This window comes from Gossypium hirsutum, chromosome A05 (genome assembly GCF_007990345.1).
Source record: "Gossypium hirsutum isolate 1008001.06 chromosome A05, Gossypium_hirsutum_v2.1, whole genome shotgun sequence".
Lineage (NCBI taxonomy): Eukaryota > Viridiplantae > Streptophyta > Magnoliopsida > Malvales > Malvaceae > Gossypium > Gossypium hirsutum.
The window spans coordinates 13,633,988-13,776,697 of NC_053428.1; the positions used below are offsets into that span (position 1 = coordinate 13,633,988).

At 33.0% G+C, this 142,710-nt stretch overlaps 17 protein-coding genes, 2 long non-coding RNA genes and 2 other non-coding genes across 28 annotated transcripts in view; 11 read left to right on the forward strand and 10 right to left on the reverse strand.

The window, feature by feature from the left end:
• The first annotated feature begins 8,438 nt into the window (after positions 1–8,438).
• Positions 8,439–11,259, forward strand: LOC107958364 (cation/calcium exchanger 4). The gene has a single exon (XM_016894116.2). It carries the CDS (start codon positions 8,745–8,747, stop codon positions 10,719–10,721), a length of 1,977 nt encoding a protein of 658 aa, XP_016749605.2. The 5' UTR covers positions 8,439–8,744; the 3' UTR covers positions 10,722–11,259.
• Positions 11,260–11,966: 707 nt separating this feature from the next.
• On the forward strand, positions 11,967–15,071 carry LOC107958363 (subtilisin-like protease SBT1.4). Its single transcript, XM_016894114.2, has one exon. The coding sequence runs from the start codon at positions 12,571–12,573 to the stop codon at positions 14,875–14,877; it is 2,307 nt and encodes a 768-aa protein (XP_016749603.1). The 5' UTR covers positions 11,967–12,570; the 3' UTR covers positions 14,878–15,071.
• Positions 15,072–15,539: 468 nt separating this feature from the next.
• On the forward strand, positions 15,540–15,621 carry TRNAS-GCU (transfer RNA serine (anticodon GCU)). Its single transcript has one exon. It is a non-coding gene; the product is annotated as a tRNA-Ser (tRNA).
• A 2,369-nt stretch (positions 15,622–17,990) lies between these two features.
• TRNAS-GCU (transfer RNA serine (anticodon GCU)) lies at positions 17,991–18,072 on the forward strand. The gene has a single exon. It is a non-coding gene; the product is annotated as a tRNA-Ser (tRNA).
• Positions 18,073–22,874: 4,802 nt separating this feature from the next.
• On the forward strand, positions 22,875–23,567 carry LOC107958361 (uncharacterized). Its single transcript, XM_016894113.2, has one exon. The coding sequence runs from the start codon at positions 22,934–22,936 to the stop codon at positions 23,381–23,383; it is 450 nt and encodes a 149-aa protein (XP_016749602.2). The 5' UTR covers positions 22,875–22,933; the 3' UTR covers positions 23,384–23,567.
• Positions 23,568–26,055: 2,488 nt separating this feature from the next.
• LOC107958360 (putative receptor-like protein kinase At1g72540) lies at positions 26,056–28,448 on the reverse strand. The gene is made up of 5 exons (XM_016894112.2): positions 27,782–28,448; positions 27,544–27,679; positions 27,295–27,431; positions 27,078–27,201; positions 26,056–26,999 (listed from the first exon to the last, which is right to left on the reverse strand). Exons 1-5 carry the CDS (start codon positions 28,160–28,162, stop codon positions 26,434–26,436), a joined length of 1,344 nt encoding a protein of 447 aa, XP_016749601.2. The 5' UTR covers positions 28,163–28,448; the 3' UTR covers positions 26,056–26,433.
• Positions 28,449–48,542: 20,094 nt separating this feature from the next.
• Positions 48,543–52,408, forward strand: LOC107958358 (probable GTP diphosphokinase RSH2, chloroplastic). Its single transcript, XM_016894110.2, has 6 exons — positions 48,543–49,888; positions 49,982–50,167; positions 50,743–51,203; positions 51,333–51,491; positions 51,579–51,930; positions 52,050–52,408. Exons 1-6 carry the CDS (start codon positions 49,214–49,216, stop codon positions 52,356–52,358), a joined length of 2,142 nt encoding a protein of 713 aa, XP_016749599.1. The 5' UTR covers positions 48,543–49,213; the 3' UTR covers positions 52,359–52,408.
• Positions 52,409–54,096: 1,688 nt separating this feature from the next.
• On the reverse strand, positions 54,097–55,453 carry LOC107958359 (leucine-rich repeat extensin-like protein 3). Its single transcript, XM_016894111.2, has one exon. It carries the CDS (start codon positions 54,969–54,971, stop codon positions 54,486–54,488), a length of 486 nt encoding a protein of 161 aa, XP_016749600.1. The 5' UTR covers positions 54,972–55,453; the 3' UTR covers positions 54,097–54,485.
• Positions 55,454–58,005: 2,552 nt separating this feature from the next.
• LOC107958357 (uncharacterized) lies at positions 58,006–60,181 on the forward strand. Its single transcript, XR_001700610.2, has 3 exons — positions 58,006–58,079; positions 58,561–58,646; positions 59,947–60,181. It is a non-coding gene; the product is annotated as an uncharacterized lncRNA (long non-coding RNA).
• Positions 60,182–64,685: 4,504 nt separating this feature from the next.
• Positions 64,686–67,660, forward strand: LOC121229374 (uncharacterized). Its single transcript, XR_005927108.1, has 3 exons — positions 64,686–64,980; positions 65,460–65,545; positions 66,846–67,660. It is a non-coding gene; the product is annotated as an uncharacterized lncRNA (long non-coding RNA).
• A 6,045-nt stretch (positions 67,661–73,705) lies between these two features.
• Positions 73,706–74,737, forward strand: LOC107958356 (transcription factor MYB114). Its single transcript, XM_016894109.2, has 2 exons — positions 73,706–73,973; positions 74,054–74,737. The coding sequence occupies exons 1-2, from the start codon at positions 73,841–73,843 to the stop codon at positions 74,500–74,502; spliced, it is 582 nt and encodes a 193-aa protein (XP_016749598.1). The 5' UTR covers positions 73,706–73,840; the 3' UTR covers positions 74,503–74,737.
• Positions 74,738–78,123: 3,386 nt separating this feature from the next.
• Positions 78,124–80,019, forward strand: LOC107958355 (protein ELF4-LIKE 4). Of its 2 annotated transcripts, none has more exons than XM_016894104.2 (2): positions 78,124–78,499; positions 79,360–80,019. In XM_016894104.2, the coding sequence occupies exon 2, from the start codon at positions 79,390–79,392 to the stop codon at positions 79,732–79,734; it is 345 nt and encodes a 114-aa protein (XP_016749593.2). In that variant the 5' UTR covers positions 78,124–78,499; positions 79,360–79,389; the 3' UTR covers positions 79,735–80,019. The 2 variants fall into 2 exon arrangements, with proteins under 2 accessions (XP_016749593.2, XP_016749594.2); XM_016894105.2 differs by lacking the exon at positions 78,124–78,499 and adding an exon at positions 78,518–79,087.
• Positions 80,020–82,134: 2,115 nt separating this feature from the next.
• On the reverse strand, positions 82,135–85,891 carry LOC107960748 (uncharacterized). 2 transcript variants are annotated; one of them, XM_016897034.2, is made up of 9 exons: positions 85,615–85,891; positions 85,449–85,541; positions 85,296–85,351; positions 85,029–85,124; positions 84,826–84,903; positions 84,159–84,221; positions 83,896–84,069; positions 83,196–83,291; positions 82,135–82,489 (listed from the first exon to the last, which is right to left on the reverse strand). In XM_016897034.2, exons 1-9 carry the CDS (start codon positions 85,793–85,795, stop codon positions 82,415–82,417), a joined length of 912 nt encoding a protein of 303 aa, XP_016752523.2. In that variant the 5' UTR covers positions 85,796–85,891; the 3' UTR covers positions 82,135–82,414. The 2 variants fall into 2 exon arrangements, with proteins under 2 accessions (XP_016752523.2, XP_040969456.1); XM_041113522.1 differs by lacking the exon at positions 83,196–83,291 and having other exon boundaries at positions 85,615–85,871.
• Positions 85,892–87,846: 1,955 nt separating this feature from the next.
• Positions 87,847–92,040, forward strand: LOC107958352 (developmentally-regulated G-protein 2). Of its 3 annotated transcripts, XM_016894102.2 has the most exons (13): positions 87,847–87,981; positions 88,472–88,549; positions 88,650–88,717; positions 89,120–89,196; positions 89,486–89,666; positions 89,961–90,017; positions 90,110–90,184; positions 90,407–90,526; positions 90,626–90,796; positions 91,143–91,256; positions 91,347–91,517; positions 91,676–91,796; positions 91,882–92,040. In XM_016894102.2, the coding sequence occupies exons 2-12, from the start codon at positions 88,480–88,482 to the stop codon at positions 91,769–91,771; spliced, it is 1,200 nt and encodes a 399-aa protein (XP_016749591.1). In that variant the 5' UTR covers positions 87,847–87,981; positions 88,472–88,479; the 3' UTR covers positions 91,772–91,796; positions 91,882–92,040. The 3 variants fall into 3 exon arrangements, 2 of the variants coding, with proteins under 2 accessions (XP_016749591.1, XP_016749590.1); XR_005927109.1 differs by lacking the exon at positions 91,882–92,040 and having other exon boundaries at positions 91,352–91,517; positions 91,676–91,880; XM_016894101.2 differs by having other exon boundaries at positions 91,676–92,040.
• Positions 92,030–93,981, reverse strand: LOC107958354 (GDSL esterase/lipase 1). Its single transcript, XM_016894103.2, has 5 exons — positions 93,581–93,981; positions 93,374–93,495; positions 92,960–93,190; positions 92,612–92,870; positions 92,030–92,464 (listed from the first exon to the last, which is right to left on the reverse strand). The coding sequence occupies exons 1-5, from the start codon at positions 93,825–93,827 to the stop codon at positions 92,229–92,231; spliced, it is 1,095 nt and encodes a 364-aa protein (XP_016749592.1). The 5' UTR covers positions 93,828–93,981; the 3' UTR covers positions 92,030–92,228.
• Positions 93,982–95,186: 1,205 nt separating this feature from the next.
• Positions 95,187–96,993, reverse strand: LOC107958351 (GDSL esterase/lipase 1). Its single transcript, XM_016894100.2, has 5 exons — positions 96,620–96,993; positions 96,402–96,523; positions 96,076–96,306; positions 95,731–95,989; positions 95,187–95,576 (listed from the first exon to the last, which is right to left on the reverse strand). Exons 1-5 carry the CDS (start codon positions 96,864–96,866, stop codon positions 95,341–95,343), a joined length of 1,095 nt encoding a protein of 364 aa, XP_016749589.1. The 5' UTR covers positions 96,867–96,993; the 3' UTR covers positions 95,187–95,340.
• A 4,477-nt stretch (positions 96,994–101,470) lies between these two features.
• On the reverse strand, positions 101,471–104,284 carry LOC107958350 (GDSL esterase/lipase 5). The gene is made up of 5 exons (XM_016894099.2): positions 103,869–104,284; positions 103,566–103,687; positions 102,768–102,998; positions 102,331–102,586; positions 101,471–101,789 (listed from the first exon to the last, which is right to left on the reverse strand). The coding sequence occupies exons 1-5, from the start codon at positions 104,143–104,145 to the stop codon at positions 101,542–101,544; spliced, it is 1,134 nt and encodes a 377-aa protein (XP_016749588.2). The 5' UTR covers positions 104,146–104,284; the 3' UTR covers positions 101,471–101,541.
• Positions 104,285–107,206: 2,922 nt separating this feature from the next.
• On the reverse strand, positions 107,207–111,797 carry LOC107958349 (ethylene-responsive transcription factor RAP2-12). 3 transcript variants are annotated; one of them, XM_016894098.2, is made up of 4 exons: positions 111,558–111,797; positions 107,868–110,522; positions 107,631–107,720; positions 107,207–107,527 (listed from the first exon to the last, which is right to left on the reverse strand). In XM_016894098.2, exons 2-4 carry the CDS (start codon positions 108,438–108,440, stop codon positions 107,465–107,467), a joined length of 726 nt encoding a protein of 241 aa, XP_016749587.2. In that variant the 5' UTR covers positions 108,441–110,522; positions 111,558–111,797; the 3' UTR covers positions 107,207–107,464. The 3 variants fall into 3 exon arrangements, with proteins under 3 accessions (XP_016749587.2, XP_040969458.1, XP_040969457.1); XM_041113524.1 differs by lacking the exons at positions 107,207–107,527; positions 107,631–107,720 and having other exon boundaries at positions 109,687–110,522; XM_041113523.1 differs by lacking the exons at positions 107,207–107,527; positions 107,631–107,720; positions 111,558–111,797 and having other exon boundaries at positions 109,687–110,869.
• LOC107960747 (ethylene-responsive transcription factor RAP2-12-like) lies at positions 111,317–111,996 on the reverse strand. The gene has a single exon (XM_041113525.1). The coding sequence runs from the start codon at positions 111,994–111,996 to the stop codon at positions 111,547–111,549; it is 450 nt and encodes a 149-aa protein (XP_040969459.1). The 3' UTR covers positions 111,317–111,546.
• An 11,570-nt stretch (positions 111,997–123,566) lies between these two features.
• On the reverse strand, positions 123,567–126,511 carry LOC107958348 (subtilisin-like protease SBT1.5). The gene has a single exon (XM_016894097.2). It carries the CDS (start codon positions 126,151–126,153, stop codon positions 123,835–123,837), a length of 2,319 nt encoding a protein of 772 aa, XP_016749586.2. The 5' UTR covers positions 126,154–126,511; the 3' UTR covers positions 123,567–123,834.
• Positions 126,512–141,544: 15,033 nt separating this feature from the next.
• The window catches only part of LOC107958346 (translation initiation factor eIF-2B subunit alpha), a 3,169-nt gene continuing 2,003 nt past the window's right edge, over positions 141,545–142,710 (reverse strand). Inside the window, exons 2-4 of one of the 2 annotated variants that reach the window (XM_041113526.1) lie at positions 142,582–142,710; positions 142,027–142,179; positions 141,545–141,906 (exon numbers count right to left, since the gene is read on the reverse strand). The exon at positions 142,582–142,710 is cut by the window's right edge and continues 52 nt beyond it. In XM_041113526.1, coding sequence (XP_040969460.1) covers positions 141,899–141,906; positions 142,027–142,179; positions 142,582–142,710 — 290 coding nt within the window. In that variant the 3' untranslated portion in view covers positions 141,545–141,898. Of the gene's footprint in view, positions 142,180–142,581 lie in introns of both variants that reach the window. The other variant, XM_016894094.2, reaches the window with a different exon arrangement.

Here is a 142,710-nt window from a genome sequence, read left to right on the forward strand (position 1 = left end):
GTAAAATCTTATTGTTGCATTTACATGAACTTTTATGTGTTTTTACTCTTGTTTTTTTCCATAAGAAATAGTATTAATTTAGATATAGTTGAGCATAAAAATTTATATAAAAAATAATTATCATATTTAACGAGATTATTATTTTAATGCATTGGGCGCCAATTTTTTTTATAAATTATTATATATATTTTAATAATATCAATATTTTTATCCGAAAAACAATCAAATCAAGATAAAAATATTAAATTTTAAAATAAAATAACTAATGCGACATTGGATACTCATTTTCCATATTATTCAATCTTCATTAATCAATATTTTATTATTGAATAAAAAGTTATTCCAACCAGCCAATCACAGAGTGGCTGTCTGAAAAGGTCGGAATGGGTTAGGTTCGGTGACAGTAGTAGGCGACGTGTCATGCAGTCAAAGACAAAGTGAAATCCCATCATCTGTTGTCGGACTAACACGTGTACCAAAAGGACAGGGTTTACTTTCCACAACCATCCAATCCAGACCCGCCATTTGACATATTATTAGAATCGGTTTTCGTATATTGATTTTATAAATTTTCTCATTATATTTAAACACAGACCATTTCCAATATATTTACATTTTTCAATTGAAATTTTTTTTTAATCAAACAAGTTTTAAGTCTTTTTAGGAAATATTTTAATCAAATTAAGAATGTTTTGGACTAAAAAGATTTTACTTGGACTTTGATAGTATAACAAAAAAAGTTTTAAATTAATAAATTGAAGATATATTTTTTTGGTGAAGAGAAGTAAGTTCCTGGAGATTCGTACAAATAATAAGGAAATGAAAAAGGGTAACAAAATTCAAGGAACACGCCCGCCAAGATTAAAAGTACACAGTAATTTTGAACCAAAAAAATTAGAGCACACAGTAATAATATTAGTTTTAAAAAGAGAAAAAGAAATTTGAAGATGGCAACTAGTTTTCTTGGGTATTGGGAAACAAACTAAAAATTGCAGAACTTACCAAATATGGAAAGTTTAGGACACATCGGATAACCTAAACAAAGGCCTCCGGAGATGTGGAGCTCAATCCTCGATGGAAGTGGAGCTTTGACTAACTCGCCTTTTATTGGATCTACTTCAGTTCTTTTGATTAATCAAATATTAAACAAAAAGTAAGATAAGGTCTTTGTTTTTGCATTAAGATTAAGCAAATGTTTGTGTTTTGGCAGAAGGGCCATGATTACGAATCTGCTACATATTTATTTATTGTATATAATCTTATTTTTTAATATTTTTTATAAATATTTTATAGTCGTTTGAGATTCTCTTTCTGAATTTTATCATATTTAAAATTTAAATTTATATTTTTTAATTTACATTTTCACTTAAAAATATAATACATTTTATTACTATATCTAACACTTATTAATATATTATATATACTATTTAATATGAAAAAAATAATTTTAGAAAGAAATTATCCTTGGAAATTAGATTCAATTTCATTTAAAATTGAATCAGAAATTTTAAGTTTTCTAGCATGAGAATATATCACATATATAATTAATATTATTTTTAATATATTTTATACAATATAAAAAGTGTTGGTAATTTTTATTATAACTTGAAAAGTTTAAAATTAAGCGTAATAAGTAATTTAAGAGTTTGTTTAGTAGTATTTAAAAAATATATTTGATTTAAAAAAAATTTAGAAAAAAATTGTATTAAACAAGTTATTTTTTACTAAACTTTTTGACTTTTCAAAGCACTTTTGAGAAAGGAAAACTAAAATTTTAAACTTTTTCTCTCGCAAAAGCACTTTTAGTGCTTATTACTTTTTCACCCCTCCAATAACATAATATTTTTTTTTCTTGATGCTTAATTTGTGTTAAAATCATTAATTAAAATAAAAATATTTTTTTAAATAATACAAATGTGTTAATATCTAATTACAAATATTTAACGGTTATATTTAATTTTAAATATAGTTTATATATTTTAATTAAAATTTATATTTCATATATTAAAATATTAACAAGTTGTAATAATTTTTTTTATATTCTTACTAAAATATAATAATATTAACTAATTTGAATATTATTTTAATACATATTTGTTACTTGATAATACTATATTTAAAATGGATATTTTATTTCTCAAAAATACTTTTTAACAACAATGCTAAACACTCAAATCTTAAACCAAAATTTTCAAAATATTTCTTACAAATACTTTTTCATAGCACTTTTTAAAAATACTTTTCAAAACTATTGCTAAACTAATCCTAAGATTTATTAAAACACATAGGGATTGCAACTTGTAAGAAAGCACGTCCCTTTGTCCTCAATAATGAAAGGTAATTTCTTTCATTTGAGGCCACTAACTAGGATTATTTTTAAGGGTTTTAAGTGCTAACAGCGACTTAAATGCGTATTCAAAAGGGATTTATGATGATAAATACGTACGTCCAATAATAAAACGATATCTATTCTCATAATTAATAAAATTGATGGATAGTTGAATCTAAATATATAATTCGCAATGTGTCCACGTGTTTAATAGCATGTGGAAAGTAACATGTGTTTGGTTTTTGTTGCATGTCCATGCAACAGTCGTCAATACATTATAATCCACTAATTTTCTTGTATCAAAGGGAAGTGGTTATTAAATGAAAACCCATATATTGTGATTCATTACGCATTAAATTATTGGGATTCATAAACCCGACTCGTGGAGCTTGAATTTATTGCTCAAGTTGATTATAATTACTTGAAAATCATCTTTGCTTGAATTTTTAATAATGAAAGCTTTAACTTTATGATCTAATTGTATATTGTTTCACTCGGTCAAGAATAACGTTTTATAATGAAGGTATCATTATAAGGAAGCTCAAACGGGTGGTTAGATCAATTGGTTAGATGACTTGCTCATGCACATACTTACAAACCTTAGAGATTTAACAATTAAACCAAGATAATGACGATTTTAAGTTATAGAATAGTGATTTACAATGAAACACTCAAGTAAGTATTCGAATGATTGTTTTTTCTCAGGGATTGATTGGGTATTATGCTTAGGTCAAGTGAAACACTAGCTAAACAATTATTGATCTAATTAACTTAAAAATTACTAGTGCAAATCGAATAAAGTTCATAAAGAAAACTAACCTAGCTTATCAATCAAGTAAACTAATTTAACTCCCCTCTTTCTTGTTTTAGACTAAGCAATTAAACAAAGAAATTGTCGATTGGTCAACTAGCTACTCACACAACTAACATATATGTCCTGGTTACATTGGTTGTTACTCGTAAGTATGTAGAAATCTTCTCTTAGCTCCATCTTAATTTAAGAGTTGTTCGACACAAGCATATCAACTTATACATAATAGAATTTCCTCTCCATCTCATTTATCTAGGTCTTTAGCTAGAGATCTCAATTCTAGTTTACTAAACAATTTAATATCCCTAAACAATCAATTAATTAAAAACACGCATACTAACTTCAATTAACAGCTAGTATCAATCAAGAGAATTTAGAACAACATAGAATTCAAAATACAAGCAGCCATACTAAACATTCAATTGATAAAAAATGAATAAGAACAAGAGTTTAGGTATCTCATTCATGGACGATAGTCCAATTCCAAAGCTAGAGCTTGTTTTGATTTCCATTTACATTGCCATCAATAAGAAAGAGTTGCAAATCCTACAACAATCTTATTTTCTACAAAGCCTTTACAAAGAAATATGAAAGACTACAAATTCTCTCTAAAAAATCTCTTCCATCTCTTCTTCATTTATGATACAAAGGTATTTTTTCATTTCCATGAGCTAAAAGACCTTTTGACCCTCTTTAAATTTAAGCATTTTATAAGTTGAAATGTACATTTCCCTTAAAATGCCCCGGAGTAACTGTTAGTAACAATAGATCTGCAACGTGACTTTGCGATCTTCATTTTCAAGATGTCGCGACGTGACGAAGATATGTTCTCCCAAGTAAAGTTCAGGATGATGACGTTGCGATTTCAAGGTTTACACGTCATGACTTAAGAAGACAACACCGCGACTTCCAGCAGTTCCACGTTCGCTTCCAACAACTCCACGTCGTGGCGTCACTCATTGTTTGCTACACCTCCAAATATTGTTCATCCAACATCACGCCCTCAGGTTGACAATGTCGGGGTGTTGCTTTGCTCACTCAATTCCTTCATATTTAAGCAGAGAGTCAGGTCGCGACCTCAAGATCCTTCAATGTTGTAACCTCGAATCTAATCATTTTAGGGTATCTCTAAACAGTTTCTCATGTTGCAGTGCCAAGCTCCCTCACGCCGTGACGTGCTTCTCTGTTTCGCTCAGCTCTCCAAGCTTTGGCCTCTAACTCACTTGCACATTCAAACACACACCTTAAGCACCATTTACCATCTAACTACTAAAATGACATTAAAATGCTAAAACAAACATGAAAACGCAACTATACCCATATGCAAACCATGAAAAAATTTAATACTAAAATGATTCGGTTTCACTCAAAAGTAAGCTAAAACAAATATGGAAAGATTGTGATTATATACATCAATTTACCACCTATCATTGGATCCCTCCCGAAGTTGGGTGGATTAAAATCAATGCAAATGGTGCGGTCAAAATGAACTATAAAAGAGTGTCGATTGGAGGCTTGTTTCGAGATTAATTCAACAGACAATGGATTGCTAGCTTTAGTTGAAACCTTGGCGTCTATCCAATTACTCAAGCCGAACTATGAGGGTGCTATGCCAGACTTATCCTATCATTGGAATAAAAGATATAGGAAAGTTATCCTAGAATCCGATAGTAGCACTCTTGTTTACTTGCTTAAAGGAGTGAAAGGTGAGTCTCCAACTTCAATATAGTTAAGAGTATACATGAGCTTTAAGCCAACAGTAAAAAGACATCATTAGACTCATATACCAAGAAACAAATTCATTAGCTAATCACATGACTAATTGGATCAATTCCAAATTATCGAGCTTTTTCATCTTTGATCAACCACGTGTGAGGATAGGGAACAAACTTTTGAGCGATCGTATGGAAATCACTTATAGGAGGAAGGTTTGTATATAAATTTTTGTGAGTCAAGGCCTTCATCTCTCTTTATATACCAAAAAAAGAAATTCCAATCGAATTCCACCTATATTAAATTAGGCTTCAAGATTTGCGTTTCATTAATTAGCTGCCTAAACTCGATCCCTTTCAATAAACATGAATTGTACATATTTATATAGGAAGATAGTATAGAATTTGCATTTTAGATAAGCATAATGAACTCGAAAATTAGAGGGTTTGCCTCCATGGGAAACAAACACTTGATATCTGAAAATTAAAGCATAATTTGTTGGCATTTGTATTCCTCTGTATTTTGCATGAGCAGTTGTAATTTACATTGAGCTGACAGAAGAATTCACGAAAATGTATCTTTTTTTCACCTATAAAAACCATTTCTCACCTTCGGTTTTTCTTTTTCCCTGGACAGAACTTTGATAATTGGTTTTGGGTGAAGGTTTTCAAGCTACAACGTATTTGGATTCTGAGATTTTCGGGAGAAGGCACCGAATAAATATTGACTTGGCTGAATTTTGCTAGTATAATTCCAAGCATAGCTCAAATGCCCAACTATCCAGTGGCAATGATGATGAACTACAAAAGCAGGGGTTTCAAGGAAACAGGTTTTCCCAGCTGAAAAGATTATTCAATACTGTTACGGAGTTCACCCTCATGCCATGGACACCCACCTCAAGTAACAGTGATAGGTAATGGCGGAAGCACAAAGTAGGCTAAGATTGGGATTTTCCTAACACCCACGTCAGTTTAGCGTTGCTTTGAAAAATTGCAAAACAGGGCTTTGATATGGGTTTGCAACTACAAACTTTTGATATTCCTTTGCCTGGAATTGCGCATTTGCTAAGCCAAGATGCTTTAGGCACATCTACTGCTTAAACTGCTGTTTTAATACTTCTTTCATATGAAAAATGCAAGTGAAAAACAAAAGCTTTTGAAATGTGCGTGTTTCTTTTTAAATTTTGAGCTAGGGTTACAAATATATCCTTATAAATTCAAATATTTTAAACAAAAATTTTAAAAGGGAAATGAAATGGAGTTACCTTTGATAGATACAGATAATTTAGCTCAAAAGTGATTTTACAAGCTATAAATTTTAGCTTTTCAAAACTACTTTTTGCTAATTTTGAAAAACATTAACCTCTTCTTTTGGTTTGCACGCACTGCTTCGGGATTCCATTATTGCTCCTGGCGGGAGGGGTTCTCTAGCCTTAAAGAATGGTGGGATAGCATCTCAACCTCCTTTCCCCTCTTTTGGATCATTGTGGCTTATCTCTATTGGCACCTGTGAAAAGCACGCAACCATTTGGATTTTGATAATGCTTTACCTGATCCGGTTGGGGTATGGGAAGTCGCGCTTCACGATTTCATGTTTCGAAATGACTACTTGACCCTGTGGTAGATTCTTCTCTTTGGGATCGACATCAAGTCTCCTCCCTCTCTTCATTTTATTAAATGCAACAGTACTGTTTCAATCTATCTTGGAGTCAATTTGTGCCGGAGTTGTATTTAGGGGCCACGGGGCATGTTACTGCATCCATTGAAGCCGCAGAACATCTTGTTGCCATACGAGTTAGTAGCTTGAAAGCAAAAGGGAAATGTTGAGATGAAGTTGGTTTTGAATTCGATTGTGATACTGTTATCAAACCACTTAAATCTTTCTCTCCTGTTCTCTCCTCTGCTACTGAACAGGATATTATTATTGCTTTTTGTTCTTGTTTAACTCAAAAATAACATCAATCTATTACTAAAACAAATAAATTAATTTTTTAAAAGCAGGGTTGTTTTCATGGTGGGAACCGAAAAATTCAATGCGTTGGCTGTGTTTTTAGTACCGATAGGATCCTCTTGCTTTCTTTATACAACTAAAACAGTATTTGAGATGACAACTAATTCCAAGGCATGGAGAATTACTTAGCAATACAATAACACAAAAGAATACGTCTACATCCAGGGGAAAAACCATTGGTATTTCTCATTTCTTCTTTTACTTTGTTTATAAACCATATCTTAAAAGGGTGAAAAACGGAACATCATATAATAAAGGAATTCAATATTAGAGTAGTAAAACTATCACAATATCGCCGACATTCATACGATTTCAATACTGTAAGTTTCAACTCCAATTAATTCGATTTGATGCATCATTAAATTTAGGTCCAATTGTTAATGTTCATTAAAAATTTTGTTAAATTTATTTGTTTAATATTTTGAAATAATAAAATACTCATTTAATAGTTATGTAACAAAATAAACAATTGTTATAATAAATTTAAATTTAACAAAAAAATTTAATAATATTAAAAATTAAAATTAAAATTTTAAAATTTATAAAATAAAATATTTAAATTCTTAAAAATAAAAGTAAAAAAAATAAATTCCAAATATATAATAAAATAAAAACTTGTAATATATTTTAACCATTAATTAATCCATCAAAACATAAATTTAAACACTTAAAATATCAAAACCTACTACAGCCTCATTATTTCACCATAAACACTAATGTTCAATATATTATTTTTTGATCTGCATAATCCATGGCACAACCTACGAAATACGAATAAAAAAATCCCATAAAATATTTTATATTCCAACAACGAGAAAGAAGACGACTAGAGTTGGATAGCACACATCAACCACGAGACTAGTTATTACTTTTGCAGGACATAAATTAAACTCAAAGAAACAAATGAAAACCCTAGAAGTAGTTTAATTTTATTTAAGAGGGGTTTACCATGGCAACGTTTGTATCTTCGCTTCGAGTTCTAGAGTTTTGATTGAATGAGAGTGGAGATAACTTGTGACTAAAAGTTTTTTACTATATATTTTATTAAAAAAAATGAAAAAGAAAACAAATAAAGGGAAAAGAAAAAGAAACAAGAAGAAAAATTTAAACAGTCTTCACTATCATCATCCGTAACAATAAGGTTACTATTATAAAGATTCTAGTAGCCATCAATAATAAAATTGTATTCACGTCTTCGTCTCTTTCATGCCCTTCCATATTGAGAAACAAATATTTGAGGCCTGATTTCATCAATAAAAAAGTTATAACGCATCTCTAAAATCAATCTATATTTATAGATATAAAATAATTATAATAATTTATTATTATTTTGTTTTGCATCAAATAAATTAATATTATATTTAACTTTTTACTTGTTTAATGTTGCATGCCATACACATAAAATTTACTTCTAAATCAAATTGATAAATAAACAAATTAAATTGATTTGATTATGAATTATTAAAATCTTAATTCAACCAACGGAGGCTGATAACCCGACTATTAACAGGTAAACCGGATTTGGGTTTGTTTTACCCAATAAATAAATAAATAAATAAATAAACAAATAAATCAAAATCTTGAGAAATTACCGACCAACTCTCCTTCTCTTCCTGATTTCATTTCTCTCTCTCAACAACGAACTTACCCGTTTAAAAGCCGCCAAAAAAAATCATCAAATCTCATTTTACATTTAAATCTTGGGATCTTCGCTTCTTTTTCCTCTCGAAAATCATTAAGTTTGCTGCTTTGGTCATCGGTAAGTGATCGAATCCCTTAATTCAATTTCTCTTCTTAATTCCAGGGCTGGGGTTTCATAGCTCATTTTGTTGAAAACCCTAGTCTAATTCCACTTTCTAGGAAATTTGGAGTAGTTTCTTAATGAGGAATCATTGTCTCTATGCTTCGAAAAATCCCAAATTTCGTGGAATTTTCAATGGATTATCTGCTTTGATTCTGATTTTCCTATTCTACACCCGGGTTGATTTCTTAAGAAACCCTCATATTCGCCGGTCGTCTCGGCTTATTAACCATGTGACTCAAGGACCTGGTTTCACTGATGGGTATGACCATTTTAGTGTTATTCGTAGAAAAATTAGTGAACTTGATGCAAATTCATCAACTTTAGCTGATAAGAATGCTCAAGAGAATGATTTGACCGTAAGCTCGAGCAACCCCGCTTTGTGTTATGGATTGTTTGATCATACGGGTTTTGCTAATCCATGTGAGTTCTTGAAAGCTCATCCCCAATGTTCTTCAGATGGATTCTTTGATTACATTAAGTTTTTCTATTGTGGTTGCGGAGAATTTAGGATAGCGGGGTATGTGGTATTGGGTTTTTGGCTTGCTGCTTTGTTTTATCTGTTAGGCAACACGGCAGCAGATTACTTTTGCTGTTCATTGGAGAAGCTTTCACATCTGCTTAGGTTGCCTCCAACTGTTGCTGGGGTTTCACTCCTTCCACTGGGAAATGGGGCACCGGATGTGTTTGCCAGTATAGCTGCATTTTTGGGGACAGATACAGGTGAAGTGGGTCTTAATAGTGTGTTGGGTGGTGCAGTTTTTGTTACTTGCGTTGTTGTAGGGACTGTCTCCCTCTGTGTAGCAGAGAAGAGGATCCAGATTGATACACGATGCTTTATTAGAGATATCTGTTTCTTCCTGTTTACACTCATCTCGCTTATGATGATGTTGGTCATTGGTAAGGTGAGTGTTGCTGGTGCCATTGCATTTGTCATGATATATGTGATATATGCATTTTCTGTGGCTGCAAATGAGCTCTTGAGAAAACATGCACGGGGGTTGAAACTGGATGTTGTTACACCTTTGCTTCCCGTACATGGAAGTCCATTTTTACAAGGAAGTGAAGAGGAGACGTTTGCTTATAGTTCTCTGCTTGAAATGGACACAGAAAATGAGCCACCCCAACTCCCTAGTTCCCTTCCACAGTGGATGTGGGCTTCAAATGTTGCCATATATTCAAATAACTTCATGAAGATCAATTCAGCCGATGAAGAAAGGCCTCCATGGGGTTGGACAGAAAAAGGCATGGAAACTAATGGCTCATCATTCTCATGTTCCAAATTAATTTCTCTCCTTGAGTTGCCACTGACAGTTCCAAGGCGACTAACAATTCCTTTAGTTGAGCAGGAATCATGGTCAAAACCATATGCTGTAGCTAGTGCTTCATTGGCTCCTGTTCTAATGGCTTTTCTGTGGAATAGCCAGGATGATGTGGGCTCTCACACTCGAGTTGTGGCATGGTGTATTGGTGTTGCAGTTGGTTGCATTCTTGGTATTCTTGCATATAAGCATACATTATCTGATCATCCACCTCAGAGGTTTTTAATTCCTTGGGTACTGGGGGGCTTTTTTATGAGCATTGTGTGGTTTTATATGATCGCTAATGAGCTTGTTGCTCTACTGGTAACATTTGGTGTAATTTTTGGAATTAATCCATCCATTCTTGGAGTAACCATTCTGGCATGGGGCAATTCAATGGGTGATTTGGTTTCAAATGTTGCACTAGCAATGAATGGTGAAGATGGCGTGCAGATTGCCTTTTCTGGCTGCTATGCAGGTCCCATGTTCAACACACATGTTGGCTTGGGTATCTCCATGCTGCTCGGAGCTTGGTCAAAGAGTCCTTCTCCATACTTGATTCCGATAGATAGCAGCTTGTTCTTTACCATAGGGTTTCTCATGTCAGGACTAATCTGGGCACTTATAGTTTTGCCTCGGAGCGACATGCGGCCTAGCAAGATTTTAGGAGCAGGTCTTATAATGCTCTATGTGATATTTCTTTCTCTCAGGTTGAGCAGTGCTCTGGGATTTGTATCAGTTGGTGGTTTAAGTTGAATTTTGTTTTGGTTGTAAATAGAAGGACCACGTACTACCAACATGTTAGAAAAGAGTGGTGAGATTGAATCACTTATCAATGTCCCAGTTTCCTACAACCATTGACCGTCTTGTTTCTATGGAAGACAAAGGTATTGTTATATCTCTGGACACAACAACTGCAGGCGAACGCAACAGATGTGGGTCATGTGCCCTCGCGGAATTCATCGTGTCCCAGTATTTGCTGGAAAAATTCTGTCATTGAGTCAAAACTGTATTTGATGTTCTATTAATTGTAGGAAAATGTCCCCCTCCCCCTTCTCTTGAGCTGAGTCATGTTTAATGTTCCCATTGCTCGTTCTTTCACTTGATAAACCCATTTAATGGTTGTGCAAGGAAAGAGGCAAGATTGTGCTTCAACTAGCTCGTGTAGAGTGAATATATTTACTGATATACTGGGAGCTCCTCCTCGCATGTATCCCCTGTTGAGAGAATTAGGTATTTAAGTATTTAGTGCATAAGTTTCTTGTAATAGAATGAAATTTGACTGTCTCTCGTATTCATAAGCTCCCATCATTCCTTTTCATTCATTTACAGAAAATTAGGCTTAACGGCATAAATAAGAGGTGCAAAATGGAGGACATAAATCCCTGATAATTATACCAATGTTAGAACGTCATATACGACAACAAAATACAAGCATCTTCTTGAATAAATGTGCCTAAAGAGGATAACTTCTTGTCGTGCTGTATACTCATGTGTTAAAACTCTGCTTCAGGTTCATATTAGTTAGTTCGTACTATCAAGCATGTATAAGATTCAATTTCGAGTATCTGTAATCTCTTATTCGAGATTGAGTCTAGTTCATTTATTGTGGGTGGGCAAACGAAGAAGTCAAAGAAGATTTCTACGCCCCCTTTACTTGCATCTCAATGAATCCAGCAGCAAAATTTGTTGGTTTAGTTTGAAACTAGTTGTTTTTCATTCCTTCATCCTAATGAAATCCTCTACTTTTTGTTTGGTTGATGGAATGGAGGCCCATATTTCAGTTTTATGGTGACTGGTTATGGAATGGAAGCTCATGGCAGTGTAATATTAGCTGTTTTATGATGACTTTGGACCCACAACTGCACAAGTATTATCAACCTTCCCCAACGCCATAACTGCATAAAAGCGACAGAAGTATGGTCACTGTGTAAACCACATAGTTAGTTCATAAAGCTATTCCACTATCACAACTGATCTAAATTTCTGGGTTTCTTTTACTAATGATAACAATTTATTATGGTTTTAGAACTTACCAACCAACCGGAAAAATATCAGTCTTCTAAGCATCAAAGATGTTGAGAATTAATCGCCTGCTTTCAACGCAAAACTCAACACTTCTCTCTATTCGCAGTCGAGGTTAAAACTTTCATTAACTCTGATTAACCAAAAGCTATTTGCATGATTATAGCCTATCAATTTTATGTGTCCTCTTCCCTATAAAAATCATCCATTCTACTTAACATCCCAGCACCTTGCCTTCTGTCATCAAAAAGTTTAAATATATCTTATCCCATTTCTCAACCAAATTAGTCTAATTTTTAGAGGCAATATTCATCGTGGATGGACCCATCACGAAATGGTAGCCAATACGGTTAGTCCAGAAGAAATCTATGTCTTACAAGAAACACGGGAAGTTGTTTGTAAAGAGAAAACAAAAAATCCCGTCGAAATTTACCGAGTTCTGTCGGCTTGTGTAACGTGGACAATGCTAGACTCTACATCCTACTTCTTCTTTACTTTTGAGACTGAGCTGGGCTAGTCGTTCAATTATACTTGTCTCTCCAATTTCCCTGGAAGATAATTAAACTTAAGAGCAATCCCCATGGCTATCTCCTTCTTCTTCTTCCTCTCTCTCCTTTGCATCCCTTTCTCCTCCTCATCATCAGACGGTCCAGAAAACTTCATCATCCACGTGTCCAAATCACACAAGCCGCCCCTTTTCTCCTCTCACCATCACTGGTACTCTTCTATCCTCGCTTCCCTCCCTCCTTCCCCTCACCCGATCAAGCTACTCTACACCTACGAACGTGTAATCAATGGCTTCTCCGCTCGCCTTACGGCCGCTCAGGCAGATAAGCTCAGGGGACTTCCCGGAATCCTTTCAGTGATTCCGGAACAGGTTCGTCAGATCCACACTACTCGAACCCCTCACTTTTTAGGCCTTTCCGATGGTGTTGGTCTTTGGCAAAACTCCTATTATGGCGACGGTGTTATAATCGGAGTTTTAGATACCGGAATATGGCCGGAACGCCCTAGTTTTAGCGACTCCGGGCTGTCTCCTGTTCCTGATACTTGGAAAGGTATATGTGAAACAGGACCTGACTTCCCTGCTTCAGCTTGTAACCGGAAGGTAATAGGTGCAAGAGCCTTTTACAAAGGCTACCAGTCTCATCTTGGCCATTCAATTGATGAAACGAAAGAATCCAAGTCTCCACGAGACACTGAAGGTCATGGCACGCATACTGCTTCAACTGCTGCTGGATCTGTGGTTTCTAACGCCAGCCTTTTCGGATTTGCTCGCGGGGAGGCTCGTGGTATGGCTTCCAAAGCTAGGATCGCTGCTTACAAAATCTGTTGGAGTTTCGGTTGTTTTGATTCCGATATACTAGCGGCTATGGACCAAGCAACTGCAGATGGTGTTGATGTGATTTCTTTATCTGTGGGAGCCACTGGATATGCTCCTCAGTATGACCATGATTCTATTGCAATTGGGGCTTTTGGTGCCGCTGCTCATGGTATTGTTGTTTCATGTTCTGCTGGAAATTCCGGTCCTGGAACGTACACTGCTGTTAACATTGCGCCTTGGATCATAACAGTAGGGGCTTCCACGATTGACCGGGAATTTCCAGCAGATGCGGTTCTCGGTGATGATAGGATTTTCGGTGGGGTTTCACTGTACTATGGTCCCCCTTTGCCTGATTTCAAGCTTCGTTTGGTTTATGCTGGTGATGCTGGAAACAGGTATTGCTATATGGGGGGTATAAGTCCATCAAAGGTCCAAGGCAAAATCGTTCTTTGTGACAGGGGAGGGAACGCTAGAGTTGAGAAAGGAGCTGCGGTGAAGCTTGCTGGTGGGCTAGGAATGATACAGGCAAACACTGCTGAGAGTGGTGAAGAACTCATAGCCGATGCTCATCTTGTTCCGGCCACCATGGTCGGCGAGATAGCAGGTAATAAGATCCGGGAGTACGTCAAAAAAAGTCTGTTTCCAACAGCTACAATTTTGTTCCGTGGTACAGTGATTGGCCCTTCACCACCAGCCCCAAAGGTTGCCGCATTTTCGAGCCGCGGTCCAAACCACTTGACCCCGGAAATTCTCAAGCCCGATGTCATTGCCCCTGGTGTTAATATCTTGGCAGGATGGACTGGTTTCGCTGCGCCAACAGATTTGGACATCGATCCAAGAAGAGTTGACTTCAACATAATTTCAGGTACTTCAATGTCATGCCCGCATGTAAGTGGATTGGCTGCTTTGCTTAAAAAGGCATACCCCAATTGGTCACCAGCTGCCATAAAATCTGCCTTGATGACAACCGCTTACACTTTAGATAACTCGGGAAGTACCATTAAGGATCTTGCAACCGGAGAAGAATCATCACCTTTTGTTCATGGAGCCGGTCATGTCGACCCCAATCGAGCTCTTAATCCGGGATTGGTCTATGATATCGACAACGACGACTACATTGCATTCCTTTGCTCCATCGGCTACGACTCAAACAGGATTGCTGTATTTGTGAGAGGACCTACTGGTTCAGATATATGTGAAGGGAAATTGGCTTCACCGGGAGACCTTAATTACCCATCATTCTCTGTTGTTTTTTATTCGAATGATCATGTAGTTAAGTATAAAAGGACTGTGAAGAATGTCGGAACCTCAGTCGATGTTGTTTATACAGCGAAAGTGAATGCTCCAGCCGGTGTTGAAATCAATGTTTCCCCAAGTAAGCTTGAATTCAGCGGTGAAAACAAAACACTGAGCTATGAGATCACATTTGCAAGTGATGGCTCGGGGTTGCATGCTGTTGATTCCTCGCAAGCATTCGGGTCGATCGAGTGGAGTGACGGAGTTCATCTCGTGAGGAGTCCGATTGCTGTTAGGTGGGCTCAGGGACTCAAGGATTCCATTTGATTTGCAGATTCGGTCGGAGATGGTGTAAATAAAGTAGAAATGCCCCTTGTCTACCATAGCTTAAACGAGGAGGCGCCTGTACCTTTTTTATCCATATGCATTGGCAATTTTATCATCATAGATCCATGGTTGTAATGTTGATAGTTTATCCAAGGACCATTCTGAAATGAAAATCCTAAGTTATTTATTGCCAAGTTTTTCCACCATTAAACAGCTCAATCATTCATCCACAACCACTCATTCCATTTGAGATGTTTCTAATATGGCTTTATAATAAAAAACAATAAATCTTTAACTCAAAAATAACATCAATCTCTATTAATAAAACAAATAAATTAATATTCAAAATAATTTAAGTATATTTTATTCTTATTTGATTTAGAACTGTATAAAATGAGCATTAAATAATTGTTTAAAGTTTTGAAGGGTATAAATAATAATAAATAAGAGCTACATAAAAATGTGATCAAATTTGTCTAATTGACTGAACCATATAATTTGAGAAAAAGAAGCAACTTGAAAACATAATCTAACCTAACTACTTGTACCAAAAAACGATTTGGGGATTATGATTTTAAAATTACAGGTAAACGTGTTGTAGTTCCCATTTTCACGGTCAGAAACAAGCTATTTATAATCATTGATAAGCTCCTGTTAGTAAAGACGCTTTGGCCGAGTGGTTAAGGCGTTTGCCTGCTAAGTACATGGGGTTTCCCCGCGAGAGTTCGAATCTCTCAGGCGTCGGTAATTTTTTTCATTTTCTATATCCATTTTTAGAAGGCATCGCTTTCTCTTTGGACTGTTGTTAATTGCGCAAAATTGAAGGCATAACTATAAAATGGTAGTTATTGGAAATGTGGGTGAAAATAAATTAATTGATAAAATAATAAATGTACATCATTATTGACAAAAAGTTACATGACAAAAATATAGAAAGTAATTACGTAATATAAAAGTATTTTTCATTTATTAAAATCCCTTAGTTTTTTTATTATTGTGATTTCAGTTTAAATATTAATGTAATTTTACTGATGTAGTGTAGTGATGTCAACTCAAGTAGCCTTTTTATTATAATATTGATATTGATAATGAAAAGTACAATAGTAATGAAGTGAAAATTTGAAAGGGTGCTTGTAGGTGGTTGGGGTTTGGAAAGGCATTGTGAAACATGTTGGACGGGATGCAGTATCAGATAACACATAGTTTTGATCAAGAAAGTTTGAAAACGGAGACTAACAGCTATTGGATGAAGGAAGTTTTAGTCAGTCGCCCCCATGAAGTATATGGGATTTAAGTGTCATACGTATCACGCACTGTGACATCACTAATTATATTTAATTTTAATTTTTTTAAATTCTCTTTTCATTTAATAATGGTATGCAAATTTGAATCAGCTTAAATACTACTATTTAACTCCACACTTGGAAGGTTAATATCACAACTCTTGTTTTTAAAGAGGTTGAGGTGCAACCAGTTTAATATTGATTTCTTAATTGTCAATCATATTGAGATTATAAAGGCCAAATTCTAGTTAGTCCATTTAATTGGTTTTAAATTAATATGGTCGTTAATTATTCAATTTAATATTTATAATATTGAAACTATTTGTAACTATAAAATATGAAAATTTTGCATCAAAAACCTTCTATGAACAGAGAAATCTTGATCAATTACACTTGGGAAACTGCACACTTGACTTCTGTTTAATATAGAAGATAGACTCTGCCCTCTTTTTAACTTCATTGATGCCAAGATTCTAATGGCCGTACTTTTGAAATTCCCACTCGCTGTTATCTGTGCAAAGACAGAATTTCAATATGAGAACATGAAACATCAGGCACCCAACTTAACAGATTAAGTAAAAAAATATTTTTTAAAAATAGAGAAATCATAAGGACTAGTCTAATGCATTCCCAGTGGGCAAACTTGGCGAGTTTTCAGCCATCTGCTAATACAGTGAAAGTGGAAGGCGTGATTACAGACACCTATGGCAACACAAAGTTATGAAGCAGGTTCAAATCTATTGTGTGAGGCAGATTGATCTAAGCTGAACAAGAAATTGTTGACATGATAGGATAAACAACCACAACCCTGCAAACTCGGGTCATTAAAACTTCAAGCTGCTCTGCATGATTTGTTTAGTTTCATAAAACAATATCAAGTTTATCTACAATCTCAATCTCACCATCAATACCTGCACTGAACCAACAAGTAAGAGGCTAGATCTACGTTACTAACACACGATGTAGAATACGTAAAGTATAATTAATAATATAAGTTACATTGAAGAGCAACAAAGCTTTGATTCCGCCTTGCTAATGTTTTCATCTTCAATTTCGGGTTTCGAATCAAAATAAATAAATAACGAACAGCAAACATGAAAACTATTGATCAATTCAGTAGAAAGGGTTTCCTAGAGAAAAATTCGATACCCCATGCAACAGTGCACTCCTCGCCTCTTGACATTCAATGTCTAATTAATAAAAACATACATGTAATTTAAAATCAAGACATATTTTAAAAGAAAATTAATAAACAAAAAGAGATGAACAAAATTACTTACAAAGATCCATGATATGATTCTTACAAATTGTGCAGTTATCAACCACAATATCTGTGCACCAAAACCAAATAATATAATGTTAAACCGCACCCAAAAAAATAAAGATGAAGAAGAGAAATTAGACTACAAACCCCATGCCTAGAGAGCAACAGTGCTATTTTTACCCACTGATGAAACTGCATTGGAGGCTTTATAATAATAAAAAAAAACAAATTAATATTCAAAATGATTTGAGGGATATTTTATTCTTATTTGATTTAAAACTGTAAAATATCAGCACTAAATAATTAGTTAAAGTTTGGAAGGGTATAAATAATAATAAATAAGAGCTACCTAAAAACCTTATATAATTTGTCTAATTGACTGACCCATATAATTTGAGAAAATGAAGCAACTTGAAAACATAATCTAACCTAACAAAAAATGATTTGGGGATTATGATTTTAAAATTTATTTGTAAACGTGTTGTACTTCACATTTTCACGGTTTTTTAGTTTCGAGTTTCCAGAAATAACGTATTTAAATTGTTAGATAAGTACCTGTTGACAATGACGCTTTGGCCGAGTGGTTAAGGCGTGTGCCTGCTAAGTACATGGGGACTCCCCGCGAGAGTTCGAATCTCTCAGGTGTTGTTTGATTTTATTATTACAATTATTATTTATTTATCGGTAAATTTTAAAAATCGTCACCTTTATTTACCTCAAATTACATTTTAGTTATTTTTGTTTGAAATATTACATTTTAGTCACTTACGTTATCATTCGGTTATAAAGTGATCACTTTACTGTTAAGCTTTGTTACCTCCCTAACGTGACAATTAAATAATGAACAACAAAGCTTGAAGAGCAACAAAGCTTTGATTCCAACTTGTTACTATTTTTTACTTAAATTTTGAGTTTCGAATCAAAACAAGTAAATAATGAACAATAAGCACGAAAACTATTGATCAAATTAATATAAAGGATTTTCGAAGAAGAAATTTAATAGCCCATGAAACAATACACTCCTCGCTTGTGACACTAGCTTGATTGACTCAGCAACTAATGGCTAATTAAGAAAAACATACATATGGTTTAAAAAATCAACCCATATTTTAAAAAATAATAATAATAAAAAAGACACGAATAAAAAATACTTACAAAGATCCATGATACGTTTCCTACAAATTGCGCAGTTATCAAAATCATATTTACATATGCACCAAAATCAAACAATATAATGTTAAACTTCTCCCGCACCCAAAAAAATAAAGATGAAGAGAAATTAAATTAAAATCCATGACCGTAACAGTTACAAATCCCATGCCCAAAGAGCGACAATGCTCCACATTTTTATCTCAAATCGTTTAGATTTTTTGTTACCCGCTGAATTGTGTAGGAGCATTGTTGTAAAAGCAATGCCTCTAAATGTGATTAAGGGTGAGTTTAGATGGGTAGTATGTTTACCTGCAATTAATATAAAAACAGCGGTGACGGTGAGATTAGATACTGTAACGATACTGTAACGTGAGACAAAAAGTAAGCTAAACGCACCGCACCGCACCGCACCAAATCTCCCATCCAAACTAAGCCTAAAAGTAATAATACTATTAGTATCATGAAATAAAAAGCTCTTGGAAAAAAGTTGTTGTCTTCGGCTCCCACACCGCGTCTCTATATCTATATATTATTATCTAATTAGTATGATAGTAGAGGAAATTCTTAAGAATACTGCATATATATAGCCAAACTGTGTTAGCAAAGGTCGTGCAGACAAGAGTTGGTTCATTTTATTTTTAAATTTTCTGTAAATATATATTTATTTTTATTTATTCTTAAATTTGAATTGTAAATATATAATTAGGAAACGATTGGTATGTTAACAGGATTGAATATTTTAGTAAACTACAAATCAATTGAATCAAGATAAAAAATTGATTGATGGTTGAATCGATTTTATTTTATTTTGATTTTAAAATTTTTAATAATTTATTTACTTCAAACAGAATTGATAATCGAACCAATTAAATCGATAAATATTGGTTTAATCTGTTCGACCACAAATCTAGTTTTTAAAACCATGGATTTAGCTAAATTACATCATATTTTTTAGGAGAAAATGAAAGGTTAAAATATGTCATAAGTCCCTCTACTCTTCATAAATTTAGAATTTAATCATTGTACTTTTATTTATAAAAAATTCGTGCCTCTATATTTTAGATTTTAAAATTTAAGTTCAACTGTTAATGTTGTTAATATTATTTTATTAAATTCAAGTATACAATATTATTTTTTAATTACATTACTATCAAGGGAGTTTTTTTTTTTACAATGCAGCACCAATAATTTTAACAAAAAAATTAATAGTGTTAATAATTATACGTTAACTTTGAAAATTAAAAAGTAGAGGAATTGGTTTGCAAAGTTAGCACAGAAACCTATGGTGTATTTTAACCAACATGAAATTGTCTGGAAGGGAGAGCATAGAGATGTTAACATGTGGATGAGGTGGTGACATGGCAATTAGGTGTAGTTTATAAATGATTGGCGGGTTAATTATTTTAATTAATTAATTAATTAATACGGGTACGGCAGAAATTAGTAAGAAGCACACAATTTTGGGTTGTGCATGGGATCCACAAACCAGCATGTCGATTGTTAATTTGGGTTTACGATGTGGCTAAATCTGATTATGATAAAATAAATGTATCATCGTCATCTCAAGTTGCCAGCCGTAAAGTCGATTTGGGGTTTTCATGCGCAATTCATATTATTTTGATAAAAAAATCGCACTATTTCAACAATTAATTTTTTTTTTATATTATTCCAGAAGAAAAAGTTCACATAAGAAACATATTTAAATCAAGAAACAAATACTCAAAGGATTCTTCTTAATACCTAAGTACTAAAGTGTAAAATATGATATGCTTAATTATGTTTATCACATGAAAGAAATATATATATACATGAATGGTTATATTCATACATGATTAAAATGGAAAAGAAAATAAGGAAAGTAGTGAAAGAGGTTATGAAATTATGATATATGTTTTATTGATGTGATATAGTACATTAATTTGTAAGTGTAGTAAAATGTTATGAAAATATGAAAATTTGTGAAACAATAATATTGTGAATAATATATGTGAAATTCGAGTTAATGGATTGTTCATGTAGATGATATTTGAATTTATTAGATGTAATTGACATGTTGTAGAAATATTTAAGTACTCATGTGTTTTCTTGCACTTCAGTGCTCCAGTGCCCATATTACTAGCACTTATGTGTTTCGGGAATCTCATGTTATATTATTGTGTATTCATCTTATTTATTCATATCTATTTATGTGCTAAGTACAAATGAAAAGTGAAAATGTGACAATTAATCATGCTATGTTTTTAATATTATTATTCATAGTAAGACAATAATAAAAGAAGGGAAATCTCCTTGTCGCATGTTTGGAAACCATGATTTGGATAATAAAAAAAAGATTGGATTTGAAAATCCAAACTTTTAGTTTGGATAATAAATAAAAAAGTGGGTTTGAATTTGGGTAAATCCAAATCTAATTTTATAAGAATTAAATTTTGAATTTTAAAATTTATTTTAAAATTTGGAATTTTAAAAATCTAATATTTATTAAAAAAACATGGAGATTTCTTTCACACTTTCTTCAAATCCCAAATTATAAATAATTAATTCTATTTATAATATATCATCAATGAAGCTCAAGGTTTTGTGAATTGGACCAAGGGGCGAACCTATCAGACCACCAACTATCGATTCAATCAGTTCGATTGAATAAATTAATAAAAAAATATATTCTAAAAAATCAAACTGGTTCAACCATCGATTCGGCCAATTCACGAGTCAACCAATCTGACCTCTTATTTCGGACTGATACCTCAGCTGATTCTCGATCCAATTAGTCTAACTGATCGGTACAACTCGATTCTGAGAACAATGACGAAGGTTCGTACATTTAATTTAATGCAATATAAATACTTTAAAAAATCATTTATACCATAGTTCTTAGTTGCTTTCTTTCGAAATTAGTAGAAATTAAATTACTTTGATTTTCTAAAATAATTAAATTGGTTAATATCGAAATTGAAAGAGACTATAGAGGTATCGACTAAGTCTTATCTCGGTTGGTATTGACATTAATGTCTATGCAAGAGGACGTGAGTTTAAGCACACTGAAACTCATTTATCCTCCTATTTAAGAGTTAGGGAGGAATTATGGATAGTTCTAACCATCATTTGTATATATATAAAAGAAAAAAAGAGACTGTAGAGGTTATTCTATCTTTATTTAACCAACCTTATCTGTGATTCAAATAACTCAACTATTAACAGGTTTGTATATATAAAATAAATCTTATTCTATATATTTTTGTTTCAATATATTTAAATTTATAAGAAAGTTTTAAGTGCGAAGTTAAATTTTTAGGAGCACAATTAAAATTTTTTATTTAAAAAAAACTTTAAATTGAAATGTTAATTTTTAAAGGGAACGAATATGATATTTTTCACTAAAAATATGATATTTTTCACTAATCATAAAGTTAAATAACTTAGATTAAATAATTAATTATTTTGAGAGATTAAATTGAAATTATTCTATTTAATTAAGTCCATAAAGATGATGATTCTTTTAACAGAAAAGGTCATAACAAAAAAATGGTCTTTACAAATAAAAACCAACAGGCTATGGGTGAGTTTGGATTGGTGGTGCGTTGCGGTTAATGTAAAAACAGTAGTGAAAATAAGACTAGATACTATAACGTAAGACAAAAAGTAGGTTAAACATAACGTACTGCATCCAATCGCCCAACCAAACACACCCTATATGGCCAGCCACAAAAGAAGAAAACATAAAGAAAATCATAAGCATCAACTTGCTCTTAGATTTCTCTCGTAATACTTCAATCACTCATTTAAATTAATATTTTTAGAATTAAACTGACGATTGAATTAGTTAAATTATTAGTTTATTAGTTGAATCAATCCAATCAATTTGAATTAAAAAATATTAAAAATTTATAATATATATTAAAAAATTGATTTAATTAATTAAACTAATCCTTATCAATTTACAATTAATTGATGTGATATTATTTTTTGAATTAATATCATAATAGATTTGACCAATTAATCTAACCCAATAAATTTTGAGAGAAAAATTAATCCTTGAAACGATTTGATGCATAAGCATCATGTATGATGCTAAATCAGATTTGATGCATCATAAAAATATTTAAAATAAATAGATTTAATTGTAATCAATTCAAGCTCTCGTAACTAAATTTTCATACCTAAATATAAATATTTTAAAATTTATTACATATGTTAAATATATAACATATATATTATTATAATGTAACGTAAAAAGGTTTAAAAAATGATGACGTAAATCGTTGAATCATAACTCAAGCAGGGGGCCAGGTTGAGATGCTTTTGTCTGCATATAGTCGACTCTTTCTCTCTCGTCTCATATAAACAAACTCTCTCAATGTTCTTCTCTTCCTTATTTCCACAACCTTCCACCAGCATGGCTGTCGATCAGAATAAAACCACCAAACCTCCCTCTCAGACCCATTTAGCCACCGCATTCCAATGCCAGGCACGGCGGAGGATTTTCTTTCTACGCCTGAGGCGTCACAACAAGTTACCCACAGTTCGACTCGGTGGGAAGAAACCACGGCGAGGGCTTTCCATAGCCAGGGTTTTGAAGAAAATGAGGCTAAGGTGGCTGAAGCTGCGATATGCTTGCATGTTGAGGAAGATCAAGAAATATTACAGAGATTTGATCAAGGATATTGTTGAAGCAGGTTCAACCGTGGAGGCTTTACAGCAAAGAATGTTTATGGAGTCCACTTTCGCTATTCCGGTTATGGGTGTTTCCTTCGCCACCGTCCCTTCCGCTACTGCCTCAGATCGTCCTCGACCCTTGTTCTTTTGAACATTTTAGTATTTAATTTCCTCATCTACTACTTCCCCCCCCCCTTTTGGGGGTTATTTTACTCTCTTTTTTTCCCAACTTTCTTTCTGATCTTTCGCAGCCTCATCTCATGTTATCAAACGCTATAGAAGATAGTGACGATGATTTTTTTTTAGAAAAAAAATTTTCGCTTTTATGTGTTTTACTTTCCATTGCTTTTCCAGAAAATGTTACTTTTTTACTGGTAATTAATTTAATAGTAAACAAGCAGGGGTAAGAGAGTTGATAGCTTTTCAAGGCCTGCCAAGCTATGAATGGGTTTGATAGGAAATATGAGTGCAATATACGTTAACAAGTTCATGGTGGAAACCCACGAATTCAATGCATTGGTTGTGTTGTTAGTACTGATAGGATTCTAAGGATCCTTTTGCTGTCTTTATACAACTTAAACAGTATTTGACTTGACAACTAATTCCAAGGCATAGAGAATTACTTGACAACTTATAAAAAATATATTCATTATGACTACGTCAGGAGGAAAAACCATTGGTATTTATCGATTGTTTTTTACCTTTGTTTATTAAATATATGATATCGTATTCTTATCGCAACCCTAATGTCTTTAATTGCATTTATTACTCTGTTAGTAGGGTGAAAAACTGAACAACATTTTCTAAAGGACTTCAATATTAGAGCAGCAGAACTTTCACAATAACGAGTGAAAGCCGACATTCAGACGAGTTCGTAGAGGACAATGTTGGAGGCAGCATGATGGATGGATTCCTTCCTTGAATTCTTCTTGATCAAGAAAGTGCCATGCCTTTTTATGATCATGTGCTGATATATATCTTATAAATATTCATTAAACAATTAATAAATTGGTGTTGTTAACCACATGGAGTACTGACCACCATGTTGATGTTTATGATTTTGTCCAAGTAAAACAAAATATAGAACTATCTCCAAATCAGATCCCACTGAGGATGGTTCACTGAATATCAACTCAATATATACATACAGCTAGCTAGCCTCAACATTCTGCTCAATTGCCTCATTATCTTAGCCTTGTAGCTATTGTTTTCTTTGTTTCCATTATTAGTTGTCACATGTGTATATTTTAGTATCTTTTCGAAATACAGTTTAACCTCTCTTTCTTTTTATAAAGAATTAAGAATTTACAATTTAAGTTCTAAATATTATAAAATCCTTAAAATATCAAAGTATGAATTTTGACGGTTAATAATTCATTTGGTGATGATATGAAAGGAAACGAAGAACAATTAAGACTAATTTATATATTTTATTATATTTTATTAATGTAAGCATACTGAAATTATATATTAAACCAATATTTGTGCAATACATTATAAAGCAATGAAATTTTCAAAAGAAAAATCCATGAATTTCTTATACAATCCATAAACATATACTTACTATATATGTAAAAACTGTATTTGGTTAAACTTATACAAGAAGGTATTTAAAGAAAAAAGTAAAACTACATCGATAGTTATTTATATATAAATTTTTATTTTGGTGACTTAATTTTAAAAAATAATTATTTGATAATTAATATTTTTTAAATTACTTTTTTTTATCATCCGACTGCTAAGTGACTAACAAAGATATTTTTTATTGATTTAATAATAAATTTAATCCTTAATTTTAATATTTTTTATTAATATTCTATATAAAAATTAAAAATTCCTTTTAAAATTTGAAGATTCTGATTTTTATATAGACTAACCATAAGAGTAGGTGAACCAGCCATATAAATGGAAAAAGGCAGCCGAGTCAGAATTTGCTTAGATTACTTTGTTTTGTAGGTGAATGCTCAGATATTTGTTTTCACTTATATTATATGCTCTATGTGAATCTTTGCGCTGCTGCTCTACGCTTTGTGGCATCGGCTTCTAATTTGGGCTTACTTGATCAAAATACGACACACTGACCTCCTCCTCAACAGGCAATTAAGTGTTAAGCCCAGGCAACCATTGTTTTCTTGTTCTTATTGTGTCATCCACAATAGTTGCTTCTGTCTCTATCTGGTGATCAAATAATAGAATTTAATCACATTATAAGCCTAACAAAGAATCTACATGATTCAAATTAAATGTCGCTATACAATTTAGCAGATTTTATTTTTCTTCGAACAATATTGACGTTAACGAGTTTCCTCAAGTTACAATGATGCAAAGCTAGAAAAAAAATGCGAAAAAAAAATCATATTTATTTTTTATGTACCGATTTAAGAATAAGTTTAGGACATTGATGGGTGAAGTTATCGGTAATCTGTCCATAAATTGATTTCATACGAATGGTGGATAACAACCGGCCAGTCATGAAACTCATGCTTGTTCATTGTCTTATTTTCTACTGGATGTCGGCAAATTCCTGTTTTACAAAGAATTATTAGCCATCAAGAGTTTAAAAGTGAACTATAATTTCTTCTGTTCGCCTAACTTTTTGAACCAGGATGAAGAAATGATGAAAAACTTGTGCGATGCATTTGGCTAGAGGCTGAGGCTGAGGATGGGGTTGGTGGGATTGTACATTTGACCAATTACAATTCTACAGCAGAAGCCAATGAAGATTTAACATACAATTCACAAGCGTTTTAGGTATGTTTGCACTAATTAACTAACTCCCACGGAAACACAAAGGAATTGCATTCAAGTAAGTTCAAGAAGAAGTTTCAGAGGGAAAGTCAGAATTTGGTTACAAACCCTGAAATAGTTATTGTGGAAAATTTTACAGCATCGTATATTTAGCTTATACGTGAATCGTACATAGATACATAATCTATCATCAAAACTTATCCTTGACCAACAATTTGGGCTAATCGATGTTTCTGGTACAGGGGATGAAGAACAAACTGCTGGAGAAAAGCCTGGATCAGGATCCTATGGCAAAAATGTGACAATAAATCTAACAACAACAAAAAAATGTAAACTTGTACATTCCCTCAGATCTCCTGACTGATGAAACACTGAAAGGAAGGGGGGGAAAAGAGAACCAAAACCTTAATGTACATTGTGATTGAAAGTATGGGTTATTTAGCCTGCGTGTATCTAGTGCTTGGGAGAATACAAACTAGACCCTAGAGTTCGATACAAGTCAGTGTCTGAGTACATAGCTCGAGACCTTGATGGTTTAACCCGACGTCTATGCTTTCGACCTTTTCGGCGCGGAATTCGGCTTTTGTCTTCCTTTTTTTCCATTTTTACCTCATCGAATTGCTTCTCGTATATTTCTTCAATTTTCTGAACAGTTGGCTCCTTGTTTTCTTGAGTTGGGGCTATGTAAACGAAGGGGCCAATTGGGATGTCTGTTAAGTGAAGGAGAGGCTGTAATCCTTTGACCACATTGCGCATAGTTGGTCTGGATTTGGGGTGGCTGCTAAGGCACTGATAAGCTAATGCAGCAGCCTTCCTAGCCCCCTCGGTTGAATACCGTCCTTCAAGTCTTGGGTCCATTATTCCGTGGAGTTTATGAGGGTCCTTCAAAAGAGGCCGTGCCCATTCCACAAGGTTCTTCTCTCGACTTGGTCGGGTCTTGTCCACGGATCGTCTCCCTGTCAGCAGCTCTAGGAGTACCACTCCAAAGCTGAACACATCGCTCATGGTCGTCAGATGCCCTGAAAAATCAGCAACCACATTAAGTCATATAAACTATTATGAAATCAAGACTAATGTCAGTAGAACTGTTGAAGTACCTGTAGATACATATTCAGGGGCAGCGTAGCCTTCGGTGCCCATGACGCAAGTCGTAACATGGGTTTCTTCTTCTGCTGGACCGTCAGTTGCCAATCCAAAATCAGAAACCTTCGCTTTGTAAGCCTGACAATGAAGCAAACCATAATCATCTCAGTTTCTCCTTTAGTCTTTAATGATTATAATCTATTAAGGGAGGGCCAAGGGGTGTAATTTTACCGAGTCTAATAAGATGTTTGAAGTTTTGAAATCCCGGTAAATGACCGGCTTCTCTTCTTCATGGAGGAAAGCTAGTCCTTTTGCAGTTCCAACAGCAATTTTCAGTCTTGTTAGCCAAGGCAATGGTGGTCCATATCCTGCATTAAATGGCAAGAATTATACAATTTATCAGTTCTGAGTACAAGATTATATTGATTCCAATGTTAGAAAGCTGACTGCAAATATTGAAAAGGGAAGAGCAAAACGAACTTTTAAATAGTTGGTTTTCCAAGCTGCCACGTTCCATGTATTCATATACCAGAAGCCTGTGCTCATCTTCATAGCAATATCCAATTAAGTTCACCAGGTGGGGATGCTTTAATTGCCCCAGGAGAATAACTTCAGCCTGTGGGGAAAAAGAAAATTCAGAATTACTGATCATATTTTACTATCTTCAACTCAACTTACATTAGGAACAGCATTGAAATAGTAACATATAAATGCTCACCAGCCATTCTTTGTGTCCCTGTGTGCCATCCAAATCAAGGACCTTCACAGCAACAGATTGAGCCTTCAAGCCAGGCCTAAGATTGTCATCAATGAACCCCTTGTAAACAGGTCCAAACCCACCCTCACCCAGAAAATTACTCTTGGAGAACTTGTGAGTTACCAGTTCCAGCTCCTTGAGGGTAAACACATGAAGGCTTATAAGAGAATTCGACAGATCGTTTAGTGACAACGGAGAGCCAAAGTGGCTAATATCAGAGAGAGATAGCCTTTGGCTAGGACTTCGTTTGGAAGGATGAACTTTTTTCCCTGAGGATGGCACCTGGGGTTTGATGCAATTGGGGAGGATATTTTTCCATGACAAATACCTTTTGAAGATCATTTTTAATAGAATGGTTTCTTTTGGTGTGTGTTAGGCTTCCAGTTGAAGCTCAAAGGGTGTTTAAATAAGGCTGAGCAGGATAGGAAAGAATAATAATAATATAATATATGTGCTTGAATTAAAAGATGGATGAGCAGACAGTAACTAACACCTCTTCTTTGATCCCAAAATTTCTTAGTCTTCTCTCCTATATAGCTCATGGATAATGAAGTTGCATTTAAATAATGAAATCTGAATATCAGAGTCTCAAAACTGACCAGAAAGTAGATTGACTTTGGGCCCTGCAGCCTCGAAGACTTGGCAGAAAAGAACACTATAATTTATCAGCAGAAAAGGTTTTGGGTGGGTTTCATATTATTAAAAACAGAAGCGTTATGTCATCAATTTTTTTCCTTTGTGGCACATGCATGAATTTGAGGTTCTATGCAGTTTCATATCAGGTTTCTTGGAGGGCTGTAATCTGGACCAGCTGATGATTGTGAATAGTTAGGATCCAATCCCAATATTATAAAAAGTGCGTACTATTTGCCTATGTGGGCGTGTGGCTATTGGCTCTTCCCTGCACTTTCATGTGGCCCTTGTGTGGGTGGGAGTGTGGGACATATAAGTCGGAACATGGAAGCTCCATTTTTCATAAGCCAAAAAAATGAGCCATTCTTCGAGCGCGCTGGGTCTCTTTTCACACTCAACCATTTGCCCCATAATCTCTGCCATTTGGTCTTTCTTATACCGAAACCACAGCTATTGAAACTGAAGTAGAAATATGAAACCAGGGTAAACATCAAAACCTGAGGGTTTTCCCAAAGTTTTGATATAATTATGGTTTATATTAATTAACTGATATATCAAATGTTAGGGAAGACTCTAACATTTTCCTACAATTTGTTTATAAATTAAACAAATACATACATACACGTCTTGATCAACCACCTAATAATCTACCTAAACACTTGGAGTATTCTAAGAAAACCGTCAACAAGCAGCTTGTAAATTTGAAACAATAACTCCTATCTAATTCCAAATCATACGGCTTTAGTGGTATATTTAAACCAAGACCGCAGTTCCAAAAACCAGGTTATTAGTTGGCTATGTAATATATTATATTATAACCTCTCCTGCTTCTTGCCACCCTGAAGAACGGCAAATGCCTTGCTTTCAAGAGGGTTGAAACTTGAAACTGCGGTTACAGTGAAGCTCATCAACTTCACTAATTCTGGCAAGTTTTCACCTTCTCCATTGTTTGTTTCTCAAATTGCTGATAATTGGTCAGGTTTTAGAAGATACTATTCAAAGTGCCCACCATTTATTTATTTATTTTGAATGCCAAGCTCATCGATGTATGGCTAATATGCATTTCAACACCGTGACTTGGCAATATTTAAATGGAGACCATCACCACTACCACCAGTTCCTCTATACTACCAAATATCTTGGGTGAGAAAAGTCTCCTAACTCTCTTTCTATCTTTTTCGGTGTAACATTTGGTTGAATATTGAATTGTTCACAACTGCAAGGATAAGAAGTATCAATCTGGCAGACCACGCTTTTGCTATTTTCACAAGGGGAGACTATGGCACTAAGGGAATGACCATTGACTCTGCCTTTTGTCTTGTAACTTTTACCTTTTCGTTATTTCTATGTTATTAAGCAACAAAAAGCACATTTAAGCTTTAAATATGGCCAACTTTGGGGGGTGCGCGTAACTGAGTCATTGAAATAGATTTTGTGAGTAGCTCCAAAATGACTGCAAATTACAGTCCAGCAAAGCAAAATTTACCAAATGTTTCTATTATTGACATCAATATATTTTAATTGTTGGGTCTGTACTTTGTTGACTCTGAATTCATAATTTTGGTTAGGTCACTTGATGAAATCACAATATACCCAATGATGTCATGACCTTTTTTTCTTTCTTTTCATCTCTTTTACCGAAACAACATACAGATTTTACACAAGTTGTCAAGCTTAAAACCTGTACAATTGATACAAGTTATTGTTCACTAAACAAGTTGTTTGCTGGCTAATGTTACGAAATTTTTTATAAAGCTAATTTGTTTCAATATCTCTAATCACAAGAATACATAAAAATCAAAATCAAAATGTATACTTATAAAATTATACTAAAATAGGGGAATATGAAAATAATTAATATTAAAGATGTGTTATATCCTCTCTTTAGATCTCTTCATTAAGATTTAGTTTGGTAGAGTTGATAGAAAATATAATTTTTCTTTTTATAGGTGTGCTTGGTAGAAAAGATGAGAAAAAAAAGAAAAGAAAGATGAATTAATTTTCTTTCTCTCAATTGCTTGATAAATTGAAAAATGAAAGGGAATAAAATAAAATATTTGAAAAATAAATAATTTAAAACTTACACCTCTCACTTATTTTTTGTAATTTTGTCCTTTTATCATTCAAATTTAAAAGGATTGATTTTTATACATTAAGATGGAAAATGACCATCCCTATTATTTTATTTTCTCTCACTTTTCTTCCCTACTAAGTACACTAAGAATTTATTTTCTTTCTACTTTTTCACTCCCTCCTCTCATCCCTCCACTTTTCACCCAACTAAGCATACCCTAAAACATTTGATCACTACAAAAACCCAACAAGACAAACCTCACCATGACTTCGTGAGGAAAGCTCGACCTTAATACATTGTCTAAGCATGGCCCACTCAATTCATAAAAGATATATCGGAAAGATTTCCTATGACATTTGTCAATCCATTTCATCCAACATGCATCTCGTTTAGTCCCTTTAGGTTGACTCCAGCTATGCCCTAGGTTGACATCCATAGCCCTATCACGACACTCACGAAGTAGATAATTCAATGGATGAGCCCATACCCAACCATCTTTCCTTAATAAATAGGGTTAAATCACTATTTGAGACTTGAATTTGACAACTTTCCTTAATAAAAAGTTCAAGTCCCAATGTGAAAAAAGTTGTCAAGTTTAAGCCTCAAAATATGATTTAACTTTAATAAATACCTGTCAACATCAAGGTAAAGGGAGGAACCTCGAAGATAGAGGTGATAATGGGTAGGGTTAAGTCTAGGCATGATATTAATGTACTTTATGCTTGCCTGAGCTTGACTCAACCTGAAAAAAAATGGGCCTAAAATTTTGCTCAAGTCTGCTCACATTTGTAAGCAGTTAACCCAAACCCATTTTAGGCTTGTTCATATTTTTAAAAAATTAAAATATATTTATATTATTTTTAATTTAATATTTAATGATTTATTTTTTTTATTTATTGAAATTTTATATAGTCATCTTAACATTTTTAATGTTTACATTATAGATTTAACTTTTATGTGTTAAATTATATAATATATAAAAATAACATAATTTAAAACAATACAAACTTACAAAAACGGGTCAGGTCCGGTCAAGCTCAAGCCTTCAATGTTTAGACTCAAGCCTGATCTATATTTTAAATAGACCTAATTTTTTTGTACAAGCCTATTTTTTAGGCCTAATTTTTTGTCAAACAATCTTAAATTTCAGATAAACCTTTAAACTTAAACAGATAATTCGACCATAAATAATTCTACTAAGAAATAACCTATATCCCATAAATTTTTTTATTTTTATTTTTTGCAAAAGTATAATTTCAAGTTTTCAACCCTTACAAAATTACCATCCAAATAGTTGTTTATATTGTACCTAATATATTTATGAAAAAGTGAAAACTAATAAAAATATTTTATATTGGTAGTTACAAAATTAATAGTAGTTAATGGTTAGAAATAAGAGAAAAGTGTTGTAAAGAAGGGATAAAATTTGACCCAAAAGAAAAGATAAATCTATATTTATATATATATTCTTGGATGGCTGGAAAAATAATCAAAATGAAAGAGTCAAACTTGACATTTTTTTCTTGGAACCTCAATTTTTTTATATATTTGGACTATATTGTAATAGAGAAGTTGAGATAAAGTAGTAAATTTGGTGCCATTTTAGAAATAAAATTTTCTAAAGTAAATTGCGTAAATATTTTTAAATTTATGTTATATAATATGTTAAAATTAAATATTTTTAATATCTATTTAATTAAATTAATTTTAACAAATAATACCAAAAATCAAGACAATTAAATTTAACAACCTTGAAATGTTGCAGTAGTACTAATTGGCAAAGGAGGGCCAAATTATATGTATAAAAACAAAAATTTTATTCTTCTCTCATGGGCGAAATCAGGGAGTGGACCTCTCAAACTGAAAAATTTTCTATTTAAGTTTTTAAAAGTTTTAAAATTTTAAATAAGTAAAAGTAAAATTGTATTTTTGTCTCCTTAAAAATGATAAAATTTTAATTCAATCCTTTAAAAATTATAAAGATAATTACAATTTAATTATAATTGTAAAAATTACAATTTAATTTTAACCCCTAAATATATTTTCTAGCTTCATCCTTATTTTCTCTGTTGCGTCTTGATCCAATAACTTTTTTTATGTATATCTAAGTATCATTGTTAAAAATAATTTTAACAGTTATTAAATGAGCTCTATTCATTAATAATAATGTATTAAAAATGAATTAAATTCCAAACTGTATAGAAAAGAAAAGGCGAGCAAGTCATGGATGGTAGAGTCTTAGACAAAAATCACGACTATGTAGTAAACGGTAAACCTGAAATTTGTAATGAAATTCAACAAATCTTGGTTGACGAACCAATATATAAATATTTACAAACTTTTTTAAAAATCATTCAAAATATTCAAAAAAAAATTAATGAGGAAATCATGATTTTATTTCAAACGTCTAATTAATAAACAAGATATATAATTTGCTGGCAAAAAAAAAAAACACAAGATAATCGTTTACATCTTTTTCAATAAATTTTATTTTTTGGATTACCAAAATCTTTGAAAGGTGCACTAAATGAAGACAAAAAAAAAATAAAAAAGGTATATTATTACTAAATGAAATTTGACATATGAAGTTTTGAACAAGGAAAGTAAGAAATATTTCATTAAAAGAATAATAATGAAGAAAACACACATCATTGCAGATGAGAAAGAATTGGTGTCTGAAAAAATCCCATGGAAACAATTTCACTTTAGATAATATTAAGTAATATACCGACACATTAATTATAGGACATTTCACACGTAGGAACAGATAGATTATAATGGTTTCCTTAATTATGTGAAAAAGGATATTAAAAGCATGTTATTTAATGTTAGTCGTCTATGTCATGAACCCACAAAATGCGAAACATACTTAGTTGCTTAGACCAGAAACCTGTGCTCAATCATGATACTTTATACTTTGACGATGACTAATTCATTCAAGCATCCAATTTACCTTAATTAAGTTTAAACAGTAAAAAGTAGAAAAAAGTTATCTAACAACCGATTCAAACTTGTCAAATTCCAAAGTTTAATTTATTTTAAGGAAATTTTAAAAAAAAAAAAGTAATTTGATCTGTAAAGGTGATTATATATTATTAGATTAAATCACACGCCACTGAAAAAGTCTTAAATAATATATATTTGTGATTAATATTTTATGATGGAAAACAGAAGAATTAGTAAAATTACTAACAGGAAAATGAAGCAAAGAAACAGCATTAACAAAGAAGACAATAAACCTATTATTTTCCACTCAAAAATCATATGTACGATGGAAAGTGATTGTTTTTATATAGGTGACTGGCTAACACAACAAACTTTCAACTGACATAACTGATTAAACTGATCTCTAATTACCACTAACTAACTTGCTAGTCAGTTCAATAATATTCTCCCACTGGCCTGATCTTGTATGTGGTGGGAGGCCTTAATGTTATGAGCTACTGCTAAGGTGGATAAAGAAACAACACCCAGACAATCTCGTAGTCAACAGAAAAATGGCGTTTGCCATTTCGGATGTATTGGCAAAGCTTGGTCGAATGATAACAATGTATTGTAATGCCCCAACTATGCTGCGATAGAGTTTCTCATCTTCAACAGTCAATGTATTTCCATCTGCTACGTCCCCATTCCCTTTGAAAAAACCTTTATTTTTGTTCCAAATTGTGTTTCAACAAGTTTTTGGAATTTACTAAAGCAATCAACAACTTCAGACTTCTTCCTTAACATATATGACCAAATGTCTACTAAAAATGCAACATAGAGCCAATAGCTATCAAATGCCACTAAACTAGGACCCTACAAATCTGACACAACTAATTGAAGAGGGGCATCATATACCGTACTAGAAGTTGGAAAAGGAAGTTTATACGATTTTCCTTGTTGGCAGGTTGAACAAACACTAATAGCAGTATGATTGTCAGGTACAACATTATTGCAATTCTTAAGAGCAGCTTGAAGCACCTTAGTAGATGAATGTCCAAGTCTGTTATGCTTCAAATCAAACATCAAAGTAGAAGACAAAGAAAAGTTAATTGTATGACTTAGCTCAACATTGTTCAGTACTCTATTTTTTACAACGCATTTCATCACCAGAACCACCAGCAGATGAGGAAACCTTAATAACTCGAACTGGATCAAACTTGTACAATTTGTTATGTACGTGCCCTTCCAAGTTCCAACAGAACCATCTTTGTCTTGATATCCTTTACAAAGCAATAAGAAGGATGTAATTAAAAAAATACGTTATTATCACGAGCAAACTAAGAGACATAGAGTAGATTTTTCTTAATACTAGGTACATGAAGCACATAACACAACTTTAGAACTTTATCACTAGAAGACAACAAAACATTACCCACATGAGTAACAGAGACACTTGAGCCATTTCCCATAAAGAGTTTTTCTTTGTTGTTCCAATAGGGTCGGAAGCGTGTAAATTATTGTACTAAAAAATCACACAAAGTTCAATTCCCAGGGAAGAGAGGTGGATCACATGGATCTCTTAAATACCAAGTCTTTCCTTAGTCAGAATATCCCTTCTATAGTAATTTAATAGCACAATTAAATACTACTATTATACCCTCAAATATTGAAAGAAAAATAGGACAAGAAAGAACACAAGAGTTTTAACGAGGTTCGGTAAATTATACCTACGTCCTCGGGCACTAACACCAGATGATAACTTTACTATCTTCACAATATTACAAACAAATAGAATTCCTTGAGAATTCTCAAATGGGAGAAGAGAGAAAACTAAGAGAGAAAGATTGGTTGGGATGAATTGAAATGAGAAATGAGAAGGCCTATTTATAGTTGAGGTTTAAGGACCAAACAATAAATAGTCCATTATCTCAAGGACCAAAAAAAAATTATCCCATGCCACTTTTTCAAAGTCAACTTTAGGGTGCTAAACTTGCACCACTTTGTATTGTTTGCCATTAATGTTGTCTCCCATTAATGTTAACAATCTCCACCTTGAAGATTTGATTAGGATAATCACATCTTCACACACTTCCTTCAACTCCCCAAATTCGATAAAGCTATCTTTTGTAGTGCCTACAAATGCACTCTCGAGCGCCATACACTTGAAGGTGCTCAAATTCTCAGGATGTTAATCAAGTTCAAACAATGATTAAACTTGATTGTTGTTACCACCTTGGTCATCATATCTGCGGGATTATCTGCTGTCGGAATCTTCTGAAGTAGAATTTTTCCTCTTTCAAAGACTTCCCGCACAAAGTGATATCTTACGTCGATATGCTTGGTTCTTGAATGATAGACTTGATTTTACGCTAAATGAATAGCGCTCTGACTGTCACAATATAAACTTATGTGACTTTGAACAACTCCTAAGTCTTTCAACAATCCATTAAGCCAAATAGTCTCCTTAACAGCTTCTGTAACTGCCATATATTCTGCCTCTGTAGTAGACACAGCTACTGTAGACTGTAAGGTAGACTTCCAACTCACTGGGGCTTTCGCAAGAGTAAACAGATACCCCGTAGTTGAACGACGTTTATCTAAATCACCAGCAAAGTCGGAATCAACATATCCAACTACAAACTGACCAAGTGCTTCATCCTGTTCAAAAATTAAACCAACATCTACGGTTTTTCGAAGATACCGTAGAATCCATTTCACAGCTTGCCAATGTCCTTTTCCAGGATCATGCATATACCTGCTCACAACTCCAACAGCTTGTGAAATGTCAGGCCTCGTACACACCATCGCATACATCAAACTCCCAACTGCATTAGCATATGGGACTTTCGCCATATATTCTCTTTCTTCTTCAGTTTTCGGAGATAATTGAGCACTAAGTTTCAAATGAGAAGCAAGTGGGGTACTTACATGTTTTGTGTTTTCATTTACACCAAAACATTGTAATACCTTTTTCAGATATTGCTTCTGATTTAAACAGAGCTTGCCTCTCGGTCTATCTCTACTTATCTCCATGCCGAGAATCTTCTTGGCCTCACCTAGATCTTTCATCTCGAACTCTTGATTCAACTGAGCCTTCAGCTTATCTATCTCATTTTGGCTCTTCGAAGCGATTAACATATCATCAACATACAAGAGTAGATAAATGAAAGATCCGTCATGCAGCTTCTGCAAATATACACAATTGTCATATTTACTTCTTGTGTACTTCTGCCTTCTCATAAAGCTATCAAATCGCTTGTACCACTGCCTCGGGGATTGCTTCAATCCATATAGCAATTTGTTAAGCTTACAAACCCAATTTCTACCACCAGCATCTGTGTATCCTTCTGGCTGAGTCATATAAATCTCCACTTCTAACTCACCATGCAAGAAAGCCGTCTTAACATCAAGTTGAGCTAGCTCCAAATTCAACTGTGCTACCAAGGCCAACAAAATTCTAATGGAGGAATGCTTCACAACAGGGGAAAATACATCATTGTAGTCAATTCCCTCCTTCTGAGCGTAGCCTTTAGCTACCAATCTTGCCTTGTAGCGAATATCCTTCTTGCTAGGAGATCCATCTTTCTTTGCGAATACCCACTTGCATCCGATTGCCCTTTTACCTTTCGGTAATTGCGCCAACTCCCAAGTATTATTCTTCCGGAGAGACTGCATTTCTTCATCCATGGCGCTTTTCCATTTATCACTTTCTAAGCTTTGCATTGCTTCTTGATAAGTGATAGGAATATCATCAACAACGGGAAGGGCGTAGGCCACCATATCAGCAAATCGAGCAGGTTTACGAATTTCTCTCCGTGGCCTTGCAACTGCAACTGGTTCTGGTGTACTTAGTGGTTCTTGGGTCAGAACCTCTTCAACCTCTAATTCCTCTATTGTGGCTGGAGAATTAGACTTATTAACTGGGCAAATCCCCATCTGCTCAAACTCCACCTGTTTTGGAGTACACTCCACCTACTGTGGAGTATTGCTCGTCTGAATATCTTTATCTGCTACCTTTTTTAATGTGGCAGATTCATCAAAGGTAACATCTCTGCTACAGATCATTTTCTTTGTGCTTAAGCACCAAAGACGAAATCCCTTCACTCCAGAAGTGATTCCCATAAAGAGAGCTTTCTTTGCCCTCGGATCTAACTTTAACTCCTTCACATGGTAATATGCAGTGGTTCCAAACACATGTAAGGAATCATAATCTGTAGCCGGTTTTCCAGACCATACCTCCATAGGAGTTTTTCTTTCTAATGCAGATGATGGCAAATGATTAACAAGATGGCCAGCGTATGTCACAGCCTCAGCCCAAAATTGCTTGCCCAACCCAGCATTGGACAACATACATCGAACTTTCTCCAGCAATGTTCGATTCATACGCTCTGCCAATCCATTCTGCTGCGGTGTATCCCTAACTGTGAAGTGTCGAACAATACCATACTCTTGGCACACATCGAAGAACGGATCACTTTTATATTCCCCTCCATTGTCCGTCCTAAGCCGCTTGATTTTCTTGCCAGTCTGGTTTTCGATCATAGTTTTCCATTTAAGAAAAACTCTAAGCACTTCATCCTTAGTTCTCATGGTATACACCCAAACTCTTCTGGAAAATTCATCAACAAAAGTAACAAAGTAGTGTTTTCCTCCCAATGAAGGTGTCTTGGAAGGCCCCCACACATCTGAGTGAACATATTCCAAAATACCTTTTGTATTATGGATAGCAGTACTGAATTTCACTCTCTTTTGCTTTCCCAGAACACAATGCTCGCAAAATTTTAATTTGCAAGCCTTTGCACCTTTCAACAATCCTTGCTTTGCCAGAATTTGCAAGGATTTTTCGCTGGCATGTCCCAAATTCATATGCCACAACTGTATTGAGTCCAATTCTTTGTTGCCGGAAGCTGCAGCGACTGCTCTAATAACTGTACTACCTTGGTAGTAATACAAGTTATTTTTCCTGATGCCCTTCAATATCACAAGTGCGCCAGATGTCACTTTCAAAACCCCATCTCTCATAGTAACAACTGAACCATTGGATTCTAGGCTCCCAATGAGATGAGATTTTTCTTCAAACTGGGCACGTACCGAACATTAGTCAGAAATCTGGTTGATCCATCTTTATTCTTTAATTGGATTGAACCTATCCCAACAGTTTTACAGGCATTGTCATTGCCCATATAAACAATTCCTCCATTTAGTTCTACTAAATCAGAGAACCACTCCCGGTTAGGGGACATATGATAGGTACAACCTGAATCCAATATCCACTCATCTGAATGGAACGACGATGATGATGCAACCAGTGATAGTTCAGAGTCACTGGTATCATGCTTTGCAACACAAGCATCTACAGCAGCTTTTCCCTTATTCTTCAGCTTTGGACAATTTTTCTTCCAGTGGCCTTTCTCATGACAAAAAGCACATTCATCTTTCCCGAGTCTGGACTTTGACTTTGATCTCCCCTTTTGAGTTTTCTTCCGAGTGTATGAACGACCTCGGACTACTAAAGCTTCTGTATCTCTGATTGAGTTTTTCTGTTTGTCCTTCTTTCGCTGTTCATAACTGTATAAGGCCGCACAGACTTCGCTCAGAGATATATCACTCCTGCCATGAAGTAGAGTAGTTTCTAGGAACTCAAACTCCTCAGGAAGTGACCCCAACAACATCAAAGCCAAATCTTCATCTTTGAATGTCTCATCCATATTCAACAAATCAGTGACTAACTGATTAAATTTGGTGATGTGATCATTCATTGTGGTACTTAGGACGTATGTGAAGCGAAACAGTCTTTTCTTCAAGTGGAGCTTATTTTGACTGTTTTTCTTCAAAAAAATTTCTTCAAGTGCCACCCACAACTTATTTGCAGAAGTCTCATTTGAAAAAGCATACCTCTGCTCTCGAGAAAGGCATGATCGAATTGTGCCACATGCCAACCGATTGATCGCCTTCCAATCTTTTTCCTGTACATCATCTGGTTTCTCTTCATCAATGGCAATGTTTAGACCCTGCTGAAAAAGGGCATCTAGAACCTCACTTTGCCACATACCAAAATGGCCCATGCCATCAAAGATCTCCACGGCCAATCTTGCATTTGCAATTGTCGGTCTTGTCCACATGGACGATGTTGAAGCTCCTACACCGACCGTTTTCTCCATAATCTTTCAATATACCTAAGGAAATCTTTTCTGATGTGGAAGATCAGTTCAAACTGCAACCACAGAGCATACTACGATTAACCTTCGGCTCTTGATACCACTTGTTGTTCCAATAGGGTCGGAAGCGTGTAAATTATTGTACTAAAAAATCACACAAAGTTCAATTCCCAGGGAAGAGAGGTGGATCACATGGATCTCTTAAATACCAAGTCTTTCCTTAGTCAGAATATCCCTTCTATAGTAATTTAATAGCACAATTAAATACTACTATTATACCCTCAAATATTGAAAGAAAAATAGGACAAGAAAGAACACAAGAGTTTTAACGAGGTTCGGTAAATTATACCTACGTCCTCGGGCACTAACACCAGATGATAACTTTACTATCTTCACAATATTACAAACAAATAGAATTCCTTGAGAATTCTCAAATGGGAGAAGAGAGAAAACTAAGAGAGAAAGATTGGTTGGGATGAATTGAAATGAGAAATAAGAAGGCCTATTTATAGTTGAGGTTTAAGGACCAAACAATAAATAGCCCATTATCTCAAGGACCAAAAAAAAATTATCCCATGCCACTTTTTCAAAGTCAACTTTAGGGTGCTAAACTTGCACCACTTTGTATTGTTTGCCATTAATGTTGTCTCCCATTAATGTTAACATTCTTTACCTACATAAACCATTCCAGTGTCAAGATTATGAAGATCATTAGTGACATGATTTGTAGCACTAGAATCTGGATGCCAACTCTTATATGGTATAGAATCACCATAAGGTTGATGTGGCACAGCAGTAGACATCTGTGATTGTGAAGCAAAACCTGATGAAAAGTGAGACAAAGGCTGAAGAATATATTGTACTTGTTGAGACTGACCAGCCCTAGGTGATCCTTCAAAACGTTAAAATATGAAGTAGCATGTTGCATCATTAGAGAAGTTGGAAATTCACTTGGAGAATGAACAAACATAGGTAATGAACAACCAACATGAGCATTTACACCGGTAGGTGAAGGAGAAAACATAGGGAAGAAACTGGAGACAATGATTGACCTGCATAGATTGATTTGGATACCCTTTAAGATACTCACCATTAGAATGTTGTGAATTAGTGGAATACTGGCCCTAAAAGGTATGATCAAAACGATAATAACACTTTATGACAAGATGCTCAATCTTCCCAAAAAGTTGACACTGTGGCCTATTGTAGCCATATCGACCACGTGCACAATCCCTATAAGAGCTCTTACCACCTCTCACCTGATAACCATCTGACTGTCGAAAATGAGCATGACCTTCGTAAGAAGAATTTTGTTGAGAGGAGGAATCTAGCAGACCCTTTGAAGACTTAGCACCAGACAAATGCTAAACCAGATATCATGAATGGAACTACTCAAGGCAAATTATTTTTGTCTATTTTCACAATCAATTAACATCTGTAAATCTAGAGTTAAACTTTCACGATTAAAAGAAGCAACAACAAGTATAGACTCAAATTCAACTGACAGTCTCGCAAGAACAACACTCACATGCTCCTACTCAGACACTGTACCCCTTGATGCATTTAATGTATCAGCAATCAGGTTAATCTTAGCCAAACATTCTTTAACAGATTGACTACCCTTTTTTTTTAGAATGCCTTAAACTTGATATCTTGGTGCAAGAACGAGCAACAAACATTCTACTTATAGCATTCCAAACAGCAAAGGCAGTATTGGTACCAATCAAATGAGGTAATATATCATCATTAACAGTAGATGATAACCAGGAAGCAAGCAATTTATCACCCTCAACTATCAATTTAACTTGATGATTCCATAGGACATAATTGTTCTAATTCAACTTTACAATCTCATGCTTTGGGAGCTGGTGAACCAAAGAAGTCGACGAAAAAGAAGACATGAAAATAAATTAAAGGAAGGAGATTCATTAACATTCTGAGAAGACATCGTTATACATGGTTGAAAAGAAGGCAACAGCCTTGTACCTGGTTGAAAAGAAGGCTGTCCATTGAAGCTCCTCGTTGTCGTATGATCACCAAGATCATTTCAATTTATAGAATATTCATTATTTTGGCTCGTATGAGTTACAACTGCTATTGAACCAGAACTCCTAAAACACCAATCTGAACACGTACAAAAAATTCAGAATCTAACAACACTAATCAATCAACGTAAACAATGCATAATAGGACTCGAATGACTATTATGCTATAGCTCTAATACCATAATCGCAAACAGAAGAACTAGCAAAATTACTAATAGAGAAATGAAGCAAAGAAACAATATTAACAAATAAGACAATGAACCTAATATCCAACTCAAAAATCATATGTACAATGGAAAATGACTGTGTTTATATAAATGAGTAGCTAACAGAATTACCAAAACTTCAACTAACATAACTGACTAAAGTGAACTCTAGCTACTACTAACTGTTAACTGTTACTAACTCCCTACTCAGCTCACTAATATTTAAAGGATAATATAACTTTTTACTTTTAAACTTGACAATTAAGTTTATTTTGACACCCATAAATCTAAATTTATGATTGATTCAATGATTGAATTGGTATCATTTAATTTAATTTATGACATTAAATTTGGTCAAACATTTTACAATAAAAAGATTAATTAAATTAAAGTGAAATATAATATATGTCACTTAAATAATATTTTGAATGATTGAAAAATATCCTAAAAGTTAAAAAAGACTTTTTCTCAAGAATAAAGAAAATTATAAAATTTTGAGAATGTTAAAATACAATTTTATCTTTATATTTAAGTTAAAATTTTATAAATTAAACAGAACATATTATTTATTAAATGCTACTTATTATATTTTATTAAATAATTTTTATCTTAAATTATCAAAAATATTAAATTAATCAAAAAATATTTTTCAATTAATTCAATATCTTAGATAGCTAATAAAAAGGTGTTAAGACCATCCATTTAGATCTCCCCTTGGAGCATATCATTTTACAGGGCCCATCATACTACAACTTTAAAACGTCCAATCCTTTAGGTGATGAATAAAATTGTAAATGATGAAAATGAGTTGAAATCAAATCATAATGATGGGTTCAGGTCCTACCAGCAATCAGCAATTAATAGGAGGGTTTACTATTTCTTTTGGCAGCAAATTAATAAACACAAACTGAAAATATAGTTGGGATTTTGAAGCTGATTTTCATGGAGGGCCGGCGGCTTATGTTGTTTGACACCCAATCCAGGGAGATCCCAAACAAACCCAAGAGTGTTGGTGTTTCACAAGTAACTCCTGCTTGTATCACATTTCTTCGCGGCGTTTAACTACTTTTGTTTGACCCAACATAATTTCTATATGCACATTCCAAACATCCACATTACATACAACTTATTCCAACCATACTTTCTTTTTTTAAAAAAAAATAATGGTTACTCTATATTATGCAAAAGTAATGGATTTAGTTTTTATATTTTAATTTTATCAATTTTAGTTTTTGTATAATTTGAAAATTTAGTCCTAACCTGAATAGTAACAATTAATTTCAATTACTAGTCATGTATTATGTGTACAGCTTAAGATTTAGTCTGTATTCTCCAATTAGATCATTCCAAGTCCCTATATTTTTCAAAATTTGAAATTTCAAACTTAACGTAAATGATAGTATTAATTCATTAATTTAACTTTTAGTGAGTAATACGTGAAAATAATAAGTTGACATGATAATAGAGATATGATAATATGTTTACCGTATCAAATATTTAAAATAGCAGAACTTAATGAATTCAACCGTTATCATTTGGTGATACTTAAAATTTTGAAATTTAAAAAAGTGTAAGAACTAAAACTTGGTAAAATAAATGACAAGAATTTATATTCACAATATTTTTAGGGACTAATAATAGAATTTAACCTTCTTCTTCTTTTCTTTTTCTTTTATAAATTACGAACCGCCTTAAAGTGGTCTTCCTAAACGATACTACTTCGAGAATACATGCGCGCAAAGTGCTCCTTTGGAAGTTAAGGAAACATGGAAGCTAATTAAAATCACCATGATAAAACCTAATTAAATACCATAGTAAAAGCTCTAATAATCCATCCAAAATTAAAACCATCCACTCAATTTACAAATCTAACCTTGTTTTTACATTTAAATTAAAACACAACCAAGTTTTGAACTGTTATATCTCAGCACCAAATCTATTAGTTTTCCCTTTTGGGGTCAAACATTGGGTTATTCATCTAATTCAACTGGGGTGTGGCTGTAACCATAATAATTATCGAATATTTCGGGTGCATCATCTTCTGTTACATTCGTGATTACTCTAAAATATATACGTTCTTTTTATATGTATACATTTATTTCGCGAGATCCAGATACTGGACGGAACTCCCTAAATTCACGGAATTGAATCGACACACGAGACGACACGTGGACAGAAGCAGCCAGTCACAGACGTGACCGTGCCCCAACCGACCTTACGCATAAACATGTGCCAGCCGCATAAACTGACTATGAGGACACGCCAGCTGCCGGTGACTCGCCACGCGCGGCCAACCAATTCTCAATATCACAATACAATGTTTTAGCCAAAATTTTAATAAAAGAAAGAAAAATGCGGAGGAAATCGTGTGTTGGAAGCTGGGAAGTCCTTATCGTGGACTTGAGTTTGTTCAAAGAATTCATCACAGCAAAATCACTTCACTGTTAATTTCCCATTCCGCCCTTTCTAGAAAATCATCAATTATATATTTTTATTTTCCTTGATTAAGTCGTATAGCTTAGGGATGGGTTTTAATTCATCAAAATATTTTGATAAAAGTATCATGAAATTTTTTTTAATAAGAATTAAATTTTATTTTATCTCTTCTATTTAAAAAATAAATAAATTAATTTTTATATATTTAATTAAAGAATAAATTTATTTTTTTGTAAAAATATTCATTTATTTATATCGTTAAAAATTAGCATAACTGATGAAATAATCAAATATCATATGTACCTTTTACTAATAAAAATAAATGAAACTATTAACATAAATATTAATTTAATTTTTAATCTAATATATAAAAAATTATTTTTTTAATGTAATCCGTCGTTAGTTTCATAATTTAAAATTGTATCCTTTAAATTTGAATAATTCAATCACGTTTATGTGTTTAACTGTTAATGGTATTAATATTTACATTGACTTTTACACGACAAGAAGTGATTTAGCTTGATTTTTTTAAATTATTTATACAATAAATTATAATAAAAAATTTTAAATTTTAAAATAATTACTTTGCTACTTGCTAGTTGCCATGAAGCCAAGATCTTCAAACCTTTTAATATAAATAACCTGTGCTAAAGAAATTAGATTTTGTCTTCGTGAGGTGAAAAAAATGTAATTTATGTTAAAAAAATTATTTTAAATTTTATTATATAACAAATATACGTAGAGTAATAATGAATTCTTTTATTATTCAACGATTTATAATTTATAATTCTTTTTTATTTAAAGATGATATAAAAGTGTGAACAAATAAAAAGTATCAATATAATAATTTTAATTATAATTTAAAGAAATAATATTTCGTAATTTCCTGATTTAATTTGTGATTCGGTTAAGAGTGACACTAATTTAATAAAATATTTAAATATAGGTATTAGATTACCTGATGTTGCTAATAAATAGAATTCTTTTAATCTATATATTTTAATAAAATAAAGGATAAGAAAATATTCTCAATGTATAAAATTTTTTGAACATTTTTTATGTCCATTTCACAATTCATGTATGGGGTTTCTAATTATCTCTCCCAACATTATTGTCTTCAAGGTTGATACCTACACTCTCTTGAAAGTGCAATGTACTTTAGCATTGTGCTCCACATTTATCGATATTTTACAATTTATAAATTATTATTTGATATATTAAAATTTTGTTTTTTAAGTAAGATTAACAAACAATTATTTATTTCAAAAAAATAATTTTTTGACTTTTCTAGTTGAAAATATGATGAGTATCCTTTATATATATATTATATCTGGTCATGAAATTTAAGAAAGTTTTCATTTTGTGTGTGGTATAATTTTTCTTTTTAAATATTAATTAAGGAATTAAAAAAAAGTTCACCATTGATATATAAAATATTTATCGACGCTTTATTTTATTTTATATGAAAAAAGGAGTTTAGGCTATTATTTTAATTGAGGTGATATTTAAAAATAATAATGTATTTTTATTATTATGATAAAATATAAACTAAAAATCTATTCTGAAGTTACAAGAATAAATATAGTTGCCATTACAAAATATATTTAAATAAATAAAATTTTAAATTAAAATAAATCTAAAAAAAAGATACATGCGATAAAACTCAAATTCTCACATTCTTCTATTCGAAAACCATTTCAATTAAAGCTCACATGCATTGGTCTGATAATTAAATAGTGACAATATAACAAAATCCTCATATGATAATCATCCATTATACTACAATAATAAATAATTGTTAAGGTTGAATGTGGGTTTGATTGATTCAAAATAGATGGTTTGCAGACGTTGGGTTGTTAATGATTTGGTTAATATCTTTATTAATAGTGATTCATAATTTTTAGTCCGTAGACATATAAAACTTTGATATGTGAATAATAAATCACTCCAGTTTCACAATAACTTTAAGTTCATTTTTCCTCTATCTTTATTTTTAATTCCTTTACATTCCAAAAATAATACATTAATTGATTCTAAAAATATGTTTACATCTTCCTAACAAAATTGGATTGGTGGTATAAAAAATATAAAAAAAAGTTTATATGTAAGAAAACGTGTCAAAAAAATTAATTAAATCTTTGTATTAAATTTGTGCTCGATTAAACATTTGTTGTTAATTAAAATAATTAATTAAGTTTTTTTGTTGACGGTTTATGTTATTGACTATATTTGTCATTAAAATAAATTGACGGATTAATCAGATGCTGATATGTGGTACTTTTTGGTTTAATCTAATATTTTTCTCATAAATTATAAAAAATCATAAAAATTAGAAAAAATTAAATTTATTAAATATTTACAAAATTAAATTTGATATAACATATTTAAACTATTTAAAAATTTATAAAAACGTATTAAAATTCTATAAAAATCATGAAAATTATACAAAGGTATTAAAATTGATATACACTTATAAAAATTTTAGAAAAAATTATAAAAACTTGAACTGGATCGGATGAGTCGGTTGGATCGATTGGGCAAAAATCAACCAGAGTTTCAGTTCGGAGAAAGCCATTAGAGTAATTGATCTGAGAACGGGATGGTTAAATCGATTTTTTATTTTTAATATTTTTAACTTTTTATTTAATCGAATTGGACAAATTAGTCAAACTAGCAAATTGATGGCCTAATTGGTTCGACCACCGGTCTGGTTCTAAAAACCTTGGTTAGAATATTTCATTCTAACATATGCTAATAATTAGATAATGAAATATTTATTCGATAAAAATATTTAAAAAAAATTGGTTCAATGCCTAGTTCCAAGTTTACTGGTCTAATGATTTTTTCCGGATTGGTACCCTTACTTATTTCGGGCTAATCGGTCCAATTCAAGTTTTTATGAATTTTTTATAATTTTTATAAGTTGATATCAATTTTAATATTTTTTTTAATATTTTAATATTTTTTTTAAGAATTCTAATACTTTTTTAGAAAAATTTAAATATTGTAGATAAGAGTTATTAATTTTTTAAAATTTTTAAAATTCATTAGAATTTTATATTTTTTTATGTAAATTGTTAGAATTTTATATATTTCTTAAAAGTTTTATAAATTATTTTATATTTTTATATCAATTTTAATATTATTTTTAATGTTTATTTTTTTTCTGATTTTTAATATTTTTCATAAAAATATATTATATTAAATCATAAACTGTCACATGTTACCATTTGATTGGTCCATAAATTTATTTTAATAATTAACGTGATTAATTATAAAAGATTTGTAGAGAAAAATTTTAATTAATTATTTTAATTAACGAGAATTTAATGTATAAATTTAAAAAAAAAAACTATATTTTCTTTAAGAGATTTTTTTTTGACATATAAAAGTATGAAACGAATGGTGCAGTCGACGCTGTTGTAGACATCCAAAAGCAAGTAGGCAGCCATTGAGAAGCTGTACAATCATGGGGTTTGCTGTTTCTTGCAAAGCAATAACACTTGACTTTGAGCTCCAATGCCATTGTCCTTTCCAACACTACCTTTATAGTATAGAATAATTTAATTCAATCATGATTAAAAACAATATCAAAGGGATAAGAACAAAGTGCAAGGTTGTACACACATACAGACATATAATCTTATCTATCTTTAATGTTTGTACAAAAAGTTTATATAAATATTAAATTATTTAGTAAAAACAATACAATAAATAATAGAAAACAAAATAATCCTTAATCAATAACTATGGATATTTATGAAGTTAACCATGTTTTATTTGTACAAGAAGTTAGATATAAATTATTAAAATATAAACATGATCACATGCCCTTATTTTCTTTAATCACTTTTAAATTTTGCATTTTTTTCTAAGTTAGTATTTATGGTATTTTTTTCAACTTAATTTTTGAATTTTCATCCCGTCAACAAAATTCGTACTTTTTTGCAACACTATTAATGACAGAGACACGCGACACTTTTAGATTAATAAAACAATGATAAATAGGAGAAAATGTAAATTTCAGGGACCAAATGTAATTTAAGCCTTTTGTTTTATAAAATTCTACATTTCTATTAATTTCCTAATTAACCAAAATCCAGAACATTAGATTATCCAAAACGAAAAATATAGTTTAACATGGACAGTGGGACTTGTCACATTGTCCCCATTCAGTTAATTCCGTTAATTTGTAAGGATACAATTGTAATTTAACTGTTACTTCCCCTGGCCTCAAAGCAATTTTCTATAATAAGAAACTGCGGAGAGGGAATAAGATAAAAAGAAAAAAAGAGCGCCTCAAAGGAAAATTCAAAGGAAAAGAATCGAAAGCTCTCTCTTTCAAGCCTTCATTTCAACAATCTCAAGCGTCTTTGACTGTTTCGTTTTATAAAAAAAGAAAAAAAATTGTGATATTTTCCTAATTTGTATATTGTACATAGTCAATTTGACTATATATATTTGCAAATACTGTAGCTTCAAAATTTGTGATTTTCACTCAAATTATTCATCTTGATTCTCTGGGGTTTCTCTGTATATATTTTATATATAGATTTACCCTAGAATTAATGAAATTTCTTTGCCTTTTAGTTCTGACTTGATATTCAATTGGGTCTCTTTTAATAAAATTAACTGGTTTTTGTTAGTAGAAAAACCCTTGTGCTGGGATAATTGTTGGGCTTTTTTTTTAGAGAAATTTACTGTTTTCTTAAGGGGAAATTAAAATTTAATTTTTTCATTGCAGAAATTATTTGGTTCCAGATAAAATTTCTGGGTTTGATTATTTTCTCGAGAAAACTAGTGGGTTTGTTTGGTGTCTGAGAAGACCATTGTTTCCCTGGAGTGAAAGATCGGGGTTTGATTTAGAAAACAAAGCAGGACATTTCTTTTGGAGACGATCTGCTTGTACCTGGGTCATGGCGGTTTCAACAATAGCTCTTTACGCGAGTCCACCGGGCAGCGTATGCTCCACGCCACACCATATCAACATTAATTCCTGTGATTTCGACTTGAATTCAAGATCTTCATCTTCAACTTCCTCTACGGCGGCTTCCACGTCGCCCCAGAGACCCATTCTCGGTGGCCTATCCTGCCTCTTCTCCTCACATTCGGTAAAATCAAGCTTTTCCAGCGGTGGAGAGGATTTAGGGTCCTATAGAGGGGAAGAGTTGAAGGACTTAAGCTGTTCATTTTGTTATTCAACCAACAAATTCGGCGCTTCTTCTTTTAAAACCAATCAGAGCCCGGTATCGGTGTTTCAGGGCCCTGTATTGTGTAGTAGCAGCAGTCCTCCTATGAGAAGTGCGCGCGAAAAGGGTGGAGATGGGAATTTTCAGGGCTCGTTCCGTAGTGGGACTAATGGGTTGTTCAATGGATTCATTAGGGGTGCTTTAGGTTCTTGCATTGATTATGATTCCACTAGTTTTGAGGCGCAAAGTATTGCCGATGAATTACCGTTTACTATGGAGGATAATTTCACAGAGGAAGGGAATTCGGAGTTGCTTTTAGGTGCACAAATGAGGCACAAAATCTTCCGTGAAGATCTGGTAGTGAAGGCATTTTATGAAGCGGAGAAGGCGCATAGAGGGCAGGTACAAACAAAGAAATTAAACTTTATTCTTGATCCTGACTTTCTGTTGTTTTCAGATAGTTTGAAAGGTGATATGAAGTTGTTTGTCTTGTAGATGCGCGCAAGTGGTGATCCTTATTTGCAACATTGTGTGGAAACTGCAGTGTTGTTGGCCTCCATTGGTGCCAATTCTGATGTAGTTGCTGCAGGGCTTTTGCATGACACCGTTGATGACTCGTGTTTGAGCTATGAGTATATTTGTAGGACATTTGGTGCCGCTGTTGCTGATTTAGTTGAAGGGGTGAGACATGAATTTCCATTGTGTAATGCGTTACTCATGTTTATACTAGCCAAAATGCTTTTTACTGTTAGGATTGCTTTGTCTGGCATTGAAATTTTTGGTATGTTCAATTGGTAATCTGGTGGTACAAGAATGAAAGATTATTTGTGATGCTATGTTTAATTAATTTCTCGTATCATAGGACATTCATATGATTGATTAGTCTATTACCATATTTGAATGGGCAAATATCTATAGCTTTATGGTTGCCATGAATGAATAATTGTGGAAGCTGTTGAACTGACTCGGCTTTTGGGCAGTGGTTGTAGCATATGTTGTTCTTAGGACTTCTCAGTAATTCAATTAACACTGGACTCTCATCTTTTAGTTTGTTCTTAGCTTCCTAGTTAAAAGTAAAAATATCTAGGTCTAAGCATGAGCTTCTCCAATCGAGAACATTATAGGCAGCATACTCATCTCTGCAGCTTGGTTATTTTAAGTTCCTTGTAATTTTCTTGCATATTTCAGTCAACATTCTTTTGAGTAAAGCTTTGATATTATAAGCTTCTACTTATTCTATTATGACATTCACATAGGTCTCCAAGCTTAGCCAACTGAGTAAGCTAGCACGAGAAAACAATACTGCTAGCAGGACTGCTGAAGCAGATCGGATGCACACCATGTTCCTTGCCATGGCGGATGCAAGAGCTGTTCTCATTAAATTGGCAGATCGGTTGCATAACATGATGACGCTAGATGCATTGCCTTTGCTCAAGCAGCAAAGGTTCGCTAAGGAGACTTTGGAAATATTTGCACCTTTAGCCAATCGTTTAGGAATCTCTAATTGGAAGGAGCAACTAGAGAATCTATGCTTCAAGCATCTCGATCCAGATCAGCACAAAGAGCTGTCCTCCAGGGTTGTGGACTCCTTTGATGAGGCATTGATTACTTCTGCTATAGAGAAACTCGAGAGAGTCCTCAGGGATGAAGAAATTCCTTATCATGTTATCTCTGGACGACATAAAAGTTTATATAGCATTTATTCAAAGATGTTGAAGTATGTTCTCGTCTCTCTCCCTCACTATGTATATCTATCTATCTTACTGTACGAGCATGAACACCCTAAGAAGTCAGAGGAACATGGAGACTATCTTTATGTTTGTATAAGACTATTTTGTTTTTGCAGGAAAAAGTTGACCATGGATGAGATCCATGATATCTGCGGACTACGTGTTATTGTAGAAAATGTGGATGACTGTTACAAGGCACTGAGAGTAGTTCATCAGTTGTGGTCTGAAGTACCTGGAAAGCTGAAGGACTATATAACTCGCCCTAAATTTAATGGGTGTGTTATAGCTTATATGCCCTGGAATTGTTCGTAGATGAAATCAATAAATGCAGAAGTTCCTTCTAACACCATCTTAATCTGCAGGTATCAGTCCTTGCACACAGTAGTGATGGGTGATGGCAGAGTTCCACTTGAAGTTCAAATTCGAACAAAGGAGATGCATTTGCAAGCTGAGTTTGGCTTTGCAGCTCATTGGAGATATAAGGAGCGTGACTGCAAGCACTCTTCATTTGTACTTCAGATGGTTGAGTGGGCTCGGTGGGTTGTAACTTGGCACTGTGAAACAATGAGCAAGGACCAATCTTCAATTGCCTATAATGATTCCTTCAAACCTCCCTGCTCATTTCCTACACATTCGGATGATTGCCCATTTTCTTATAAGCCTCACTGCTGTGACGATGGACCTGTCTTTGTTATCATGATTGAAAATGACAAGGTATGTTTCTATAAACTTTCATGTTGGCATGGTCTTTATGTGCCACGCACTTAAATGTAAACATGGGAGATGAACCTGTGCCAGAAAGAAATGACAATTCATGCACCACCTATTTGCAGATGTCGGTGCAAGAGTTTCCTGCAAACTCAACAATGATGGATTTGCTGGAAAGAGCTACGCTGGGGAACTCAAGATGGTCTCCATTTGGGTTTACCGTGAAGGAAGAGTTGAGGCCAAGGCTGAACCATGAGCCAGTAAACGATCCTACATGCAGGCTGAAGATGGGTGATGTGGTGGAGTTAACACCAGCCATTCCTGACAAGTCTTTGACAGAGTATAGGGAAGAGATCCAACGCATGTATAATAGTGGTCTCCCTGTTTCCAGTGCCGGCAGTTCGGCTAGTAGTATGATTGCCTCAAGAACTTGACCCTGTTTTGATTGTTTCTCTATAAATGCAAAAAGAAGGGTTTTTTTTTCCCCGTTGTGCATAAATGGTAAATAATATGGAACAAGTTACTGGAAACATTTGCTAACTGGTTTCAACAACGAATTATAACAATTGATTTCTCAATCCTGTCCTCCATATGCAATCCCAGAATAGATTTGCTGTTAAAACCTGAATTAGGTGTTCTAATGTGAAAACTTAAAATGAGTTAATGGGGCATTGATGTTAAAACATGAATTAGGCGTCATGTCATTGACACCTGATGACCATGACTTCTCCATTAAGTGTTATTAACAACATAATAATAAATTAAATATCATGTCCAGAGAAGCAATGGGGCAAAGAATAAACTTGGATGACTGGGTTACTTATTGGTTGTCATCAACAAAAGATAATCTACTCTTTTCTCAACACACCAGCTCATACTTGCTAATATTTGACCCTCGTTGGTATTAAAAGATTTAAAAGTGGGATGCCAAAACTAATTTAAAAGCAAACTCCCCCAATCCTCAAAAGCTTTTCTTCTTCAAATTTACAGTCATTGGCTACCTTTAAAGGCTTAACCACTCTATTGACTAACTTGAAGGCTAACCAAATTACCAAACGAAATAGAGTTAGTACTTGCTATTTGTTCCATCCACCAAACAAGCCAAGATTATCATCAATCATCTCAGCAGCAGTATAGCTCAAGCTTTTAAATTTTGAAAAAGTAAATTCTTAGCATAGCAAAACCAAAGTGTAGTTTCAGCTTTCAATAACATCAAAACTAACATGGTTAATAATCAAGCTAGTTATTGAGCTACCACCCCACTCTAGCCAACCATTCTGGTTCAAAAAGAGTTCCATCATATTCATATAGCACTGTTCCAGCCAGAAAAGGTAACTGCACCTAGATGACCACCAACGTGAATGGATGTAGCAGTTTTGCCTGTTTGACTTGGACAAGTAGACTGTTGCCAAGTGACAACTGAAATGTAACAGCTATATTCTAGGTATGTTGCAGATTTCTTGATGTAAGCTTATAAAGAATTAATGAATACAATTCAACTTCATGAATAGTACGCAACAAATCACAACCTTCGAAATTCCCAATTAGAAATTCCCAATACCAAAAAGTATCTTCATCTCATCACCCACCTTCACATCCCAAGCCACAGAAAGAGAAAGCACACCATTTCATATGGATATTACCGAACAGTGCAGTTATAGAAAACTTATTCAGTAATATCATCAATTCATATGGTACATATATTCAAAACCATATAAACGAGCAACCAGACAACAATACATCACAGAGGGAAGGAAGTGTCATAAACAAGCATCCCAGACCTAGCATTCATATATTTAATCCAAAAGGCCAGTTCTTAGTGCTTCTATTAATGTTAACAAATTCTTAATTATTCTACAAATCAGTCTCAAAAGCATCTCTTTGGGGGGAAAAGGCCTATTGAATTATGTAATATCCATGCTTATGAAACATACAACAAGGTATCTAAGGGAGTTTCATCTTAGAACCGTTCCAGATGAGGAAAACAAAAACCATGAAAACTTATCATTTATTACATTAAGACAACATTACTCTTTCCTTGAAGCTTATGCTGAATCTATTATATCTTCTATCATATATTCCAAAGAGCAGCAGAAGCAACTAAACCAATAAATTTTGCATCACACAACAATATAATCATGTTGGCAAGGTACATGATAAACAAGGAAAAGATAAAAGAAAATGTTAACCGAATCATTACATTTTCTTCCATGATTTCTAACATTGTTACAGTGTCAAACAAGTTAGGGAAAGATTTAAAGAAAAGTTGGGGCAAAAGTTGAAAGCTTTTCTTCTATGTAGCATTACAAGCCGTGTAGACAGAACTAAAAAACCCAGGGAAAGAATCAACATTCAAAACAACGACAACAACAAGATGGAAAGAAGAGGAAAGAAAAAAGTCAATAAAAGAACTACCCATTTACAGAAGATCTCAACAAGGACCCATATCCACAATAAACGTAATCCCTTTCTAAGCTCAGCAGATAACTCTTTTTTCTCAATCCAATAAAAGAACTCCCTAAAATGAATTGAATTGCAGACCCAAAAACTTGGCGGTGATTTCATGAAGAAGAAGAGCAAGTCTCGTATGTGCCATTAACTTTCAAGAGCTGCCTTCTCTTGAAAACCAAGAACCCAGCAACACCAAATTGCAGGATGATAACAATTCCGATGAACAAAAGCCCAAGCTTTTTCCCAGTATTGAGCTTGTTCGCAGTACTAGGCTTGTGATTTTGTGAATATTGTGGTGGCCGCCGTCTAGGATGATGAGTATGATTCCGGTGGTGATCTGCCGGAGGTGGTGGTGGGCGAGAAGGCGCTAGGGGAGGTGATGGTGAAGGTGGCGGCGGCGACGGCGGAAAAACCGGTGGCGGTGGTGGAGGAACTGATTGTGGCGGGGGATGGGGCGGCGGCGGCGGTGGAGGAGGAACTGATTGCGGCGGTGGCGCACTTACATTAGATGGTTGTGATTCAACAAAACAAGCAAAAACTGTAAACAGAAGGCCGAAACTTAAGATCACCAATCGAGATAACGGCGGTTCCATCATAACAAAAAGACAAGCAAATATGCAACCTCTTTTGGGTTTAAAATCAAGGATTTTGATGCATTTTTGCTTTTGGGTACGATTAAAAATTCCTGCCTTTGCTTTTCAGCTTTCAAAAAAGGGGAAGAAGAAGAAGAAAGGACTAGGCTTTCAATATGAGCTGGATTTTTGCATCACTGCCTTTCTTTGAGAAATCAAGCACATAAGTCACAATGAGTATCTACCAAATTCTTGACGTAATCAACTTCTGCTTCCCAATTCAAAATCTAGGGCTTTTTCCCCAAAGACCAAGACTTTATGGTTCAGGCTAAGAAAGATAGGTTTTTATGAATAGGGGTATTTGTGATTCCTCCCCCTGTTTTGAAGGATCGACGAAATGAATCGAAATATGGGGTTTTCTCCTGTGCTTGTCTTTTTCTTTCGCGAAGATTCAAAAGAAACAGGGGGATTTTGGATTTGGACAACCAAAACTTGAGGTTTTTACAAGGATAAACATAATATGGTTAAAATATGCTATAAGCCTCTGTACATTTTATAAATTTAAAAAATTAGTCCTATACTTTTATTTCTTTGAATTTAGTCTCTTTACTTTTCAAATTTTAAAATTCCAGTTCAATGGTTAACATTGTTAAAGTTATTCTATTAAATTCAAGTTCATTACAATATCATTTATTTAGAAGTAAACTACATTAGTAGTTACCCAATTATGATTTTTTTTTCTTTTTTTGTCATCTAACTATTAAAAGTTGCAAAATGATCATTCGACTATTTAATTTTGTCTTTTCTGATCACCCAACTATCTTGGATTTTTAGGTATTCTTATTTTTTATATAAGCTAGCTGATGACTAAAAAAGACAAAATTAAATAGTTAAGTGACCATTTTATAATTTTTTATAATTGGGTAACCTCTACTATAGTTTACCTTTTATTTAATTACGTGATCAAACTACTAAATTAAACAAAAAAATTAACAGTGCAATTTAATTTTAAAATCTGAAAAATATAGAGATTAAATTTTTAAAAATAAAAAGTATAAGAATTAAATTTTAATTTTATAAAAAATATAAGGACTTATAATATATTTTAACATAATAATAATATTATTAAATTCTTGGAAAATACTAAAAACAATAATAGATAGAATTTTTTTGGGCTAGTACGTGGAATGGGTCAAACAGGTTGGTGACAGATTGGGGAAACATTAAAAAGGGTCTTCTTTTTGTTATTTATTTATTTATTTTCTCACCATCTCACTCAAATCATATGGGCATATGGTACAGCACAAGAGCGAGAGGGCTTAATTTTGGGTTTCACCTTTGTTGTTGGGTAATAATTATTAGGCTTAAAATAATATTTAGTTTTTGAATTCAATTTTTTTATTTCTTTCATATTAATTTCAGAATTTTACTTTTTTTTTCAATTTCATATTTGAATTTAGATTCTCGTAATTAATATATATAATGCAAAAAATATTAAAAAATTTGTTATATTCCTACTTTAATATGGACCTGATCAAACTTGAACTCTCTCAAGTCTGCTATAAATGTCAAGATATTGGACTCTTCCCTACTCAAAAGTCTAATACACTAAACATTCATCTTAAAGTCAACCGGCCACTCTCGACACCGCCCCTGGTTCTTTTCTACTTTAATTGATACTATGGTGCGTTGGGCCAAACACCAAGCTAATTTCTGTTCATCAAGGTATTTGAAGCCTTTGGGTGCGTTGGGCCAAACACTAAGCTAATTTCTGTTCATCAAGGTATTTGAAGCCTTTGAGAGATGGGAATCGAGCTTTGGAGGCACTGGATACAGAAATCTACGCTGAGATCAGTATTGAAGAGCTGTTGATAAAATACCAAAAGAGTTTTGATAATGTTCCTGTAGCAGGTATGATAACTGTGGGCCATTTAATTTCTCATTAAATTATGATAACGATGAGCCATTTCGCTTAATTTCTCGTTAAATTACTCTGTTTATTTCTATGGTGTTCGTGTTACTTCAACTGTGTAAGGTTGCTTGGTGCAGGAATTTGGTTCTTGATAACTAAAATTTAGATTGCAGGTTGAAGGGTGGATTAAAGGCTGAATATATAGACATGTTTTTCTCAGATTCAGCATAATGAAATGAGATAGAGCAAATACCTTCCATCATTTCTATACCATTATTAATTATAAGTTTAAACTTGAATCCTGATGGGATTCATCTAACAATGACTTGTAGTTAATGTAAAATGTGAACATGGCATATCATTGTTTAACTAAGTAGATGAAATGCCTAAAATGACACTGATTGAATAATCTGAGAACAATCAAGTGATTATTTTTTTTTTTCATTTTTATTTTGATGCATGAATTCCCTAAAATGATATTGGCCAAATAATGACTCCGGATGTCCTTGTTAAGTGCAATCATACAGTTTGAACAACTCGTGCTCATTTCCTTCCAAAGTTGTTGCAATTTCTTCAAGTTTGCTGCTGTTTCGGCCTTCAATCGACGCCCTTCTCTTTCAACTTTGCTAATTTGGATTTCCATTGGTTATCTCTAATTTTCGGTTGGTTTTAGCTCCTTGTAAATCTGCTTCAATTGATTTAATGAAAAGTGTGAAATGAGATAACTTGTTTAGGAAATGTAACAACCCAATTTTGACCCTAATCGGACAGAGTGGTTTCGGGACCACAAATCTGAGTCAAAAAAATATTTTAATAGTATTTAGAGAGTTTATTATGTGTGAATTTGATTGTGTGAAATTTCCATGTTTAAATTTTATCGTTTGAATGACCGATTAAAGAAAATGACTTAATCGTGTAAAATTAAAAATTTAAGGGGGTCAATTTTAAAAGCACCTAATTGTTTTTGTCTTTTAAAAATGGGGGATTTAAATGACAATTGGGCCATTTAGATGATAGTGGGTGGCAATGGTCAATATTGCCCTTGTATTATATGTTTTATAATTAAATTAAATAAGGTTAAAATAGTAAACCAAAAATATATGTTATTATATGTTAAATAAAACAAAAAGAAAATAAATTCATCATCTTCCTACTGCCGAATTTGAAACAAGAGAAAAAAAAATCTAGCTAGGTTCGGCCATTAATGAGCTCAAATTAAGGTTAATTCTTTGTTCGGTTTTTGATAATTTTTACGTTTTTGAGATCGTTGCTTTGAATACTACCCGACCCATGCTTGAATTTCTGATTTTGATGAATATTTTAAGTTATGCCATTGATGAATATTTGTGTTTTGTGATGTTTGATGATGAATAATGAAGGATATGTTTTAGATTAACACGTTTTGTCTTGGAATTTTTGATGAATTTGAGTATTTAAGGCTAAATTGTGAAAATAAATTTTTGAGGGACTAAAATACGAAATAAATGAAATGCATGGACTTGTATGAGTATAATAAAGATTAGGCCTAAGCATGGTATAGTCAAATTTTGAATGTTTTGTGTAATTTGTGTTTTATCCAATAGGGATTAAATTGTAAAAAGTGTAAATGTTAGGGGCAAAATGGTAATTTACCCATTTATGTGTTTTTGGATTAAATTGAATATAATTATATTTAAACTACCTTATTTTGAATATAATTAGATCAAGAACCGAAGAAATCAGAGTTGGATTGGGGAAAAACTAAAGTTGTCGAGTAATCGTTTGGTTTCGACTTTTCACCGTACGAGGTAAGTCTAATAGCAATTTAAATGTTATTAAATTGGAATTTATATAAATATATCTATCATACATTTAGTAAGCTGGAACTAAAAGTATATAAATTGAATAAAACTTGGTGATTTTTCTATGTGATAGCCGAACATAGAAATTGATTTTGGGAGGTTGATATTAATGGTATAAATTACATGTATATTAGCTAAAGTATGCTTTAAGTTCAATGATATGAAACTAATAGTAGAATTTACATGGATATGTAGTTCGAATGTAAGATTTAATTTCTTGAGTTGAATTTAAAGTTATGAATTATATATATAAAGTTTGAATGTATGATACAAGTTCTTTGATTCTTTGAGTTGAACTTAATATTATGAATTATATATATATGCACATATGGTTCGAATATATATATTTAAAGTTCTTGAGCTGTATTTAATGTATGAATTTTATATACATATGTGGTTCAAATATAGGTTACAAAGTTCTTGAGCTGAATTTAATGTATGAATTTTACTTACATATGTGGTTCGAATATAGGTTACAAATTCTTTGAGCTGAATTTTAATGTTGTAAATTATACATATGTGGTTTGAATGTTTGTTTGCTATGAAGAATTGAATATAATTCAATTCTTACGGAGATACGGTTATTGAGTAAGACTTATGTAAACATAAAGAATTATACGAAAGATCATCTTTGTATATGAGATTTTCAGGCTTAATGCCTAGCAGGCTTGATGCCGGTGAATTATTTTAGACTTTATGTCTAGCAGGCTTGATGCCGGTGAATTAATTCAGACTTTATGTCTAGCAGGCTTTGTGCCGGTGAAATGAATCGAGCTTTGTGCCTAGCAGGCTTTATGCCGGTGTTTTATATAGGGCTCTATGTTTTATAAATTTTATATGAGCAATAGTAAAAGCAAATAAATGTGTTAAGAAAGTTAAATTATTCAGGTATGTGTTAGCCATTTGCTTAATTGCTGATAAGGTAAGTTGATTATTTTAATTTGATAATAGTTTCAAATGAAATATAGAGTATGAGTTAACCATTTGAGTATAAGCATGTTTTAGCATAATGATTTATTGAATATTCGGCTTTGCTAAATATTTATGTGTATTTGGCCATATGGTTTGTTTATATGAAAATACAATGTGATTTTTATTAAAGTGTTATATGGTACAAAATATTATGATATTTGGTTTATTTTAACTTAATGATGGAATAAGTATTAATATATATAAATGAATTTTTGCTTATGACTTACTAAGCTTTAAATAGCTTACTGTGTGTATGTTGTTCTTCGTTTTATAGATTTTGGAAGTTGGTTACGAGCTCGGGGATCGTCAGAGAAGATTATCACACTATCGACTCCTCTCGGTATTTTGTAAATTTTGAATTCGATCTTATGGCATGTATAGCGTAGATGAAATACTTGAATTTAGATTATGTAATATTAAGCCATGCGAAAATGGCTTAATTTTCTTGTTTGTGTTCGGTTTTGGGCTGAATTATGGTTTAAGCATACTTTAATCATGGATTAGTATTTTATGGTTAGTATTTATATGGTAATATATATATATATGTGCATGGTGGTTTCATTCAAGTGTTTCGGTAATTATGTGGTTGAAGTAAGTAAGTTTGTTATATTCATTAAGATAAATAATGTTAAGTTAAGTGTCTAGGTTACGTATTATATATGAAATATATATGATTTGGTTGGATTTAGTAGTTAAGTGAATATAGGAGATGATTTATAAATTGAAGTATGCTTGTACATGTTGGTGATTAATTACGTTTGGCTTATTGATAGAGTAAACGAATGTATATATATTCAAATGTGTATTGATTAGGATTTATGGCTTAGTATATATATAATGGATTAATTTATTTATAAAAAGAATTGAGTCGGGTTTTGATCGGTAATGCCTCGTAACACTAATTCGGCGACGGACACGAGTCTGGGTGTTACATTTGATTGGTATCAGAGCTACGGTTTAGTCGGTTCTAGGACTAACGTAGTGTGTGTGAGTTTAGCTATACATGCCATATTTAACCTGCGATAGTGTGATATCTCCCGACTCTGACGAAAATTGTTTTGATGAGACAGATATGTTTTCCAACCGAGCTAATTTTGATAGTACAGAAGTAAATACTCAAATGTTTGAGTGAAAATGTGTTGATGATGAGTTGAGACTCATGAAGGTATGAATAAGGATATAAGATATTTTGTTGTTGATAAATGTTGTAATGATATGAGTATATGAGTTGTGATATGTGGCCTACGATTGCTATATGAATGCTTTGATTGTGAATTTGTGATTTGAGTTGGCATATGGACTATGTGTTGAGGAAAAATGTGATTATAAGCAAATGTTTATTAAATGTTTCGAGAATGTGAAATTATTAATAAATTGGCTATTTGTAATAGTATGTGTTATGTGCATTTATGTCCGAGTTAAATTTGAGGTTTTACTACCCTCACCCCTTATCAGTAAAATGTTACAATGAAATCTGTAAGATTTGGATCGAATAAGCTCACAAGTGTGGAGTTACAGAGGTTTGTGTTTGAAAGATTACTAATGTGGTCGAATAAAAGAATGGGTCAGCAAATTGAGATAGTGCTATAAGAGATATTGAATCGTTTTAATGGCCATTCGTATTATGCAAAGTCACTGTTAACTAAGAAGTTGAATTTGATGAAATAAAAGTATTCAGGTATGATATATATAGAAAGGTATTAATTGGAAGTTCTTTTGAATTGATTTTTGTTATTGATGGGATAATATGGACTTAATGATGATAGAATTAAACAGTTGAATAATGTTTGAATTGTATTGATGGCTGAGCGCAGTGGTTATAGTCGGACAGTTACTATGATTTCTTCTTAGCATTCTATGTGTACATTTATCCCCAGAAGTATATGTTACTGTTTAATTTAAGAAGGAATTCTTATCGTATAAGAACATTAGTTAAACATACTAATAGACGAAAGTATCGTAGGTCTGTTTGGGTTATGTTCGACATTGCTCTGTCTTTCTCTGGTATTTATTCCATTGTGTGGATATGAAAGTCGACGATAAAATCTGTATGAGGCTAATATTCTGTTTCTACTAGATAATGTTCTGTTGAATATACGTGAAGATTATATTGCTTCTGATACTGTAGATCTCAGTACTTATGTGTGACGTTGTTCTTTCTGGAAATTTTCTAGGATATCATCGGAATTGTTATCATTTTATATGGGTTGTAATTTTTAGATATCATGTGTAGCTTCATATGTTGAAATTCCGCTATCCCAGTTTTTTTTTTATGAATCTATGTAATTATCTGTAAGAGATATCCATTTGATGAAAATGGTTATATCTATTATAATTATAATTTCTGTTTTGAAATATGGGAGTACTGCAGTACCATTATCAGAGTGATAGAAGTTGGGTTTCTGCATTGGTTACTGTTTAAACCATATTTGATTTTCTTCTGTGTTCAAATGCTTTATTAACAGCCGGGATAATATCTACTTATAGGGTTGAGACATCGTTTTCATTAAGGCCCAATGATTTCTATTTGATAAAGGTGACTTTTGTATAATTCAGAACTTCGATGATTAATATATGAGACAGCTTAAACTCTTTTCAAGTTCTCGTGAAAGGTTTGACATCGGCAAAAGTGAAAATGATAGAACATCAAGATCAAATCTGTAAAATGATATGTTTGGGGCTATCCTTTTAACGAGAAGAAAAGATTTCTTTGAAAAATTTGATTCAGCGGTTTAGTCTGATTTGAATTATTTGATTGAAAAGATAATTGGGTTATATGTGTTTGAATCTATCCACCGGACTAGAAATAAACTTTGAACGTATATATGTGAATTTAGGGATAGTCTGAAAGAAGAATTTGTATTCTTGAAGATTTGATACAAAATTATATCTATCGGAATGATTCTATCTGGGAAAATATTGTGGTAAATTAAAGTTAGTTCGATTGTTGAAGTTTTCCTTTTGCACAAAGATATTGTCAACCGAAACATCAATATTGGTTTAGCCTAGGTTGAATAAAAAGTTTACGATTCTCAGTCATATGTCAATGAATGGTTTGAAGTGTGTTCTAATAAAAGATTGTACAGAGATATCTTATGATTCCATATAGTTAAAGCTTCATGAAAAGAGTTATGTGACATATTTGATGACTAAGAAAGATCTGAATTTGAGACAACGTCGATGGTTAGAGTTGTTAAAAGACTACGACCTTGTAATTGACTATTATCCAGGAAAGGCTAATGTTGTTGCTGATGCTTTAAGTCAAAAATCGTTGTTTGCTTTGCGAGAAATGAATGTGCCTATGACTATGTCCAATGATGGTTTAATAATAACTGAATTAAAAGCTAGACCGTTATTTGTTCAACAAATTTGTGATGCTCAGAAAGTTGATAATGATTTGTTAGCAAAACGAGCTCAATATGAATTGAATGGTGTAACAGAGTTTCGAGTTGATACCAATGATTGTTTGAGGTTCAAAAACCGAATATGTGTTCCGAGGAATTCAGAGTTGATTCAGATGATTTTGAACGAAGCTCATAACAGTCGATTATCTGTTCACCCGGGTAGTACAAAAAAATGTATAATGATCTGAAACAGCTTTATTTGTGGCATGGTATGAAACAAGACATTTCTGACTTTGTTTTGAAATGTTTAGTTTGTCAGCAAGTAAAAGCCGAGCATCAGGTACCTTCTGGATTACTTCAGCCGATCATGATATTGGAATGGAAATGAGACGGAGTCACGATGGATTTTGTATTAGGTTTACCATTGACACCGAGCAAGAAAGATGCAATCTGGGTTATTGTGGATAGATTGACCAAATCGGCACACTTTATTCCAGTCTGTACTGATTATTCACTTGATAAACTTGCTAAATTGTATATTTCTCAGATTGTGAGATTGCACGGGGTACCTATTTCTATTGTTTCTGATAGAGATCCGAGGTTTACATCGCGATTTTGGAAGAAACTGCAAGATGCGCTAGGTATTAAATTGTATTTTAGCATAGCTTTCCATCCGCAAACAGATGGTTAATCTGAACGAATCATTCAGATACTTGAGGACATGTTGATATGTTGCATTCTCGAGTTTGAAGGTACGTGGGAATGATACTTACCTTTGATTGAATTTGTATATAATAATAGCTTCCAATCTAGTATCAAAACGGCACCTTACGAGGCTTTGTACGGTCGTAAATGTTGTACACCATTTTATTGGATTGAACTCAATAAAAATAAGATACATGGGGTCGATTTGATTAAAGAAACTGAACAGAAAGTGAAAGTGATTCGGAATAGTCTGAAATCAGCATCAGACCGTCAGAAATCTTATGCGGACTTGAAAAGAAAGGATATAGAATTTCAGATCGGGGACAAAGTGTTTCTGAAAGTTTCACCGTGGAAGAAAATATTCAGATTCGGTCGTAAAGGCAAATTGAGTCCGAGATTCATTAGACCGTATGAGATTATAGAGCGTGTCGGACCAGTTGCTTATAGATTGATGTTATCACCTGAGCTAGAAAAGATTTACAATGTATTTCATGTTTCGATGCTTCGTAGATACTGATCTGATCCTACACATGTAATTAGTCCGTCAGAGATTGAGATTAGATCTGATATGTCATATAAAGAAGAACCGATTTACATTCTAGCTCGTGAGGTTAAAGAGTTGCGAAATAAGAAAATTCCATTAGTCAAAGTACTGTGGCATAAACACGGAATTGAGGAAGCAACCTGGGAGCCAGAGGATACAATGAAAGAACGTTACCCATACCTATTCACCGGTAAGATTTTCGGGGACGAAAATCCCTAAAGGAGGGAGAGTTGTAACAACCCAATTTTGACCCTAATCGGACAGAGTGGTTTCGGGACCACAAATCTGAGTCAAAAAAATATTTTAATAGTATTTAGAGAGTTTATTATGTGTGAATTTGATTGTGTGAAATTTCCATGTTTAAATTTTATCGTTTGAATGACCGATTAAAGAAAATGACTTAATCGTGTAAAATTAAAAATTTAAGGGGGTCAATTTTAAAAGCACCTAATTGTTTTTGTCTTTTAAAAATGGGGGATTTAAATGACAATTGGGCCATTTAGATGATAGTGGGTGGCAATGGTCAATATTGCCCTTGTATTATATGTTTTATAATTAAATTAAATAAGGTTAAAATAGTAAACCAAAAATATATGTTATTATATGTTAAATAAAACAAAAAGAAAATAAATTCATCATCATCTTCCTACTGCCGAATTTGAAACAAGAGAAAAAAAAACTAGCTAGGTTCGGCCATTAATGAGCTCAAATTAAGGTTAGTTCTTTGTTCGATTTTGATAATTTTTACGTTTTTGAGATCGTTGCTTTGAATACTACCCGACCCATGCTTGAATTTCTGATTTTGATGAATATTTTAAGTTATGCCATTGATGAATATTTGTGTTTTGTGATGTTTGATGATGAATAATGAAGGATATGTTTTAGATTAACACGTTTTGTCTTGAAATTTTGATGAATTTGAGTATTTAAGGCTAAATTGTGAAAATAAATTTTTGAGGGACTAAAATACGAAATAAATGAAATGCATGGACTTGTATGAGTATAATAAAGATTAGGCCTAAGCATGGTATAGTCAAATTTTGAATGTTTTGTGTAATTTGTGTTTTATCCAATAGGGATTAAATTGTAAAAAGTGTAAATGTTAGGGGCAAAATGGTAATTTACCCATTTATGTGTTTTTGGATTAAATTGAATATAATTATATTTAAACTACCTTATTTTGAATATAATTAGATCAAGAACCGAAGAAATCAGAGTTGGATTGGGGAAAAACTAAAGTTGTCGAGTAATCGTTTGGTTTCGACTTTTCACCGTACGAGGTAAGTCTAATAGCAATTTAAATGTTATTAAATTGGAATTTATATAAATATATCTATCATACATTTAGTAAGCTGGAACTAAAAGTATATAAATTGAATAAAACTTGGTGATTTTTCTATGTGATAGCCGAACATAGAAATTGATTTTGGGAGGTTGATATTAATGGTATAAATTACATGTATATTAGCTAAAGTATGCTTTAAGTTCAATGATATGAAACTAATAGTAGAATTTACATGGATATGTAGTTCGAATGTAAGATTTAATTTCTTGAGTTGAATTTAAAGTTATGAATTATATATATAAAGTTTGAATGTATGATACAAGTTCTTTGATTCTTTGAGTTGAACTTAATATTATGAATTATATATATATGCACATATGGTTCGAATATATATATTTAAAGTTCTTGAGCTGTATTTAATGTATGAATTTTATATACATATGTGGTTCAAATATAGGTTACAAAGTTCTTGAGCTGAATTTAATGTATGAATTTTACTTACATATGTGGTTCGAATATAGGTTACAAATTCTTTGAGCTGAATTTTAATGTTGTAAATTATACATATGTGGTTCGAATGTTTGTTTGCTATGAAGAATTGAATATAATTCAATTCTTACGGAGATACGGTTATTGAGTAAGACTTATGTAAACATAAAGAATTATACGAAAGATCATCTTTGTATATGAGATTTTCAGGCTTAATGCCTAGCAGGCTTGATGCCGGTGAATTATTTTAGACTTTATGTCTAGCAGGCTTGATGCCGGTGAATTAATTCAGACTTTATGTCTAGCAGGCTTTGTGCCGGTGAAATGAATCGAGCTTTGTGCCTAGCAGGCTTTATGCCGGTGTTTTATATAGGGCTCTATGTTTTATAAATTTTATATGAGCAATAGTAAAAGCAAATAAATGTGTTAAGAAAGTTAAATTATTCAGGTATGTGTTAGCCATTTGCTTAATTGCTGATAAGGTAAGTTGATTATTTTAATTTGATAATAGTTTCAAATGAAATATAGAGTATGAGTTAACCATTTGAGTATAAGCATGTTTTAGCATAATGATTTATTGAATATTCGGCTTTGCTAAATATTTATGTGTATTTGGCCATATGGTTTGTTTATATGAAAATACAATGTGATTTTTATTAAAGTGTTATATGGTACAAAATATTATGATATTTGGTTTATTTTAACTTAATGATGGAATAAGTATTAATATATATAAATGAATTTTTGCTTATGACTTACTAAGCTTTAAATAGCTTACTGTGTGTATGTTGTTCTTCGTTTTATAGATTTTGGAAGTTGGTTACGAGCTCGGGGATCGTCAGAGAAGATTATCACACTATCGACTCCTCTCGGTATTTTGTAAATTTTGAATTCGATCTTATGGCATGTATAGCGTAGATGAAATACTTGAATTTAGATTATGTAATATTAAGCCATGCGAAAATGGCTTAATTTTCTTGTTTGTGTTCAGTTTTGGGCTGAATTATGGTTTAAGCATACTTTAATCATGGATTAGTATTTTATGGTTAGTATTTATATGGTAATATATATATATATATGTGCATGGTGGTTTCATTCAAGTGTTTCGGTAATTATGTGGTTGAAGTAAGTAAGTTTGTTATATTCATTAAGATAAATAATGTTAAGTTAAGTGTCTAGGTTACGTATTATATATGAAATATATATGATTTGGTTGGATTTAGTAGTTAAGTGAATATAGGAGATGATTTATAAATTGAAGTATGCTTGTACATGTTGGTGATTAATTACGTTTGGCTTATTGATAGAGTAAACGAATGTATATATATTCAAATGTGTATTGATTAGGATTTATGGCTTAGTATATATATAATGGATTAATTTATTTATAAAAAAAATTGAGTCGGGTTTTGATCGGTAATGCCTCGTAACACTAATCCGGCGACGGACACGAGTCTGGGTGTTACAGGAAACTTGTTGTTACTTGTATAATCCGACCAAAGACCTAAAAGATAAAGATACCGAATGTCTATGTTCTCACACCCATAGGCGGCTACACCACACGAACGGCAAACATTCGGTATACTTATTTATACTTGCCTATATATGCATATCTATGAGTTTGAGGAAGAGAATTCCGGAGGGTTCTCATGGGTGGGTTCTCATGGGTGGTTATACCCCATTGCATATATGTATGTTCATATAATGATTACTGTTAGAAAGGGAACCTGCAAAGGACTCCCTTGAATGGTCACATTCACTATTTATATTTATATTAAATCTATAAATTTTACATGTTATACTTATGATTTTGTATTCATCACGTAAATCTAAGCCAAGTAAACTTGGCCTAGGGTTGTGATTTGACGCTGCAGGACTTCATTCTCCACGTACTTCTGTGTTGCGATGGCTTATGGTAGTGCCATCAACCAGTGATTTTTTACCGCAAACCTCCCCATGGATCTAGGAGCAAGATCTTACGTTTTATATTGCCTACGGATAGTATGCATTTTCTTATGTTTCATATTATCAATGAAAGGTTGCATCTCTTACATTTTATATTACAAACGGATGACTTGAACCTCCTCTATTTTACATTTTCAATAATCACTTCCACGATATATGTACGACACATTTCCATTGTAAAAATTCAGATTCTTTAATTGACAATTGCACCACTCGAGTATATGCTTTACATTTTCAAATTGTCGAGCTAATGGGCATGCCATCCAATAAATTATAAAGCGAAATTTATACCATCTGCAAAGTCTATTACTAAAGGGGGTAGACATGAATTTAATAACCTTACAGCGCATCGTATATTCCCTAGTCATTCAACCAATAAATTGTCCCCTTCACCCCGCTACTTTATTTGCAACAACTACCACTCATGGGGGCAGTTTATAGATGGTCTCGAGACACAGTCACCATATAATCTACCTCTTGACTAGAGAGAACTATTGTTATATCCTTAGCTCAATTTGGACCTGGTTGGACTTGGGCCCTTCATTAGGCCCTTACCTTTCTTATAAATACCTCAAGATACCACGTCGAAGGGGGACTCATTCCCACTTAAACCCTAACACGCCGAGCGTTCATCTTGAGTCTTTCTATTTGTTCGGCTCTCAATCTTAGAATTGGTGAACTGGTCTCCTTTAGCACCGCCTCTCATTCTTCTCCACTTTCATTGATATTGTGCATCACTAAAATTATTATAAATTATAAAAAAAATTATGATTTAAAAAAAATAATGAGATGGCAAAATTTTAGAGTGTAACGCCACCGTACCTAAATCTAAGTTAAGAGATGAAACTGAAAAAGTTGACAAATTTATTTTATTCCTTATACTTGCTTCTGGCTCAAACTGCTGTCGCTTTAGTGTGTATTCATTTTCTATTTTACTCATTTACAAATCATATCTATTATTAGACAACTAATTACATTGCGAGTGCTTTTACTGATCTGGATTCCACATAAAATAAATAATCCACATTCCTGTAATTTTCATAACATCAAGAATAGTGTTATCTAATTCGATATTATATGGATTGCTGAGACAGTAATGAGTTTGTGTCGCATTTTAACACGTCTAAAAGAATGAGTTAATTTTTGTATCTTCTATAGGATATGAATGGGCGTTAATAATCCAAAATCGTTAGTCTCCAAGTTGAAATCTGTTTCTTGAAAAAAGAAAAAATAAAAGTCATTTAATCTTCCAATGGAAGAAAAATGCATGGGATTTTGATTTTTCATAATCCAAACACCGCATCTCCTCGGTAACATTAATTAGTCCTTCATTCTGCAATTCGAGGAGATGTTTATAAGCAACCCTTGCTCCCATTCGTTCTGCAATGATTGCATTGGCAAATACGTAAAGGCCAAAATCCACGAAAACATAGCAATGGTTAAATGCCCTGATGTGAACTGCAATGCTGCTTTAGAACCACAATTTTGCCGTTCGATTGTTCTTGTACAAGTGTTCGACCAATGAGAGAACGCACTTTGCGAATTGCTGGTTCTCGGGTCGCAGAGTTTTTACTGCCCTTTCCAGGATTTCTTTGCCTGTTAGTGAACAGTAAATTTAATTTGAAACTAATTTAGAATCAATACGAATTTTTTTATAAATTTCAAAATTCATATTATATACCGTTGCCAACCATAATTTACTTATTTCATCAATACTTTTACAACTTAAATGACTCTCATTAAACATCCTAGGTACATGTCATTATCAATACTCAACATACTTTATCTCATTAAATTCGAGATCGGCCTGAAATGCTGATTCAACAGTTTAGCCTTAACTTGACCTGCGCACGGAAACAAACTGTACGCTAAGTATACACTCAGTGGTATTTCTATAATCTAAACACTTAAACAATTATAAAACATATTAATTTATGTATATTAAACTATTCAAACTTAATGAGAATTCAAACATTCACTTTCCAACCAATGTTTTGGTCTACTTTAAATTTCAAATCATTTATTATTTTTCAATAGCAATTAATCAATCAGTAATGTTGATTAACACTCAGAATAATTATTTATTCAGTAACAGTCAGTTATTCGGTAACAATCAATTATTCAATAATAACCAGTTATTCAGTATCGATCAATTGATCGGTTATTCAGTAACAGTCAATTATTCAGTGAAATCAGATATGCAGTAATTATTAAGTTATTCAGTAGCAGTCATTCATTCAGTGACAATCAGTTATTCAGTAATGATCAATTATTCAGTAATATTTAGTTATTCAGTAACAGTCTAATATCCAGTAACAGTCAATTATCCGGTAATAATCAGTTATTTTATACCTATATTTACCCCTATTAACATGACTCGGACTCAAACGGATACATGGAGGGTCTGATGTTGTGATGAAATCAGAGCGTCCGAAATCCGAATTGTCATAGGCTGTTCTGCACGCAATGCAGGGTCGCATGGCATGCCGGAATCTCGTGCAGCGAGTTCCGAAGTCTGGGGAAGGCGAGATTCAGGAGACCGAGGGAAGATATTATGGTGATGGAGTTGGGTAAGAACATGAAGTGGAGAAGATGTTCGGATTTTCTTACTTCGACAGATCTTCTCTGTATAATATTTCCCAAAATCCTAAGAATTTTAAGAAAAATGAAAAAAAATTATAAATAAATTTTGATTTAATATACAATTTGATAAGTGATTTTTATTTTTATTTTGTACAATTATACTCACAGAATTTTTATTTTGGTTTATATGTATAAATATTTTTTTTGGTTTAATTGTAAACATTTAAATAAATGAATACACATTTATTTTCTTTATATTAGATTAATATAAATTTTTGTCTATGTAATATTATGTAATTCAGTAATGTTATTAATGATTTGTGAAAATTGAATCAAGTTAGAATTCCATATATAAAATTATATAAAATCAAAATTTTTGTATAATATTATATTTTAGATTAAATTCATGTATAGTTTCGATATTTATCCCTTTAATTTTTTTTTGTTTTATTCCTTGAGGGGAAGAGGAAGATTTAATTATAGCCATTTTTATAAATCAACAAAATTTTTTAAAGAAAATTGTGATTAAGTCAAACAAGTTTATAGTTGGAAGTTTATGCTTAATATAACATTTGGTATATGAATTCAACTTAATTTGGTAAGTTTTTTTATTCAATTTGGTACTTTAATTTGATTTTTTTTAATTTGATGTCTAAATTTTGTTGGTACCTAAATTTGTCACATGTTAAACAAATTATTTTAATATACTAATTGTGCTAATTTTATAAGGTAGCAAAAATAATTAATGTATAATCAGCATTTTGTGAAATTGAGACATTTGTGAAGACCAGGTCATGCTTTAAGCATGTGCCCTCTTGAATCATTTCTACCGTTAATTGTCAAAGTAATCTCAATCCCAATAAAAAAAAGTAAAATTTGGGCATATTATTTAGAGAAACAAAGGAAACTCCAAATAAATATAATTGTTCTTGCCGTTAAATTCCATGTATTTGCCATATGTTGATCATACATCATTAATGATTTTTGTTCCCTCATAGAAACTAAAACAGTTAAAAAAATTATATAACATTTAACAAAATTAAATATCAAATTAGACAAGAAAAAAGAGCTTAAGTACCCAATTAGAAATAAATTGTCATGTACGGGTACCAAATTGGATCCAAAAAAAGCCCAAGTGTCAAATTAGGAAAAAAATGTTAAATTTATGTACTAAATTAGACTTCAAAAAAAAGCTTAAATGTCAAATTAAGAAAAATGACCTTACCAAATCTTATATAAAACCTTTATTTTAGTATATGGTGTGAATAATAGAATTTTTAATTAATTTTTTAGGAGTAATTTATATTTTAGGTCTTTTAAGTAAGTAATAATTTTAAAAAAATAAAATAAAATTATATCAGTAGTTTTAATCATTAGTATCAACTTTTATATTGGTTACAAACTTTAAAATTTATTAATTTACAGTACAAAACTTCTATAATTAATAAATTAGTTCACTTTTGCTAATTTTATTAAGTAGTTCTTATGAAAATATTGACTTAAAGTGCTTAACTCGATACAGAATCTATTTTTGAAAATAAATAACATATTAAGACAAATTTATATTAAAAAAACATTAACAAAATTAGTATAAATGATTTGATTTTTGTTAAGAATAAGATTAATGAAATTAAAGAATTTTGACTTGTAAAAAAATTAATCTTAAATTCAATAGTCTAAAATGTTAATCAACAGTAAAAATAAATAAAGAAGTGAGAGACAACTCGTATAAGGGTAGAGAGTCGTTAGTAATGATGAGAGAGTGCTTAAAGTAGGTTTGGAAGACTGTCGATAGTTTTTGCTATACTTGGACTCGTCTTGAAGATAGATTGAGTTTGTACGGCGGAAGAGCTTGGAGCTAGGCGAGGGCCCTGTTAGAGTTTTGGCAGATATTATAGAATGTTGCAGCAGAAGTTTTTGGGTAAATTTTGATGTCATTTCTTGCCCATTCACATGTGATCTCCTGATTGATGTGTGGTTGAGAAAAATAAAAAATTTGATCTAAATAGAAGTATTAAATTAAAAAAATTATGGTTAATTGAAATCAATTGAATTTTATTTTTATTTAATTTATAATTAATTTTATTTTTATGATATAAAAAACATTTCATATTTAAAGTAGCTCAGATAATTAAAATTCTAAATAAAAAAATGTTTTTTTTAAATATCACGTTATTTTTTATTTATTAGAAATTTATTATGTTTAAAAATATTTATGAGAAAGAATTTGAACCATAAAATAAAATTAATTTGATCTAATATTGAAAAAAATCGACAATCAATGAGAATTATGATAGATTATTTGAAAAATAAAAAGAAATTCAACAAAGTGACACCTCGTACAAGCAAAGTAATAAATTTCTTTAAATAGTAATAAATTTTTTTTCATGATTAACAACAAAAAGAAAAAAAGAAGAAGAAAAAGGAAAGAATAGTTTTAATTATAATAAAGAAGATAAAAAAACACATGAAAGCAGAGAATGCTACAAATGGAATAAGATAAAAAGGAAATAAAGGTAGCTAAAGCAAGTCATAGTAGCAGCCAATCACAAAATTTGTTTATGCGGAGCACTCACTCTAATAATTAAGATGGAAGTATTCTTTTTCCCACTCTACCTTCATTAATTTGAAAAAGTAAATATAAAGACAAAATTAGGCTCCTAATCTTTTAGCACTTTTGATTATTAATTAACCAATAATTGCTATATTCACCACCTCCTTTATCTGGCTTTTACTTCTGTGTCCATAGTTTTTATCCTTTCGTCATTAAAATTTTCTCGTACAATTGCAGCACACATGCCTATTGCTATTCTGTAGCCATCTAACTTACACTCAGTTTTTCACCCAAAGAGTCAAATGCCAATGCCATCTTGCCATTTAGTTTCTTTTCCCCTCTAAAATCAGTCACAGGCGCACTATGCGAGTATCCAGTAATATTGCAGCCTTTGCCGTAAATATGTGCAGCTTTCTACAAACTTTACAGCATTTTCATTACTCAATCATCACAGCCATCGCTGCGGTCCTTTTCATATTTGTCTTACATCCTTCATCTCTTGATGTCTGCATACATGCATACATGCATAAATACATATTTAAGAGGTAGTTGAGATTCTTCTCAAACACCAAGAAGGGTAGCTAACACAGTGAACCCCGAACAAACACCGCCCTTTCCCTTTCTGGTCCATATATAAGCATTAGTGGATCCAAAGGAATTTTATACATGCTCCCGTGAAAAAATCTGGGCCACTAAAGAATGGAGCAAAATTTGTCCCTTAAGAGATTCGACGTCAACAAGGGAGCATGGACAGCTGAAGAAGATAGAAAATTGGCTGAGGTTATTACAGTTCATGGTGCTAAAAGGTGGAAGACAATTCCATCCATAGCAGGTAAAAACATTCTGAGTGTCACTGTATATAACCTACACGTCGGCTGAACTGAAGTCTATTTCCTATTTTGTTTATTGCAGGTTTAAATAGGTGTGGTAAAAGTTGCAGGCTGAGATGGATGAATTATCTTAGGCCTAACATCAAGAGAGGAAATATATCAGACCAAGAAGAGGACTTGATACTTAGGCTTCATAAACTCCTTGGGAACAGGTGGTCTTTGATTGCAGGAAGGTTACCAGGAAGAACAGATAATGAGATCAAGAACTACTGGAATTCTCATTTGAGCAAGAAAGTGAACCAGAAGGAGAAACACAGAGGAGCATCAGCTAGGCAAGGCTGCAAATTTGCTCAACAGAGATTGGTGGAGAATGCCAAAGAACAAGTGAGAGAAGAGAATACATCTACTGGATTTGGGGAGTCCAATATAAGCTTCGATGTGGATGACTTCTTTGATTTCTCCAATGTGGATACCCGGAACTTTGAGTGGGTGAACAGGTTTCTTGAAGTTGACGACGGTTTTAAGTTTTAACTGAAGCTTTATGGATGGAACCCCAAGAGCTTTCTGTTGTTTGTTTATCTTCTATCATCATGATTCATGAATTTGATGCAATCCATGTTAATATGTAAAACCTTGTTATCTTCCCTGAATTTGGCTACATACGTTTTTTGTGTCGGCTATATGCCCTAGTTGCCGACATAGTGAACTGTAGCACAGACTCTTGTTATTGGTGTCAATCAATTAGACCAACAAGTTGAACCCCTTACTATTGTTGTCTAATATAGCAAAGAGACTTTTGGAAAAATAAACAAAAAGGGAGTCTTCTTTCATCTCACAATAACATTCATATGGTAGCTAGCAAACAAAAGAACTTTGGTTCAGACCATTACCGATTCGATTTTATCAGTTAGTCTGCTGAGCCAATATGATGACCCATTGGCATTTGGTTCATTACATTCTCATGTAAAATCCGACCTCGAAAGCTGAACTGTAAGGTGGAGAGAGAACCTATTAGGGTATATATGTATAGGCCACTTTCGAGACATAAACAATACTCAATTTTCAAATATATGCATTTTCAAAAGCTAACTTGTAAAATGGAGAGAGTCTAATACAACATATAAACCACTCAAGTAACAGGGCATAAACTATACTGAACTTTTAAGGATGAAAAAGATTGTATTGTACAGGAAAATGGGCATCGATTCCTGTTGTTGTTCCAAGTTTTCCATATCCCCCCCCCCCTTTTCCCTTCCTTTCTGGGGGCAGATTTAGTGCAAGATAAGTACACACTAGATAACCTTAAAATGTCTGGAAAGCAGTCCTGCGGAGACTTAACCATGCTTTAGTGGATAGGATTGGCTTTTTTCCCATCCCCATCTATTCCAAACTCCCTTTTACATCGCCTTTTCCCTTTGTCTCTTTGTTAGGACTATTTTGATGCCCTGCAAATTTAGATCCTTTCAACGACTACTCAACAACAATAGCAAAAACACTGCCAAAAGGCGAAAAGCTATCACGGTGAACTTACGAGCAAGATGATAATTTCATTCATGAAAGATTTCATCTAGGACAAGGGGTGATATCTGACACACACACACACACACACGTGTTTTTCATCATCTTAAATTGTTTTGGAGCTGAATTTCAGTAGTACGGATTTTTATCATTTAGCTATACTCTCCCATGCTGGAAGTTTGATATATTGATAGTGAAGGTGCTGCATATCTGATCCTTGTCAAGTTTCATGATTTACGATTGCTTCAATTTAGTTTCAAACTATGCATCCCCTCGTGAAATTTTCTTCTTATGTCTCCTTCTCCATCTATTGCACATACGACGGCAATGAGTTCCTTTTGATTTTGAGAGCCAATCTGAACAAGAGAATAAGCCGCGTTATTAGCACCCCTATGTGTCCAATAGAAGGACAACTGCTGACACTACTCCTTTAGCATCAAACTATCATTAACCAACATACTTAGCTTAGACACATCATCCAAAGGACATGTCATAGCATTCACAACGACTTGATAATTCGATTCAATCATAACATTCTCTACACGTAATAACTTTAGCCACGAAAGAGCCTCCCAAATAGCAAACGCCTTAGCTAAACAATAATTTAAAAGCGCTTTTTAAAAGCCAGAAAGACACCTGATCACATGACCTCAACTATCTCGGATAATGGAAGCAAACCCCACTATACCATCATGTTCTTAACTGCAAGCATCGACATTAAACTTTAATAGGCTCGTGGGAGTTTTTGAAAATGACAAAGATTGTTGTACAGAATAATGGGCCATCTATTCCCGTTGTTTAAACTTTTCCATATTCCCCCTTTTCCCATCTTTTATAGGGGTGGATTTAGTGCAAGATGAGTAGATACTAGATAGCCTGCAAAGCAGCCCTGCGGCTGCGGAGGCTTAGCCCGTGCTTTAGTGGAAAGATTGGCTTTTAGTCCCATCCCCATCTATTCCAAACTACTCTAAGCCCGTTTTCATCACCTTTTCCCTTTGTCTCTTTTTTTGTGTGTTATTTTAATGCCCCTGCAAATTTAGATTCTTTCAACGAAACTCAACACAAAAACACTGTCAAAAGACAAAAGCTACCAGGGTCAACCTTACCAGCAAGATAATAATTTCATTCATGGAAGATATCTGCTAGGACAAACACACACGTGTTTTTCATCATCTAAAATTGTTTTGGAGCTGAATTTTAGTAGTACGGGTATTAATCATTTAGCTACACTCTCCCTCTCCCATGCTGGTTGTTTGATATTCTTAGTGGGACTGCTGAATATCTCATCCTTGTCAAGTTTCATGATTTACGATCGCTTCAATTTAGTTTCAAACTATGCATTCCCCCTGTGAAAGTTTTCATCTTATGTCACCTTCCCCGTCTATTGCACATACGGCAGCAATGGGTTCCTTTTGAATCCAAGTGCAGAAAACTGAAAAGCACTTCTTCTTTTTTTTTTTTTTAATATTTACTTTTACACAATTACACATAATCAACCCAACACGACACTATTAAAGAGGAAATGGCTTCTTTAACGTAGGAGGAAAACGGGGATCAAGCGACAAAAAAATAACGAGAGGTTAAATTAAAGGATATGAAACAGTGAAGGCCGCATGTCGGCCCATTAGTCTGTAGTTAGCTTATTATAAAATTCATACTCGGTTTTCGCATCAGATATTCATGGGCCATGTATTGGGCCCGAGATTTGATGGCTTAGCCCAGACCTTTTAATACGCTAAAACTTTTTTTTTTAGTATTGATATTTTAAATAGCCGAAAAAATCATTTTGGGCTCAACCAATCCAATACAAGCATCAAAATCCCCAGCCCCCTTAAAAATAATACAAGGAAATACACATACATGCTAACATATTTGTGTAATATGAATTGAATTATGTGTTTTTTCAAAAAAATTTCAATAAAAGTTAATCAATTCAGTACATAAATAAAATTAAATTACAATCAATACAGTAATAAAAATTAAATTTTATTACACTAAGTGAAAAAAAGTTTTTTACGCTAAACATATTTGCCTTTAAATTATATTTAATAATAAATTTAAATGAAGTGGTAACCAACTTATGTCTTAATATCTATTGAACACGTATTTAATAATTATATTTATAAATATTTTATTCAATAATAATATAAAAATATAAAAAGATAAAAGTGATATCATAATAATTTTAATTTTAATTATAAAAATAATATTTTTATAATTTTCATAATTAATAACTTAATTAAAAATAATATCACCTCAAATCTAAACCAAAATAAATTTAAAAATAATCTACCAAACCAAACTTAGAACTATAATAAATCTGGATTAAAAAATTCAGAGAAAATTAGGGAAAAAAAACATCAACTTAAAATTTCAAAAATCTTAACTGATTGGGATTTATTTATTTAGTTCAAAATGTACAACATTTTTATGAGATTGTTTTAGTAATTATTGCATTGTAAATGTTATTCTACCTGGCAAACTAAAAATATAGTAAAGTACAGCAGCAGCCAGCAGGCGAAGTAAACGAGGAGAGGACAAATAAAACCAGATTTTTTTTTCAAAAAAAGAAAAAAAGAAAAAAGAAAGAAGAAAGAGGTAATAGGGAAAAACTCTGCCTAACTGGTCTTTAAAAGTCTAGAGAAAGAGACAAAACATAGAGAGAAAAGAGAGCAACCAACATTACAACAACGTTAATAGAGAGATAGAGAGAGAGAAAGAGCATATCAATCAAATTCATCAAATCTTTCATTCTTATATTCTCTTTCTTTCTTGGTTTCATGTTTTCAGGGCCTTTGTGTTGAATCTAATCCAATCTCTGCTATCTTTCTCAGCCATCTCTCCACAAGCAATAAGAAGAAGATTCCATCCCAATCTTTTCTTAAAGACTACCCATATCTTCTTCTTCTTTTTTGTCAGAAGAAAAAATATACCAAAATCCCATATTTTGCTGAAGAAGAGATTCCAATTCTGCTGGTTTTTACCCCTCGACATGTCTTGTTGTTTCAAGGTAAATATGGAAAATGCATATCAACCCAGATTTTGGTATTCTTTGTTTATGTTGTTTTAAACTTTTTAATGGTACTTAAATTTTTTTTCCTTTATTATGTTGATATATAATTATACACTTACCTGCCTTTTAAGGTGACTTCTTTTTTTGAGGGAAATGGGCATCTCTTTATAACTCTATATTTGGAGCAACAGCCGAAGAAATTGCTCCCTAGTTCCTTACAGTCTCTTCCCTTTTTTACACCAAAGATTTGTTTCTCTTTCCTTTTTTTTTTTAATGATGTGTTTTTAGATTAGGGGTATGATTTTATTGGGGTCTCTCAAAATAAGAACTTGGGTAAAAAAGTTGATTTTTTTGGGCAAAGGAGTGATTTTCCTTTTAAACAACAAAACAAAACAAAACAGAACAGAACCTTTTTTTTTGTTTTGTTTTTTGTGATTAATACATTGCCTCACATGCGCGCACACACACACTCTCTGAATCTCTGCTTGGTTGCTAAGAAAGGTGGAGAAAAGCAAAAGGAAAATCCTTTTGCAGACATTTTATCCAAAGCCAAGCTGTTAAAACTCTTTGACTTATCTTCCTTTGGTGAGATGTTCTCCCTCCCATTAGTCCCAATTAGAAAGTTAAGGTCTTAAAACTGTAGTTTTATCTTTCTTTTGCATTCATTTTCTTCAGCAACCAAATAGAGAGACTATATATTCCTTGCCTTTCCATGTTGCATTTTAATTTATTTTTAACCTACAGTAATTGTCTGTATTAGAGTATTAGATTAACAATAACGAGTGCCATCATAACTATTTATCCTTTTCTTTGCCTTAATTTGGATGTGCATTATTATTGTTGTTGTTTTCATGCAGGATTGATTGAAGTGAGAAGCAACTGTTGGAATGGAAGGTGATATATGTTCGGGTTTTGGTAATGGAGGTCAAGTGGATGGCAAGGTTTTGCAAACATTTCAAAAGAGTTTTGTTCAAGTTCAAGACATCCTAGACCAAAACAGGCTGCTAATCAACGAGATTAACCAAAACCATGAATCAAAGATTCCTGATAACTTGAGCCGGAATGTGGGGTTAATTAAAGAGTTGAATAACAATATTAGAAGAGTAGCTGATCTCTATGCTGACCTCTCCAGCTCTTTCACCAGGTCGATGGAAGCTTCGTCCGAAGGTGATTCGGCCGGGATGTACGAACCTGATGGAAAAGCTAGTCAGAAGAGAATTAGATCTGGGTAAAAATTTGATCAAACTGAAACTTTTGGCATAAATTATGTTCCCTTTCGCTGTGGAATAAAGGGAGGGGGTGTTTTGATATTTTAGTCAAGCGAAAAAAGAGAGGAAGTATTCTGTTTTAACTCTTTCAATGCGAGTATGAAATGTGTTTTGAGAGCTTGAAGCTTCATCATAATAATGTATCACTATGCTGCCTTGTGGAAATCAAGCATTATCTTTGTTTAACATCTGCAAATCATGGCCTGGAATCCCCCCTTTTTATTAATAAATGAGTATAGGGTTATCTTATCTGTACTTGGTCTGCATCTTTAATTGTTTGTTTAATGAGGCAAGTCTGTGAGTGCTTTAACTGTCATTAAATAAAACAGTTTTGGAGCATTTTCCGGTTTCCAATGATCTCTTTATGTTCGTTTGTTAAGAGAGTTTTGATAGGAACTACCAACAACCACACTTTATTCTTTTCCCATGTAGTAAAGGGTTGGTATATACTGTTTTCTTACAACCCATCTTTTTGTAGCTTCTTTTTAAGTTTAGAAGCTCTTGTGTTCTTCATAAGTAATCTTATCTAACATCTATGTCGAGACAATGAATAATATTCGAGGATAATTTCTCTCAGTTGTGTCTCTGTGGGAAACTCAGAAAATACTAGCAATATATATATATTCTGCAGTCATATTTGGTAATTATGCATGCTTTTTTGGGGTTGAAGATGCTGTGGGACAAACTGAAGAAAGCAGCTTTTGCTTTGAGTTTATTTCAATTTATTTTGATTGAAACAACACCATAAGCTTAAACCTCAAGTTGGGGATGATGACTTTCTTTTATAAACCTCTCCAAAAAAAGATGAACTTAAAGGAAAATTAAGTGCTAATAATTGAGAAGTTTCTTAAGAGAAAGCACAGATGCTTATAGAAAGAGAAAAAGATATAATGTAACAAAACAAATGAGATTTATCAGATAGGCTTTGATTTTTTGGGGTTTTCTTGTACAATCAATGCAAATATGAAATCTCTTTTGTTTTCTTGCATCTTCAATGGCTCATAAACTAAAGGCAGGTTGTATGGTTTAATTATAGTTTTTGGTGACAGCTAGGACAAAAGCAGACACAAACTGTCTGAAACATGTGCTTGGAATAGATAAATCCAATACTATATACTACTTAATCAATTTAGCCTCTTCATAACAATAATGTCTAAAGCCTTTTTGGTGATATTTAGAAAAAGGAATTAATTTTAGATAGTGGATCACAGATATGTTAAACTATGCCATAGCTTTATTCCTGAACCATAAATTACTACATCTGGGGCAATATTTAAATGAAAAAAAATTAGGCTGATTAGCACTATCTGGGTCATCAGCCTGGTATTCCATTTGGGTACTTATTCTCAAAATTTTCTGATTAATCTTGACCTTATCAATCATTGCCTCAACGTGAATCATGTCCTGAGGCCAAGTTATTGATTTGGAGTTTTGCTAGTGAATTATACAAGGATTGAATTTGGAATGATTAAAATGAAAAGGATGCATTGGATTCATCATTCATGTGATTGCTTTTAAGAGTGCCATCAAACGGGAGCAGTAAGTTTTTGTGGACTTTAAAGTATGGGGTCACCTCCTAACCTAATCAAATGTGATCAACTGAATAAATTATATTCCAAAGATAACATAATTTTCTTTTCTTTCTGCAATGTGAAAAAAAACCAAAGAATCTAAAGGGCTTTTGAAAAGGATAGATGGGGGGAGAGATGGAAAATATTATTATTTTAAGAATGAGGTTTAAGTTTAAGTGCTGGCCATGCTTTTTTATATTTATTCATGAGTTTGAGTTAAATTTATTATCAAAAATAAAAAAAATGTTTCACAAATCAGAGTGATGAATTTTATAGTATCTATTGGGTCTGGACAAGTCAAGTCAACTCTGCACATGAAGTGGAGGAATCAGACAATAAAGAATGTAAGATTGTGTCCGTACTCCAATGTATGCTTTCTATGTTTATGTTCTCTTCCATTTTTTAATTTTAATCTACTAATTGATTTATTGCACTAAAAAGAAGAGATCATGTTTGTTAAATGTTGGCATTATATTCTTGAATTTTAATAATTTATGCAGATCAGTTTTTGTATTTTTATTATATTTAAAGCAATCCTTAACGTTTAGATCTACCCAAAATCATGTCCATTGCTGCCCCAACATCTTGCCTACAATTTTCCCCCCAACAAATTAAGCACCAAAATGCTGTGATCCCATGGCTTTTTTAATCATGCAACAACTCCTCACACATGCACTATTTCTACTATTTCATCATTCCACGACTATTCTGTGAATAATTTCTATAAACAAGTAAATTAAAATAAAACCCACTGAAACTTAAGACTTCTAATTGAAAAATCTCATATAGAATGTCAATAAAAGAAGTGAACTTTCATTTAAATCTTAAAATAGAAGTAATATCTATATAGCATGATGTTGAACATGAACCTGTCCTGAAATTCAACATAGCTGTTGCAGTTGAAATCTTTCAGTTTGCCCAGAAGAACTTTATAGAAACATTTTCAGTTCAGATGCAGGCAAACATATTTTAATATGACCAAATAATTTAACGCATGATGGGAGAAAAAGAAACAAATGGGTGCACTTTTGTCATTGTGTGTTTGCTTGGATATGGTGCCACTGTCATGGCAGCTACTGCTCTGTTTTTCCTATCAATCTAGTCAGACACTCTTTCCAATCTGAAACTTTCTCTCCTCCATTGACAACCTATGGTTCACACAAACAAAGTTATAGTAGATATCAATAACTTGAATGGAAAGGAATATAAGACAAATGGCAAACAGAAAATAAATAAAAAAAGAAAAGGTGGTTTTGAATTGAAATGTTTTTGTGTAAACAATTACGTATTGTTCCATTTCTTTTCTTACATTGCCTTTTGAACGGTTCCACTTCACTTTGTACAGACACTCTCTGTTCCCATGTCACTTCAGACATCATGTTGTTGATGACTATATTTATTCCAACGAGTAAATCTTTTTGCTTATTTTGTTTTTAAGCGACTTTTAACTAAACAGTCTGTGTTACCTTCATCTTTTCTTAAACAAAGTTTGCATCCCAGCATGTGTCGGGCACATATATGGATACGGGTATGAGAGTATGATCTAAATGTAAGGAATAAGTTGTTAATATCCGTTCAGACACGTGGACCTATATCCTGTACATGCATTTGAAAAGAGCAGCTTGCCGAAGAATGTCAAAAGATAAATTTGACACCACTAATCGGTACAGGATACCAAGATAACTCAAACTAGTCTTATCTTTTAATCCAGGAATAAAAGAATGAAAAATGGCAGAGTGGCCTTGAACTTTTGACTAGAAAGTTGCAGTAGGATGAATTATTCAGTGAATAATTAGATATTGTAGGGGTTCTTTTTCTTTTTCCACTTATAGATGCAGACGTGATTATTCAGACCTCAAATGTGAACCTTGCTTGTGGAACTACTTCAAGTGCTTCCACACATACAGAGGCAGCATCCTCCATGCTGAGGCTTCCACTTGCTGAACAGCCCTGTTAATGGTGGCGTTAGTAGGAACTGTTAGTAACTGTTACAATGAATATGGTTGTTTCTCGTGTTCTCAAATTCAACAAACATATCTTTTCTGGTTTCTAGAAGTCAAAGAATCAAGAACCCAGCTTCATTGAGTGATTGGAAAGAGCATCTGAGAAACCTTTAAAGTTTCTCTTTTGTTGATGCTAAGCAATAATATATGAATCCAGATACTATAATATCGACCTTGAATTGTCTCAATTTCTAGAGTTCCATAAGCATTGTCTTAAGTTTCTCAGGATTGCCCTCTTCCAGGAACAAGCCAAAAAGAAAATAGGCTGAGTTACTAAAATAGGCTGTGCTAAACCCCTCAATAACATAGTACTTTTCTTTTTTTTTTCTTGCTGCTTAATTACAAATATGTTAAAATCATTAATTAAAAATAATTTTTTTTAAATACCAATTACAAATATTTAATGGTTATATTTAAATATTTAAAATATAGTTTATGTATTCTAATTAAGCCCTTTTCCACGTTAAAAGTCTGGCCAAGCTAACCCTAAAGTGGATTACCTTAGTGTAAGTAGCATTGTTTGGTCTATTTAAAAGACTAAAATGACGTACCTCTTCAAAACTGAAACCTTGAGTTCCTCCAGGAGTTTTTTGCAACATTCCTGCTCTAACTATGGTGTATGGAATTCCTGAAGCCATCAGTACTGATTCATCTTTCTCAGCTAACTTTCTTTGATTGTTTTTCATAATAGCCTGAATACCACTGCTTGCTCTATAAACAAACAACTGCAACCTTTGTAAACCACAATCATGTATAATCACTGTCCAAAGCCTTTCGCTTACACGCAACATCAGGGAAGAGGGAGAGAGAGTACCTGAGACAAGAGAACTATATGTTCAACACCTTTAAAGCTCTCAATACTTGATAAAAAACCTTCCTGCAAGACGAGATAAATAAAATTTTCAAAATCTTTATTGCAACCAGAGCAAAAGTAGCAATGCTAAAGCAATAAAAGACTTTGCAATAAGTTGTTTTCACTATCTTAGGAAAATGATAATCCTTTATTTGTTTAGATTTCTTTACAGTTTTCCGACAAATATCAGGCTGGAGTCTTGCCAAGCATGTATAATCTGCAAGCCTTCACACAATCATGTTGATTCTCTAGTTATCCTTCACGTTTTTCTGATCCAAGTAACTATGTGTAAATGCAGCATTTAGCATGCTACTAGAGAGGACGGAGAAACTGGCCATTATAGAAGTTTGGATGGAGATAAAATGAATGCTGAATTTTATTGAAGCAATTGCATGCTTAAATACAGAAAAGTTCAACGACTTTAAAGAATCCCACTCCTCGGAAATAGCTAGTTGAAGCTAGGATGGCATTACTCCTAAAAACCAGCAACCAATTCAAATAATAACAAAAAGATCAGATTTCAAAAATCAAAAGCCCAACAGTAGAAACTGTTAAGACTATAGCATCCATTCATCAAGATGCTGATTTAGTAGAAATCTAGAACAAGACAGGTCAGAGATTCACATACATTTGGGCATATGATTGCACGAACTCCACGAAGAGCTTTCTTTACAAATACCTTGTTACTTGTATCTCCAGATATTGACTGCAAACACAGCAGAACAAAATATAACATGTATAAGAATAAAGAATCATTTAAATAAGCCGATGACGTGAATCATATATAAATGCCTTTCTAAACGCTACTTCATTGAAAGAACATGAACTCACTTCAACATAAGTTCCAAAAGCTTCATTAGCTGAGCGTTTATCCTTCACTAATGCCTTTACTCTAGTTCGTTTAATAATCAATGACAATATCATCATCTGCATTCATAAATAAACAGTTACAATAAGCTCAATTTGCTTTAACCAGTAGAGAGTTTAAGAGACTATAAGGGAAAAAAAAGTCCAGGCTTAGCACTATCGGTTCATGCTCAGTCAGGAGGCATTCCACAGACTTGGCCATTATCTACGATCATCAGTAAGATAACTTGCCTGTCCAATTTCACTATCCCCATCTGTTACTAAAACTGCATCCCTGACTTCATCTTCTGAAAACTCAAAAAGATTAATAGTTCATCAATGGTTCATCCTCTCCAAGAACTATAAGCATACTGATATATCTTTCCAGTTTCCATAACAAATAACCTGGATAGTCCTCCTCCTCCTGATCTTCCACGATCGGTCCATCTTTTGGTAGTAGTTCAGGTGCCCCATACCATTTTCTTAACTTAGGACCCCCTGAAATCAATGCAGAACTCTAAATGAAACAATATTGTAAAAATTAATTTGGAAAGAAGGGCAGTAGGAGAACCTTCAATATAATCGAGAATTTGATCCACGAATCCAATTTTCTTCTTGGTGGAGCAACGGATAAGAGCTCGCTTCTCGATGTTTATGAGGAAAGAAGAATTCAAGGTTCTCAATGGATTCTGGGAAGTGAAAACTAGACAAGTTTGGCAATGGAGAGTTGAAGAAGACAGAGTACCCGCCATTTTCCTTATCGTTTCCTTTGATTTTTTCTTTTCTCTTTTCTTTCCTCGACCAATCGTTGCATGGGTAAGCGATAACTCTATATTTCCATAGCTGAAATTCCTTGTATATCCCTGGTAAAGTCAAATTTTTATCAGAACCATTGGATTCTCAAATTCGAGATCCCTGCCGTCCAATCTTTCTATAAATAAAATCATAACCTGCTTCAATTTTTCTAGGTTTTTTTATATTCGATTCTCTGGTCTTCTAGGTTGATCCACTGTGTGGTAAATTGGCCACCTAGATCAGCAAAAATGGAAGATCAAAGCTTTTTAAATTCAGCACATGTTTTATAACAGGAGTTAATCCTTAAGGAATTTCCCCCGTATTTAGTTTCATGCATGAGTAGATATTGCTGTAATTGGAATTTTGATTTCATGTACCTGCATTCTCTCCTTGTTAGCATCGTGTATTACTCTTCCCTTGCCCAGTAATGATGGGTTAAGCGGATCTCAGTGATGCTTATATTAAAAGATGGGAGTTTTGTTAGTCTCTCTGAACTGTTGATTCTAGTTCTTGGAGTTCGGGAACTCCTAAATTTCCATATTTCCTTTTATCTGGCTTTGCAATTGCATGTAAATCTGTTGTTGAAGTTTTCAATTGGAAATGGTTTCTGTATTTTTCTTGAATGATCTGTTTATATTGTGCTATGGATTTAAAAAAAAAAAAGAGAAGAAAAACTTATCCAATTTACCTTTATTAAAGTTAGCTTTGCAAATTGTCCATGAAGCATGAAGTTTAGAGGATGGATATTAAATCACAAGGACCAGTTTCTTTTATTATTTTTATTATTTTCTTAAAGGAATGTTCGATTTCATTCTCGCATAAACAAGTAATAAAATTAAATGGGGGAAACAATTGATTCTTCCTGGAGGATATGAAATCCCACCATGTAAACATCATACTTGAGATTTTGGGAAATTAGGGGAAAAATTTGGGACTTTTTGAGTAACACAGTGTGATGGGATCCCAGGGTTCGCAACCCAATCAGCTGCTCTCTATTAACATTCACCACTCCAGGAGACACTTAATATCCATTTCCACAGCATAACATTTCCAATAATTACAAAAACTAGGGTTAAGAGGAGAAATAAGATTTTCAGCAATGAAAGCTCCAAGGCATACCGCCAAGGCTTCCGCTGAAGAAGCATAAAGTCTATAGCACTGCTATATTAGATTTCATCCAGCCATTGTAATCTCTCATAACAGCAGCAGTACCAACCATTCGATTTTCACATGAGGCATCACAGTTAATTTTAAACACATTTGGCTTAGATTTCATCCAGCCATTTCGAGAGGCAGAAAATGCAAGCAACCTCGTTTCCACTAAGGTTAAGACCTCCTAAAAAGCTTTGGCAAAAGGACAAAAGAAGAGAATATATTCCATTGACTCAATTTTGGATTAAGATCGACATTTAAATAAAATTTCAAGAGTTGGGTTAAGATTATAACACGTTATCCATAATAAATTTTTAATTTGGGAAGAACTGTTGAGTTTCCATAATGCTTTCCTCCAATCCCAGTAAGGCCTATGATAGTCACTTGCAGAGAAGTTTACACCTTACACAGTATAGCTGATTGTATAATTGGACGGTAAAAGTCTACTACAAGGCAAAATGTATTTTGTCTTTTTTACTTTAAAAATGAGTAAATTAGTCATTATATATTAGATTAAAAAAGTAAAATGTGCCACATATAATTGTTTGATTGACCCAAGTTTTTTACAGTAAAAACAAATGAAATTTTTTAACAAAAAAATCTCTTTGCTTTTTTAATTTAACGTATAAAAATTAATTTGCACAGTTTTTTGAATAAAGTAAAACTTTTAAAATAAGGACATCATGGTATTATTACCATAATTGGACTGAATTTTTTAAACCTCTGGCTTAAGTGTTCAGCGAGTTAAACCCACATAATCACTACTGGGCTTGATACTTGCTAACTGGCGAAAACTATTTTGGCCCAAAAAGCAAGTGTACTTTTCTTTAATACCAGAATTGGGCTTTCAAAGTGAAGTCCATCAATTTTCATCTTTTTCATACTTCAAAGCCCTACTCTTTGTCTGCTCCCACTTGATATTCTTCTTCCTTTTCTTTTTTCTCTCTTTCTTCCCCTTTCAGCTATTGAGATCGCGTTTCACTCAGTTCTGGTGAGTCATTCATTCGGCAAATTTTCTCTCTCTTTTTGTTTCCATCAGTTCTGTATGGCTCATAAACTTACTTTCACATGCTTCAGAAAGTTGTAAATTTTCTTTTGCACTACTATTTCGATGTTTCTAATACCAACTTGCTTTTAATCGGGTATAATCAGCAATCAGCTTCTTTTCCTCTCATAATCTTTGGTTCACTGATTGAGATATCGGGAGAAAAGAAGATAAGGGAACTGAATTACTTCCAACATTCTATTGTTTCTCTCTCTTTTCCCTTCATTTTCTCATCATCCAAACAGTGTACTTCTGTTTTTGTTCCAAATTGTTCTTTTTTTGTCTCGTGGTGTAATCGGGTTCTTGTCAAAGTTTGCTTTTCTTTAATGTGTACTGGTTTTGGATGATTGTTAGAATTTAGCCTTTTTACAGATATCCTGTCTATACAAATCTATAATCACACTTTTGGGAGCTAAATCTGTGCCATTGAAATCAGGAAAAAAGATGGGGATTATTGAGAGGATTAAAGAAATCGAAGCCGAGATGGCTCGAACCCAGAAAAATAAGGCCACAGGTATATGATTGTATCTCCTTAAATGCATATTTTATAATTATTGATCCTATGCAAAAAACTGAATCTGTTAACTATTATTTTATTTTTACTGAATACACAGAGTACCATCTTGGTCAGCTCAAAGCAAAGATTGCTAAGCTAAGGACACAATTACTCGAGCCACCGAAAGTAGGAATATTTCTTATGTAACATGAATGGATTCTAAAATTTGTTGTTTTTATATGCATATGATCTATACGTATTTGGATTTTCTCCAATTTCTTATTTGCTACATTTTAATGTGCCTGCAAATGGTGTTACAATCAATCTTTATGTCTTTTTAATATTTCCCAAGTCTTGAATGGCCTATCAGTTTCCTATTATTTTAATTATTTTACAAAGTTGTTCTTTTTTTCTTGCTTGGGTGGCTAGATATATGATATGATATATTGTAAGTGATCTAAATGATAATGTTGCTCATGGCCTGGCTGGTAACCTATTATAATTGCAGTAGTTTTTCTGTGCACTTGTCATGCAAAATCCTTTCTCCTTTTCTTTTTCCTTAAAGCTGCCTTTTGAATCTATGGTCAGGGTTCTAGTGGAGGTGGAGACGGTTTTGAAGTTACAAAATTTGGTCATGGACGTGTTGCACTAATAGGATTTCCGAGGTACCTTTATCATTTGAATGCTTTTCCTTATTTTTTTGGATTAAGTTATTAAGAAATATTAGCAACACATGTATTTGCAAACGTAGAAAGCACAGTACCTTCTTTCTGCCGTCCTTTTCTAGCCTACATGCTCCATCTACTTGCACAACTGTGTAGGAAAATGTATCCCATGCTTTCAGTACAAACATCCATTTGTAAGAGAATATACTTACAGACATGCATTTATGCTCTATGTGGACATTTGTTTTTTGAAAAGGGAGCTAACTATTGCCTTGTAATGCAACTGCAGTGTGGGGAAATCTACCCTTTTGACTATGTTAACTGGAACTCATTCAGAAGCTGCATCTTATGAGTTTACAACACTTACATGCATTCCTGGTATCATACATTACAATGATACTAAGATTCAACTGCTCGATCTTCCTGGAATTATTGAAGGTGCTTCTGAAGGCAAAGGACGTGGGAGGCAGGTAAAATTTTGCAGCTTCTTGTTTTTCCTGGTGATATGTATTGTCATCTGTGGGTATGGAACCTATTGTAAGCCAAATGAGGTAATTGGTAAAATTGTTGCCGAATGTTGTTTGCTTAAAAAGGGCAGTGAACCCATGCATTCAGAGTTCATACTAAGCAAAATGATAAGATCATATTATGTCTTTCGTTTGCTCTCTGTTCATATCTATGATTTGTTCTCTCCAATCTTCTGCTTAGTTTGGTTGAGTAGTTTCTTGGAATCAAGATTTTTCACGAGCCTGCTCATTTCTCAGGTTATTGCTGTTGCCAAGTCATCGGATCTTGTGCTTATGGTTCTGGATGCCTCTAAAGTAAGTATCTATATCATAAGAGCAGTTTTCTGAATTCAAGACTTTTATGAGTTTTGTTCTCATGTGTCTGTGTATTCTACTATAAATCCCAGAGTGAGGGTCATCGCCAAATATTAACAAAGGAACTGGAAGCTGTGGGATTGCGTTTAAACAAGAGACCCCCTCAAGTAAGTACATCAGTAACCATTGTATATGTCGTATCATTATTACTGCATTAGGTGCATTTCTGTGTTTAAAAATATTGCATTGCTGTTTGCCTCAAGAAAAAATGAATAATTTGCACATTACGAACTGTATAACAGTAACTCGTTCAAGTTATATGAAAATTCTAGTAAATTAATTTTTAATTCTGTATTACTGCTGTCTGCTTCATTTTGGGTTTCTTGCAGATATATTTCAAAAAGAAGAAAACTGGAGGCATCTCTTTCAACAGTACATTACCTTTAACTCATGTGGATGAAAAACTCTGTTATCAAATCCTACATGAATACAAAATTCACAATGCAGAGGTCTGCAGTCTTGTAATGTTTTAAACTTCAGATTTGATTTATTCATTCTTTCAAATGGTGTTTCCTTACTTGGAGGTATTCCTGATGAATTCTTTTCAGGTTCTATTTCGTGAGGATGCAACAGTGGATGATCTTATAGATGTCATCGAAGGAAACCGCAAATACATCAAATGTGTATATGTTTACAACAAGATAGATGTCATTGGTATTGATGATGTGGATAAGTTAGCCCGGCAGCCTAATTCTGTTGTAATCAGCTGCAACCTGAAGGCATGTTCTTCTAACTTATTTTAAATATTAAGGGCTTTTGGCAATAATAAATACATCGAAGCAAAGTTAAGGAGTCTGCTAATAGTTTTAAAATGATAGTATCTTCAGTGATATGAGCAGAAGACAATGACTTTTTGATATGATATGATGCTTGCTTTGATTTCCTTCCTCTTGCTTTTATGAAGTTCATTGTCCATTCCATGTTAAAAGGACACTATAATGCTGTCTACGACACATCAAGAACACAATACAAGGCGGAATTAGTTGCAGATTAATTATTGTTTATTAGTTCCATATTTGGTGCATTTGACAAAAATGTTGACCTATATGCCTGTCGCTTGTGCAGCTGAACTTAGATAGACTACTTTCAAAGATGTGGGAAGAGATGGGCCTTGTGAGAGTATATACAAAGCCACAAGGCCAGCAACCTGATTTCAGTGATCCTGTGGTTCTATCTGCTGTATGTCACATATGTTCTTGAAATTTCATTTACCTATAATAGTCTAATACTTTAAATTAATGCTGGAGGTTTGCCTGACTGATGAGATAGGATAGGGGTGGCTGTTCGGTGGAAGATTTCTGCAATCACATTCATAGGAGTTTGATAAAGGATGTGAAATATGTTCTGGTCTGGGGCTCAAGTGCAAGGCATTATCCTCAACACTGTGGCCTTGGCCATTCCTTGCAGGATGAAGATGTTGTTCAGATTGTCAAGAAAAAGGTATTAGAAACTGTAAACTCGTGTTCATACTAATATAATGCTGTCTGAACGGCTTCATAATAATTCCAACAATTTAAGAACTTGCTTGGCTGTGGGCATGCACCAGTGTATTTTTAATGTAAAACAAAATTGAACGATATGAATACGGATTTTTCCAGGAAAAGGAGGAAGGAGGGAGAGGCCGCTTCAAATCACATACGACAGGTCCTGCACGAATATCCGATAGAGAGAAAAAGGCTCCATTGAAGACCTAACCATGACAAAAGATGTCGGCAGGAAGTAAGAGTTGCCCTTTTTTGTTGTATAAGTAATATTATCAACTAGTATTGTCTGGCTGATTTATTCTGTTTCCCGTTTCTTCCAGCTTCCCTCATTTTTCACTTCTTAATTATATTGCCATTAAGTAGCTGTATTTTAGTACGTACTTGGATGCAAATTTTGGTCATTTACACTATAAACCAGTATTCTGAAAGAAAAAACATGGGCAGTCTTCAAAGACAAGAAGGCCTAGATTGTATACCAAGGAGATTTGTCTTGTCTTATAAATCTTATGAAATCTCTGTTAAGAAACAAGTAGCTAAATTTCGCATTTTGGCACTCTTTCTAAGGCTTTATTTAGGTAAACAACAAACAAGTAATCATGCTAAGGCTTTATTTAGGTAAACAACAAACAAGTAATCTTGTTGAGATGATATTGGATCAAATCAAATATCATACTTCAAACAATGCTTTCAGATTGTAACGTCCCGTGATATTGGGTGTTCCACTCCACATGAGCTGGGCAATCTGCTTGTTTGCCTTTTCAGTAAGATGGTCAGAGTCGAAGAACAAATAGTCATTAGGGTCTGAACATAATTCATATTTTGTCACACCCCTCCTCCCCCCACAGCTAAACATTCCTCTGTATGGACCGCTTCCACAACATGCTATATTTGCCTCCTTAAAACCTTGAAAAGAAAATTCTCATCTACGTTAGAATATGCTTCATTTTACCTTGTATCAATATTTGAGATTTTGTAAGATTCTATTTCTTTTCTCTTTTGATGGTTATCTAAATTCTATCAAGCACCGTAATAAAATAGCTTGATGCATACCATATTTTTCGGGATTGTTCCTTCTTTCACTATAAGAAATATTCAAATAATGCATTGAATATTTAACTTGTACTAGTTTGGTCTCCAACTCTTCCAGGGCTTTAGGCAGAGCTGCATCGTGCAGTTTTGCTATTTCATTAACTTGTTCAAAGCAGGAACCTGTTGTATTTCCAGGTGCGAGTGCTTTCATGGATGGGACACATCCCAATGACCCCATGTTTAGAAATCCAAATTTCCTTCCTCCTTTCTTATATATTTCCTGGAACATCATCAGAATCAAATATACAGTGAGTTGGTCCATGAATCTTAGCTTCCATAACAGGGAAGGATGAACCATATGCAACTTACTTCGATAGACTCAGTTAGATTGCCCATCACCATTGCAACATATTCTTGTTTGGAGGAGGACTGAAATACGGTGGAGTTTGAGGTTAAAAATGATATGTAATCATTGCCTCCAATGTTAATTAAGTAAACGGCTTTGGAGAATATGACCGTGGCTTCTGCATCACCTAGTTCCTTTCTCATCAGCTTTACCACTTTCTTGAAATAACCTAACTGAGTTTTCAAATCTATCACCTGGAATGAATTAAACCCGCAACTTGTAAAAGATAAAAGAAATCAATGTCTAAGAAGAACCTCACAAAGTGAAATAGAACAAGTTTGAGGACATTTTAGCCTGTATTAAGCTGATTTATTGTTTAAGCATTAGCAAATAGTCAGACTGAGTGCCAAAGTAAAGACTAAGAACAGGAGCCATACAAATCCTTGATAAGTTTCGGACAAAGCACCAGCTCCAGCTGAAGCAAAGTTGACCCCATAAGTAAATTCATGATTACCAGGTTGGAGATATGGTGGAATGAGTGGTAAATTTGCAAACTGAGCTGCAACATAAATTAACTAGAACACTAAGACCACACTCATAATTTCAGTAAAAAAAAGAAAAGAGAGGATATATTTGTGTCATACCAATGAAGTCAGCAATTATACGACCATCAGAAAACCTCCCTGTAGGGTATTTGAAGAAAGTTTCACCATATGGATAATAATTTGCCTTAATAAGTGTATCTATGTAGTTATTGTTTCCAGGATCATACAGCGAATCCCCAAAGACAAACAAGGCGGTATGGTATTTTTGCGGACTACGGCTGCATACGAGGTTGACAGAAGTTGCAGTGAAAATAAAGAAACACCACAACAACACTAAACGTGCCATTTTATGTCATAATAGTTATAGCTTGCATGGTATTTATATAGTTGCTTGCTGCCAATGAAGGGAGATTCAGTCCTATCCATGAGATGCTAGAAATTTCCCTGTTACTTCGCCAGATTATGACTTCAACTTGCAAGAAAGAAAAGAAGGAAAAAGGGTGGGGGCGAATGAAATTTTGAAGGGACGAATGGCAGCTTATTTACTTTTCAACTCAACTATTAAACATTGGTAAGATTGAAAGGATTTGGTTCCTTTATTTCGTGGCAAATTCAACGGATGAAAAGATTTCTGTGGCTGTTGTAGGTCAATATTCGACTAAGTATATCTTATTAAAGCCTATATATTTATGCACTTAATTCAATAAATAACGATATCATATCTCATTGACTAGTAAGCTTATGAATAAAAATTGATAATTTTATTTAATTATAATTATATATTTTCTCTCCTCGTTATCACAGTCAAAATTTCAATTATTTCTAAATTTGAGAATTAAAATATTTGAAATTCAAGATTTTAAAATAATTCAAATTTATTGTTTTGATAATTCAAATTTAGATTTGGATTTAAACTAATTCTAAGCCTTTATTTTTAAAAAAAAAATAATTATGTAGGAGGATTTTGAACATTGTTGTTTGAATCGAAGACCAACTATGCTATCGATATGGAGAAAAGCATTAAACCAGTTGACCCGAGAATCGATGCGAACTGGTTGATTGGGTGATAGAACCGATTGAACCATTTTTTTTTTAAATATATTATTTTTTAATGATTTATTTAATAGATCCGAAAGTTACTGTCGAATTGATCGTACCAACCAAACCAATCAAACCAATTGGACTAGCAAACCGATATCTAATCAGTTCAACCACCGGTTGCACTAGGCATAAGTTTACTTAGGTGTAAATTAAAAATCAAGGGTTTAAAATTAAAATTGTAGAAATTATGATATAAATGAAATTTTTGAATATTTATACCATATTAAATTAAATGCATGAAGTTTTGTCATTATTCTCAAAACTGGATCGAATCGATCAGTTAGACTATTTGGATCAGGAATCGGTCAAGGTATCAGTTCGAAATAAGGAGTTAAATTGGTTGATTCATAAATCAATCGAATCGGCCAAATCGACAGTCGAACTAGTTTGATCTTTTCTTAATATTTTTTTATTTTTATTAATTTATTTCATTGAACCGATTGAACTAATCGAATCAATTGAACCGAAAATTCATAGTCTAACCAATTTGCCTACTGGTCCAATTCACAAAACCTTGAGCTTCATTGATGATATATTATAAATAAAATTAATTATATATTGTTTGACGTCCGAAGAAAGTGTGAAAGAAGAGAGAAAAAAAAAATCCAAATTAAAATTTGCCTAAATCATAGTTTGCAAGGAGATAAGGCTGTTGGAATATGTACAAGAAGATTTTAGCTTTAGGCACTCTTTTTCTATGGCTTTATTCATTTGTACTAAATAATTATGTAAAGATGATGTTGGATGAAATCAAATGATTATGGTTGAAAGAATGCTTTTAGATTGTAAGGCCCCGTAATATTAGGTGGTCCACTCCACATCAGCTGAGCAATCTGTCTGTTGGCCTTTTCAGAAACATGGCTCGAGTCAAAGTAAAAATATTGAGTGGGGTCTGAACATAATTCGTATTCTGTCACACCCCTCCTCCCCCCACAGCTCGAAATTCCTCTGTATGGACCGCTTCCACAACATGCTTTATTTACCTCCTTGAAACCTTGTAAAACAAAATCAGTACAAACATCTACATTAGAATATGCTTCATTTTCCCTTTATTACTTGACATTGGGGTTGTGTCGCTTTTTCATAAACATCATTGATGCTTCAATGTCAAAATCATGAAACTTCAATTTAAATAGCTGGATGCATACCAAATCTTCTGGGATTTTTCGTCAGTTCACTAAGATAAATATTCAAATGATGCATTGAGTATTTGAATTGTACTAGTTTGATCTCCATCTCTTCCAGGGCTTTAGTGAAAGCTGCGTTGTGTAGTTTGGCTAGTTCATTTGCTTGTTCAAAGCAGGAACCTGTTGTATTTCCAGGTACAAGTGCTTTCAGTAATGGGATACATCCCATTGACCCAAAGTTTCGAAACCCGAATTTCCTTCCTCCTTCCTTATGTATTTCCTGGAACATCATCAGAATCAAATATACAGTGGGTTCATGAATCTTAGCTTCCATAACCGGGAAGGCTTGAACTATGGGCAACTTACTTTGATAGTCTCAGTTAGATTGCCAATCACCATTCCAACATATTGTTGTTTGGAGAAGTACTGAAAGACGGTGGAGTTTGTGGTGAAAGGTAATACGTAATCATTGCTTCCAACGTTAATTAAGTAAACAGCTTTGGAGAGGAATGCCATGGCTTCCGCATCACCTAGTTCCTGTCTCAACTGCTTTGCCACCTTCTTGAAATAACTTAGCTGGGTTTTCAAATCTATCACCTGGATTGAATTAAAGATGGAAGAAATCAATGTCGAACAACATCCTCTGAAATTGAAATACAACTTATTGTTAGCCAAACTGCCAGAGCCCTTACGAATCCTTGATTAGTTTCAGACAAAGCACCAGCTCCAGCTGAAGCAAAGTTGACCCCAGCAGTAAATTCATGATTCCCAGGTTGAAGATATGGTGGAATTAGTGGTAAATTTGCATACTCGGCTGCAACATAAATTAACCACAACACTAAGACCACACTCATAATTTCAGTAAAAAGGAAAAAGGAATACAAAAAATTGAGATATATTTGTGTCATACCAATGAAGTCTGAAGTTAAACGACCATCAGAAAACCTCCCAGTGGGGTATTTGAAGAAGGTTTCACCATATGGATAATAATTTGCCCGAGCAGTCGTGTCGATGTAGTTATTATTTCCAGGATCATACACTGAATCCCCAAAGATAAACAAGGCGATATGATCTTTTTGCAGACTACGGCTGCATACAATGTTGACAGAACTTGCAGTAAAGAGAAAGAAACACAAGAACAACCTCAAACTAGCCATTTTTATGTTCTATTCTTTGCAGGTTGCATGACATTTATATAGCCGCCTGCTTCAGTCCTGTGAGATGCTAGAAATTCCTCACCGGATTAAGGCGTGGCTTTCAAGAAAAGAAAAGAAGAAAGAGTTGCAAATTGAAATTTCAAAGCGACCAATGACACATTTCAACTATATAACAGTGATAAGATTGAAAGGATTGGGATAGGACGAAAATTTTGGTGGCTTCATTTGGATATGTATCCATTGACTAAATATAACCATTATCTTTCTACTTCCTTCACTTTTCAATTCAACAACTATTTTGTATTTCACTAACTTTTCAATTTTTATCAACATTGAGGAATATGTTTAACCAATGAAGTTTATTGGCAACTGGGCTATTTTCTTCTCTAAATTATATTGTTAACCAATCTTTTATGAAATAATTACTTAATTATTCATTTTTTTCATTTTTATTGATTGGTTAACGGGAAGATGATGTCATAGATTTTAAAATTAATGGTTAACGGGAAGATGATGTCATAGATTTTAAAATTAATGGTTAACAGGAAGATGATGTCATAGATTACATAATAATAAATTTATCCCTCAATTGTGTTAATTAAGCCTTATTTTTTAAAAATTAACCTTCAACATTTACACATCACCTTAATTTATCCGATTTTTTACACAAAAAATAATTTGATTCACAATTTGTAAATTAACATAAAAAATATATTTTTTAAAATATTTATTTATTATTAAACTAGATAATCCCAACTATGTTGTTTTTCATATACCTCAATTGGTTGACAACTTAATATCTGTCGATCACTATTTTCTTTTTCTTTTTTTATTAGTTTGAGTTGGCCACACCATTGATAAAAGAAATCAAAACTTAAAAAAAAAGTTTGAAGATGTTAGATTTAAAATTGGATTGACTAAAAATGGGGCTTAAAATTTGGAGCATAAGTTAATGAGATGTGAGCGAAGTTGATTTACTTGAAAATAAACTTCCCAAATTCAGTCTTTAATTTACAAGTTTAAAACAACAAACGTATTAAGCAACATGAATAGCTTAGTAAGTATTTTAAAAAATTCATATCTTACCTATATCTTTAATTAAATAAATATATAAACACAATTAATAAACTATACAGATTTAACTTAAAATAAAACTTATAAACACGACATGATTAATCGTCACATTTTCACTTATCATTTTTACTTACCTCATAGTAGACATGAATGAATAAGATGGATACACGGAATACAACACGAGATTCACGAAGCACATAAGTGCTAGTAAGATGGGCATCGGAGTGCTAGACACACAAGCACTGAAGTGTAATTAACATAGGCACCGAAATGCAAGAAAACACAGGAACACTTAAATATTCGTATAACATGTCAACTATATTCAACAAGTTCAAATCTCATCTACATAAACAATTCACTAACACGAATTTAACGTATACCATTCATAATATTATTGTTGCACAAATTTTCATATTTTCATAACATTTTACCACACTTAAAAATTAATATACTGTTATATCATAATTTCACAACCTCTTTCACTCTAGTTTCCTTAGTTCATTACTTCACTTATTTTCTTTTCCATTTTAATCATGTATGAATATAATCGTTCATGTATATAATTTATATACCATTTCATGTGATTAACATAATTAAACATTAGATATTTTACACTTTAGTCAGTAGGTATCATTAGGGATCAAGTAGAATTCTTTAGTGCTTGTCCCTTGACTTAAATATGCTTCTTCTGCAGCTTTTTTTTTTAGAATAATATAGAAAAAAAAATTAATTACTGAAAGAAATTGCCATGATTTTGGGTGACAATGATACATTTATTCTATCAGAATCAAACATGACAGCATCGTAAACCCAAATCTGTAGCAGAACATGCAGAATTGAGGTTCTCATGCACAATCCAAGGATTAAATAGAAAATTTCCCACAATTTCCTCGCGCGTATTAGCTTTTCCTTTTTCTTTTATATATTTTTAAAATATAAATATTAAACATAAATAAATAACAAATATAACTATAACTAAAATATCATTTTTATACTTTAAAAAATATATAACTATTTGTCCTTTTTTTTGTTGTCATGAATCGTTAAATGGTTAATTGAATGATGATATCATAACTTTTCAAATTGATATAATAATAAATTTAACTCTAAATATTTATATATAGTATCAATTAAATTTTAATTTTTTAAAAAAAATTTAACGTCCCTTAACATTTACACATTACCTTAACTTATTCTATTTTTTACATGAAAATGTAATATTCAATTCATAATTTGTAAATTAGGTAAAAAAATAAATTTTTTTTTGAAAAAAAATTATTATTAAACTAGATAATCCCCAACTTCATTGTTTTTCTTATACTTCAAATGGAAGAGAGTTTAATATCTCTCAAATACGATTATCTAATTTTTTGTTAGCTTGAGTTACCACCATTGATGAAACAAGTCAAAGCTTAAAAAATATGAAGTTGCTAAACTTAAAATTGGGTTGAATTAACAAAGCAGGAACTTTTTATTTTTAAGCAATTGAATTGGGCATTTTTCAAATTTTGAGTTGTTTTATTTTATCGAGACATTTGAAAGCAAGCTAATTTTCGTGGTTGCTTCTATAGATGAAACAGTGGCCACATTTTCAAGTACTATGCACTATTTTATTGCCTTACTTAATATTTTCAGAGTTTGCAAATTTTAGAACAAAAACTTTGGGCTGTTTATTTTTTATGATATTGGATGAGTAAAGCCCGTAACATGAAAATTAAATGAGTTGAAGTTGAAGAATTGAATATTGATTTCTTGTGAATTAAGATTAGTTACTTGGAGAACAAGTAAAATCGTTTTCTATCTTTGAAGGCATTGAATTAAATCGAAATTCTTATGGAAGTAGTATCTTGTGTTGATTTTAACCTTCTTTATAAAGAAGAAATTAAATTATAATTCTTATGTAAGCAAAACTTAAGTAGTATATAAACTTTAATTTTGTCTAGGTTAAAAGTAAACTGAGACTTTGAGAGTTTGATAAGCACAATTTGTTCAAGTTAGGAACGTGTATGTGCATTATTGCTGTATGCAATCAAGAAAGTCTTTTAAGCAGCAAAACTAAACTTTCGAGGGGAAAGCTTAGTGGGAGAGTGATCTAGTCTTTGAACAACGGTGAGATTGCTAAATTGGTTAAGTGTTAGACTAATGTTAGGATTTAAATCATTGGTTGTACTGTGAGAAAGATAATGAGTCATGACTCTAGGTAAAAACCCACAGACGTAGACTAAGATTGAATTGCATAAACAATTTTGATGTTTTTCTTTATTGTTTTTATACTTTTGGTTTCGTGGTTAAAACTACGACCACAATTCCAACTTCCAAGCACTATTGTAGTCACGATTTTTGTTTTGCAAAGCAAGTACCCCATTGTTTCTACATATTTGTTGTTGGTCTTCATTTTACCATGGAGACAAATGTAAAGACGACATCGTAAAGGGATGAAGTGAGTTCAATTCATGACTCAGTTTGAACTCCCAACTACCCAAGTCATTCAACTTATTTAATCCTCGGACTCGACTAAGTTTATTGTGACTCCAACTTCGAACGTTGATGATTTCAAAAGTGCTGTTCATTTTCCTTTTAATAGTAGGGTAATTGAATGAGAGGCGAGGCTTTGTATGTTTATCGAAAACTATTACAACAACAACAATAAAAAAGCTACTCGCATAACCTATGTAAAAAAACACAAAACGCAAATATTGTGAAATTGGTTAAGAGTAAGCTAGTGAGGATTGAGTCATCTTAGTCATTAGTTTTCAATCTAATGATGGAGAAACGAGAGTATCACGAGAAAATGTAAAAATATGATATTAAGTTTTTTTTTTAACTTTTTAGGTAAAAGGGTCTCAAAGAAAAGCAAAATTATAACAAACGACTAAATTAGTAAATGTGTAAACGTTGATGGCGAATTTATTTTAGAACTAAGGTTAATTGAAACAATTTTTAAATGCTGTGCTAAACTTATTATTATCCTTATTTTAAAAGTTGTCATGTCATCTTTTCATTAACTATATAATTGTTGGTGATAATTAACTATTTAATTGTTGGAGATAAAAATATAGAATAAAAAAATTGATTGCTTATTTTCCACATAATTTTAACCATAAGTGATAGCGTTAAGAGATATACTTGAAAATTTATCCTCGGCATTAGTAGTTGGGAGTTGCAGCACCGAATTGGGATTTAAGGCTGCCAATAACACATCATACAGGCCTTGTTCTCCACAGAGGAGAGCCTGTAACTGGGAAACAAAGTGATAAACACTGCACATACATGTATCTACATATATTTAATTATTTGGTTAATGGTACATTATCATGAAGTATTTGAAGGTACGCAATACATGAATCTCAACTTCATGGTATATATGAGTCTTTCTAGTTAATAATAATAATATTACTAGACTCCCAAGTCTAAACCTCTTCTCTGAAATTAACCAATAAAGAAAAAAAAAAGGTGAATTTGACAAACAAACAAAAAAAAGCTGTAAAAAATGCAAAGACAGATCTTTAATATGTCAAAAAAAAAAATTCTGACCGAAGTGAACATTTTATTTGATGAAATGAACCCAGTGATTTATATTAGAATTAATTATGTATGTGATTTAATGAATTCGAAATAGTTGCTTGATATTGTAAGGTCCAACATCATGAGAATCACTTGTTGTTCCGCCCCACATTTGATCTGCCAATTGTTTGTAAGTTCTTTCAGTGAGATGCAAAGAGTCCCAAAACACATACTTTTGGGGATGCTTACAAAGTTGAAACTCCTTCACTGGCCTTTTTCCCCCACAGCTCAGTACTCCTCTATATTCCCCAGTTCCACAGCATGCTGTCTCCCCTTCCTTGAAACCTTCATCACAACAAAAATTTTCCACCCAATATTACTTGCAATTTTCTATATTTCTATGAAGTCAGTAAGAAATTTTTTCTCGGGAGACAAACATATACTGTGTAATGCATGCAGTCCAAAATTAATTATGATAATTAAAAAAGGTTTTACTATAGGCTCTTTATGAAGAACCCTTCAGAAAAAGGTTACCAAATTATGATTTACCCCTTGAGCTTTGGGCTATATATAAGCTCTCAAGCTTTCGCAAGATCTCGAGGTTTCAAATAAGCTGTTAAATTATGCCTTTTTCCCCTCTAGAAAATTTCTTTTGACCAATCATCATATCTTCTTTTAGGTGTCAATAATCAATGTTCAATGCCTTTTTAATTTAATTTTTTGACAGCATGTTCAAACTTAAAAATATATAATCATGAAAACCATAGATGTATGTTAATTGATGGTCCCCCTATGATCAAGCCCTTTTAGAATTTAGGCAAAATCTATAGCTTTTAACAAGCAATGTTTGCTTTAATTTGCATGTTTATGTCTGTTCCGTACGTACCATATTTAGAAGGATGTTCCATTCTCTGTCTGAGATTACTGTTTAGGTCAAAAAGCGAATACTTGAAACCCTTCAATCGTTTTTCTAACCCATAGAGGAGCTTGGAAAGAGCTTTGTTATGCAAACTTGCAAGTCTCGTCACTTCTTCGAAGCAGCTTCCGTTGTTTCCGGACTTGATTATCCTCATCCCCGGAACACAACCTAAATCCGGTAAGTTGATGAACGCGAATTTCCGACCTCCTCTTTTATATATTCCCTATCAATTTTAAGTACCAAAGATGCTTACAACTTTTTCGCAGTTTTTGAATTCATGCAATCACTTTTAAAAGAAAACAACATGATGGATGATAACCCCGAAAAGGTAGACAACTTTGTTAACCATGTTGATTTTGGACAACATCTACCATATCCAATTGAGACAAAGAAGAATTACTTACATTAATGACTGTTGTAAGGTTGCCGATTACCATCCCAACATAAGTGGACTTATTGTAGTTGTTTAAGATAGTAGAATTGGTCAAGAAAGGGCTCGCGTAATCATTGGTTCCGATGCTGAACAAGTGAACAGCTCTTGACATGGTCGCCTTCGCTTCATCATTTCCTAGTTTATGTCTCAACCAACTATCTACTTTGTAATAGTACCTTAACTGTGTCTTAAGATCGATGACCTGAAAAGGTGAAAATGGAGTAACCATTTACCAAAGAAAGGACAGCAGGAAAAAAAAAACACTTTTTTCTACCCTGCAATCAAAACCTTTCACAAAATTAATGGCCATACGTTTGACACATCACTGAGCCTCTCAGCTGGTGTGCATATACATACAAGTTGACCTCGGAAATGTATGTACAATCAAAGTTTCTACTTTGATGTGTTTGTAAAGATGGGACAGGGTACCAATAAGTTATCTTTGGACCTCACTTTGGCAAATCAATGGATTGGTTAGTGGACCCTAAGCCAGTTGGTGCATCCAGCCAATTAAAGTAAATGATTTCACTATCACCATAAGGTTTTTTGTCAGGACTATCTCCAGTTTCTATACATTCAAACCTGTGGATATCATTGATTTTGATTCCTAAAATTTCATTACAATAAATATAGATTTATGTCTTCTACTTATATACATCATAGCAGATCGATCTTTAAATGTTTAAGAAAAATAGATAAATGTATAAGACTGTTATATGCAACTGAAATGCACTAGTAAAGGGAATATAAGGAAGAAGATAAGACGTACGAATCCTTGAAATGTTTCAACAAGAGCTCCAGCTCCAGCAGAAGCAAAATTGACCCCAAGGTAATATTGTCGAAAACCCGGTTGCAGAAATGGTGGAATCAATGGCAACTTTGCATATTTAGCTGCAATACAAAACAAACACATATGTATTAAAAAAATGAAGAAAATGCAGACACTCAAGATGAGACAAGAAAGAAGATCATGTTAGGCAAAAAGAATATTTGCTAGTTAACCAAACTGAACATTTTTACAAACAACAACAACAAAGGGAAAGAAAAAGGAGAACTCGATATTCTCACTCACCAATAAAGTCAGGTATTAAACGGCCATCAGAGAACCTTCCGGTGGGGTAGTTGAAAAAAGTTAGTCCATAAGGCCAGAAATTCGCTTGGTCAAGAGTTGAAGTGTTGATATAGTTGTTGTTTCCGGCATCGAGGATTGAATCACCGAAGATGAAGAAAGGCACGTGTTTCTTTGGAAGCTGATGCTGCTGCTCCTTTAATTCCCCTCTGCAACATGTTGCAAAGAGTGCTACTTGAAGGAAGAAGCTGAAGATGAAGAAAGAGCTAAGTCTCGCCATGATTAAAGCCTTCCCTTTGGCTTCATTAATCACGCAGTTGCCGTCTTTAAATTATATCGCCTTTGTCTCTGTTTGATGTATGAAAATGACTAAACTATATATGTGCGTGATATCAAGGGGTAGACCATAATTTTCAAATGAGATGCAAGTATAATAATAATAATAATAATAATATCTGTTTGCATTTTGGTGAGTTTGATAAAGAAAAAGATTCTACAGCATACATTAATAGGTTTTTCCTTATAGATTTAAACTTCAAACTGAAATAAATGGCGAAATTTTTATTTATGGACTCTGATAAATTAAAACATATTCTTCCAAGGAATTCACATTAAAATGAATTAAAACCCCCAGGAAAAAATCATTAAAGTTCAACATTAGTAAAGGAAATAATAGATTGCAAGGTTGATGTGAATAAAGTTGAGATTTTTAGTGAACAAAAAATTTCACATTTAGCCGACTATGTGAACAATCATGGTTTTGCATCTTTACGAATTATGACCTACTCTTAGGTGAAAAAGAAGAAGGGGGAAATAGTTTTTAAAAAATAAAATGCCAGCGTCAATTTTTGACTAATAAAAGTAATGAATATTTTGATTAAAGTAAGAAGATTGAAGGTAGTCATGTTTATATAAGATTTTTTTTATTTTTTGGCAGTTGCTCGCGGCCATGTTATGAAAGCGAGACAAAAGGGGTATTTTTAATTAAAATAATATTCCGTATTTAAGGGGTTTTCAAAAGTAAACTCATAATTTATTTGTTTTTTAAAATGGATGATATATGAGCTTATGAAATATGGATGGTTATTAAATGCCCATTCCTGTCCAAATACACTTGCTCTGGATACCTGAAACAAAATTTTCATTTTCTGAATTGCATGATTTTCTGTTTTTACATTTACCAACTCTAGCAGCTAGTTTGTTAGCAACAAATGAAAACAGAAGATGATGAGGAGTAGACAGAAATTGCCAATTTTCATCTATAATACTAGTAAGCCACCAACCAACTCTGCACAAAACTACAATTTCGACCATCCCTTAGCCATCAAGCGAGGTACCATACTTGATGTTGATGAAATCTATGGGTCTTTGCCATAATATTTGCTCCATTAGATTAAGCCCTCCATCTACCTCAAAAGATTATGAGTAAAATCCACTTGTAAAATGACTGTTTAAGTCATTCTTTGTTCGTTGACACTAACAATTGAAAGTTAAGACCTTTCCCTCCCCCCTCTCCTTTCTCTTATTACTCCCTTCAACCCTCAAGTTCATGAATCACTACATCTTCTTCATCAATTCAACTGGTTTTGCCTCCTCTTGTTTTCATGCTCCAACCCCATGAATTTCCTCTCATCTTCTCTCCACCACTAACCGTTTGTTAATAACATTCTGTCCCAAGTTCATTAATGGTTGAAGAGTACGTACAATATCCATGAGAATGTTGCTGACGATTTCATACCCAAAAAGAGGAGTACCAGGGGTTGAAATTCGACTCCATGAGGTGCCAAACATTATCTAATGTAGGGAGAGTAGTTCATAATCTCAATGGTATGTGGTTTTTATATTATCGAGTTGGTGTTAACCTGTGACCATATATGGATAAAGATGATCATTTTGGAGCTAGGAGGGTTCTTGGGGATGTACATAAGAGTGCCTGCGGAGAAAAATGGTAACTCCATAACTTACAAACAAGTTCTATCTGCAGAACCTACTGGTAAAGCAACAACAGGCACTAGTGAGTAGTGATGAGGGCTCAATAAAGCATGCTTTAGAAGTTAATAAAATCTAGTCTAAGGTCAAGATCCTGTAATGCAATCGTCGACGATGAAATGCTACATATGTAGTGGTATAGGCCACTACTATTTTATCTGATATGGTAAAGGATACTCTATTTACTACCATGGTAGTTTGAAGGCTCTAATAATGGAGTTATGGATCTTGGAAAGCATTATAAAGACCTCGAGCTCCCTCATAATATTCATAAAATGGTAGTTGTTGATCTAGACACAAGTTTTAAGAACCAACAGTTGATGACATGTGTGATAAGAACAGAAATAACTTAGGTTTTATAATAGATCAGAGGTTTGGTGAAGTATTTTTAAGTTTGAAGTGGAGAGCTTTGATGTAATTGATAATATTGACTAATTTAAATTTGTGTATACATAATAAATGACTGAGATCAAAGAGAAAATGTTAGATATAATAGACATCGAAAATGAATTATAAAACATATATGAATGATGTCAAAAAAAATTCGAATATTAAAAATAAAGATACACTAATAAATTTTAAAAATTTTGCAAAAGAAAAAAAAAGAAGAGGAAGTTTCCCTAGAGGGATGGCAAATAAAAATGTAAGCACCTCAAAATTGGTGTCAGCATATTATTAATTTAAGTAAATGATTTTCTTTTAATAAATTTTGAGTAACTTCCATTTAAAGTAAATACTTTTTTCTTTTATATTTTCTCTCTTAAACCCTAAGTCAAATTGGAATAATATGTTGGTATCAATTATTTGGATTAAAATTTTATCAGACACATTTAGCACAGATTCATATCGTATTATCTCATCTCTTATCATTAATATTGTATAAAAAAATTGTAACTTTTGAAAATTCCAAATAGTATTTTAAATAAAAAACCTCAATTACATTTTAATTTAGAATATATATATAATTTTCAAATACCAAATAATACGTACAAAGTCAAATTTTAAATTTATTTAGAATGTTTTCATTTTTTCAGTTATCTTGGAATTTAAGAGATGGGTTCTATTTTTTATTATTAGATTTAATATATCATTTGGCACATGAGTTTGATACTTTTTTTTAATCTCTGTGTTTATTTTTAGTCCAATGTGACACTTGTATTTAACAAAAGTTATACGTTTTGGTATCTTAAATTAACAATACTAACTTTTTAATGTTTAATTCAAGTTTTATAATTATTTTAATAAAAATTTATAATTAACTAATAATATTAACAATTAACTTTTATAAAATCAACCTTAAAACTCGAATTAAAACACATCTATAAAACTACATTTGACAAATTAAATATAAAATTAAAAAAATTCATAATTAACACCTAAATTTATTCTAAATTAATTGTGCGAAATGATGCTATCTTAATTATACAAACCTCCTTAAAATTAATGCCAAACTCTTTAAATGACTTTCCACACAACTTTTTATTCTTTCATTCTGCCCAACATCTTTCTTGGCTTAATATAATATTATACACAGCCTCATTATCTAAAGCTTCTATACATTCAGGGGAAAAAAAAAGAAACTTCCTTATCAAGGAAACTGCCGATTTCTTTTATACGTAGATAGCCAAAGCACATCTCTTGAGAAAGGAGTTGGAATCATTTGAAAAAGATGCCTGCAAAGTCGAGAATTTTTTTAAACAAAATAGCATCCAAGAGAGCTTGATGGTTAATTAAGGGAAACTGGGTAAATAATTTTATATCTGAAGCAACACTTACAAGTAGATCTTTAGGTGGTTTCTTGATATAAGCTTCGTTTAAGAAGGCCAATTCCTTATACTCGAAACTTATGTCACAATCCAAGGCCACCTGTAACATGATAATGCATAATCACTACGTCAGAAAAAAAAGATTTAGGGTTCGCAAATTTAAGTTTCATCTCATTTGAATGACTTGAGAAACAAGAAATTCATAAGGTAAATGATCATCCAAGGTGAAAGATTTACAAGTACAAACCTTGATCTTTGGCAGGGTTATGTGTGTAAAATGGAGGTTCACTCTAATGTCACCTGATAGTTTCATTGGAACAATGTTGTGCCCCTGCTGGTCTTGCAACCAAGCCCCGCCCAGAATTTGGGTAACATTCACACAAGGAATCAAAACCCTTGTCGTCAAACTGACATTGTTACTATGAGCGGGTTGAAAGAACCCGGGAACTCGGATAACCGCCATCGGAAGTCCTTCTGAGTAGAGTTGAAGCCTTGAAGGGCTGTATCTGAGGCCAATTTTGTTAGGATTGCTAGCATTTAGAACCATGGATGCAACAGCCGAGACAAACAGGGTTGTGTTGGAATAAACGTTCAACTGGTACGCATCTAATCTTACGGTTTGGATTGAAAACACCGGTTTTTGAGGCTTCAAAACGAATACGACAAGCAATCCACCCAAACCTACGGTGGAAACTATGATTAGAAGATATACGGAGAGAAAGAAACAGCAGCTCCTGAGAAAACATTCTTGTTTGAATGGTTGGCGGAAATGTAAACAACCTGAATGGTTCATTGGTGCATGGTTCATTGGTGCATGCATGATAAGCCTGCATTTTTGGACTATGTTAAACTAATGGAACAGTTTAAGTGTTGATTTAACCTTTAGTTTATTGTTGCTGCAACTTGGAGATTAAGAAGGAATTTGATGTTTTCCTTTTAACTATAGCATTCTATTATTCCTTTCTTAATGGGATCCCAAAGCCACGAATAGATTTCAGAGGTAGATTGAATGCAAAGAAATGACTCAAAAACAAAAAATTCAGTCTTAAGTATATCCTTTTATTGAAGTTTCCCTCCCGCATGAACTTAATAATTGGACATGTTGATTCCGTACAGCCTCCATTGTTGAAAGACCGAGATATGTCTAGGGAGCTGAAATGTAATGACTAAACAGATATCCCCATAGGCACTTGAACTAGGCCACGTTTTTTTGTTTGTTTGTTTAGTGGGTATTATTGGTATGGGCAAAAAGGGCCGCGGATGCTGGTGCGTCGTGGTGGTGTGCTACTGGGCTGCTTTTGCAGCCATTGTTATGGAAAATCAGACATCTTACAAGCTTACTTTCATTCATGTCCTTTTTCACCATGTCCTTCACAAAGTATTCCTGCTATGCAGGCAGGGAAGTGGGGGCTCATCTTCCTATGGCTGCCACCCCCTATAAACCCATGATACTGGGACCCAGCTCACCAGCAAAGCTGACCTCACAATTATAGCTAAATTAAATAAACAAAATTTATAGCTAAATCCCTTGACCTTCAGCTACCAAACAAAATCCCATGACAGACAATTGACCCTATCGTGTCGACACGTTCCATGTAGAGAATAAACTGGCGATGCTCCCCACATGCAAGAGAGATAGAAAGAGCAGAAGATTGAATATTTTCCCTCTTTTTGCCCAATCTTTCCTGCTTCAGATTCCATTGCGAGGTATATGGCTTCACGTGGCTATTCTACACGAAATTTCCTACTACTAGATTCCAAATTTAACAAAGCTCTAAATTTATATGCTATATTTTCGTAGTTTTTTATATACACGTACATATATGTGATGCCAAACCTACAAGGATCGATTTTAATGTACCAGACCGGGACTATGGGAGAAACAAATAGCAAGGGTTACACCTTCATCTGCTTTCAGTCTTCCATCCTAAATCACACATGGTCACTGATAGTCACTCAAATTTAAAGTCCATTGTAACTTGGGTCAAGCATTGTATAGCTGTTTTACTCCATAACAGATTGACCAATTCCTTAAGTGCAGTAAACAAGAAAAAAAAAAGGCAAGATATAAATTACTGAATTTATCCAGAAAAAAGAAAAGTTGTTAGAGATTAACACAATTGGTAAAACCGGCTAACATGCCTTATTTACAAAAACTAGTAAGAGAATATGTTCTCAGAAAAGACCACCAGCCACGGCAGGGAAGTCCCCAAAGCTCCAAAGATCCGTTAGAGCTCCACCATACTGACTTGCATCTCCATTGAGTAAGGCATCAAGGGTGGCATCCCAGTTGCCCTCAAGAAATGGGTACTTCATCTGATCGTCCAAAGCCAGTAGCTCATCAGACAAACTCTTTGCTGAATTGTCCTCAATAGACATGACATTCTCAGAGCTTGGTTTCAGCTTCTTCTTAGGGTTTGCATCCTCCAAAAAATCATCACCCTCCATAGTAGCTTCAAGAGCAGATGATATTTCCGGAGTCTTTGCACCATGTTCTCCCCAGCCGAAGTCAGAACAGTCAAAGGAAGTACTTCCCCTGTCTGAGCTGAAATACAAGGGGGTATTGTCAGATTGGCCAAAGGGTTTCAATCCAACAGTGTCCACATAAGCAAATGGATCCATTGGTGCCTTCTCTTCAACGAAACCCACGGTATCATAGAAGACCTGCTCTGGTTTGTTCAAGCAATTGAAATTCTGGTAGATATTTGGTTCAACAGGGCTCAAATTTGACATGGGAAGTGGTTTCTCATCATTTGTCTTAATCACACGTTTTGGAGAGGTGCGTGGCATCTCATCAGGGAAGTTCACCTTTGCTTTCTTACCCCGAATTCTTCGTGCCTCAGAATCATAAGCTCTTGCAGCTTCTTCAGCAGTATTGAAAGTTCCTAGCCAGACCCTAAGACTAATACACACATGCATGAACCTTATAATACATGTTATAGTTGATGAAAACAATAAATCATAAGAAAACTTCCACCAGGCAACAAAACATAGGAACTTCAAGAGTAAGGACATCATGAGAAAAATATTTTTGAAATTATGATCCACAAAACTATTACTTGAGGTTTGAAACTCAGTTTCCTACAAATTTTAGGAACAAAAAAATGACTTCAAACGCCAAAGACAAAAGGGAAGTAGATATCTAAGAACCATTCAGATCGGTCAGACTGAAACAATAAGAAAAAAGCACAGTTTAAATTCCATTTTTAATATAAATTAGAAGTTAATTTCAGCAAAAGGTCCAAAAAACGACTAATGGTTGAAAAACATAAGATTACAGTTTCCTCTTTTTAACCCCTCGAGGAAAGGTGACAATAATGACCAAAAACAAACAGCACAATGAAAAACGAACAAGATTCCCAAGAACCAAAACATCCAGAATTATAAAGGGAATATCATTCTCAATAGAGAAACTTCAAACTCAGCTGATTTGGGCTTTATGGTAAAAGACACTGTTCTTGCAGATCTTTAATTATTCAAATTTCTTTTTTGGCCTCCTTTTTTTTTCAAGTTGAATAAACGTTAAGTTGCTAAGATTTATGATCCAACTACAAATAATTTTTTTCTTCCTCATGCCTTTCTGCTTATAAACAAATTTTAAACAGCAAATGAAAATAATTACCTTTCTACAGCAGATAAAACACAGAAATACAGCAGGAAAAGGGAAAAATCTCATACACATAGCCAGAGACAAAACCTACCAGCAATTGGAAAAAATCAGTTAAAAAAAAAGAGCTTTTCAAAAAATTTATAAAATTTTAGTTTTAACTTTCTTTTTAAAAAAAAATATCCTGCAACGAGTAGAATCTAGAAAAAAAAATACAACAAAGCAAAAGGACTGAGCTTGAGCAAAAGGACCTATTTGTTACAAAAGAATAAAAAAAATCAAAGGTCAAAAAAAAAAAAGAGAGAGATTATTATTGCTGTCATTGCTTACCATGAGAAACAGTAGAAGATGCTTTCTTTGTGGCAGAGAATGCAAAGGGCCTGGCATCAGCCAAAACATCATCAACGTCATAGTCTTCGATATCGGATTCATCATCCTTGAAGTCTTGAAAGTCGGCCTCGAAATTATCGGTGAAATCGATCGCCGGCTTCGAGTACCTATTACTGGAAGCCTTTTTCGATTGCGATTTTCTCAGATCGGGCCACAAGTAGTCAGCCGTCATCCGACGCGACCGCACCGGAGCAATAAAATCAGAGATTATAGCACCTCCACACATGGCAGCTTGATCAGAGTGAGGGAATTGAAAGTGAGGATTATGTAAAAAGTAGAAGTAGAGACGATTCCTTTTTGTTTTGGCTTGTTTGGGTTGTTGGGGTAGTGAACTGAAATGGATGCCTTCATTTCCAATGGTGGGCGATTTATATTTCATGCAGAGGTGGGTATGAGTTGTGACTTTACTTTTACGTCCATACTTTTTGTGAAAATTACAAATTTGAGATGAGGAAATTGAACTTTGATCCAAAAATATTAGATTCTAGATTAATTCTTTAAAAAATTAAAAATATATAAATTAATATAATATCTATTTTAATTCTTACGAAAATATACAATTTAAAATCTCGTATAATAATCTGATAATTAAGATGTTCATTACTTCAACTGTATTTATTGCTCAAACTTTAACTTATTTTTATATTTCATAAAAAAATTACAATTTAATTTAAATTCATTTCAAAAACAATTTTTGGTTTTACCACATCTCGATTACATCAAGTAATAACACCAATCTAAATTATCAGGCATTTCTTACCTAACAAGAAAGCCTACGTTATATGACTGGGAAGCTATCATGCCCACTTAAATGGCATTCCAAGACAGACCCACGCGGGTACATGTCCAAGCTTGGGGATAGCTGGCCACACGCATTACCTATAACTATTGTATCCTTCACTAAACTTGAGTGATTCTCTTTGATGCTAAAACCCTATCCAACTCTCATGAGAAACATAATTCTCGGCGCGAAATCTCTCTTAGCTCTTGTGAATCTTCTCTTTTTTACACTTTCGTGGCCTCAACAATAATAATTAGTAAAATTAAATTTTATTTTTGATATATTATAAATTAGAAAACGGGAGTCAAGTTACTCACCAACGATGTAACTAAATAGGTAGGCAAAGGCTTGGCCCTTAACTAAATGACTAAATAACTCTTAATTTAACATTTTTTTCTTTAGTTAAATTAAAAAAATATATTTTTTTCAATATTTATTATACAATATTAATTTAGTTTAGAAATTTTTATTTAACTGTAATTCAAATTTTGATATTTCGATCCGAACAAATCTTTACTATTTTAATCTTAACAAATCTTTACTATTTTAATCTTAATCAGTAATGCCAACTTACAAGTTACAACAAATACTTCAATTATAAATAGATTTTTTTTTATTCCATTTAGCAACTCTTAGAAAGACTACATCGACAATGGGTGTTGAGTTGTTTGCATTGTGGCACAAAATTTTACTGTCCCATTAAAATCAAAGTAATTATTAGGTAATGATTAATAAATTTAGACATTTATAAGTGCCAGCCTTACAGCTAACAAAGTGTATGAATTCGACATTAGAGTCAAGTTTTTTCTTTTTTTCATATTAAATTTTTATATGTTAATTTTTGACCAAATCCTAATTTTTTATTTTTTTTTTTTGATATCCGTAGATGTTTAGATAAAAAAATGCTTTTTATCATTCCAAATGATCCAACGTAAATTTTACACGAAACAACTAAATTCTAGACACCAACAAATATGAAAAAGAAAATCTCATTTTGAAAAGTATATATAGAAATTTATTTTAAAAAATACTATATTCAAGTAAAAATGATATTCCAATTTCTGCCAAAAAAAAGAATCCTCCAATTAAGGTTTTATTGGCCGGCGGAGTAAATATAAAATTAACCAACTAAAATAAAACGGCATACGAGTATAGGTCCCAAATCCCATGTTATATTTACTTAACCAAGGCAGCCCACAGATTCAGCCGTCAAATTACTACCCTCGAGGAACCAACAAAATGCAATAAACAACTATTTGTCATTATCAATTAATTATTTAGCTTAATCAACAACAACCAAACCCACAATCAACTTTTAAGAACAAAATTTAAATAAAAGAAAAAAGAGATACTCGGTTATTACATTGTTATTTATGATATTTAAGTTCGGTTTGTTTTAATATAAAAGTTTTAACGAAAAATATTTTTAGTCTTTTTCGATATTTATTTAATATAAAATAGGATGATTAACGTAAAATATTTTTTAGTCAACGTAAAATTATCTTTGTATTTTTGTAAAATATCTTGTCTTTTTTTTTGTTTAATGATAAAATTGGCCATTAACGTTTACATGTTTATCAAAATAATCCTTTTTTTTTTGCTACCAACTTTTTTTTTTCAAACTGCTTTTTTAACAGATTTGATGAAAGTACCGTTAAAAAAGTTAACGGGATGATATGAAGTTTCATATGTGAAATATTTTTAATGAGATATAGTTTATTACTTAAATAACTCAATAAAATAATTACATATAAAAAATAATAAAATAAATAAACCATACATGAAATAAAAAAATAACTCTTAATTTAAAGAAAATAAACATAATTATCTAAAAAAAAGTTTCAAAATGAATGCATGCATTTGTTTACTGAGATGTTTTAAAAAGATAATTAATAAACCAAACTGAAAATACTGAATGTGTGCATTCTTTTTGAATTTTTTTAGATAATTACGTTTATTTTCTTTAAATTAATAGTTATTTTTTTATTTCATGTATGGTTTATTTATTTTATTATTTTTCACATGTAATTGTTTTATTGGATTACTTAAGTAATAGATTACATCTCATTAAAAATGTTTCACATATGAAATTTCACATCATCCCACTAACTTTTTTAACAGTATTTTCATAAAATCTGTTGAAAAAAGCATTTTGGAAAAAAGAATAAAGGTAGATAGTAAAAAAAAAAGGCTCAAAAATACAATTAGGGTTATTTTGACAAAATATGTAAACGTTAGTGCCCAAATTAGTCATTAAGCCAAATTTCTTCTGTAAGATATTTTTCAAACTGATAAGGAGAGGTTCACTGTAACACCTCCATACCGACTCGAACGTTGGGTCAAAACACCGAAATGTTACATTCTCTGTTACATTCTTCACTTATCAAATATTTTCTTATAAACTTTCATAACTTTTCAATTTAGTCTATTTTTGTCATAAAAGTTCAATATTCACTAATTAATCATATTAAATAATTTTCTTTTTTGTTACACTTTGATCACATATTTATCTCAATATTTTGTTTCACATATCAAATTTCTATGTATTTCACTTCTTTTATTTCATCCACATATTTTCTCAAGTTTAACAATTTAGTCATTGTCATCATAGAAATTTCATATTTTTCCACGATTTCAGTTTTACAATACTTCATGCATATTTCATTATCTCATAGCACATTCATTAAACTTTTATCATAATCTCCTTATTCACATATTAAATTGTTTCATACTTAAACTTTTGTACATTTTTCAATTTAGTCCCTATTGCCATGTAATTTAGTTTTCATCATATAAGCACTTTAATCAAATAATTCATTATAATATCTTATATCACATAACAAATTTTCATGCATATCACTTCTCTTGTTTCAATTTTAAATTTCACAAAGTTTACAATTTAATCGTTAACATCATGAAGATTCATTACTTACTATAATTTCACATTACCATCACTTTGTAATCAATTCACTAATTCATTTAAACTCTTTATCATAAATCTCAAATGTATATTTGTTTTATTGAAAACAATTTTTATGAAATATTTTCAATAAATCTGCCAAACGATAGAAAATATTAACTTTTCTAGAAAAATAAATCATTTTCTAAAAATTATTTTCCGAAACCATTTTCAGTGAAACAAACTACTGTTGATTTATACTCTTTTCTCTTTGCTCGTTCTAATCTTTCACATACTTGGGGTAATACCAACAATCATATTTTTTTGAAAAAATAATATATATATATATATAATATGTGAATAACAAAAAAAAGTTTACTAATGGCTGATAGTTGAACATTGGATATTTAAAACGACAGTATGAATAAATAATGGATAAAGATTTATTTATTAGTGTTAAAGAAATTAGAAAATTATAATATCCATAAAAGCAGATGAAGGAAAATTTTGGTGAGATCTGCAAGTCAAAGGGGGGTTGTAGTTGCAAAAACATGACTTTTCCTTTATTTATTTGGATAAATCCTCTAGTCTTAAGGGGGCAGGTAAATTTCATATTTCAAAATTGCATGTCGGGCCGAGAAAAAAAGTAGTGGGAATGTGGTAATTATTTCTCTAGCCTTTTGAAAATTACAAAACAAAATCTGGGTTTCTACGTTTTTCACATCTAATCCTAAATATTTATATAGTTAACCACTTTCTAATCTAATGTTGTAGTATTTTAATTTTTTTTTTATAAAAACATGATTCTACAAATTGAAATGTAATTGGAGTGCATGTGCACTTTTTCAATTAATTTATTTAATTTTAATTTCAATTCATATATTTTATTACTTATTGTATGACTAGTATTTAATTAATTACCACTGACAACATTTTTATCCCAATTGAAAGTATATTATATTTTAAACATGATAATTTTAAGTTGGATCTCAAACAATTCTATACCCTCTTTCAATTATCGAAAAATTAGTTGTCTTCAGAAGCTTCTGATTTCAAAGGCTACTGTTTACACTCTACCTATGGAATTTTCGACACGATTTGCTCTAGCCAGATTTGACTTTATCAGTATTACATTTGAATTTATGATATAACTTTAATCATTTTCAACGTGACATAAATTTATAATGTATTTTTTTTCTAGGAATTATAATGTATTTAACGAGAATGATGTCATAAATATCATGCAATACCTTTCATAGTATTTATAATTTATGGCTTTGTTTAATCTGATATATTTTTTTTTTGGAAAGAATGAAGAGAAAAGTAAAATGGTAAGAATATATATATTTTTATTGACAAGAAAAATTAAATTTAAAAATATTATATTTAAACTCTTTATCGAATTAGTGTGGCTCTTAATTAGTCACCGGCTCAATTATATATATTATATTTAAGTACTTTAATTTATTTATATCATTTTAACTAAACTATCAATTTAATTATGAAATTATAAAAAATGTCTTGAACTTAAATAGCCCAAAGTCATGAACAAAAATCAGGTGCCACTCTCATACTCTATTTATGCGGACACGTGTTTAAACTTTTATTTTACATTTTATTATTTAACGTTTTAAATTTCTCATTTAACGTAAAAATACGTAGTCTCAAAGAATGAATCAGTAACTTCGTTGGTCAAAAAGATCCAACGTCTTGCATATAATCTAAAAGAGAAGTTCTTTTGGTGTTATTTCCAAAAATTTTAAAAATATAAAAATTTATTAATTTATTTTATGAATTGAATCATATAATTTAAGAAAATAATAATAAATATTTTTTTATAAACAATGAAAGATAAACTGATAAAAATTTTAACTTCAACATTAATAAAATATTATGATATATTGACAATTAATTATGTTACAATCTTAATACCAACGTATTCAAATGGAAAGAAAATGACTCAATAATAAAATAATAATAAAAAACATATGGGAATCCAAAACTTGAAAGAAAAGAAGAATCCACTTGTTGAAGGTTCAAGCTTTGGATAGTTGGAATTTATCTGTTCACTTACTTTTAACAATTACTGGTTTTATATTATTTTAATTAAAATATATAGTTTTGAAATAGAGAAACAAAAAATTTGGATCAATTTTTTATAATCTATTATAAAAAATAATATGTTACATTTGTATTTAGATTTTGTAATTTTTACTTGTATACATATGTGATCAGATTTTTTGTATTATTTTAATAATTTATACTATTTATAAAGTCTTTTATCGAGTTGATGTCACCCATCAACTGAGTCCTAACTCAGTTCGAGAAATCATGTTAATGTCCTAACCTATAGCTGCCCAGATTACAAATGGTGTCCATCTCACATGGCTTGCTGGTTTCAAACTTCATTCTTCTACCCTGGAACCAACCTATGTTGCCCTCTACGGCAAAGCCACAAGGAATTGGCTTCCTAACAGTCAAAGGCATAATATGGCAAAGAAGATGATTGCCTTACTGAGGAAGGTGGGAGTTGGAATCCAATTCGATATTAGAGACTTGATCTTTACTAAGATATATCAACATGCTGAAAAGGTTTATAGTAAGCTTAGTCTCCCTTATCCATCTCTCATATTTCACAATATCATGTTTTTGCAAAATAACAAAATTGTTAAATCTACTAAGAAGTATGAGAAGTTACCTCCTAAGCTGAAGTTCTCACATAAGTGATTAGAAGCAAAAATGCTCCCCTAAACCTTGGGAATGTTGAAAAGGAAGAAGCCCTTACTGAAGACATAATAGTGCTTGAAACCGTTGGCACAAATGTTGACACATTTTCTTGTTCCTCAAGCACATCAACTGTTATTGTTCAAAGGATCCTTAATTTGCTTTCTGATGAGATTGTTGCCAATGAGAGGTAGATGAAGGACCTCAATGCTCGCAACAACAAACTATTGGCCATGAAGCTAGATATTTTAGCCAGGTAGTTTCAGTGATCCTTTTGCAATAATTGAACAAAAAGGGAGGAGTAATGTGGTGTTCGTATGATGATGATGGTTGTGGTGGTGGTATGATGGTTTTTTGGGCAACAATAACCACAAACTTAGGGTTTCAATTCTCGTTAATTTGGTATGATGATTCTTCTTTTGTTTGTTCAAATGTTCACTCAATCCAATAATCTTGTACCCTTACATGTTTTGGATCACATTAACAAGTTTGTACTTAATGCATATTTTAATGAAGATTGTTTTTACTAAGGGAGAGTTACTTTGAGGGAAAATATGTGATTGTGATGCTCTATTTTCCTTGTATATGTTTTGTTCAAAAATTACCAAAAGTGAAGATTGTTCAACACATTTAAAGGTAAGGTTAATTTTGAGGCTGTTTTTTTTTTAGAAAAAAAAAGTATTGAACTATATGTTGTGCAGTTATTTGAACAAATTAGAACCCCTAACATGAAGACCAATTGAGTTGAAATTGAAGACTTGAAAATTGATTTCTTGCGGATTAAATTAGGTTACTTGCTGAATTAGTAAAATCACTTTTTATAGTTGAAAACATTGGATCACATCAGCACTCTTATGAAAGTATAATATTATGCTAATTTTTAACTTTACTTTATAGAAAATTGATTAGATTATTACACTTATGTAAGCAAAACTTAAGTAGTGTATAAACTTAAGTTTTGTTTAGGTTGATGTGAATATAGAGAGTAACCAAGAGACCTAAAATTTGAGAGAGTACAAATTTATTCAAGCTAAGAATGTGTATGTGCGTATTGTTCTTGTAAGCAAGCAAGAGAGTCTCTTGAGTTACAAAACTAAGCTTTCGAGGGAGAAGCTTAGTGGGAGAGTAGTCTAGTCTTTATACAATTGTGAAGTCGCTAAGTTGGACAGTGTTAAGACTTAAATAATTGGTTATACTAAGAGAAAGATAGTGAATCATTATTCTGGATAAGGCCCCATAAACGTAAACTGATATCAAACTGCATAAAGAATCTCAATGTTTATCTTTATCTTTTACACACTTTTAATTTCGGGATTGAAACTGTGGCTACAGTTTCAAGAATTATTTTAGCCACAATTTCTATTTTGCAAAGAAAGCACCCCTCATTTCTATATCAACCAATTAAATTCAATAAAAAAAATAAAAAACAAAAACTTTTCATCATACCACGATCGTAAATCAATATTTGATATAACCAAATCCTATAATATATTATCCGTAATCAGCATCTTTATTTTTCTTATCCTTATTGCTAATTGATATTATTTTCTCAACAAAACAATATTTTCCTTTTTGGTGTCGAAAGAAAGGGTTCAGCCACTGAACACAAGTTGTTTCAATTCTTTATCATTAATTAACAGACTAGTCATAATTAGGAGTGACCTTTCAAAAGGCTTAATAGCCATGAAGTCTTCCTCTTCGTTTATCTACCACGGGTAGATTAATTACTTTAATGGTAAAAAAAAAAGATTATCCTTTCAAGTAACTTAATCCAATTAACAACCTTAATTAAAAAGTTGAAAGGAATAGTTTGAGCAAAGCTTGTTACCTAATGCTTCACTTTAACAAAAGAAGTATTGTTAATATTGGTTAAAGAAAAGTACATAACCAACACGTTACATCCAGCGGACCCATATTTTATTCTTGATTAATGATACAATGAATTAAAATCCAAGTTGCAGCAAAGCAAAGCTTTGGTGATGAAAATTAATAATAGGTTGGAGGAGAGCATTGAAATTGAAGCTAAGACTCGCCAATTAGAGTCGAGTGATGACCATTCGACAGCTAAAGAAATGACGCCACCGAGCCCTGCGAGAGCAAGTGGGCAATAAACTTCATCAATTTGTTTTTTAGTGTTTAAGGTAGGACCAGAACAGGGTGGGTATCGCTTTTGGAGCTGTCTCTTCGCCGACGACATGAGAGATACTGGAGAAATTTATTATTCCCTTTGATCTTATCTAACATCTGGATGGATAAGACTGCCGAGTCTTCTTCACATGTCAAACTACGGCTTTTAGTTTATTTCTTCAAGTTTTCGTCCCGTTGTTGCTTCCATAAATATGAATTTTATTAAATGAGTGCACTCTAAATATTTTTAAGCTTTTGATTCAGTTTAGTATCAACGAATTAACCAGAGCTGAAAACTATTTTTTCTATAAATTATTAATTATAGAGTATTTGTGTTATTTAATGTATCCATTTTTCTTAATAAAAATTTTAAATAGTTTCAAAGACAACTTTTAAAACTAGTATTCATTTAAATTTAAAATTATATTTTTTTTACAATTTTTTTGGACAACATAATTTAATTTTAAATAAACTAATATAGATAATCATTCAACTATTAAAAACTTTTATTTTAGACACCTAAAATAAATATTTACAATTTAAGCACCCACGTTACATAGTTTAATTATTTTAGTCACTTCCGTTAAAATCAGAAATAACAAGTTGACGTAACTATTAAAGAAAATCAATATAATAATAAATATAGCTCTAAATTTTTACATATTACATTAATTTAGTCGTAATTTTAAAAAATTAACTCTCAAAATGTACAAATATTCTCAATCTAATCTTAATTCTAAAAACTAAAATATATATATAAATAAATATTAATATTAAATAATAATAAAAAACTTGCCATGCGTCACTAAATATATACCCGCTTGACTGATTATTTTAGACACTTAAAATAAAAGTTTATAATTTAAGCACCCACATTATATAGTTTAATTATTTTGATCAGTTCTGTTAAAATCACAAATGATAAATTGATGTGACTATTAAAGAAAATCGATATAATAATAAATTTAAATTTAACTCTCAACTTTTACATATTACATCAATTTAGTCATAATTTTAAAAAATTAACTCTCAAAATTTATAAATATTCTCAATTTAATCTTAATTCTAAAAACTTCAAAAAATATATAAATAAATATTAATATTAAATAAGAAAAACTTGCCATGAATATGTACCCGCTTGACTGATTAATCCAAGCTCTAGAATTTGCATTCAACTTTGTTTTCTTTAAACTCTTTGACGGTAATTGGGCAAAAGGATCGGCAATCAGCAATACTTGTAATTTTTTAAGGCGGCTTTGCAACATCAAAGTGTTGATGTATACGAGGAAAATATCTACTTAAACAGACAAAAATGCATGGTATGATGGAACTTTCGTTGCTGTTTTCAAAGCGATTTCCCCAAGTCCAATTGATGAGAAGAGGAAAACTACCATTCCAAGTCTTTTCACTGATGTTTATTTGATGAATTACATAATTTGAATTTATATTTAAATAAACATTAAAGATAGAAGGCTTAAATCATAAATTAGAATTTAAATTATATTTTTCTTTTTTTTTGGGTTAAAATTATAGTATTTATTGTCATTAGCGATATCTAAATTTTTTTTATCACATGTAGAACTTAAACTATTTTTTTTAATTTGATACCTGTATTAGTTTAATTGTAGTTAAATTGTTAAATTTATTTTAAAAATGTCTTAACTCTCAAATTAGTACCTAGATTATATTTTTTCCTAAATTGCTACCTATATATATTTTTATTTTGTTATGAGTGGTATTTCAATTATTCTGGTACTTCAATTATTCTTCCATTATTCATTTTTCATCAAAATATTATATTCGTTGAGAAAAATTCTTGCCCGATTGATTGACTTGCGAATTAGTGTAGACTAATTGAACCAAACTGAAAAAAAACAATTGAACCGGTTTTTCTATTTTTTAAATATATATTTTTATTTTTATGAATTTTTTATATAATTTATTTGATTAAACCGAGTGAACTGATCAAGTCGAGAACTAGTGGCTTGACTGGTTTGACAATCGGTCTAGTTTTGAAGAAAGAAAAAGAAGAATATATCTAAGAGAAAATAATATTTTTTGTCTTGTTTGCTACATGCCAATTTTTATTTGGTTATTTAAAATTAAAAAAGTCTTATCAGTTTAACAACCGATTTAATTAATAAAAGTATCAATTTGAAAAAAAATTTAGATATCAAAAAGAAAAAATGTATAATTTAAATATCAATTTGTGAGTTAATCTTTTTAAAAATAATAAATTTAATTAACTGATTAACGAAAACACCGACTTAAGAAATTTGAAAAAAAAAATAGATATGAAGATTAGAAAAATAGCCAATCGCTTGGATTTGGCCCAATTTAGATATAAAGTGATGTGGTGGATTCAATTATTTACGTTCCAAGAGGCATTAATTCATTGGGATACTGGAGCAATGTAGGCTCTGCATGGGCTTGGTTTTACATTAAGCAGCCTTCTTTATAACTATAATGCTAAGTCTGGTCCAAAATCTTCCCCATCCATTGTTATTGTGAAAATAGAATTAAAGGGTGAAAACTCAGACATCACGATTACAGATTATGATTTATATAAAATTTAATTTTCTAAATTAACGGATGTGAGTGTGGACCTTGTTTTGTACGTGTTGACTGTTCCGGTCATGGTCATACCCCCACCATCTAAGGTCACCGGTTTCCATTTCGATAGGTCTCACCATTCATTAGTGTATTTGAGTTGCATCCGTATAATCTTTTCATTTTAATGGTATATAGAATTATGATGTTTCTAAACGCCCGATTGCGTTAAAAACATCCTCTTAACTATGTGGGCTTTTAGAAAGGCAGCCTAATAGATCGTGCTGCCAATTTAACACCATGGATTTTGACAAACTCAACATACACCTTGTTACTTTGTTTAAAGAAGAAGAAGAAGAAACACTCCTGCTCAAGTAATTGGTTTTGATCTTCCTATATTTGGAAAATACACTTGCTTGTTTCCACATTTTTGGTTTGCTCCATGCGTGCTACTAATGCATAACATTTAAAACAGAAAATTTCCCAAATAGTTCATCTGCAATGCTTTCTAATTTCAATTGATAATGATTGAAATATGATGAGCAGCTAAAGGCGGTGTCAGTTTGAGAAGGATGTTTCATTTTTGCTCATCATCTTCTTTGGTTTCAAATTACACCCACACCAATACCTGCAGACAAACCTATATGCTCAAAACCACCCACATGATTTTTGTCTTAACCATGGTCATTGTTATGATGGCCTTTCTGTAGAGCGGTTAAAATTTACATGCATTATATTACTTTTGACCGGCAATAGTACATGACAATTACCTACCTAGACACACCTTCCCCACTTCCCACGTGCATTCACCAACGTAAGCAATACACAAATTTACATCAAACTAAAAAACTGAATTGAGTCCCAAATATGAAAAAAGAGGGAAACTTTTTTCATTCATTATCCTCGGCATCTTCTCAAGACACGATTTCTACAAAACATTCTTTCTTCTGGATCTACAATAAAGATATATATATATATGACCTGCACCGTCCAGTAGACTCTGCAGATTATAACTTCTCCTTTGCATTACAAGCAAGCACCACCCGTTTTGTGATAAGGAAAACGACAGCACAGTCTCATTACATATTTATATAGAGAGAGTTCTATAGAAGGAAAACGGCAGCACAATCTCATTACTATAGAGGTTGTTGCGTTGTTACGACTATGGGACTAGTGACATTGTGCTTCCCATCAGACCACACAATTGAACCACTTTTCATGTTAGTGCTTCCAGGAGCGAGCTTCACTGCCATGGCCTCCACTCTTACAAGGAAATTTAATTTCTGGCCTACCCTCCTAAAAACAAGTTGCTTTGGTTCTACCGTCACCAGTGTGCCACTAGGTGGCCTGACAGTAACTTTGTACACTGAATTTGGGTCCCCAACATTAGTCACTTGCCTAATGAAATGTGTCGACATCGTGTGCTTGCCATATTGTTGGAAAACAGCAGAAAATGATGGGTAATTAAGATTCCCAACATGGCCAGCCCTTTTTGCCCCACTGCAATCTGCATTCCTCCTGGTGATCACTTGAATGTTGTTAATCGTATAGTTTGAATTGCACAAGAAGTCCACGTAATCCATCGGAGTTATATCGTAAACCAGACCGGGATTCATAGCCTTTGTGGGGTGAACATGACCTGATCCAAAATCCAAAACTGTTGAAGTATTCCCGTTGGATTCATCAACCATAGTTTCCCCACGGTTATCAACTGTGTAAGCAGTGGTCATGAGGGCAGACTTAATGGCTGCAGGGCTCCAATCAGGATGAGCTGCCTTCAACAAAGCAGCCAATCCTGAAACATGAGGGCAAGCCATTGAAGTGCCTGAAAGAATATTAAACTCTGTCCTTCGGTTATCAGATGGAATCCCAGCAGGACCAACTTTATCAGGCCAGGCAGCAAGGATGTTCAATCCAGGAGCAATCACATCAGGCTTTAAAATTTCTGGGGTCTCGGGATTAGGCCCTCGAGCTGAAAATGAGGCCACAACCGGAGCTGGCCTCACCCCTAACCGAGTCCCTTGAAAGAGAATAGTGGCAGTGGCAGATGATTTGGACTTCGATGCGGAATCAATGTATTGCCTAATCTCATCTGCATTTGATGCACCAACAGCAGTAGCTGGCAACACATGGCAATCGACAACTAGGCCTTCACCGTCGAAAACCCCATTAGCCAAAATCATTCCAATCCCTCCAGCTTTCTTTACAACTTCCCCTTTCGCAGCCCTGGAATTAATCCCTCTATCACACAAAACGATTTTGCCTTTCACGAAGTCGGGATCCAAAGAACCTTCCAAACACAAAGAAGAAGAATACCCATCACCACCACCGGATCCGGCATAAACCAACGGGTACATCCGACCCGGAGACAAGCCCCGCCCATTGTACACCCCCGCTCCAGTCACCACTTTCCCATTTCCAAGCTTAACATCAGCAGGAAAATCCCGATCAATCGTCCCAGCACCAACGGTAGCCACCCATGGAGCCACATTGGTAACAGTCAGTCCACCAGGACCTCCATTGCCAGCAGAGGCCGACACAAAAATCCCTTTCTCAGCAGCACCGTAAGCACCAATCGCAATGGCGTCAAGATAATAAGGCACCACAGCACCACCAACACTCAACGAAATCACATCAACGCCATCAGCCACGGCGGAATCAAAGGCGGCGAGAATATCAGAGTCATAACAACCAGCATTCCAGCATACTTTGTAAGCTGCAAGCCTTGCCTTAGGTGCCATCCCTGCAGCCACTCCTTTAGCATAACCTAATGTAGAAGCTGGAAACACATACCTTCCAGCGGCAATGGAAGCAGTGTGGGTCCCGTGGCCGTCCGAGTCTCGTGGGGAACGAAACTCCGAGGTCTCATTCATTTTGCCGTTACTTGCTTCATAACCACTGCAAAAATACCTTGCTCCAATAAGCTTTTTATTACAAGAATTGGAGCCGAAATCATTTGTCGTAACACATTGGCCTTTCCATTTAGAAGGAATAGGACCCAAGTTACGGTCGTTGAAGCTTTGACGCTCGGGCCAAATACCCGTGTCGATGACTCCGATAACAAGATCCGACCCAAAGTCGGATTCTTTCAAAAGGCCAGCACTGTCGGTGGTTTTGAGACCTAAGAAGAGAGGAGAACGCGTGGTTTGCAAGTGCCGGACTTGTTCGGGTATGACGGCGATGACATGGGGAAGCGTTTGAAGCTTGAGGGCTTCAGTCGGCGAAAGCTTAGCCGAGAAACCGTGGAAAACGCTGTCGTAGACGTGAAGAAGTTGGGTAGGAGTTGATGGGGAGAGAACAGAGGAAAGTGAAGATTCATACCAGTGCTTGTGAGTGGTGAAAACGGAAGGCTTGGCTTCGTTTTGGACTCTAACGATGAAGGTTTTCTGATCCACTCTGGAAGCTGAAGAAGCTAAAGAGAGAAGCGAAAGGAAAAAGAAAAGAAAGAACCCCATTTGGTGGGCGAAAGGTTGGAGCTTTGAGACCGTCCGTTAATGGAGAAGTGGGGAGAGTGAGGGAGGACCAAAAACTTACATAAAAAGGAGAGAGATTTGAACTGTGTGGCCGTTACTATACAGAATCCAGTAGGGCAAGCAGTGAAACAGTAATGGCGGTGGGGATTGGCTTTGCTGTGCTGTGCTGTGCTGCTATGGTTGTTTTGTCGGTAAACTTTGACATTCCAATGTCCCTACTACAAAAACAATGACAAATCTTCGTAATGCCATAAACGTTTTGAGATAAATCCAACAAAATTTCATTGATTTCTTGCCAAGAAAAATCATTATTTTCTATCACTATAATTTATTCAAATTCTTATTAAATAAGTCTTATTGGTTGTCATTTTTCGAAAAAGAAAATAAAATACAAATAAAAATAAAAATGCAATTAATAAATAATGTTGCATTGTATTAAGAAATGACCCGCATTTTACATGTCATCATGTACTATGTTTACGTGACTTCACAGTCCCCTTATATTTCACCTACGTTGCTTGCTTGCTATTAATTAATAAATGATAAATTTTATTTAGTAACGATAACAGAAGTTTGGTCCGTGGCACTGGTAGGTAAACTAATATTAATATATAATCTTAATTAATAAAATTTCATTTTCTTTTTTCTCTTTTTGCTTCTTCACTTCTGTTTTTTCCAACAGCCGTTAGTCTTACTCCTCTTTTTCTTCCACCAATTCTCTCTTTTTTTTTCTTTTTCATACATTTCACATTATTTTTTTCTTTTTACTTTACCCATTTATTTTATGAGTATATTTATTACTTCACAATTTGTGATGTATAAATGATGATGTCTGTCATTATTAAAATTCTGTTAATCTTTGACAATTTCTCTTGGAAAGTTCTCCGTTCTGTTTCGTAATATGTTTTTATTTTAATAATATTTTAGAATAATAAATAATTTTATTAGTAACTTTAAACTCATATTTTCTTAAATTTTATATTTTTTTCATTATTTAATAAGTATTTATTTTTAGAATTTTTTATCTGTTCATGTAGCACATTTCTTAATTTTGCTTAGGCATGTACTCTTACTTTTACAAATGATTTTAGGGATGATTTTGTCATTATCTTTTCCAATTTAATAAATTCTCCGCTCTTATTGTTTTTTCCCATCATCTTGAACCATTCGAAGTTAATTTTTTTATCGTATTAAGTACTTGCAATCACTCTAAATATATCATATTTGAGTTGTGATAGAATTAATAGAACTAATTATAATATTCATTAGAAGTATTTGTTGTATTAATAGAACTTATCTTTTATCACTTAAGACAAAAATTTATTATTTTCTTCTACTAAATTGTAGAATAGGAATAAATTAATGAATTTTTTTTATTTTATTAATTAACCTCACACTTTCCAATAACTAATCAAATTGTTTTTATATAATAGCTTAAAGTTTTTTGTTTTTGTTTTCATCTTTAAAAGCTGATAGACATACGTGGGGAGATTAGGTTACGCCTTGTTCATGCTACAGCCTGATACGGCAAATGTATTTAAATCTACTTTAACAAATCTGCACTTTTAAGATATTGATGTATACGATAAAAGTGGATGAAATGAATCAAAATTTAGATTAATGAAAATAAAAAAGAAAGCCAAGTGAGTGGGATCTGGAATCATTTCTTTTATGCCTTTAATCAAAGGTCAGTGACAGTGTGAGATCATAATGAAAATGTTGTGTGGAAGCGTGTAAAAGAGTAAAATTATTGTACTAAAAAATCACACTAAGTTTAATTCCCAGGAAAGAGAAGTGGATCGCAAATATCGCTTAAGTACCAGGTCTTTCCTAGCCAGAATATCTCTCAATCGTAATTTAATAGCACAATAAATCACTACAATCACACACACAATTCATGCAGAATAATACAATAAAGAACACAAGAATTTAACGAGGTTCAGCAAATTTTGCCTACGTCCTCGGGCACTACCAAATATATTTCACTCCAAAATACAAGTGAGAATTTACAAAGAGAGAGAGAGAGAAAACAATGCCTTAAGTAGAGAATGGCAAGTTTGAGATACAGAATGAGAGATGGTTATGCCTATTTATAGTTGAGGTTCAGGGATCAACTTGCAAAGTCACTTTACAATTAGGGACCATATATTGCAAATATCTCAGATTTTATTATGCCAATATCTCGATACCCATATCTTTGACTTTCCAATATTTGATACCCATATCTTTGACTTTCCAATATTTGATACCCATATCTTTGACTTTCAATTATTTGATACCCATATCTTTGATTTTCCATAAATATGGATAATTCCCAATAATCTCCACCTTGAAGATTTGATTCGAGTAATCTTATCTTCACACAATTCTCTCTGCCTTTGTCAACAACACTTGATAGTGCCTTCTTCAACTGTTAAACATGCAGAATATTGATCAAGTTCAAACAATGTTCGAACTTGATTGTTGTTACCACCTTGGTCATCATATCTGCGGGATTATCTGCACTCTTAATCTTCTGAAGGTGAATTTTCCCCTCATCAATAATTTCCCGCACAAAGTGGAAACGTACATCGATATGCTTTGTACGTGCATGATAGACTTGATTCTTTGCTAAATGAATAGCACTTTGACTATCACAATACACATTAATATGCTCCTGGACCAATCCCAAGGTTTTAACCATACCTTGTAACCAAATAGCTTCCTTTACAGCCTCTGTTACAGCCATGTATTCAGCTTCTGTGGTTGACAACGCAACTGTAGACTACAGTGTAGACTTCCAACTTATTGTTCCTCCAGCAAGAGTAAACACATAACCAGTGGTTGATCTTCGTTTGTCCAAATCACCGGCATAATCAGAATCAACGTACCCAACAACACCTTTACCAAGTGTAGTATCCTGCTTGAACAGTAATCCAATATCCATGGTCTTATGAATATACCGTAGAATCCATTTCACAGCTTGCCAATGTCCTTTTCCAGGATTATGCATATACCTGCTCACTATACTAACTGTCTGTGAAATGTCGGGTCTTGTACACACCATTGCATACATCAAGCTACCTATTGCATTAGAATACGGAACTTGTAACATGTATTCTTGTTCCGTATTTGTCGAAGGAGATAGTTGTGCAGAAAGCTTGAAATGAGAAGCCAACGGGGTACTTACAGCTTTAGTCTGCTCGTTCATGCCAAACTTCTGTAGTATCTTCTTTAAATATTTCTTCTGAGATAAACTAACTCTGCCATGAGCTCTATCCCTACATATTTCCATGCCAAGGATCTTCTTAGCTTCACCTAGATCTTTCATCTCAAACTCAAGGTTGAGTTAAGTCTTCAATCTCTCAATTTCAACTTTACTCTTAGATGCTATCAACATATCATCAACATATAAGAGCAAGTATACGAAAAATCCTTCTTGTAGCTTCTGAAAATACACGCAATGATCAAATTTACTTCTTGTATACCTTTGCCCTTTCATGAACTGATCAAATCGCTTGTACCACTGTCTTGGAGATTGTTTCAATCCATAAAGCGACTTTGTCAGTTTGCAAACCCAATTTTCTTTATCAGCAACCTTGAATCCATCTGGCTGAGTCATATAGATTTCCTCTTCCAAATCACCGTGTAAAAATGCGGTCTTCACATCGAGCTGAACTAGTTCAAGATCATATTGCGCAACCAAGGCTAGCAAAATCCGAATAGACGAATGCTTCACAACTGGAGAAAATACTTCATTGTAGTCTATTCCTTCTTTCTGAGCGTAACCCTTTGCTACCAATCTAGCCTTGTATCGAACTTCATTTTTATCAGGAAATCCTTCCTTCTTTGCATATACCCATTTGCATCCAATTGCCTTCTTTCCTTTAGGTAGTGTCACCAACTCCCAAGTCCTATTTTTATGAAGAGACTGCATTTCTTCATTCATAGCTTGCTTCCACTTTACACTATCAGAGTTATTTCTTGCTTTTGTGTAAGTAGAAGGAACATCATCATCTGCAATTGGAAGTGCATAGGCCACCATATCATCAAAGCGAGCAGGCATACGAATCTCTCTTCTTGGCCTTCTATATGCAATTGAATCATGTTGTTGTAGAAGTTCTTGGGTCGAAACTTCTTCATCATTTGTTCCTTCAATATTAGCTGGATCATCATTAACCTTTTCAAGCTCCACCTGCTGCAAAGTGCCACTGGTTGTGTTATCCTTTTGTGAATCATTGTTCTTCATCATGGTTGATTCATCAAAAGTCACATCTCTACTGAAAATTATTTTCCTTGTATCAGGACACCAGAGACGGTATCCTTTTACTCCACCAGTTATACCCATGAATAATGCTTTCTTTGCTCTTGGGTCTAACTTAGATTCTTTTACATGATAATATGCAGTGGAACCAAAAATATGTAAAGAATCATAATCAATAGCAGGTTTACCAGCCCACCTCTCCATAGGAGTTTTTCCATTTATTACAGCTGATGGCAACCGATTAATTAGATGGCACGCATATGTAATTGCCTCAGCCCAAAATTCTTTGCCCAATCCAGCATTGGACAACATACATCGAACTTTCTCCAGTATAGTCCGATTCATACGTTCTGCCACCCCATTCTATTGTGGTGTATCTCGAACAGTGAAGTGTCGTACAATACCTTCATCGTGACATACTTGTAGAAATGGATCATTCTTGTACTCAGTACCATTGTCTGATCGAAGTCGTTTGACTTTTCGACCAGCCTGGGTCTCCACCATCTTCTTCCATCTCAGAAATACATCCAAAACTTCATTTTTCCTTTTCATTAGATACACCCATACTTTTCTTGAATAATTATCAACAAAAGTAACAAAATAGTGCATACCTCCCAAAGAAGCCACTTTAGTAGGTCCCCACACATCACTGTGAACGTAGTCCAGAATTTCTTTTGTATTGTGAATTGCCGAACCAAATTTTATCCTCGTCTGCTTGCCCAGAACAAAATGTTCACAGAATTCCAATTTGCAAGAATTTGCACTTTCAACAAGCCTTGCTTCGCCAAACTCTGCAAAACTTTTTCACCAGCATGTCCCAATCGCATATGCCATAACCTGGTAGCCTCTGAATCTGCATTGTAACACCCCTTACCCGAGACCGTTTCCGGAGTCGAGCACGAGGCATTACTTAGCTTATCTTACCAATTCGGAGCATAAAAACTAGGTTTGAAAATTTATTTCATTATTCGCAGCAAATATGTCCAATCGCGCAGCAGTTACTAAATTAATTATAACTTGAGATACAGAACTCGAAATTTAATTCTGTAAATTTTCCCTGAAACTAGACTCATATATCTACTCACCATAAAATTTTTAGAATTTTTGGTTCAGGAAATTAGTACAGTTTATTAGTTAAAGTCTCCCCTGTTTCACCACCTGACTGCCCTGACCTCTAGTCACTAAAAATAAGTTTTCTCACTGTAGGATTTTCATGTGAAGTTCTTACTTGTTTCTACAGAAAATAGACTCATTAAGAAATCTAAGCATGTAAATTTCAACTCATAACCATTTTTGTACAATTTGTAATTATTTTCTAAACTCAGAACAGGGGACTCCAAAAACAGTTCTGACCCTATCTTACTAAAATTCACATATCTTAAAATATAAATTTCCTTTTTCTACACCGTTATTTTTCCATGAAAATAGACTCAACAATCTTTAATTCCATATATCATTCACCCTCTAATTCATTTTATACTATCTTGGGTGATTTTTCAAATTCACGTCACTGTGCTGCCTGAATTCTGTTTCTTTGCAAAAATTTATCCTTTCATGATTTCCATGCATAATTTATCACCTAATCTTTCATAACAACAAACACCTTCATCCTTAATCATTTTAATAACCATACATAATCAAATACTTACACATCACTCATTAGCAAAATCATCATTACAAACATACAAATAACTAAATCCCTATACATGCCATAACTCAAACGTGTTTCGATATAAAATACCGAGCAGTTGTAGTTGATAGTGTGGACGATCTCCGACTTCTTCAGGATCCTTGAAGTAGCTTTGCAATACTATAAGAGAAAGAGAAATAAAAGAAGTAAGCATAAAGCTTAGTAAGTTTACTAGCAAATAAATAACAATATTTAACTTAAATAATTAAACTCAATGTCTATATCTCTAGTTTACTCTTTAGTTAATCTCATACTAGTTCTCTTACTTGTTTACTTAGAATACTTGTGTGCATAACTTACTCAATCCTTGCTGCATCGTTGAACATCAATTGACAGTATAATAAGTTCTTAAGTCTTACAACTTACCTGAGCTTGCCATTTATGCTTTAAACTGAACTTTCATGAACATGATTCGTTTACAAGCCCGTTGAGCTACATTGGAATAATAAGGATACTCGGGTCTCTTCTGATAATAACATGCCAAAGCCATGTCCCAGACATGGTCTTACATGGGATGTTCTCGTGATGGTGCCAATGCCATGTCCCAGACATGGTCTTATAGGGGACCTCTCATCTCGGTGCCAACGCCATGTCCCAGACATGGTCTTACATGGGACCTCTCGTCTCGGTGCCCATGCCATGTCCCAGACATGGTCTTACAGGGGACCTCTCATGATCTTAAGGATGCCAATGCCATGTCCCAGACATGGTCTTACATGGGATCTCTTTACCCAAATGTCATGACATTCGTATCCAGTACCATCCTTATGTATCAACGGGACTTTTAAATTTTAATTCTCTATCATTTCATGCTTGGATCATCATCAAATAAATTCATAAAATAAATTCATAATTGCTGGAAATTAACAGCATGAATAATAAATATTGAAATATTGCATTTATTTACCGTAAACTTACCTCGGTACCAATTATAGCCAAATTCACCAACTTAGTCTTCAACTTTATTCTTCCCTTTGTCTAACCTCGAGTTTCGTACTTCTTGATCTAAAATAGTAAATTTAACTTATTTAATAATCACATTCATCAAAACAGCCCTCGACTCTAACTTTTCAAAATTACAATTTTGCCCCTAAACTTTTACATAATTACATTTTTGCCCCAAGGCTCGGAAATTAAACTTCATCTCTTATTCTTATGTTTTATAACATTCTGAACATTTTTTCCTTCTATGGCAACATCAAATTCCCACTCTAACATGTACTTATGAACATTAGGTATTTTTACCGATTATGTCGTTTTACTTGTTTTCACTTAAAATCGCTTAGCAAAAGTTGTTTAACATAATTTCTAGCTTTATATTCTATCATAAAACATCAAAATAAACACTTTTCACCTATGGGTATTTTTCCAAATATAAACCCTAGGTTAAATTATTGCTAGAATAAGCTAAATTAAGCTACCGGGATCTCAAAAACGTAAAGAATATTAAAAACGGGGCTTGGGATCACTTACTATAGAGCTTGGAAGCTTGAAAACCCTAACTATGGCTTCCCCCCTTGCTGATTTCGTTCATATGAAGAAGATGATGATTTTTGCCATCTTTTTCCCTTTTAATTCATTTTAATTACTAGATTACCAAATTGCCCCTAACTTAAAAATTTTCTATTTCACTTATCTCATGTCCATTTTTGTCTACCAAGTTACCAATGGTATAATTACCATATAAGGACCTCCAATTTAAAGTTTCATAACAATTGGACACCTCTAACATATAGAACTCAACTTTTGCACTTTTTACAATTTAGTCTTTTTGACTAAATTGAGTGCCCAAACGTCGAAATTTTCGAACGAAATTTTCAAAAAATCATTTTGTGAAATTGTAGACCATAAAAATATAATAAAAATAAAATTTTTCTCATCGGATTTGTGGTTCCGAAACCACTGTTCCGATAACCTCAAATTTGGGCCATTACAACTCTCCCCCCCTTTTTAGGATTTTCGTCCTCGAAAATCTTACCAGTAAAGAGATTCGGGTATTGCTTCCTCATTGTCTCTTCCGGTTCCCATGTTGCTTCCTCAATCCCGTGCTTTTGCCATAGCACTTTCACCAGATTTACCTTTTTGTTTCTAAGCTCCTTTGTTTCTCGTGCTAATACTTTAACCGGTTCTTCATTATAAGTCATATCCGGCTGAATTTCTACTTCTGTTGGAGTAATAACATGTGAAGGATCCGATCGATACCGTCGTAGCATAGATACATGAAATACATTATGAATTTTGTCGAGTTCCGGTGGTAAAGCCAATCGGTAAGCAACTGGTCCAATTCTTTCTATAATCTCATATGGTCCGATAAATCTTGGACTCAATTTACCCTTTCGACCGAACCGGAGAACTTTCTTCCAATGAGACACTTTTAAGAATACTTTATCACCCACCTGAAATTCAATCTCCCTTCGTTTAAGATCGGCGTATGACTTTTGACGATCGGAAGCTGCTTTTAAACTATCCCGAATCAGTCTTACTTTTTCTTCTGTTTTCCGAATCAAATCAACCCCGTGTATCTTCTTTTCACTGAGCTCTGTCCAATATAATGGTGTTCTACATTTTCTACCATACAAAGCTTCATACGGAGCCATTTTAATACTGGACTGATAACTGTTATTATAAGCAAATTCAATCAAAGGTAGATACCTTTCCCAATTACCTTGAAACTTTAATGCACAACATCGGAGCATATCTTCCAATACCTGAATTACACGCTCAGATTGGCCATCTGTCTGAGGATGAAATGCAGTACTGAAATACAACTGAGTACCCAAAGCTTCTTGCAATTTGTTCCAGAAACGAGACGTAAATCGGGGATCTCTGTCTGATATAATGGAGACAGGCACTCCATGTAGTCTAACAATCTCAGATATATACAATCCAGCCAATTTATCTAAAGAATAATCCATACATACTGGGATAAAGTGCGCGGACTTTGTCAATCGGTCGACAATTACCCAAATGACATCTTTCTTCCTCGGAGATAGCGGTAACCCAGATACAAAATCCATAGTGATTCTTTCCCATTTCCATTCCGGTATAGTGATTGGCTGAAGCAACCCCGAAGGTACCTGATGTTCAGCCTTAACCTGCTGACATACTAAACATCTTGATACAAACTCAGAGATATCACGTTTCATACTCGGCCACCAATACATCTTTTTCAAGTCATTATACATTTTATTACCTCCCGGATGTACGGACATAATACTTCGGTACAAGTTCAGGATTCTTACTATGGAGCTAGAATAAGCTAAATTAAGCTACCGAGATCTCAAAAACGTAAAGAACATTAAAAACGGGGCTTGGGATCACTTACTATGGAGCTTGGAAGCTTGAAAACCCTAACTATGGCTTCCCCCCTTGCTGATTTCGTTCATATGAAGAAGATGATGATTTTTGCCATCTTTTTCCCTTTTAATTCATTTTAATTACTAGATTACCAAATTGCCCCTAACTTAAAAATTTTCTATTTCACTTATCTCATGTCCATTTTTGTCTACCAAGTTACCAATGGTATAATTACCATATAAGGACCTCCAATTTAAAGTTTCATAACAATTGGACACCTCTAACATGTAGAACTCAACTTTTGTACTTTTTACAATTTAGTTCTTTTGACTAAACTGAGTGCCCAAACGTCAAAATTTTCGAACGAAATTTTCAAAAAAATCATTTTGTGAAATTGTAGACCATAAAAATATAAGAAAAATAAAATTTTTCTCATCGGATTTGTGGTTCCGAAACCACTGTTCCGATAACCTCAAATTTGGGCCATTACATGCATCTTTCGTAAAAGCTGTTTATGTTGATCCAATAACTGTACTTCCATTTAAATAGTACAGATTATTCCTTCTTGTGCCTTTCATCACCGTCAATACCCCAGCTACTACCTTTAGTAATCCATCTCTCAAAGTGATTGTGAGCCCTTTAGATTCTAGGACCCCTAATGAGATAAGATTTTTCTTCAAGCTAGGTATGTAGCGAACATCTGTCAAGACTTGAATTGAGCCGTAGTGATTCTTCAATTGGATTGTACCTACTCCCATTGTCTTACAAGCGCTATCATTGCCCATAAAAACAACTCCACCTTCTAGTTCTTTAAGACTAGAAAACCAGTCCTTATTAGGACACATATGGTAAGTACATCCCGAATCCAAAATCCACTCATCTGTATGACATGCCATTGCCATGCCAACCAAGCTAAAGTCTGACTCCTCATCATGCTTCGCTACACATGCATCAGAAATAGCTTTACCCTTTTGTAACTTAGGACAATTCTTTTTCCAATGCCCTTTCTCACGACAAAAAGCACATTCATCTTTGGCAGGTCTCCCTTTGGACTTACTCCTTCTACCAGATTTGTTGCTGCGCGAACGACTTCTTACTGTTAAGACTTATGTAGTTGTATCTCTGTGATCTTTTTTATCTTTCTTTCGAGTCTCAGATCTATACAACGCACTACAGACTGCATCAAATGTGATTGTATCCTTCCCATGAAGCAATGTGGTGGTAAGATGATCATATTCATCAGGAAGAGAATTCAACAACAGTAATGCCTTGTCTTCATCTTCAAATTTCTCATCCAAATTTAGCAAGTCTGCTAAAATTTTATTGAATGAGTTCACATGGTCATTCATCGACATACCGGGTGCATACGTGAATCGATAAAGTTTCTTTTTCATATAAAGCCTATTTTCAAGACTTTTTGTTAGAAACTTTTCTTCCAGTGTATCCCACAACTTCTTCGCTGATGTCTCCCTCATGACAGAGTACTTCTGCTCTTTGCCCAAACATAGGCGAATTGTTCCACATGCCTGTCTATTGATCTTGGCCCACTCCTTGTCATCCATCTTGTCAGGTTTTTCTTCAAGGGCTATATCCAGCTCTTGCTGACATAAGACATCCAGGATCTCATATTGCCACATACCAAAATTATTGGTACCATCAAATTTCTCTACTTCAAATTTCGCATTGGTCACAGTAGTCTTTGACGATGACTTTTCCATTTTTTTCTCCTCAATCCCAACTACAGTACGTGAACAGTGCCGTGAACGATCGTATTCCCCAAGTACGGATCTAGCTCTGATACCAATTGTTGTGCGGAAGTGTGTAAAAGAGTAAAATTATTGTACTAAAAAATCACACTAAGTTCAATTCCCAGGAAAGAGAAGTGGATCGCAAGGATCGCTTAAGTACCAGGTCTTTCCTAGCCAGAATATCCCTCAATCGTAATTTAATAGCACAATAAATCACTACAATCACACACACAATTCATGCAGAATAATACAATAAAGAACACAAGAATTTAACGAGGTTCAGCAAATTTTGCCTACGTCCTCGGGCACTACCAAATATATTTCACTCCAAAATACAAGTGAGAATTTACAAAGAGAGAGAGAGAAAACAATGCCTTAAGTAGAGAATGACAAGTTTGAGATACAGAATGAGAGATGGTTATGCCTATTTATAGTTGAGGTTCAGGGATCAACTTGCAAAGTCACTTTACAATCAGGGACCATATATTGCAAATATCTCAGATTTTATTATGCCAATATCTCGATACCCATATCTTTGACTTTCCAATATTTGATACCCATATCTTTGACTTTCAATTATTTGATGCCCATATCTTTGATTTTCCATAAATATGGATAATTCCCAATAAAAAAATACAAATATAATGAAACCAAAACTTTTTTGTTGCGTTATGAATTAAAATCTATGGATAGTTGAGGGAGTGGTAAAATGTGGGGGTTGAAATGCACATTATGTGAGGTACAGCACAGCACAGCACAGCACTGCCAAGGCATTGGGTGGGGACTCATCTGACTTTCTTCAGTGCACAAGACAAAGTTTCCATTATTTCAATATTTCTGCTTTCAATTCCAACCATATAATATAATCACCACTTTTTCTATTTTTATATGCCCTCTTTCTTTCCCATCTACAGTCATAATGAAAAAAGTAAAAAAGATAAGAACGATGCAAAAATTAACAAAGTGGCATTCCACGTGTTCACTTCCTCTATATAACACCTTAAGTTTAGTCTTTTAATAAAGGTTTAATTACTAAGGATGGAGGTGTTTACCCAGTCCATGAGCTGAGTAGTGTTATTGATTTTGGATAAAGCATGTCGGCTACGTGCATCTTAATTGCCATTAACAAGGGATAAATGAGAGACATTGAGGCCCCAATGGAATGCTAAAAACAATTTGAAACAAAGGTTGAGAGAAGTGGGGTTTGGTAAACATCACATGCAAATGCAATTATTATTATTAAACTTCAACATATTAGTATAAAAAAGGGAGACGAATGTGGGTTATGGGCCTCAAGTCAAAAAGGGGTTTTGTTATGAATCTAAATTAAAGCAACCTAAAAGCATTTCATCAGCTTATGATTAAGACAAATCTTGCTTTTAAATTTATATTATTTGCATGGTCATGGTCTTATCCCTAGAGCTACACCTTTTGAAATGACAAGTGTTATTTTAGAGTGTCTGAACATTGAAGGGACAAAAGCTGTCTGTATATAGTAATCTTTCCTTCAATTATTGTCGCCTATTCCTCACTATTAGCGGAATAACATATTATATATACTACTAAAGGGAAGGATTCATTTATAATTCACCATTTTCCAACTTAATTAACAACTAAAAAGGTCAAATGTTCCATATTTCAATGGCATCAGGGAGATGGAATTCCTTAATCTAACATTTAAATTCCACAATTAGTTATAATTTTGATTTTTTTTATTATAAAAAAGACAGAAGCATGCAATAGATAGTAATAAATATCACTCTATTACATAGGTAGACTAAAAAACATATTTTTTTTTATCAATTGTGAAAGAGGTTGATCCATACATAGACTCTGATAATGGATGTTGTCTTTATTATATCACAACCCTTATTTGTTGACTAAGTCGGCAAACATCCAAGCTAATCGGCTCTAACTTCCAATGTACCTTGACACTTGCCCAATAAAACCTCCTTCATCGATTGTGAAAATCATAACAAACACATCAATCAACGTTAAGTTTTCTAAGAAAAAGATCGACAAACAATTACATGATCCTTGAAATCTCTAAGAGCAATTATTATATATCCCTACCGTAGCACCATCTTATTCTTGCCAACTAAACAAATATCACTACTACTCATTCCTGACCAACCTATACTGGAGTTGCTATGACTAGAGCATCCTTTTATAACCAAACTACCTTCCTTTTTCTACTACTTCTATTTTGAAATACCTCTATAGGTGTAGTAGACAATTTCTGAACCTCATTCCTTGTTTATAAAGATCAAGTTTCGCACCTTTAAATATCACCTCATTCCTGATTTCCATATCAACCACATAGTCTTCGCACCAATACTAAATATACAAGTTGCATCATCTACCCCTTTCCATAATATCCAATTCTTTACATTGCCTACGTTTATACTTCTCATTCTAATGTCTAAACCCAGTCCAAACTATACAGCGCGTGCGAACAAACCTTTAATGAATAAGTGATTCACATCCTCATCCTTCTGCTTACATAGTTGACAAATTGTAAGAAGTGCTAAAGAAAAATCACAATTTCATAAGGAATATCAAGATTCCACAACCACTTCCAATCAAAGTTAAGTGTAGTTTCTATGCCTTGTATTCTTCAAATTGTCTAAGCTTGTGTACACTGACTTCATATGGATTCATAAGGAATATCAATGAATGTGTTCAAATGAATTCATCTTTCCCTTCACTAGGAGAATACTTAGTTCCTTACCCTAACCATTCAAAGCACTTGATTGATACACTTTGGGGCTTTAACATAAGACAATCAATACAAAGGGAGAGATGCAAATTGGGACTATACCATTGTAACGACCCGACATTAGTTGATGTCAGAAAATACAATTTTGAAACTCTTTTTCCGTAAACTGAGTCCGAAAAGATAAAATAAAACTATTTATAGAGTTAGTAGGAAATATATTAAAGATTGGTTAAGTAATTTAACCGAGAAAACCATTAATTAAAGCTCAGGGGCTAAATTGTAAAAGTTCAATCATTATTGAATTTTAAATTGAAAAATGCTTGAAGACCAAATTAACAATTAGTCAAAGGACCAAACGGTTATTTAACCATTAATTTGAAAAGAGTTTTAATTAATGTATTTCAATTAAGTTTTGGAAACCTATTTGCTTGTATGAATCGTCGATTAGATATTAAAGACGAAATCATAATTACTTTGACAACAAATGTGGCATTTCATGTTTCGGACCCAACGATTAGGTCGGGTACAAGGTGTTACAACCATTGCCTGCTGTTAAACATAAAGGTTTCCAATGTGCTAATTTATTTTTGCAATATATCAATAGGGGTTGGAAAAACTTTCTTGTTACAAAGGGATCCCAAATAGATTCCAAGAGTTTTGGGGTCGCTCTACTCTTTTGATTCCTACATATTCGAAGACCACCGCTTTTATTGATTCCTACTTGATGGACTAAGATATAAATAAAGATTTTTCTATAATTCATGGACAAACTTGATATTCCTCCAAAATTCCCTTCCCTTATTTTGTATTCCTAATTGCATGCATAAGTTCAACCCCTAAGAAAAGATTATCAATAATATGTCTCCCTTATGGTGTAATCAATCTTGACTTAGCCCTTCAATCTACTCACTAAAACTTTTGTTCAAATTTTATAAACCACATTATAAAGGCTAATTGGACATTACGTTCATCCTCAAAATACGAGTGATCTACGGTCTTAAATTCTTTCAATAAAAAACCAAAGCATGCTTGAGTTATGGGAGGACCTACAATATCCCACAACATGCTATCAATCCCGGCAGCTTTAGAGCATCATTTTAAAATACCACCCTTTCTATTTCTTCTGGTCTAATCACCCCTCAAAGATAGTTTATGGGGTAATAGTAAAAAAAACACCATCAATAAGAAATAAAAATATCAATTAAACTTTCAATTCTAACTCTTGTAGCAAAAAAAATTAATCCATGAAACCTTTAACTAACATTGATCGCAACATTTTTTACTGACTTTGATTAAAATAGTGATACATAACATATCACATGGACTGCATATTGACATGGCATTTTTGCCGCATCAAGCAAATATTTAAAAAATCGTTAACAAATCGATACATTTTTCAAAAAATAATTATTTAAAATAACATATCTAGAATGAATCTGAATAAACAACTATTCACATTCGTTTGAATCTAGACAACTATTCATCCAGACTCATCTTGAACTTGATTCATTTGATAGAAAACCAAATAGATTTTTTTTTTTTACTTAACACGTACAAGACTAATTTTCATAGAAAACCAAAATAAAATTGTCAACATTATAAGGATTAAACAAAATTTTTACTGTTTTGCTCAAAATACAATCGACAAATACATAAAAAAAACAAAAGCCCCAAAATGAATTCTAAAGCATTGAATACAAACATTCACATTGAGAATAAGAAGTTACATTGAAGCGTCACTATAAATATAGTTGAATGAGCTCATCACTAATCACGGAAGGAGTAAGCACACCCAAATCTGTAAAGAGTAGAGTAAGATATTGAGGAGGAGTGTAATCTCGAGCCGATGTTTCTACCTCAACCTTGGATGGGATTGGTACCCCAAAATCATGGGGAGTCGTGCAGGACTCATATCTTTTTGGTCCAAAGGATAATATCGAGCAAACTACAAGGAAGAAGAAATTCACAACTGAGTTATGCTAGCCGGTAGTCTGAACCCTTCTTTCTAGGTTCTATTTCTTTGTTCGGATTCAAATACCTGAGAGCAAGAAATGAAACTTTTTAGTTATCTTGTAGCTTTCTGCAGCCACATAAACAGGCTTGTTCATGCTATGTGCCACCAATGCAATCTGGAATGTCCCCATCATGTTTATGATACCTCCACTTTCAGCCACTCCATCAGCTCGAAAGAGTACCATGTCCACCTCATCCATAGTGTATGCCACAGCAGAGTCTATTAAAAGCTTTACGGGAACATCAAGCTTGGCCAGCTCGTTAGTAAATCGTAATCCAGTTCTGTCTGGCCTTCCTTCTGTATTAAAACAATGTGAACTCGTTCATAAACACCGCCATATGATACAACTTAGTAGAACATATGCAAAAAAAGATAAAATGACTAGACTTCTTTTTTGATGACAGCACATTTGGTTTAATCCTGTTAAGAAATAGTTGCATGCACATGACAAGGTACATAGAAAGTAAAACCTGTGCAGAAAACTCTAAAGTGTTTCTTGTTTTCAGCTGCTGTCCTCAATACTTCGAGAACAACTCTAGAGAAACAATGTACCAAAATGGTACAACCATCAAAAATAAAATCTTGACTTAGCATTGTAATAATCCTGCGAGCCTACAATGTTTGGCAATAATGTCTTTCAACAACAGGAATGCTTCAAGTATAATTAAAATGAAATGAAACAGTAGAGAAGCAATTTACTAGAAAAGCCACAATTTATCTGAAATACCATACAAGATATTTCCCCAAACTTCTCTTCACGTTCGATCAGGCGAGACTTAGCTGAATTAAAGTCCTCATACTCTAAAGCTGATGTTCTTGATACATACA

Excerpts from the sequence above, each read along its gene's own strand:
- LOC107958348 (XM_016894097.2), bottom strand. The coding sequence starts at position 126,153 with ATGGGGTTCTTTCTTTTCTTTTTCCTTTCGCTTCTCTCTTTAGCTTCT.
- LOC107958352 (XM_016894101.2), top strand. The coding sequence starts at position 88,480 with ATGGGGATTATTGAGAGGATTAAAGAAATCGAAGCCGAGATGGCTCGA. Across the intron at positions 89,197-89,485 it reads GCACTAATAGGATTTCCGAG|TGTGGGGAAATCTACCCTTT; the intron begins GTACCTTTATCA and ends ATGCAACTGCAG. Across the intron at positions 89,667-89,960 it reads GCAAAGGACGTGGGAGGCAG|GTTATTGCTGTTGCCAAGTC; the intron begins GTAAAATTTTGC and ends CTCATTTCTCAG.
- LOC107958355 (XM_016894104.2), top strand. The coding sequence starts at position 79,390 with ATGGAAGGTGATATATGTTCGGGTTTTGGTAATGGAGGTCAAGTGGAT.
- LOC107958350 (XM_016894099.2), bottom strand. The coding sequence starts at position 104,145 with ATGGCGAGACTTAGCTCTTTCTTCATCTTCAGCTTCTTCCTTCAAGTA. Across the intron at positions 102,999-103,565 it reads TTGAAACATTTCAAGGATTC|GTCATCGATCTTAAGACACA; the intron begins GTACGTCTTATC and ends TCACCTTTTCAG. Across the intron at positions 102,587-102,767 it reads ACCTTACAACAGTCATTAAT|GGAATATATAAAAGAGGAGG; the intron begins GTAAGTAATTCT and ends TAAAATTGATAG.
- LOC107958356 (XM_016894109.2), top strand. The coding sequence starts at position 73,841 with ATGGAGCAAAATTTGTCCCTTAAGAGATTCGACGTCAACAAGGGAGCA. Across the intron at positions 73,974-74,053 it reads GACAATTCCATCCATAGCAG|GTTTAAATAGGTGTGGTAAA; the intron begins GTAAAAACATTC and ends TGTTTATTGCAG.
- LOC107958351 (XM_016894100.2), bottom strand. The coding sequence starts at position 96,866 with ATGGCTAGTTTGAGGTTGTTCTTGTGTTTCTTTCTCTTTACTGCAAGT. Across the intron at positions 96,307-96,401 it reads CTGAAACTAATCAAGGATTC|GTGATAGATTTGAAAACCCA; the intron begins GTAAGGGCTCTG and ends AATTCAATCCAG. Across the intron at positions 95,577-95,730 it reads GAAAAATCCCAGAAGATTTG|GTTTCAAGGAGGTAAATAAA; the intron begins GTATGCATCCAG and ends TTGTTTTACAAG.
- LOC107958354 (XM_016894103.2), bottom strand. The coding sequence starts at position 93,827 with ATGGCACGTTTAGTGTTGTTGTGGTGTTTCTTTATTTTCACTGCAACT. Across the intron at positions 93,191-93,373 it reads CCGAAACTTATCAAGGATTT|GTGATAGATTTGAAAACTCA; the intron begins GTATGGCTCCTG and ends AATTCATTCCAG. Across the intron at positions 92,465-92,611 it reads GAACAATCCCGAAAAATATG|GTTTTAAGGAGGCAAATATA; the intron begins GTATGCATCAAG and ends TTTCTTTTCAAG.
- LOC107958359 (XM_016894111.2), bottom strand. The coding sequence starts at position 54,971 with ATGATGGAACCGCCGTTATCTCGATTGGTGATCTTAAGTTTCGGCCTT.
- LOC107958364 (XM_016894116.2), top strand. The coding sequence starts at position 8,745 with ATGAGGAATCATTGTCTCTATGCTTCGAAAAATCCCAAATTTCGTGGA.
- LOC107958360 (XM_016894112.2), bottom strand. The coding sequence starts at position 28,162 with ATGATCTTCAAAAGGTATTTGTCATGGAAAAATATCCTCCCCAATTGC. Across the intron at positions 27,432-27,543 it reads GGAAAACCAACTATTTAAAA|GATATGGACCACCATTGCCT; the intron begins GTTCGTTTTGCT and ends CATTTAATGCAG. Across the intron at positions 27,202-27,294 it reads CAAACATCTTATTAGACTCG|GCTTACAAAGCGAAGGTTTC; the intron begins GTAAAATTACAC and ends CTTCATTGTCAG.
- LOC107960747 (XM_041113525.1), bottom strand. The coding sequence starts at position 111,996 with ATGAAATATAAATCGCCCACCATTGGAAATGAAGGCATCCATTTCAGT.
- LOC107958361 (XM_016894113.2), top strand. The coding sequence starts at position 22,934 with ATGTTCTTCTCTTCCTTATTTCCACAACCTTCCACCAGCATGGCTGTC.
- LOC107958363 (XM_016894114.2), top strand. The coding sequence starts at position 12,571 with ATGGCTATCTCCTTCTTCTTCTTCCTCTCTCTCCTTTGCATCCCTTTC.
- LOC107960748 (XM_016897034.2), bottom strand. The coding sequence starts at position 85,795 with ATGGCGGGTACTCTGTCTTCTTCAACTCTCCATTGCCAAACTTGTCTA. Across the intron at positions 85,542-85,614 it reads AATTCTCGATTATATTGAAG|GGGGTCCTAAGTTAAGAAAA; the intron begins GTTCTCCTACTG and ends CATTGATTTCAG. Across the intron at positions 84,904-85,028 it reads CTTTTGGAACTTATGTTGAA|TCAATATCTGGAGATACAAG; the intron begins GTGAGTTCATGT and ends CTGTGTTTGCAG.
- LOC107958358 (XM_016894110.2), top strand. The coding sequence starts at position 49,214 with ATGGCGGTTTCAACAATAGCTCTTTACGCGAGTCCACCGGGCAGCGTA. Across the intron at positions 49,889-49,981 it reads AGAAGGCGCATAGAGGGCAG|ATGCGCGCAAGTGGTGATCC; the intron begins GTACAAACAAAG and ends TTTGTCTTGTAG. Across the intron at positions 51,492-51,578 it reads ACTCGCCCTAAATTTAATGG|GTATCAGTCCTTGCACACAG; the intron begins GTGTGTTATAGC and ends CTTAATCTGCAG.
- LOC107958349 (XM_041113523.1), bottom strand. The coding sequence starts at position 110,638 with ATGATGTCCTTACTCTTGAAGTTCCTATGTTTTGTTGCCTGGTGGAAG.